The following is a 135,639-nucleotide window of genomic DNA, read 5'->3' as shown; positions in this document are numbered from 1 at the left end:
CTTGAGACATAATAGTTTTGCCTCTAGAGATTAAGTACATGTATTTATCTGCTGTTGTTCAGTCTGCCTTGACTGTTTTGACCACCTCTCTGAGTATGTGAATCTTTTTTCTTTTACTGAATTTTGTTTTAAGAGAAGACTGATTGGACAAATGAAGTTAATTTGTTGATACTGGTTGACTATCTAAACTTTGCACTGTCAAGTTTATAATTCGAGGACTTTGGTCAAAGTTTGAAGAAGCTTAGGATGTCATAAATGTTGAGATGAATTCTTATTAGTTGCAGTGCAGGAATACAAACTAAATCTTCACAGAATTGGAGAAGCACTCTTGAATGATGTTTTTGGTCCTTCAGAAACACTGCTTCTGCCATCAACATGGCTGGCTGTCCGAAGAGGCTTCTGAAGCACTGCAACTTCCTCAAATTTGCTACCTAATGCAATGGAAATCCAAATCCCCACGAGCACTTTCATTACTCTGAATTTTGACTCTTTTTGGACCTCGCATTGTTGCTTTTATTAAAAGATAAAGCAGACTTTTTTTGGGAACATAATCCAGCTTGATCCTTCTTTTTCCTCCATGAATGGTCAAGAGATGAACAGAATCACAAAAGAAAATAACACCTCTCAGAGTGAAATCTGTTGTGTTCTGCTCACTGTCACATCCTTTCCTAGCCTCTTCCAAACATATTAATCAGTGCTCAAATTTGACTTCCATGTTAAGACAGCTTCCATCTCAGATCAAATGTCTTCATGTATGCTTGTTGTCTTGCAAGCAGAATCCATCAATATCAGAGCTTTTAACTGTAAGAAAAACTACATATATATATATTTAAAGCATTGCTATGAGGGTAATGCAGGGAAATCAAATTGTTCATGCTTAGTTGATATTTATCTCTTCCTGTATAGGCTGAAGAGTACATCTTGACAATTACAATTAGGAGTCCATTATAAGCAACTTGGATGCATTTAAAGAAATCAAAGTCAAACATGCAAAGTAGCTGACCATGTCTTGCAATGCTCTCTCTTGTCTTATTGCTAACCAATGTATGAAGCTCCTACCGACACAAGTAAAGATGTTACTCCTAAGATCAGATCGCAAAAGAGCAACTTTATCGTAGAAACCTTGCTCTGGTTTCTCTCTATCTTTCTAATTATAAATGACAGCTACAGTTTCAAAATCTTCAGCCAAATTAACTGAGAAATTGTGTTATTTGGTGAGCTGACAGTACTTGAATCTGATTTCACTGCACCACAAGCTCCAGTTCTGCAGGCTGCCATTAAACCATCTTGCCCAAAGTTGCTCAAAGTCATTAACTGCGTAGTAATCAACACCTATCAAGTTCTTAAAGCATTTCATGTTGTGTGATGGGTTTTGCTGACTGCATCCACCACCTGAGGTACTGAAGTTGAGAACACAAGGCCAGTAAATACATACATCTATCTATGAATACGAAGAAGAGATCAAAAGAAACGACAAAAATGATCGATTTCCTTTTTCTTTTTTGGCTCCGTAGAATATATCTAAATATGTATGTATGTATGCCAGTGTATCACGTAAGAGTGTACTCGAGAAGAGATGCCTGAGCACGAAGAGATGGGAGCAGTGAGATCAGCCATGTCGTGGGCTGCGACATTAAACTGTCAATGGATATAACTTCACACCATTAAATATGTGTTGAAGCCCCAACGACCACAGATTGGCACCTCAATTCATTGAGCACTGCCCATCGTACAGTCATGATATGTGGAAGCTCCTGCACGCCATATTTGTTCCTTCTTCATTAGCCTTTGCCCATTTACTACGTCTTGGTGGCTGCGGTGGTGAGCCTGCATTTCTCGATAAGTATTTATTAACCTCTCTCTCTCTCTCTCTCTCTCTCTCTCTCTCTCTCTCTCTCTCTCTCAGTCTCTCAGATGTCTTCTTTGCCTCATCGTGAGAATTAGGGTTGAGCAAGGCCATGAATGCCCACCAAGAAGAAGCAGTTCATAAATTTCGCGGGAGTTTAATGCTTGAGGTGGTATTTATAGGGATTCTGGTGCCATGTAAGGTGTATGAGAGATCGATCTACACGATGCTTTCATATCATCCGAAGTTTTCTTGGACCAATGGCACTAAATAAGATCGACAAACTGCTTTCATGTAGCGATGAGAATCAACCAGGAACTTGGCATCGTGCATGGCTTATGTTGATGTGACCAAACACCAACCATGCGCTTTGTTATTGCTGTGGATTAGCGTCTAAGTACACTGTTATAATAACTATTGAATGATTGCAAACTGCCAACTTAATGGGGTCACGAAACGACTGTTACTCTCATCAACATGAACAGTCGTGGTGGATGGAAGGATGCCAACATTTTAATGGGATCATTAGCGGAGAAAAATGATGTTAGGATCACATGGAATGATGTGTTTAACGTTAACATGGTTGACCAACCACATTCAGCAGCATCGCTCGTTCAAGCAAGGGAGGATTTAAACGGTGGTATTTGAGGCATTTAAGGTCACTCTACTCATCAACTTTAAATGCAAGGCCTGTGCTCCTTTTAATGGGGTTGGATGAAGTCTATTTAAGAACCCTCTTTAAGTATCAACCCTCTCCTTCCTCCTGCATGACCACATCAATCTAAAAGGGAGAGAAGCCTCAGCTTTTCTCTTCACTAAAGCTTTGCTCTCTCTCTCTCTCTCTCTCTCTCTCTGTACACACCTCGTCTCCTTTATCATAGCCTTCTTCTTTCCTTTGTGTGTATACATGTTCCATTTGGGTGCAGGAAAGAAGGCCTGGTGCTCGATTCAAGTGAGCTATGGATCAGATGGAGCTTTCCCTAGGAGGGTCGTCCCTGTCACTCTTAAGTGAGAGCACCAATAGGTCACCTACAAGGTCGGAGGCCAACCCTAGGAGGAAGAGGAAGCAAACTTGGGATGACCCTACGATTCACACGAGTATTGACCTCCAGCTCAATGATCCCTTGCCCCTGGATTGGGAGCAGTGCTTGGACCTACAAGTGATCACCTCTCTCTCTCTCTCTCTCGCTCTCTAGTGCAACTACTACTGTCTTAGTACCATCCTTAAAGCTTGTGAAAAGAATACATGAAGATCTTGGAGTGTGATTCATAGTCTTGCAATTTTGCTGCTTCAACCACTCATTCTCTGCATCATGCATTGTGGTTATAATCAAACACTTTGATTATGGTTTCGTCGTATGGATTGTTTAATTCCCTTCTGTTGACCTGACAACAATCTTGTAGCAGTCCGGAAGGATTTACTTCTTGAACAGAAAAACCTTGAGAAAGAGCTGGAGCAGACCCAAGGAGCAAAAGCTAGACCTGGAGCTCAACATCGCCACCTTCGCAAGCTCAGAAAATAAGACTACCTCCGCTAGTCCAGAGAAGCCAACCAAGTCTTCTTCATCCGGCAACATGGTCGCAGCCGTGTGCGTGAACTGCCACCTCCTCGTCATGCTGTGCAAGTCATCTCCTTCTTGCCCAAACTGCAAGCATAACTCACTGCCTCCACCAGCACAACCGATATCCGGCAAGCTCGAGACGGTCAAGTCATTGGAGACTCTCAGCCTTCTTCATTAGTCAGCGCACTCGCAGACGAACCAAAGAACCCTTCTAAGAAGCTTTCTCTCTCTATATAGTTAGCGTTATAGATTGAATGACCGAGAGAAAGAGAAGCAGCAATGTACGTAGTAGCAGTATGTTCATTTATAAGCTTTTACTGTATGCAGTGTGTGTTGCACAGTGTAATGGCAGTGTTAAGTGTAGTAGATGAAGGGCATGAATGCCACCTGCTCTCATCACACATTCTATTCCCTTCTCTTTCTCCTGTTTCAACTCCACATGGGATTAAAACTTACTGATGGAGTAATAATTTTGGGCACCGGGAAAACTGGCACTCACTGCCAAGGAAAGGAGGAGCAATCCCAAGTATGGAACACCACCCCATGCTGATGCCTACCTGAGACCTGAGGGTGTGTGCAACTCCCTAGTACTTACTGCCTTTTATCATATCAAACCAAGCTAAAGCTGGTAACAAGTTGATTTGTTCTTGGCAAAATGGATCGACTAAATGAAGCCATCAGCAAAACAGAGTGAACTCTGGCAAAAGTGGACGTGGAAACGACTCCACTACTCCACCCAGAGTCCTCGGTTCCTGTAGTGCCTAACCAAATCAGAGCACCTCCACATGCCAAGGCATTTGATTCCACTGGAATATTGTGTGACATCAATCAAATATTCCTCCGAAGGAATCAGCTCAGGTGTTTGATTCGTGTGAGATTAATTAATCTTGTGTAGTTCCACGATTGCTGGACCTGTCTTCCTTTTCATCATCCTCATGACAATTGAACCTGGCACTCACCCCCCACTTCCTCTTCCTTCAACATGCATGGCTGCTGATGCTGCACTACTGCTGCAAGTGATTCATGCATGGCCTGTAGAAAGATGCTCTCTCTGTGTGAAGGAATCTCATTCGTGGGTGGCGGCCGACCACAACTCCATTTCCTTCGACAGCAAGAAGTAGAGCCCGGTTTAGTCTCTCACTGCATTAGAAAAAGAGAAGCTTTACTCAGCATGTGTTGCAGACATGACCTTTAAAGTAGATCTCATGGCATCAGAAAATGAGCACAGAAGAAAGCAGCCTTAGGAAGTTCTGCTTTGTGTGTTACGTCATTCCATCTTCTCCTCCAAACCGGAAAGGTGAGAGCAAGGATAACGAAGTATCAAGAGAAGATGCTTGTGAAATGAGGGATGTCCTTGTCTTCTGCAAGCAAAGCATCCAAGCAATGTGGACGGAAATGGGATTCCTTCCTCCTAACAAGCAATTAGATCACAGTGACTTGGTAGAGATTCCATCTGAGGTAAGCAGCATCAGCTGCAGTTCCATGCAAGTGATCATGCTTCCCTCCTCACCAGTTAATCCTCTGGTTGTTGTGCTCTCTCACATGTTCGTTTCCAAGCACCACAGCCTACAACTGTTTGATGCCTACCAAATGCTTTCCGCCCTTCCAATATGCCAACTTACTATATGCTAAGTCTCCTCGAGCATCTTCCAAGTGCAGCTAGTGGGATTCTGATCACCTCTAAACCCCACAACCAAACCCTATAAATTCACCACCTTATTCCCTTACAAGTATCAGATCATTAAGAACATCAAAAAGGATCTTATTAAGTAGATGTCGGATTTCAGCGCGACAAAGTTCGGCCGATGCTGGTCGTCTCTTGAGTTCGGCAAGCAGCCTCAGCGGAATCAGGTCGTCAGTGAGACGGTGCACGGCGCCCAGCTCGCCGCCGCTGCGCAGTCTGCGAACTGTGTAACCTGCGTCGAGGGGAACAAGGTCTGCAAGTGTGGGAAAGATACTCAAGTCTTGAACTTGCAGAGTGAACACCATGCAAAGGCTACCAGCTCCTTCACTCACTCGGTGATCAATATGATCGGGATGCTAATAGGTACTCTGCTCTTTTGGCATGGCTCTGCTCTTTTGCATGGCTCCTCATCCATGAGTCTCTTGATGCAGGACTTGGTCAGCTGTCTACTCCATATGCTTTGGAGAATGGAGGGTGGAGCTCGGTGTTCCTGCTGGTGGGGCTTGGAGTTATGTGTGCCTACACCTCACATATCATAGGGAAGTGCCTCGAAGAGGATTCCAGCTCCAAGACCTACCAAGACATCGGGCAGCAAGCTTTTGGGGCGAAAGGAAGGATCATAGCTTCCACCCTCATCTACTTGGAGATCTTCTTCGCCCTCGTATCCTACACCATCTCGCTGAGCGATAACCTGCCCTTGGTGCTCTCCGGCGTGCATGCCCATATTTCATGGCTGCCTCTGTCGGCGTCGCAGCTGCTGACAGTCGTCGCGGTGCTGGTTGCGCTCCCCACCCTCTGGCTGAGGGACCTGTCTTCCATCTCCTTCCTCTCCTTTGGTGGAATCATCATGTCGCTCCTCATCTTCGTCACCATCGCCTGCACCGCAGCGTTCGGCGGTGTGAGGGGGAACCACAGCATCCCTCTGCTTCAGCTTCGCAAGATCCCAGGGATCTCTGGGCTCTACATCTTCAGCTACGCCGGTCATATCGTCTTCCCTAACATATACACCGCCATGAAGGACCCTTCCAAGTTCACCAAGGTAGCATATTCTACACCAGAGCTCAAACTAAGATGTGAGTTCAGGGCTCATGATCATGTGTTCCGCTGCGTTCCCAAAATTGCAGGTTTCCATCGCGAGCTTCACCACCGTCACCATGCTCTACACCGCTCTCGCCTTCATGGGCGCCAAGCTTTTCGGGCCGGCCGTCAGCTCGCAGATCACCCTCAGCATGCCTCCCCACCTCATCGCCACCAAGATCGCGCTGTGGGCGACGGTGCTGACGCCGATGACCAAGTACGCCCTCGAGTTCGCTCCCTTCGCCAGCCAACTCGAGCACAAGCTTCCTTCCACCATGAGCTCCAGGGCGCGGATGGTGATAAGGGGCAGCGTGGGCTCCATCCTGCTGCTGGTGATCCTGGCGCTGGCCCTCTCCCTCCCTTACTTTGAGCACGTCCTCAGCCTCACCGGCTCCCTCGTGAGCATAGCCATCTCGCTGATCTTCCCCTGCGCCTTCTACCTTAAGATCTGCTGGCGTCAGGTCTCCAAGCCCACGGTTGTCCTCAACGGAGTGCTAATAGTTCTTGGAGCTCTGCTGGGCGTGGTGGGAACGATCTCTTCTTCCAAGGCACTCATCCAAAGCATTCAGAGAGGCCATTCACTTTGAGCTTGCGAACTGTTGTTCTATCTACCAATCAACATGAAGAGTGCTATGCATGAAGCTTCATCGTCTGTTCGGGCCAATTATATGATTATGATGATGATGATGGTATAAATACAAATTCTCCAATTTCCTGGAAAGAAGAGACAAATTGTTCCTGCTATGGGAATAAGAATTCGACATTGGAATTAACAGATGCACAAGTATCATCATGTGCTTGTCTTGTCATGATAAGATGGCCTTCCTATCATTTCATCCTTTGGTTTCAATGAGGTATTCAACAAAAAGGTAATGTGACTGTGAAGTACTTTTGCGACATGTTTCCTTTCTTTTGGGAAAGAGCGTATCATTCGACTTTCCCCCCGCTTCCTTTTGGTGGGTCCCACCTCCATCGCATATTATTTATGATCCACCTTCATATATATGCTTGGATATATATATATATATATATTACAAATGGTACGTGTGAGAAATCAAAGTAGGAGACACATCCGCGCATGACACACACCGTCGAGCTCTACCTGTCTCGGTGGACTCAGGTACGACGGTGTGGCCTGCACCGGCCAGCTGAATCCTGGGAGTGGGGGAGGGGAGTCGTCCGTGTTCTCTGACGCCTCTGCGATAGCGGTTGCGCCGTCAAAAAGACCGACCGCGTAACGCTGTTTCCTTCCTCTGACCGTTTGCGGACGGCGTTGCCCTCAAGGCACGTGTTGCTTGTGACGGCGGCGTGGGCACTCGGGTCGTCGAGATTCGTGCATCACGCGACGCATGATTAACTCGTGACGGACTTTCCAAGATTCGCAAGATCTCGGGTCAAAATCATGACCAACATTTTGTGCGCGCAATACGAACAAACACGTACGCATTCATATATATACATACACACAAATGAAAGGGAATTGTGGGACCTTCCTCGAGCAGCGGGGAACACCAGCGATCCGCGCAGGGTGTCGTGGGGCACACCGACCACGAACCAGTCGCGTTGCTTCCCGAACCCCCGCGCGTGTTTTGGACATGAGATGCGATTTAACATGGAATTAGGCCTCTCTCTTGTAGTGACATGAACGCATATATCTTCTTTTATATCCTCCGCATGCATGTGTCACTTGCTGCTGCTGCGCGTCTGCCCTCCGACTCACGGTGATGAGACGCATGATTACCTCGTGAGAGTTGATGAGATCCTAGAGATCGACGCAGCCCTGTATCGGGTCATGACCAAGGTTTGATTTCGTGATAGAAACCGGAACGAAAACCATGTGACCATGACATACATGTATGCCTACACCATAGGGGCAAGGAGGGATGCTCTTAAGTCATATCAGAGAAATCGTATAGTTCCTAATCGAATTCAGCACATCATTAATATTAAATATTTTAGATGAATATATTTTAGTTCCTCCGTGTTTTCAACTCTCGATCGCTTGATAAAGTGAGTTTGGTATACTAACACTCGCAGTCAGAGTATAACAAGGTTTTGAACCCTCATAAATGGGTTTAATATACCATAATTAGATTAATATATATGTCTAGAATTATTAACCTCTCTCTCTCTCTCTCTCTCTCTCTCTCTCTCTCTCTAATATAAGGACAGTTGCAACCTAAGCACAACTCAGAGTGGGTGTCGTTGCCATCAAAAGGTGGTGGTGGGAGTGAAGGAAGCAACAGTGGCTACGATCTAATGTTCAAACTTTCTTCACCAACATCACCATCTCCTTTTTTGACTTCATCTCCTGTCTCGCTTCACCCAATAAGTGCTGTGCCATTAATTCGGGCCGTGGGTTTGACCTTCGCCCACCCCCCGTCACTCGATTTAGCGACGTCATGATCCGAGTACGTAAAACACGTCGTCGAGTGTTGGAATGGTCAACCCCTGCCATCCCATTTCGCGTGTTGTCATGCGGTCGGTATCCCCCAACATCGTTGTATTCGTCTCTATATCTGTCTACGTTAATGCTTCGTCTACGCCAGAGTCTCAAGTCACTGGCCCATTGGAGATCGCCTATTGGCTCACGAAGTGGTGGCCCAACCCTTGCATGCCTCCCCGCTTCCACAACTCTCACTTTCCTACCGCTCTCTGGGAAACAAATCATTCTGCTTCCTCGAAACCAAGTTCATCCATACGTATTAATAGAGAGAGAGAGAGAGAGAGAGAGAGAGAGAGAGAGAGAGAGAGATGCACAAGGTGGTATACTGAAGCTGGGAACGTGAGTTGCATGCACGAGCACATCGGTCAAGGTAGAAAGTTGACGAAGTTAAACGTGATTACTCTGTGGGAAGAAAGTGTCGATGAGCACACTTAGTGCCCACTTCTCAGGAACTATGTAGACCAAAGCATGAGAAATGGGGCATCAATCAAACTAAGTAGTCATAAATCTCGGAATTCACAGGTAAAGTCTTAACATTTATAGAATCAGACCATGAGGAACATACAACAGTGCCGCAATGCTGTTTCATGTGCATGGCGGCTTCTCTGTCATGGAGCACAGGTCGACAGCACATGGCTTTGTTCTTTTTGTTAAAGAACTGTGAATAGAAATTCCATCGCAATGACGGATAAATGAGGGTGTTGAATTCTGGGGTACCGATTTGGAGGAGAAAGATCCAAGAAAACCTAACAAATCAAATTGTTATATTTGCACACAAGTCATGCTTATTGTACGTCAAAGTTCAAAAGTTTTAGATCGTCTATGCTATGATATTTCAAAAGCTTGAGATTGAATATAGGCAATGGAAGACTCGTGGTATGAAAACACGGACCTCAAGTCCGATGACCCGTACATCGATCCATCTTTTCTTCTTTGCTGAGTAAGAAATCACCACTTAGAATGAGTGGAAAGCACGACAAAATGACCAAAATAATAAAAGGATTGAACAGATACTGAGAGAGACAAATTGTGACGCTCAACATTAATGTGAATATACTGCACAGACTTGAAGTGTTCATCTATATCTCTATCAAAAATGAAGGGATTTTTTTTTTCTGTTCATGTATACAACGTATCAAAGAATGTGTGTGTGTAATTGATCGTACACGCCTCCTAGTCCTATCAAATATTCTAGGGTTAGTGTTTGGGGGGGGGGTCATCTTCTCTACATGGTTGATCCATGGCTTCGCCAGTCCTCAGATTCCTAAAGACTGCACCAGGTTGCCAACCTGCATCGCCGCGTCTTGCCACCGCCATGCGTCGAAGCTTTGGTGGCTTAGAAACTTCATTGCCTTGCTTACAAGGTCGGCGCCGTTCTTCTTCACCTCCGCCACCTTCGGGCACTTCAGCAGCCCTATGTAGGCATCCAAGTCGTGGACGCACACCGGGTTCTGCATCTTGAAGAAGTCGAGGGCGAGCTCCACTCCTACGTGGGCGTAGCAGGAGCTGCTCCATGGCAGCTCGTATCTCTCCGCCAGGACCTTGAAGTTCTCGTTGAGGAAGACGCCGGGGAGCTTGGTGACCGGATCGTTCACGTTCACCACCCTCAGGACCTTCACCCCGAGCTCCTCGCAGCGCTCCTTGAACTCCGAGTTCCCCACCCGGGGGCCGCCGAAGGAGTACACCGTGATGGGCACCTCCCGCCGCGACCCGTCGCGGTTCAAGCCGAGTTCGGCGAGGTCGTACCCGAGGAGCAGAGCCAGCGAGCTTCCCATGCTGTGCCCCGCCAATGTGATGCTTAGCTCCTCGTCCTTGTACTTGTTGATGAGCCGGGAGACCTCGGAGAGCAGCTGCTCCCTGCAGCTGCCGCTGCTGAACTTGCTGCTGCTGTCGTCGGAAGTGTAGAGGCTGAGGAAGCCGGACTCGACCTTGACATCGGGGCGGGGGTCGTGGGGGTCCAGCCGCGCCGCCGTCAGTGAGCTCATCAAATTGGCGATCCACTCGGTGTTGGTGACGGTCCCTCGGAAGGAGACCAGAATGTCCCGCCGCCCCAGCCGGCGCACCGCCTCGTCGGACGACACCGCGACGTACCCGATCCACCGGCTGCAGCACGTGCCGGTCTGTGTGGGGATGCTGATGTCCGGCGTCGCGTACACGTACTTGGTGACGTCGTACCCCGCATCCGCCATGCCCACCTCCCGCAGCATGCTCTTCTTCCCGTACTTGCAGTTTAGATACCGCTTCGAGGCAGGGTCGAGGTCGAACGCCTTGTAGCACGCCACCACGAGCTCCCCATACCGCACGATCTCGTCGCGCAGCAGCGGGTCGAGGGGCTCCACGAGGTCCTCCCAGTCGTCGGCGCCTTGGATCTCCCGCCACACGCTGGCGAGCGAGGGCCTGCACACGGCGCTCACCGCCGAGTGCTTGACCGCCACAGCAGGCGTAGTATGCCGGGTCACCACCGCGGGTGCCGCCGCCACCGACGAGGCCGAGACCCGAGTCCGCCTCTGCGGCCGAGCTTCACGCGACAACAAAGAAGCGCTCTGTGCCGGTAAGCGCAACGCCATGCGGGGATCGCAGTCCGGAGCCGAAGGAGAGGAAGCGAGAGAGGGAAAGGAACTAGGCAGCGAGCTTCTCGCTTGGTGGAGCTGAGGAGGCGAGGTGAGTGGGGTGGGTGGGTTATATATATAGGTGGAACGCGGTTTTTGGAGGTGAGACAACGAGTTAATCGGATCCCACATCTTGTTGCTGCATCAGAAAGCGTTGAATTCCGGTGACTCTCTCTTCTCCGTAGTGGTCGGTTCGTCCGCTTTGCGGCTCAACACACCCCCAATAATTCCTTCACAGACATAGGCTCAAACTTCCAACACAGCGACGGATGTATGGGCATTGGGAATGGGTTGATAGGAGACGGACGCGTGTGTGTGTGTGTGTGTGGGGCTTGAAAACGCTGATTAGATCGATGTAAGGCTTTTTCGATGGTCAACGCGGATAAACAAGTAAAAGTGGAAGGGGGTTTGATGTTAAACGTGGGACGTGGAACTTTGACGGGAGGTCAGGTGGGTTCGCTGCTCCGTCCATGCACGTCCTTTTCGTACATGCCACGGAGCATAAGACTTTTGGCTTAAGAGTACCAATCATGCGGTATTCATTTGCCCCCTCACAGTTCCTATCTCAGCTTCCGGACATGACGAAGAGATCTGCCACATCATCATCATCACACCCAGAATCCATATTATCTTATGAATCCATCGATGACTGCCAATTTGGCATCGACTCATCATATGAATATCCCTCATAATAAATACTAAAAATATCTCTCTTCTACGAGCACTTCATAACTCAAAAAGTGTATCAAATTAGAGAGTCGATGACCAAACTTAACCCAACTTAATTTACCACAACCTTTCTCTTTTTCTTTTTTTTTTTGTATTTGATATGAAAATTTGTGGTAGTGAAATTAATTTGTTGCAGGAATGCTTTGGCGATGGCGTCACAATCACAATTGTAATAAATGAAATAATTGCTAGCTTTCACTGTACAACTGACAGAACCCATAACCAAACATTAATTATGGAGCAATATATGTGCCTTGCGAGACGAGTAAGGCAATAAATGTAAAACATGAATTGTTGTTGTCTTTGATTTCCCAACAAATGGGTCATAGTATTATACAATATATGAAATCAGTCAACCATTGGGCAGTAGTCAACACGCTATATAGTCTCTTTTTAGGTTTCCCCCCACAAGTGTCTCCTATTTTTAGAATTTTCAAATAACATCCCCCCCTTTTTTTACTAATATTTGAACGGCCTATTTTTCTCTCATTTTCTCCTTTTTTATATATATATATATGGACCGGTCCGTAAGGTAAACCGATCCAATTAAATATTTTTTTAGTAATAAAAAATATTATAATGTTGTATAAAAATATTATATTACTGTGTTTGTATACCGATCACAATATTTTTTTAGTATTGTCGAAAGCAAAAACACTGTATTACAGTATTTTTGTACTATAAAGTATTTCTCTAATATTGTTGAAAACATTGTAACAATGCAAAAACACTATAAACATAATATTTTTATAATATGTTTATATTAAAATATTATAATATAATATATTTGTATTATGTAATAATATTTTTCTTGTATTATTGAAAATGCTATAGCATGATGTAAAAACATTGTAATTGGATTGATTCGAAGAGAAAAATATATTTCACGTATTAGAAAAAAAAAAAGATCACTGTTTGAAAATGAGAAGATGTTTTCGTCCCGTAAGATAAAACCTCATCTCATATTAGTTAAGCATAGATATATCTCGTGACAATGACACGAACTCAAGTATATAGGACCAGTTTCGTTGTTATTTTAATGTCATTAAACTCTATTGAGGCTACACGTCGCTCACTCGTGGATGACCACATACTTAAATATTAGTGGTTGACTTCATCAGGTCTTCTTCATCATATTACTAGTCAAACTAGGGATTATATTTTTCTTCATATCTATTATTTTCTTTTGTAAATCACTTTCTACCATTTCTAAGTAATATCATACTAAGCTTCTCCTGCGTGGAATCCATGTGGTTGAGTTTCTAAGTAACGTAAATGATGTCTAACATAGAAAATTGCATTCGATGTTTGAGATTACACTCATATATATGGAAGATATCACAGCTGATAGCAGCCGATAACTACGTTTTGACGTAATCTTTGACTACTCGAATTCTGCCTTAACTTCGGCCGTACGAAGAACAGGAGTGCAGAAAGCTGTCACATGTACGAAGGGAGACAAGACGAGAGATCCACATCGATCCAAGTGAAGGCAAGGGAGAGATGATGAGGTGGTAGATTTGGCTTCACAAAGGCCGGAGTGTACCGACTCCATCTATAAGAATCTGCATGGATGGGGCCATCAAACAACATGTTCGATGAGATCACAGTCAAAGGACCGGATAGAACGATTAGGATAATCTATGTCTGCTTTCATATCGAAAGTCAATGCGATGGCTGGTTGCAAGATGTATGGAAGACTTCTGAGGGCGAAGAGGGAAAGTCAACGCAGGGAGAGTAAAATACTTTCTTCATCCGCGTTTCACACGATGCCGGTAGTCAACTGAGCTATACATGTTGCATGCCTCGTCTACATATGTTAATCTACACGCAGTCAACCCTTGATTACCTTCCTGAGAAAAGTCATTGAAAGTTCTCACTTTGTTCGATCGATGAATGGCGGAAGCTATGGTTATGTTCACATATCGAGGCCAATGATGCAGCACATCGTTGAGGCTGTATGTGTTGACGGATAGATAGATAGATAGATAGATAGATAGATAGAGACAGAGAAAGAGAGAGAGCAGTCTTCATTTGTTCTCTTAGCAATGGATGACAGCCAAGTTCACATCTATGGCGTGTATAGATTTGAGTGCGCCACCGTTTTGTTCGTTTGCCGCTTCCCTCGTTTGGCTGCAGCAGTCAAAGGTTTTCCACGGAGGAAGCAAAAATTGGTACGATTGTGAATATATTAATATTTTTAATATATAGATGAAATACTTCGAGTGATTGACAAATAATAAATAAAAATTATATTTTTTTTAAATATATCTTGATATAAATATTGTTTGATAAAATTATATTTCAAAAATCCATTAAATATTTTATGATAAATTTATTCTTCTAATATTTTAAATATTATTCATAAGTAAATTTATAAATTTTTATTTACATTTATTAATAATTAATTAAATGTAAATATAATCATATAAATAACTATAAAATAATTTTTAAAATAAATAAATAAAATTTCGTCTTATGAAAAATATAAATCATGTTAGTTTATCACTAAATTATTTTTGATTATCTTATAATTATAAATAAAATTATAAGATATTTTTAAATTAAAAAAATATATTAGCATCTCATAAATGTTAAAATGCTGATATCAGCATCTAAGTATTTTTCAATGCAGCATTCAGGTCAAATACGATTTGAAAAAAAAAAAAATTATATTTGAAATATGTATTGAATTATAAATACACATTTCACGTGTATTCCTAAAATTATTTGAGTCCATCGTCTGGTGAAGACAACCGATAGAGAAGAAGACATGACTCGGCTGCGTACGTGTTTCCTACATTTGTTTCCGGGCTTTTGACTTGACGTCCTGTGTGGTTCACATTTGTAGAATTGGGGCATATAATCCAACTATAGACTGATAGTTTTTGAACTCTTTTTGTTATATGTTGGAATGAGAAGAGAGAGAGAGAGAGAGAGAGAGAGAAGAAAGGAAGTAAAGGAACAACTATAAACAAAACAACAGTTGGAAGTTGGAAACACGTGCGGAATCCTACAACCACAGATCGCCTGTCTCATCCCAGACAGGGTACACGAAACATGGCCGATGGACCCCACCGTGGACTTTTTTTTTTTGTGCATTGTAAAAAATAAAGACAAATTTTCTGAATAAAAGATAATGATGGTGATGCATATGGACAACTAATTTTTATGTATTCCATCACATACTAGAACAGAAACATGGATGAAACAAAGAATCTGCTTTCCAATCAATGAAACTGGAGGAAGAGAATTAATTATAGATTAGGGAATATAATGTACATTGTAACCATGACAATGGGATTATGAATAATATGAAATGGAATACATGAACAGGGAATGCCCTTTACAACATCTCTCTTTGGCAATGGCAACTTGGGATTTCAGTTCTGCAAGCTTTGGGGCCTGTGGTCACTTGATGTCTCTGCTCATGGGGTGTCAAAGGATCGCGTTGGCTTGGAACTGTTATGCTCCCTGTTCTTTGTATTCCACATCAGGATCATGCTTGTGATAGAATATCTGACTTCTGATCGCCGTCAGCCATGGATTGAACCTGTGCAGCGTACTGCAGGTTCCACAGCACATCTTCTATCGAAGGGTGAGAAGGTTCCTGCAACAAGCATTTGCTTGTGATTGAGATCGCAGTCGATAGAGACTCTTGTGAGGAAGAAGCCAGCACAGCTGGATCAATAACACGCCGTTGTTCTGCTTGGCCAGTCGATAACATTGCCTGCAAATAGGAAACAGCACTTGAAAGAAATTCTTCCATCGAAACAAATTCATCTTCCATTTGCGAGAAGGTAAATGTGAAATTTCTTCTGATAGCTACATGTTGTAGTATGATAATATATGGACTGATGTTAACAAATAAAAGCATCTTAATAAACTTTGCTTATGAGGAATGATTGTTTTCAATTCCCAAGCAAAAGCTGGTCTCTCAAAGCTTTTGTGGCCTTTTTCGTTGCAAATAGCATCCAAATGAAACTTACTCGTTAACATCGGAGGCACAAGTAAAAGCTGGTTTTCTAAAAGTTTTTTTGGGTAGCATTTCCAATTGCGAATAGCATATCCAATTTAAGCTATGGGTAGACTTAAATAACAGACCGTTGACCATCATAAACATCTTGCAATGCCATTTCTTTTTGAAATGGACATGATCTGGACATGATTTCTCATTGCCATCACTCTTATGAAGGGCAAAATAAAAAGGCACCACTAGTTCAAGAAACGCCAACATCAAGATATTTGACAGAAAGTGCATAGTTTTCACTTTCACTGTGCTTATCTAGATTAATATGTTTGTTACTGTAGCAAGCATGAACAGGAAATTGATCTCACCAGTTCTTTTGTACAATGATCAGCACCTTGTTCGGATAGTGCTGGTCCCATTAGTGCTTCAAGTAAGACGAGGCCAAATGAATAAACATCATCCTCCAAGTTTACCATCTCCCTACAAAGGCAATGTTATACATGGAAATATTAGTAAATGTGATCTTTTATAGTTGATCGGTCTGATCTATCTTAACATGGTTTTTTACTTGGCTGATTCTTGGTTCATGTAAAAAAAAAACAAAACAGAAATTAGCTGTTCAATAAGGATGGGAAAAAGCATTACTCACAATGATGGAGATCTGCTCTGTTTGTGACCTTCTGCCCTTGCCTGCAGCAGGAGATTCTCATTAGCATCAACACATCAAATATTTGAAATATTATCAAAATCATAGCTCGAAAAGAAGTGCATATATTTTCACTCTGTTAACCTTAATACAAACCTCATGTTTGTAAATTTCTTCCGTTATAATGGACAAACCATAGTCACTCACTTTTGCAGTCAAATGCTCGTCAAGCAAAATATTGCTTGTTTTCAATTGATTATTGTAGAAACCAGGAATAGTACCGGTATGTAAAAAGTGGACTGCTTTTGCAATGCCTATTAAAATTGCCAATCTATCTGGCCACTTAAGAGTTCTCTCCAGTCTGCATTCTGCAGAAAAAAGTGCATGTAAACCAAACCGTTAAAAAGTCCAAGGCATGAAAAACATTAACACTGTAAGGAGCATTTTTACCAGATAGATGAGTACGAAGATTTCCATTAGCTACATATTCGTAGATAAGGAAGACTCTGTTGACATTAGAATCATCTTGTGCAGTATCAATGCAGTGCCCCAAGAGGCAGACCAAATGGGGATGGCGAAGTTTTGAGAGTAGATCTAGACGAAGCTTCAGATTTCTAATAGAATATCGCTTGAACAATGCCAAGCATCTTATAGCTACAAAGGTTCCATTTTCTATTCTGCCCTTGTACAGCTGAAAGAAAAAAAAAGAAAACTCAGAAGTACTGTGAGCAATATACAAAGTGGTATTTTTAAAAGAAATAGTATACATAATTTCACACTATTATTAGCTTCCTTTCCGAATGAGACTCGAGAACTAAAAACTAAGCATACTTCAAAATAACTTGAACCATAAAATGGTATTTATTTTTTGTAATTGTACCGAATCACATTTCAATGAAAATTGCTTCTGGTAGTAGCATAGAAAACCACTTTTAATTTTTGATTAATAATTGCAAACAGGAACTGCATGTTTCATGCTGCACACTAGAAGATCCAAAAACCTTATAAGAGAATATATAAATCAGGGTATTCATATCAATTTTCTAAATCCATAGGCAAATTGAGGAACAAGGCTAATGCTTGGGAGCAGGGAAAAGTGAGAAATCCAAGCAACCAAAATATAAGTTTTTTCTTAAACATCTTTGAGGTTTAAATTTGTACAATTCTTCCTAGGGCAAGAAGATTAGTAAAAGGCTAAAACTATACATATAACAGTAACAACTAGTGACAAGTTTACCAATGAATACAACAGAATCACATATATTTCATGTCAGGAGCCAGATGTTTATTGCCTCAATAATAACTTACTGTAAATAACCTCGTTTACCAGAGTGATCTATCCCAAGCTGGGAATCAAGCAGAACAAGATAAGAAAATAAATTTGAGTGCCTCCAGTAAAATTTATGGATTGACTAAGACAACATTTTAATTGGTCCATGGATCAAATATTTTGCTCCCCTTAAATTTTAGCTTCCCTTCATAGGGAATTCCTTATCTTTCTTATCTTCTTCCTTCAAACGAATGGGTGCATGGAAGAAAGTTAAATGATGTGATGATCGGTCATAGAGAGCAAATCATCTCTAAAGGTGATTGATAGAGGAGAGGCAATAAAAGATTTCATTGATTTAGAAAACCAGTATTAGACAAAAGTGAACTTAACATGACACATGAAATAAACTCCAATTAAACTTTAAGAGTTTAATTTTGGTTTTTGACAACTGAAAGAGCCTGAATTTTGGCATTTGTTATAAATGGTTCATGGTTTTCTGTAGTGATTGAATCCTACTTGGAACTACCCTAAGAAAAAAGAGTCCCAGTTGGTACATAATAAAAACTTGAGGCTGGAATATTACATGTAGCTATTCAAGGGTACTATTGAATTGTAGCTTACTCTGTATTTGAGGAGTTTCAATATGAAAAGAAAGGAAACTGGAGGATCAGTTGGATTTCTTATGTTTAACTGACTGATTCAAGGGCTTCCTATTTTTAAAAATTAAAAGGATAAAAGTAGAAACGTCTTTCTATCTTTGATCTTACTCTCCTCATATTTCTTCTCTTTAAACAACAACTTTAACAAATTAAAAGGATATGTTTTTGAAATATACCAAACAGCAAGCAGGTAGCACAAAATGAGAAAGAAATCCGATTACACCTGTTTTTCTTTGTTTCTGCCTCTTTTTTTTATATTGACATTCTAAGTCTTATGTAAAAAGTTCAATGACTAAACATGCTTTGTTCCACATAAGAATAAGGAAATTTCAATTTTCTACCTAAAAGGTGTCAGCACAAAATGACCAAACAGAAAACAAGTAGCATCTAAGCCTCAGCATTTAATTGAGAAGCAATGTTATCAAGTGACGAATAGCCTTTTTAAATATTTTATCTAAACCTGCAAAAAGGAAAAAAATTACTGATCTACATACCAAATGTTCTTTCACATTTAGACTCACTTATTGTCTTTTCTTGGGTTTTGATTGAACTTGTATGAAATCTATTGATGCATAAATGGCTTTTTTTCTTTCAGTGCAAGAGTTAAAATTTTGAATTTCAGTAAGCACCTTGCCAGTTGAACCTTCGCCTATATATGCTGACTGCTCAAAATTATTTGTTGCTTCTTTTAACTCTTCTAAGGAAAACGCCCGATACATAGGCAACACTTGTGTTCCTAGCTTCCTTGTTTGAGAAATATACCCTGAAAAGAAGAAGAAATAAATGATTGAATCTCCCAAAATTTTTCATGCTGTGTTAGTTTTACTTCAGAAATGACATAATTTACAAGCCAGGCATTATTAGATGTAATAAAATTTTTAAACGAAAAAATGCTAAATCATGAAAGCACAGGCTATGAACAGGCTCCTAGATAGACAAAAAACTTTTCTCCTAAGGGCATTAGGAGAAAGAGGGAAAAAAATCATAAGCTTATAGCGAGTAGTGTTTCCAGTGCTTTTAGCATGTAGTTTTTCTAATAGTTTATGCCTATACTATACAAACTTATATTTGAAAACTTGACACAAACTCAGGCAGGTGAATCAAAAGGTCTGTTTAGGGCATCATTCTTCTTCATCACTACTAGTGATTTGAGTGCTGCCCTGGTCTGCCACAGTATTTTTATGGTTCCAGGTCGTCCTGAGGGCAATTCGAAACTGTTTTCAATTGACACAAAGATTGTACGTATTAGCATGAACCCCCTAACAATCCTATCCGTCGGGAAGAGTAAACCAACAATTTATCGGAATGCATATGTGCTGGAAAATTAAGACCTAGCTACTACTAGTACCTCTCAGCTGGAGAGAAAGATGGACAAAAAAACATTTACCATCATGTTCTGAATCATCCAGACAATATTTCTTTTCTGTCTTTACTAACATATATGAGCAATATATAAAGACAGTGAATTGTATGTACAGTGGAATGCCTTAAGAAAAGCAGAGAAGAAACCGCAACATCTTTTGTCAAGCATGAAGGCTCTCCAAAGTCTGGATGCAACACGATGGATATCCTGATTAGAAAAGCTGAAAAACTGGAAGAAGATTACTTACTTGCATTAGCAAGAAGCTCAGACGAGATTCCTGTGGGTGAATTATCTGGTGCTGACTTTGGCAATAGTCGTTGTTCTGCTATTGCTCGGCGACAGTTCCTTCTACAAGAAACAAAAAGAACTAACAGAAGCAATAGCATAATTAAGAGAATTCCTCCTATGACAGCAACCAACAAGGGTATGTTCTTCCTCTTGGAATCTTTCTCATCTATGTGATTCACTTGGCAGAATTTAGACACGTGCTGATGCTGGGGGTCAGAAGACAAGCAATTCCAATTGAACTTTACAACCCTCTTATTCAAATTTGAGCTCAGACAAGAAGGTAATTCACCAGAGAGTCTGTTAGTAGAAATGTCAACGAACCCAAGTTGACTGCTGCAAGCTAAACTACTTGGAAGTGATCCACTAAGCATATTGGATGCCAGGTTCAAATAGCTGATGTTTGGCAAAGCAAATAATGCTGCAGGTGGAGTCCCCTCGAGTAGGTTAAATGATAGGTCAAGGTGTTGGAGTCGATCCAATTCCCCAAACTGCTGTGGAATCTCACCAGCCAGTGAGTTCTTGCTAAGCAAGATGGTGACCAGCCCTTTCGGCATTACTGGCAGCTCAGAGTCCAACATGTTGTCTCTCAGGTCCAACATCTCGAGGCTGTTTAGTCTACTTAGATCAGGGATTTTACCTGAAATGTGATTGCCCGACAAAGCAAGTTCAGTTAGTGTTCTAACTCTACCAATCGATGCTGGCATCAGACCCTTCAGGCTGTTATTCTGCAAGCTCAAAACCGAGAGGTTCGTCAACGATTCAAACCAATCAGGAACAGTATCATTGAAGTAGTTTCCATCGAGGGAAAATGTTTGAAGCTTCGTCATGACAGATATCTTTGGAGGGACAGTACCATACAGAAAGTTAGAGCTCAGATCGAGCACTTCAAGCGAATACATTCTATGGATCTTGTCCGGGAGAGGACCCCATATCCCCAAAGAAACCAAGATGACTACTCTCAAGGTAGTCAACCTAGCCAGAGTTGTCACAAAAGAATCAACAACGAAGCCCGATGAAAGAGTCATGCCAGGGATCGAGTAACCATCATATTTACCAGGCTTTGCAAGCTTATCGCCCACTATCTTGAGCTCTGTGACGGAGGTTCCATCGCAGCTGATGCTTAGATTCGGCGAAGACGGTGAGTAGCACAGGTTATCAGTGTTATTCCAAGCATCCAGCAGTTTTGGGAACTCCAGCTGCTTCCTCAGCTGCAGCAACAACTGGGTGTGCGTCGTTTGCATTTGCTCGGTTAGAGGGAACACGAACAAGCAACACAAGATGACTGCTGGGAACACAAAAGAGGGTGCCATTTTGGACGGAACCTATGGTTAAGGGGGAAGCAGAGTCTTTCCTTGCCAGAGAGCTTCTAAATTCCTTGTTTAAATCCAAGAAAAAAGATTTCTTTCCACTGAAAGAACTGCAACTTTGCAGCAACGTTGACACCCTTTGCTTCCTCTAACCTGCATCAGACCACAGAATAATGACCAACAAGACGACGGCAGCTTGAGATATTACCAGAAACGCACCCAAATCCTGCCTTCAATTGCAATAAACAGCTTTAAATTCACCCAAAGATCCGAACTTTTCGACCAAATCCAGGGTATTCGTCTGTTTCCAACTCACGAACCAAAAACCAAGACGAAGAGTAACGTCAAGAATTCCGCACCGACATCCACCAAGAAGTGATTTTTAGGCCAAAATTTCAGCTCCGGAAGCAACCTGAGCAAAACCCACCGAGGAGGCGGCGTCGAAACCAAAGAAAGTACGCGAATCTTTCACCTCCTCTCAATCCTCCCCCTCAAGGAGCAACCTTGCTCCAAGAATACTGACTGCAGACCGACCCCGACTTGGAATCTTTGGAAAGGGCAAGGCGCGAATTAAAGAGAGCACATGGGCGTCGCCTGAGACGAGAGGCAACCGTCTCTCAACATTAATGGAGGGCGGTATCCGCAGCAGCAGCAGTGATGGCAGAGCTCAGCAGAGACCACAGCCAGAGAGAACAGAGAACAGAGGGAGAAGCTCGAAGAGTAGAGGGAAGTGTGGTCTCTAGGGATAGATCACGCAGCTTTGGATGGATAGGCATTGGAGTAGCTGTTCTCACACTCCATTTCCACTCTTACCAGTGAGAAGTCACCAATGAATACTGCAAGTTGGAAGATAACGAAGCTTGAGCTTAGTGGCTATTTAACTAGGCTTTTTGTCGGCATTGGGAGCATAAAACAGTGAATTGAATCTGATGAGGTTATGATTCCAAGGTAAGACCCAAAGGACCATGGATTTCAATTTTGAAGCTAATGTTCTTTGTTTTCCCATCAGTATGGGGAAAAAGGAATAATTTTAGATATAAATGTGATCTGATTGTATGATTCTATTATCAATGATAAAGATCTTTATCCATTAGATGTATTTTATTAAACAAATTTAAGACAGACAGAGAATTTATTTTTTAAAAAGATAGATATGGAATATGAATTTTCATCAGTTAGACTAGTCTAAAATATAAAATAATTTTACTATTTATATGCTTGTAATTTACCTCAGTAATCATCTTATTTGAAAGTTATCATTTTGAAGGTTAAGCTAATTAATATTTATAAAGCTTTATATTAAAATAAATATTAAATATTAAGATGAGATTTGATCATATGATTTTGTTATTAACCATCCATTTTTTTGTTTTACTTTTTTTTATTGTAATTTAGCTTATTAATCATCTTTTACCCACTAGCTTGATCTCATCTATAAGTTACTGTTCTCAAATCAAGACAGTGTTGCAATTGATGGATTGCAAAGTTTGTATGAATTTGTTGTTATATGTCAGAATCAAAGTAGGGCTTAGTTTCTTTTAATGCCTTTGTTATGACCCATAAAAAGAAAGTCCCATCAATTGTAGATATGATTTGCTAAAAGGCAATTCTGCACCATCATCTACCAATTTAAATTGCATTCCAATAAATGAATGGTTACATGACATCTGTATAATAATAGTACTTGAGAAACAGCACTGTTGACTGATGTTGAGATAGCACTGCCCTGCTGAGTTGTAGAATAGCAGTCAAAAACTTCTTCTCTCAAAGTGACAGAACCAAATACCAGAGGATAAGAGTGTCATCCCAAAGACAAACCATCATCCAGTGCTGCACAATAGACCTAAAAAGGAGGAGCCAAGTCAAAAAGTACAGGGCTGCCCATCTTCCTTTATCCTGTATCTATGTGATTGCAATGCAATAAAAGAGTAGTTTAGTCAGCTTGAAGAATGGGGGATGATGACAATGAGCCACTCTTTCAAACAGCTGCCATGAGATGGCAGATTTGTAGGAATCATGCATGCCACTCCTCCCAAACAGCTGCCTTGAGATGGCAGATTGGAAGGCATCATGCACTCAGTTCTCCTCCTCTCCTTTCTGCTGCAAAGGCCCATGCAAACAGTAGGAGCAGATGGTAGGATGTGTTTGGAGTCATGTGAGGTGAGGCTTTGGAGGGAAGTCCTCCACCAGGAAGAATGATTGAAAGAGGACAGCAGCGAAGAGTTCTTTTTTCTTTATCTTTTACCTTTTCCTTTGGTTCTTCCAGACATGATTAAGATGGTAGGCTTTGGTTTGGAGGCTTGTGAGGTGAGTCTGAGAAGAATGATTGAAGAGAAGACATGGGTTTTATTTGATTTGTTAGTCCTCTTGTTCTTTGACTAGTGGTTGAGCATCCAAATGTCTCAATCCAATGAGATAATTCATCTATCAAAATTTAAATTATTAATTAAAATATTTCATAAAAATTAATAGTAATATATCCATCATATTAATTTTACTTATTTTCGATGTAAGACTAATCAAAATATTATAACAAATGAAATATTTGATGTTTGCTTTAGCACTTTAGTTGATTACTTCTTACCTTCTTATACCTATCTCAGTCTCATGATGTGTGTTTTGATCAAATAAAGCATGAAAAATTGCAATGGAATAAATAATATTAAAAGCACTCTTCATAACTTTTCTATTGACAGACTTTCTGCTGCATGAACAGTGTCCGCAGTAAAATATAACTGTCTTTTTCCACCAGCAAATGAAAAATAAAGATACTTAGGAACACTACTCAAAAGCTACTAAGAAAACTGCAAATGGCCAAACTCACATGGCCTGTAGAAAGGAAGAAATGTTCTTTAGCTTGACAGCCATCTCAGCAGCTGATGCAAACAACTCCATCACATGCAGTAGCTTCACCACATCTGCTGCCCATTTTGTGAGGGTATTGAGCTGGCAGGAGACAAGGAAGAAGACTTCCTCTAGCACAACATGCAGACACTCTGACATGCACCATTCAGACAAGAATTCACTTTGTTTTCATGTGATCCATTGGATAGAACTTGAATAAGGAGAGCCTACACCTAGCTCCAATCGAAGGACCATGCTCAAAAGAAATAGGGTTTCTGCACCATGAAGAATCATGGTGGGACTGTCTGCTTACATTTTAATGTCTGAAACAAGATGGGAAGGACTGTGGTCCTACATGAATGATCAATTGGTGGATTGATAAGAGTGCCAAAAACATCCAGGCATGAATGGATCGGGTCCTCTTGCAGATCCTGACAAGATTATCATAAACCAGGATGAGCTAGTTCATGTACCAAGATTGAAGCTACAAGGAAGATGGTGGCAAATCTTGAGATCAGGAAACTTACATGGTTGACTGGTAACTGTAAAACTCAGACAGGGGATGTTCTTGTCAGCAAAGATTGCTGGTTGACATGAGATGAGACACTGATAGGTGGCCTTTGCGAAAGGTCAAGGGAATGAATTGACTATTTGTTGGTGGACTGTGGTGACATCAAATGTGGGGGGTCACATATGAAGTGCTACATTCATCACAAAACAGTATGAAGAGTCTGCAACCTGTTTGGGTGTCATCAGCCACTGATTTGAGTTGTTCCATAAGATCAGCTCATTTGAATTCTTCTGCTTAGACATGATCTAAGGAAAACCTGATACTTGTTCCATCTCAGTGAAACAACAGAATGCATCAATAATTTACATCAAGGGATGATAATAGGAGGATAGTTAGTCGGTTTTAGTCTTGTAAGCCTTCTTTTCTACAATACAAGATCATCGTAGTAAGACTCGGACTTGATACTTCGGATACATAAGCTATTTAATTTCCCAGTATGAAGAATAAAGAGAGTGAGAATTTTTTTTTTAAAGATAATTATTGAGTAATCATATATTTATAGTCGAGGGTCCCTAACCGTTTACGATTAGAGGATATTTTTTAAATTATTCTTTATTTAAAAATAGTTTCACGTGACAATTCAATAGATTCATGCCCCGTTTCTACGGGATGGATAGTTTTACCCTTATCGTTTATAATGGTATTGATGTTTAGCAAAAACTATAAAATTTTCTAGTTAGGCAAAATTGATGTAACTGAAAATTATATTTATGTATCTGATCTGATTGATCAAAATTAGCTTGTTGACAGTGAATGAAGGTCCTAAATACTTCAGCATTGCTCTGCTTTGTCACCATGGCAGAATTCTGAGCTTTTCCTTCCCTGTAAAAGGAACAGCAAGCAAGATAAAGATGTGAAGGATTCCTCTAAGACAGATATTGCATGAAGTGAATTGTTAAGTTCCATCTGCAGCCACCATATAGAAACTATTATGTTCTGCTAAGGCAGTAATTATATTGCATATGTAAAGGTCTTAACACCTCCAATCCATGGCCACTATGAACTCCACTGACTTCTCCACAGGTGGGCATAGCTTTCTCCATCAACCTCACAGAGGAATGAAGCATCTTCACATGTAGGAGGACAGCAAAAGTGGATGATTGATTCAAAGAAAGAGAGACCCAAAACAAAATTGGGTCAAGATCATGTTGTTGCTGCACTACACAGTGAAACCCCTTTGAAACCCAAACAAATACAACTGGAATCAATCAATGAAAGGCTTAAAGGTATGCATAGAACACCAAAGAGCAAATACTGGAATCATCCAAAACTTTTACTTGCCTAATATTTTTTTTATTTTTCCTAAGAGAAATGGAAGTATTTTTACACACTTTCATTGAATTAATTAGTCCTATTACTGCATCATTAATTTTTTGAATCAAATATATGAACTATTGAATGCTTTTAGAATCACATATTGGCAAATAAACAAAACAAAATCAAATCAAATCATTATATCCAAACAGCACTCGTGAGACAACCCACATGGGCTCTAATTGGCATGCAAAGATGAACAGAGGTGACAACCATAAGATCCCAATAATGATTAAAGAAGAACAATAAAATACTTCTTCCACATATTTCTGACGAACCCGCACCGTCTACCTCTCTTTTCGTTCGCTCAGAGGTGGCACTCGATTCGGATCAAGTGGGGCCCGATTTTTTAAATCCAATCATAGAGAAGGTATGTCTAGGTGTATGAATGAGACTGTGGTTCGTACCTCTCCATGTCCAGACTTGAACGAAACCATTTCGATGGCGGCATAGTCCTGGAGGCGTGCTTCTTCCCCCCCCCCCCCCTCCCCCCCCCCTCTCTCTCTCGCCCTGCCATGCCTCAGCCATGAGAGAGATGGGCGAATTGGGGAGCTCTTCTTCGCCGTCGCCCTCGTCCTCGATCGCGCACTCCTCCGTCTTCCACAGTTACCCGCTGATCTCGGCCGTCCTGGCCTTCGCCATCGCCCAATCAATCAAGTTCTTCACCACCTGGTAAGCCTACATCTCCAGCTGCCTTGTTCACTCTGGGGTTGAGATCTCTGTTCATCCATCGAGAATTGATACTTCCTTCGAGTTATTTGGAGTTTTTTTTCGCTTTTGTGAGCGTTCTTGTTTCCTTGATCTGGAAATCCTGCATGTTCCGTTCAAGAAATCTTGGATCTTGACCGTTCTTGGTTTGGGATTTGGGGGTCTCATACTCTGGTGTTGTAGTAGGGGAAAAAGAAGTGCTTTTCCGGATTTTGTTTCCTTGATCTGGAAATCCTGCACCCTTGTTCAAGAAATCCTGGATCTTGAAAAGAAAAGGATCTCCAGGAGCACTCTGACGATGATTATTATTGTATCTAATAGTCTTTCCTTGATCCTGAATGATTCGATGCATGAGGGTCCCGCTAATGTGAAGTGTAGCGAGTGTTAATATGCGCAGCCATATCAAACTTGCTATTTTTAATCATTATTAGAGATGGATAATTCACCAAAGAATTTTCCTTATAAGGTTGCAATTGTGATTCCCTAGAGTAAGGTATCACATTTTCAAACTATTTATCGCGAACACACTATATAATTTTAGATTTTAAATTTAGCTGCCCAAAAAATTCAATACTTTCTTTTGTGTACAAAATGTACTCTTTCCATGCTAATGCTTAAATATAATTTTTTTTTCCTTTTCATGCACCTAAGATTTTGTTGCATATGTATTCTAAAACAATAGGGTCATTCAGGTATATTTATATGACCACTTTGAGTTGCTAATGTGCCATCATTGATATTGGTTTATATTTTATCCGCATATGAGATTTTTGTTGTCAATTTGTATGAACTTGTAAAATTAGATCATGAGATAGTGAAGCCTTTTTGTCCAAAGAGTTAATAGTTTTTGGTAGATTTACAGGTACAAGGAAAGACACTGGGATGCCAAGCAGCTTATTGGATCTGGTGGGATGCCATCATCCCATTCAGCCACAGTCACTGCACTAGCACTAGCTATTGGAATTCAAGATGGGTTGGACAGTTCTGCTTTTGCTACAGCGGCGATATTAGCATTTGTGGTAAGGCCGACTTATGTTTCTTACAGTTTTCATTATGAAAAGTGTTATGTTGCTTCTCTGTTAGATTCATTGTAAAAATGAATTAAAATTTCTACAAAGCTCATATATATTTAGAATATGTTAAGCTTCTTTGTTGTTGTATCCATATGCGAGTTGACAATGTGTATAGGGCCATGTATTTCTTCTATATCTTAAATCCATACAATTTTGTTGATCTTTTATCACTATGCAATTTTATGTGACACCATCTTTAGTTGATTCTGGAACCATGTTGGGTGTCTTCGGGAAACATCATTCTGTTGCTTGCAGGCATTAAAATATGGCATTTTAGGGGCTTAGATATTGGTTGTGCAAGCCTAAACAAGAGGTAGTGAATAACAAGATATCGATATTGGAATTTAAACCAACTAAAGATAATGGAAAATAAAAATTATACTTTGATGTATTGTTCACCATAACTCTTATTATGCTTTGATAACAGAAGTAGTCAGCTACCTTCCTCTTCACCATCTCATAAATTGTACCCCTAGGATTTGTTTGATTTAGTTGATAAAATTATCATGAACTTTGGTGAAGTTTTTTTATTCAGAGACTTATTTGTCAAGTCCAGGGATTCAATTAAACGGCTAGGTGACATACGTTATAATTGATTAAAAGCAGTGTTTTTTGCTTGTCCTGCAGCTTGATTTTACTTGGTTATGAGATTTTGGGTGTTCCACTATTTTGCAGGTGATGTGTGATGCTTTTGGTGTTCGACTGCATGCTGGAAAGCAGGCAGAGGTATATTGTAATATCATAACTTTAAAAAAATTTCATGTATTCAGTAATTTCTTGCTGCTACACAAGTGTTAGAGACAATATAGTCTCAACGGTGTAATTCTTTGCATGCTGGGTTATGTGACATCAACTTATGTGTGAATTTGTGAACACATAGTACACTCCTATACAGAACAAGAAAGAGATCTTTGTATCAGGCGCCAAGCTGGGCCAGTTGCCATTTAAGTTTAAAGTATATCACATTAGCCAAGATACTGTTTCATATAAACATAATAGTGAATATATAGGTGATTGTTTGTTGATTTTCTGTAAATATAAATGTACAAGTCGTTGTGATGTTTTATGTGGCAATTTCAGATACTGTGCATATCCTAATCAAGCTTGAGAACATGAATGATGGTTCTGGCTTCCTAATAGAGAAGCAGCAGGCTGGATACTTTTAAGTTGAATTCTTAAGTAGATGATTGAATAAATGGATGAAGAAAATATTTTTTTAAAGATGTTAAATCTTTGAACATACATCTAAGTAGCATGTGTTTGAAGGTGCTGGATAACCTAGCTGGTAATTACTTTGACAGTCATCGCAAGTTGCTACTTAGTAGCATGTGTATCAATGGGTACTACTTAAATCCACGACAAAAATTAGTAATTGAAAGTTCATGGTCTCATAGTCATTATCTGATACATAAATGTTCATATCTAGTCAAATATTCATCTTACCATCAAGCCAGTATGAACTTCCAGAAGAGTGTCCGTAGTCATAGTCTTCCAAGCTACATTCATTAATTGTGTTGATAAAAAAGTGCCATACATGTCAAATCCCATGAAAAGAATTTTCTGCATGGACTGAGGCAGGTGTGCACATTAGTTTTCTATGCTTGGGTCAAGCTACTTATGTCAATTGACTGCTGACTTTTTTTGGATTCAGCCCACTAACTAGGTAATTTTGGTTTTACTGATCTTTATTCAATCATGTCACAAGAGGAATGACTGATTAGTTATCAGACTTGATGTATTGTTCCTGAAACTTGAGAACTCAACGATGGTCCTTGTATCTTATTGAGCTATGTTTTGTGAAACTTTTATTACAACCAGCTTCCTTTTAGACCATCACCCATTCCTAACTTGCTATCTTATAAGTGATGCATTTATGAGACGATACCTGAAATAGGCTGATGGGTTCTATGGTATGATAGGTTGTTTTATAATTCAAACACTTCATTTCATTAATAGCATTTATTTCTTCTGATATGCCAGGTGTTAAATCAAATTATGTATGAACTTCCAGAAGAGCATCCTCTGTCTGTTACTAGACCACTACATGAACTTCTTGGCCATACTCCTATTCAGGTTTGATACGATGCTGTAATCTTGTAAAGGGTAGTGGTAACTACCATGATGCAACCTGGTACATCTTGTTCTCTTGCATATGCATATGTACACATCTCTATAAATCCAAAAAAAAAAAAACATGTAAGCCGCCATTTCGTATCTGAGAATTTTCTGGCCACCATAATTCCCACCTACGATCATGAAAACTAGTTCATATGGTGTTCTACTTTAAACATATGTGGGGATGAATTGTTTCCTATTCTTAACAAAGGATCATTAATGCCCTACTGTTTGTATAAGTACCTATAGATTCTTCATATCGATAGTGTCAGGACAACGAACTTCATCATTAGCACCTCAATTTAAACCAAAAATTGGATGGTTAGACTGATTTCTTTCCTCGGAGTTGGGATAATTGGGCCAGCTTAACGGCAAAGTCCTGGTAGTAGTTTAACCATTAGATATAGTAATCCTAGCTAAACTCTCAACCATGCTTGTGCATGAAAGATACCTTGGGTTATTATGTTCAGCATCCTGTCTCCTAATCTCTCTTGCATTTTCTTAGGTCATCGCTGGTGCTGCCCTGGGGTCTGTGGTAGCTATCGCGGCTCAATTAATCAACAGATTTGCTGGTGGTGCATGGCAATCAGAAATCATAAACAAATTGATCGACGACAACTGACATCATCAAGCTGTGCTTTCTGATCATTATAGGAATGGAGAGAAGCATCATTGGCTAATCATATATGGGTATTTAACCCACAGTTAGTATAATGATTGATGTGTGCGTGGTATTTCCACAAGACATGGATAAAATTCCATTCTTGCTGTGATGTATACAAGTTCGATCATTGTGTATGACCGTTCTACTGTGCATTGTATCCGTATAGACCTGTTTGATAAAAAATGTAATATTGGTGGACATTCTTTTCTTTTTCTACCCTCTGGTGATCGATGAATGCATTCTTAAACGCACCTAAACTACGTTTTAATTCATCATTGCAGATGCTTTGACTTCTAAGTAAATTTTTGTTGTTGTTGTTCTTCTTCTTTTCCAGATCGTTAGAAAACCAACAAATATTCTTAAAAATCTCTGCTTTGATAGGTGACATTAACAAATTCCACAAAGACTTGGCAATGTTCTAAAAGATGCCATTCGATTCGATTTCCGTGTTTGAGTAGGAAAGGAAAGAAAGATCAAGAAAAGGACTTCTTCTCTTTCAAGAATTCTGGTATGATTGGGATTCTTTTTCTTCTGTTTCTTGAAATGTTGATCTAATCATCTGAAAGCCTATGACTTTATTATTATTATTTTTCCGAAATTTGAGATAAAAAATTATCTTGGATGAATCACTAGATCGGCACAGCCACCTAACATGCATTATCAAGTCCAAAGCCGCGTTTTTTCCCGCCGCTCCTAGAAACTTGGAATCCACAAGATTCGGGAGATCGCAAGATTGATCACGTCTGCTAGAGTTGACCAAAATCTAATCGCGAGATTACACGCCGCTTTTCTTGACCACGTGTCAATGTCGGTTGACCGCTACTATATATAGAGAAAGAGAGGACTTTACGGGCAATCGTTTCTTGCCCGTCTCTTCCTCTGTCCCACCCTCCGAAATATTGGAGAGAAAGCTTCTTTGCCTTTCCTCTGCCCTTCGCCGACCTCTCTCCTTTCCGGCAGCTCTCCGATGGTTTCCTCCAGATGGGTGAGGCCTGAGGTAATGCTGCTCTATCCTCCTCTTTCCATACTTCTCGTATGAGATGGTCCTGATAAAGTTAGATTTCTTTGTCGAATCTTCATTTCTGTATCCTCTTTCAATACTTCACTAATGTTAGATTTCATCGTAATCTCTAACTTCTATTCTTCTTTTCTACTTTTCATGTTTTTAAATCTGTGTTCGTTGTTAATCTTTGAATCTTTTATGCCATAGTTGCGATTGTGCAATAGGTTTCCTGTTAAAGTAACATTACCATCCACAGATCTCTTTTTCATTGTGGTTGAAGGAATTCACACTGACGATTTATTTATAGTTTGGATGTGATTTGAATAGTTGGGACAAAAATATTTCAACGACGATAAAAGATCCCCAAATAATTAGGACTTACGGCTTTGTTATTGTTATATGACTTTGTTCTTCTTGTTAATATATTATGTTTCTTTTGGTATTTGAAGACTATTAACTGTTGATAATAATAATTCCGAAAATTGGTATCATTAAAAGGGTTTATATACGACCTTTGAGTTAAAGTCTATATGGGTTTAAATGCTACAAATTGCTTTGTATTCATACATTATCATTCATATTCATAGATCGATTCTTTAACAATGTGTGCAGGTTTTTCCTCTCTTTGCGGCTGTCGGCACAGCTGTTGGCATCTGTGGCATGCAGCTGATCCGGAACATCTGCATCAACCCTGAAGTGAGGTATGCAAGTCTTCCTTTGTCAATATGTTGCTCCAAAATATTTAATTTGCTTCTTTGCATGGTATTCAACAATAGAAGCAAATTATGTGAATTGAGAGTTTGACATGAAGAATTTAATTATGGTACTTTTATGTTAATTGTACCGATAATTTGGTTCTTACTAGAACCTGACGCATCTGTAAAATGTGGAGAAAGAAACTTACTTGTGCTAGATATATTTAAGCACAAAAAGAAATTTGGGACCCTACTCAATATTGATGCAAACTCATTATTTTTGTTTGGTGCTGCCGTAAGTCTTCAATGAATAATAAAAAAAGATTTTATGGCCAGCTTGAATTTTTTTTTTTTGCTGACAAGAGGAATCACCATATTACCTGTTACTTTCAGCTAATTAATTTGTAGTCGAGAAAGATCATGCAGGGTTTTTATGAGATGCAAAAGAGTTCTAATTAATATTCAAAATTGGCAAATGATTTGAACTTCTCAATCGCCATCTGGATTAGAATCTTGTCTTTAGTCAAACACCAATTCTTGATCTGTTTGCATGTAATGTTGGAGTAGAATATAGCTGATAAAGTGTATATGAAAGTCAACAGTTGAACATATAACATTACTTGCACTAATCGCTTGAAGTAAAAATAAGTTATTTAACAGACCCTGTTATGTGTTTATTTGTTCTCCATATTACTCCTTGTAATGTCCTATCGAAGCAAATGGTGACATCAAATTTCTATTTAGTACATACATCTGTTTTCCTACTTCACTTTTAATTGATGAGATTTCTCTTCGAAGATACTTTCTTCAATATCAGTGAAGAAAGTTAGGCTAGCTTTGTGCTATTCCTTTGATCTTACGGTTGTGTAATCTTTTATTGCTTCCCATATTTTTTTTGTGTCAGTAACTTGACCTGCAAGTCACCACCACATCTACTTATCCAGGTGAAACAAATCCTTCAGAGATTGCACTAACTCTAATTTGAATCTTTTGACAGGGTCACAAAGGAAAACAGAGCTGCAGGTGTGCTTGATAACTTTCAAGAGGGAGAGAAATATGCAGAGCATGGCCTCCGAAAGTTTGTGCGCAACAAATCCCCCCAGATCATGCCATCTCTGAACAATTTCTTTTCAGATCCTATTTCGGATGAGTAGTGGCTACTATCCCAATTTCTGATACATAATTTCCTTCTTATCCCATGAGATTTTTGATATTGGAGGAACTTATTTACGTTGATACCGTAAGTGAGCATTTCATGTTTTAGTCATGAACAATCTAATCTCATTTCATGAATAAATTCCTTAATGACTGGTTTAATTTTTGAATCACTTGGTGCTGTGCATCCATTTTCTCATGCATTATACTACTGTATGACTTCAAACTTTAGAATTCCATCCTCACATGATCTTCCAAGATCTGTGATGCTACATAAATTTGGAAAGCCTGGCGAACTGGCTTTGAGCTAGAAAGAGATCATAGTATAATTTATTTATACTTTGAAACTCCAAGTGATCAAGTGTAATCTCCATTGATGAACTTGGATTTTGGTACCTGAAGTGTAATCTCCATCCATATGCAGTGAGTAGGTAAAAAAGTGAGATGGAAGAGGTGTAGAGAGAGAATCTAATTCTGTGTTGAAAGTGAGATGGAAGTGGTACCTGTTTGTGCTTGGATTTTACAGACAGCTCAAACATATTTGAAGACTTCATGCATAAAGAGACAACACAGACATTTCACATTGAGATTTCCTTAGACACTGTCATATGACCATCTTTTGGTGTAGGTTGTCACTGTGTTCATGGTCCCAGGAGGAACAATGTTCCTAAGAGCTGCAGGTATCAGAGCACCACTGTGTACATGTTCCCAAGAGGACAATGAACACCGGTGATCTGAAGCTTCTACATGAAGTGACAGATCTATTAGTAAGTTGAAGTTGCACAAGGAGGGAGAAAAGCTACACAGAGAGCAGAATTACATGGTAGAAGCCAAGTCCGAAGGTAAAGGAAGGCAGAGCTATAGAGGAAGAGGAGCACATGCAATACAAGCTAAGAGGAGAATGGCAGAGGAAGTAGCATCTTCTTCCTCACTGAAGCTGCTCCTCTTGAACTTGCACACCTTTTGCAGCCTCACCACCTCTTGCTTTGGGTCCTTCCCCTTCACCTCATTGTCCTGCTTGTTCCTCTTCAAGGATTCCTGCGTTCTGAATCTGGTTTCTTCTACCTTGGACACCATTTTTATCCCCACCTCCCCCCCTTCAGGAAACAGGTCTCTCTCCAAGCATTGAAAACAAGTCTTCATGGTGCCATTTATATAGGACTGAGTTGAGCTGCCCCCATATTGTCCTCAGTCAGAAAACTGCCCTTTGGCTCTGTTGATCTTACAATTCTTTAACACCAATGAATGAACCTTATCTGCAAGCTATTGGGACAAGTCACTCTCACCATCTTGATTGAAATGTTTGGTCCTACATGCAGGTTCTGGCACAAGCCAGGTAGAATGGCTTGTTGGGCATTGTGTTCAATCCCTAATTTAGAAGATGTTGGATGTTGGAAATTATTTATCTTTTACTGGATGCTTCATATATTTTTATCTGAGTTGTTTTGCTCAAGAAAAAGAAGAAATAAATCACACTATCATCAAGCAAACAAAAAAGAAATGGCAAGAACACATGATCAGCATGTTATGTGACTGACAGAGAAGGAAGGCCAAGAGACTCTTGTGATTTGCACCAAAAAAATAGTAGGGAATAATGGCAAATGAAGGCAAAGAATGAATTGATTTCCAGCTGCCTCAATATCTATCTCATTTGCGGTTCTCTGTATGTGGCTGCTTTAGCCTCATCAAAGAGAACAACCTTCATGTGCATTGCCATGTGAGCATGCTGTATGGTGACCCTACCTTCTCTGTCCTGCATTCCGAGGCCCAACTGTTCTTTGTTCTATAACAATCATCAACAAGCATATGCTGTGGTCCTTTCAGATTGCAACTTACCAACAAAACAGGTGAAGAAAAGACATCCAAGCTTCATGATGTGATTCATGTGGAAGGTGGGAAGTAAGAGTTTGATCCTTGGAGTCATCAAATCACTGCATCTCAAGCTACTTTTCCCTTCATCCTACACTAATGACCTCCACCAAATCCAGTAGCGCTGTCCCAATCATGTGATGGACTCACTCAAATGTGGTACAAGAAACTTGAGACAAAAAACAATCTCAGAAACCATTATCTGCACATGCTTTCCTGCGTGCTAATGTGCGCTTCTGTAGCACTCGAATGGAACTCACAGTCGAGTGACAGTGATGGCATATTTCATTCACAATGGGGTGTCGGGCACCGAGAGAACAAAGACAGTGGTGGGTTCAGCAGGCTATGATTTCATGTCCCACTCACATGAGGATAGATTGTGAGCTCCCATGTATGCTATAGAGGTCCACAGCCAAGAACACGATGGACACTTGAGCTCTGTGCTTGACAGTCACACCTACAGTCTCGAAGTTACATAAGGCATATTACCGAGTCCACCATTAGAGATGGAAGCAAGAACTAAGAAGGTGAAAGAAGCTTGTGTGCGGCGATTGCTGTATACCTTGCGCTGCTCCATGAACTGGCATGGCGGCGGCGGATGCTTCAGAATGATTGAGGAGTGAAACCAAACAAGCGATGACGGCATCGGCATGCAATCATTGTCAGGCATTCGCGCAGGAATCATAAGGGGGCGGTTCACTGAAGCAGCTGCTGCTCGTAAAGAAAGGGGCAAGAAGAAGAGGAAGAAGATGGTTAATATATTATGCATGATTGCATGCACAAGAGAAAAAGATTGCATCTCTCTCTCTCTCTCTCTCTCTTTTATATTATGCATGATTGATTGCATGGTTAATTCTGTATCAATCAAAGAGATGAACGATAAAGGTGAAAGGCAAATCCTATCATCCAATAGGTGGAGTGCAACAACCTGATGAGAAGTGTGGATCTTGGGAGAATCTCCATGATCAGTGAAACGAGTCGTTCGCTTAGAATCTTCAACTTATTATGCTTCTGTTGTATTATTAGCATCACATTCATTTACATTTAGGATTGAGAACCCATTAGGATTAACTGTGGATTGATAGACCAACTCTTCCTATGTTTCTTTATTTCTTTGTCATGTTGGGATTGCTTCGATGAAATACTTGCTATCACAGTTAAATCTCATGAGATAATTCACTCCTATATTTGATAGGTTTAAATCATATTTTTAGGTTTATAGAATTGGTTTGATTGAGATTAGAAATCTATTTAGATCATTTATAGAGATTTTACAGTATTATGGTGGCCAAAATACTATAATAAATTTTAGATATTTTTTAAATTAAGAATACTTTTTGAAATATATATGTATATATGTATATGTATACATATATACATACACACACACACACACACACACACACACACACACACACACACATATATATATATATATATATATATATATATATATATATATATATATATATATATATATATATGTATGTATATATATTTATATGTATAAGTCAGGAGAACCACGGAACAAATTTATAAAAGGAGAACACATAAAAATAATAAAACCGGAGATACAATCCTCATGACCAGTACAAATAGACGAATCACAATGAGCTAATCGAAGCACCTGACAATACTAAGTACCCACCAGAGATGAATCAACAGAAGACAACAGTGAAGCTGTCGTCTCCTCCCTACCAGAGAATAATACCAAGGCAAACAGACACGGAGGAAGAACGAACCGACACGAAGGAAGAATGGACAGAAGCCAACAGCGAAGCCCGCTGTCGTCTTCTTCCTAGTAGGCGAGGGAGAACACAGTGGCCAATGACACGAAGAAGGCCAAAGCAATCGAACGAATCTCACGGACCGAGAAGTTCTCACCCCCGCCGCTGGTAGTCGGTGGCGGCGCAGGGCCGTCCGCGGCCATGGTTGCCGTGCTCATGAGGGCCATGAGGAGGACGAAGGAAGCGGCGGCGAGAAATGTTCTTGTTGCTGCCATCTCGAGCTACAACGAGTTTACGAGACGAACACTACCCTATCATCCATCATTTATAGCGCTGCGGCGGGAACGAAGCCAGTCAAACCACGGCGTAAGCCCACCGGGAGAACGACATGTGTATTGTTTGGCATCACTTGCAGCACTTCTGGATGTGTAGAGCTTAAAGACCACGTAAGTTTCTGGGAAAGAGAAAGTTACCGGAGACAAGTCAAAGTCTAGGAAGCTTCCGCAGAGTCGTTGAAGCCAAAGTCAACAACTAATCCCCATGGGTGGTGACAATGTAAGCAAGAACTGCATTTGGTGTGACATTTCTACCGATGCACAGCAGTCAATGAGAAGGTCGAGCAAGGCATGCAGATATTTTTGGCCATTTAGAATGTACGAAGATATTTGCAGCTGCTGGTCTGCATGACTCCAAACCTCGAGAGGTGGACACCCTCTTTCCAAGCATGGCTGCTATGATCTTGATGACTAATGGAACAAGTCAAGTCATTATCTACAAATACTGACAAAAAAAGGGAGAAAATAAAGAGAAAAGAGACATTTGACATGGTCACAAAATGAGATCCTCGGCATTAGTTCCACAAGACAGCTAATTGAAATCGCAAAGAGACAAAAAAAAAAAAAAAAGCATTAACTTTGATGTCAGACAACAAAAACAAAAGATTTTGCATGTAAATCGATATATGATGATTTTATTTCTTATTTGTTCTAAGACATCAAATTTATCGTGACAAGCATCATACATGTATGAAATAAGCTGCTGTAGTCAGAAAGGAGACTAAGTTGCTGATGAGTGAAAACGAACAGAAAAGATCTTTCATCAGGACATAGGCCACGCTTTTGCAATTAGGCAGATGAGTTAACACATGACAATAGAAAGTGGAAAAGGGTCATTGACATCATTAAGGTTTTAAGGGTTGACCCGACCGTTGCGGAGGTCTGACATACCAGAACAAACCGGATGTGTCCACCTTGAACAAAGGTAAGATTTGCTAGCAGCTTACGCTTAAGGAGCACCAACTCTCGACTAAGACACAAACATCCCTTTCAGTTTTGACCAAAACTGTGATAAAACGTTCTAAGAGCCACCAAAAAGCTTAATGATGAAGAAGCTTTAGGATCATAGACCAAAGAAGCCAAGCTCGCTGGCCCTCTCCTTCTCAAATGTCTCGAAGTATTGATATATGATGGTCACAGCAAGCAGTATCCCGGTTCCGGAACCAATTGCACCCATGAAATCCGCTAGAACCGTCAATGCACCAATGCACATGCCACCAAAGGCTGCCGCAGTTGGAATGTACCTGTTCAATTCCTTCTGTAAATTTGACTCCCGATGACCCGGCATAACCATTTGTTGTTCCTGTGCAACACCAAATTCAGAAACCAATGTTAGTACCCAGAAGTATAGTATAGCAATTAATAATATTTAAGTCTAGGCAGCTTCAATTTTCGAATTCTCATTTACATGGTTTCTTTGCCACAACATGATGCTAGCATCCAAATCAAAAGCTTTTGTGGGCAATTAAAGTTCTCATCTCACAAATAAGGATAAGCATCATTGATGTTCTATAGGCCTAATAATTATAACTTACCTTTCACAGAACAAAAAATTGTGCCTTAATTATGCAAGTATCGTAAACTATCTTTCGGCTATCAGAAAGAGTGAAATTAAAAAGCAATCACCATACGCAGCTGGTACATATGTGGCATGCAGGTGTAATGTGGTTCAAGTAAAAGATTAAAAAATATATAATCAATTACAAATAAAATATATTTTCAAAAGAATAACTTTTAACAAGAAGATATTTTTAAACCTATATGGTCAAATAAGGCAATCAAGGTGCTATCTTGAAAGTTCCACCATTATTTCCACTGGATGCCAAGCTGAAAACTGAATACATCGAGATATCATCTAACGTATACCTTAAGTTGCTTGGCCACATCTCTTGCGGATGATCCAGAGACTTCTATCCAAGTTTTGGAAAAAAGTGCACAGGCTGAAAGCATAAAGATTATATAGAAAAGTGCATGGAATGGATTTGCTGCCATATCTGCCAAGCTGCATAATATGATCCAAAACAAAGATCATAAGAAATACAAGTAAATGAAAATTAGAAAAGGAAGAGGATTTGTGTCTGATAAGGAAGGGAGGGAAGGAGGATGGGAGAGAGAGTGGGGTGGGAAGGAGTGAGAGAGACAATCACCTTGATGGTGCTGTAATATAGTAAGCTATACCACCTACAGGGATGGATTGACCAGAATACTCAGACTCTTTCCATTTACCCAGCAGATTCACAAAGAAATTTCCACTGTATCTCCTGTACAACAACTATAGCGGATATGGAGAAAGTTTAGCCTCAGTAATAAAATGAAGTTCATATGGTTCTATAACAATATCTTCGTAAAGGTATACCTGGGAAATAAAGTACAGGTTAGAGACAAGAGCTGACTGTAAAATTATGGGCATATTAGAGGTGTAGAACAACTTGATAGGGTAGGAACCTTGCTGCCCACGAGCATTCTTTGATCTCACAGGCAATACAACACGAAAACCTTGGAAGTAGATAACTATAAGAAAGACCAGAACTGTAGCAAGCAAGTTGGTCACATTTGGAAGATTCTGACGGTAGAAAGCCTCACGAAGAGCACGGACTTTATCTGTTCGAGTTATCAGGAGATGGAATAAGGCAATAACAGCACCTTCAAATTCAGCACCACGCCCAGTGTTAATGGTTGTTGGGCTAAATGCCTTCCAAATGATATTTTCGCTGCAGAAGGTGCACAATTAGAATTTATTCCAAGTAAAATGGACACAAAAATGCAAAATGTTTTCAAACGTACCAGATATTGGTAGCAATGAACAAAGAAATACCAGAACCCAGACCATAACCTTTCTGAAGAAGTTCATCCAAACAGATGACAATGATACCAGCAAAGAAAAGCTGAAGTATAATGAGAATAGCATTCCCAGTACCAAGTTGGCTGACACTGCCATACATCCCAGATAGAACATATGCAACAGCCTCTCCAATAGCAATTAGAATACCGAGTAACTTTTGTGCACCATTTCTGGAAAAGAAAATGACAATTTTTAGAAGACTGAACCCCCATTTGACTTTGTTGTTATAATGAGAACATAAGCTTGCCCTTAAAACCAAGATTTGGCACAGACAATTTGCTTCCAAGTCATCAATTGCTCTTCACACTTAATGGTTGCAACAAACACCTCCAGAAGGACAAAAGACACAACATAAAGAAGGACAATAAACAAAATAATTTGATTCTTTTACGCCAATAATTGGTTTGAAGCTCAAAACACCTTATATATTACCAGTGCCTATGATTTTTTTCCTAATACATATCATGTTTTTAACCACCATAGAACAAGTAGCAACTAAGAAACCTACTACAAGAGATGGTGTTATCATCAACCAAAGCTATGTATGAAGTGGCAATATTTAACTTCAAATGGTCTTTCCAAAACATGCTTAAAGGACAAATCCAATGTACAAGACTTCCACCAATGCGAGGTCCAGGGAGGACAAAGAGGTCCAGGAAGGACCAATGTAGATAGCCTTAGACTCAAAATTTGGTCTCTCAAGTTGCAAAGAATCAACCTGGTTTCCAAGACAAGCTTGCTAACTAGAAAACCTATCTGAAATACACTGATATCATAAGCAATTCATCCTAATATTTAATTGCAATCCAATTCCATTAGTCATGTAACAGGTGGTGTGAACTCATATTCAACTTGGCCATTTGATTTTAGTGGAGTTCAAAGCAGGTCGAGGGAACCCAACCAACCGTTGAATTGGCCAATCAGCCCAACCTCCCATTCTAATATTCAATCGATGGTTCAATGCAATACAGTTCCTACAACCACTAGTTCACTCTAGGCAGATAAAGAGAATTTTTATTAAGTGATTAGGCAGATAAAGATATCTGAAAAATGACAATAACTTGACGAAAACAGCTAGTGGTTATGGTCAGCTGCCTCACATGTTCACTAAATCCAATAGTAAATTTAGGACTTGTCATTTTAATACAGTTACCATGTTCAATAGCATCCTCTTATAATGATACTAACAATATAATGAACTACATGTTCAATCATCTAACCAAACTTGTCCTGCAATGATATGGCAACACCAGAACCAAGACTCTCTAGTGTGTATCTAAAGGTAGAAGAATTTCTGAAAATGTTACCACTCGACCATTCAAACCTCAGAGACAAAAGTTTCCAATGATGACGTCAAATATTTTCAGAAGCAGCACTTACAAAAGAGCTCGATCCTCCCGTACGCTGTTGTCGACTTCGATAATCTTGGAACCAACCAAGAGTTGCATCACCAATCCAGAAGTCACAATTGGAGTTATTCCAAGTTCCATGACAGTTCCACGATTAGATGCAAGAATTACTCGCATCCAGTAAAAAGGATCGGCTCCAGTGGTTGAATGTATGCCATAAAGTGGAAGCTGACTGCAAACCAGAAAAATAAAGAGAGCAATAACTGTATAGATGACCTTTTCCCTGAATGGAATTTTTCGATCAGCACTTTGAACCTCAGGCAAGAAAGCCAAAAATGGTCTAACAAGATGAAGCACTCTAAATCCTCCAGCCATTCTCTTGCAGCCTGACAAAAACAAATAATGACAGAATTACAAAATGAACAAATACAAGCTAGTGGAGCCAACCCTATTGCTTTATCAACTACATAATCAAGAATCAAGGATAGAGATAAGAAATATGCTGAATGAAATATGGAAACATTGGCAAATGCCACATATATCCCTTATAAGAGAAACTGACATATGACCATATAAACCAGGACATAGTTCACCTCTGCAGACCAATAATTTAAGCGAGAAGAAATACAAGTTAACTAAATCATCTCACAATAAAGACTAAAGCAAATTACAAGATCAACACATTGATTCTTAATTTAATTACTGAATGATGCTCATTGTGTCCATTTGCAGCTGCAACTTTGATGCCCATTCTCTTTCAGCATACATACAATATATGAACAAAATATTTAAGAAAATGCTTCAAATGCACCAAACGTATAGCAGAACCATTTGGCTGAGATGTAAGATGAAATCTACAGTAATACTTTCAATTTCAGCACCATGTCACTAACAATTTTATTTCATGTTGCAACCAACTTTTAATGTCAACAATAATGTTTTTATCTAGTATTCATCTGGCAAATTTGGCCATCCAAAGTTTATCAAAAATAAAAATGTCTTTTAGCACACATCTTACTGCACCTCTAATCATTAAGACTTGCATAATAAATAAACATGAGTAGTGAGTACCTAGGCATGCAATAGGAGATGAGTAGAGAGTAAACATATTAAGCATATAAGATGCAGCAGATAAAAGGAAACATAGTTCCCAAATCTGCTTATCATTATTTGGACTCTAACAATAATCAACCAAGCTAAAATAGGCCAATTCAACTGACCAAAAGTTATATCAGCTTAAAACAACTAGGATGGCGGAGATCCAGCTAGAAGACCCATAAGCATGTATCACTCGGCATGGGGTTTTTCAGCTAAATGAGGAGTGCATCTCCCATATCCACCTATAACTACCTACACCTTCACACAAGCCATCCAATCAGACACCAAGGAGAAATGGTCACCAGCAGCTTGATCAAGAAATGAGAACATGAGAAGACGGGCACACTGTCATTGTCCCTAAAAATGAGCAAAAACAAAAAGTGGAGATACTTATTTTGCATACTTCCTTTCTCCTGTTGTCCAAATTTGAAGTATTTCCTACTTATTCTGGGATTTTAAAACTCTTAAAGTATTTTTTATTTTTAATTTGTTTTCGTCCAACCCAATGAGCACAATTAAATCCCATTCCAAATTACAAACCTCCGTGTAGAAATAAGCCAATATCCTCAAATTGACTGTGATTGAATGAGCCTTGATGGAGACATGAAAGGGAGCAAAGCTAATGATGCATGGGGAAAACAAAATAATTAAAAAAAACTCCAGACAAAGCAAATTATCAGCAAATAAACCAGTCCAATTAATGCAGGAAACTAAATAGCAGCAGTGAGATATTTTACCTAACAAAAGGCCTCATTTAGACAAAGAATAATCCTGATAGGCCAAATCCCAGTATAAACAGGCAACAAAGATGTAAGAGGAGTCCACCCACGATACACCAGCCAACAACAACTACCATTTAGATATTCAAAATGGATAAACATGGTAGATATTCAAAATGGATATTCAAAACATGGTAGATATTCAAAATGGATAAACTCTTAGAGAGATTTATTGATGATGTAGCATGCCAATCATTAAATGAAGAATAGCACATCTACTACCATTTAGTTAAGTTGTAAATTAAATGAATCAAATTAGACACATTGATTGACTGAAAAACAGAGGGCACAGCTTGAAATCAGAATGTTCTCCAGAAAATTGATGGTGCGAAATCAACATCCAAAGGTCACCAGCGACCACGATGTCCATGATTCGGGAGATGATGGGATCACCTACAAAGATACAAAATATCTTCCCAAAGGCAGGATGATGTATTCACTAATTACGATTTATCACGGAATTCTGCATGGGTCTACGAGATCAAGCAAGGAATTACTGGATGGACCACCAACGTTCCTACGACCGATCCGGAATGGCTGGATCTTGAAAAACTAGGGTATGAATGATTTTATGCAAACAAATAACAAGAGCATCACAGTATATAAATCGTCAGTAATCTAACAAAAAATAAAATTTTGGGGCAAACAAATATCAAATATTCAGAGCATCCATGATCCAAGAAATCAAGAACATCTAACACGAAGCAAACATCAAACAAACACAAACAAAGGAAAGCACCCACAAGAAAAAAAGGGAACAAGATTCTGCCGATTGATCTCACGCGTAACTAGACAGATCTACAAAAATCTGCCTTGATCCAGATCTGCGCAAATCGAGAGACAAGAGTTAATTCAATACCTCCCAACTGCCACCGGATCCCGCGTCGCGTTGCCCTCAGCCAGATGCTCTCTCTCTCTCTCTCTCTCTCAGATTTATCAGGTAAACAGATCAGGTGACATAACCAGGGCAAAATATCCCGTGAGATCGAGGAAGACGAGTACGCGCACCGAGTCGACGTCCTTCGTAAGAAGAACCGGGTTCGGGTTCGGGTTTCGAACCTCAATCCATAACTGAACCTAACTCCAAGATTAAATTTACAGAAAGGTCCTTCAATTTTTATTAATAAATGGAAGACTGAGAATATATGTTTGGGATTTATTATGTTTCTTAGTTTGTTCTATAAAATAAATAATCAATAACGAATAGTCATCAACAATAATAATAAAATTGTAAGTTTTAATTATTTGGAATTGAATACATTGATCTTTTGTCATCAAAAGGTCATATATTTAATTAAGTCTCAAACATTTAAATTTTTATTAATTTTTTGTGATATTTCTCTTACTATTAATATTTTTCAAGATGTCAACTACATGTTATAAGATCAAATCTTATCTTTATTACTTACTTATTATAAAAAATTTACAAATTATGATATAACCAATTTAACATAATATATTTCTAATTGGATATATATATATATAGTTATATATGTATATATGTATATATATATATATATACATATAAATATACATATATATATATATACATATATATATATACATACATATATACATATATATATATATATATATATATATATATATATATATATATATATATATATATATTGTGTGTGTGTGTGTGTTATAAAATGAAGGTCAAATGCAAAGTCTGTTGGCCGCCGCCTCGTTCAAAAAATTCGACCGTTGGCGTCTCTCCCTTCTTCGCGTTTTATCTGTGTTCGACGAGAGGCCCCGACAATCCCTAACGCCCACCAAGAGAACCGACAGCGGCTGCGGCATGCTTCTGAGCCCAGGGTTTCGGTCCGCTGCCGCCATGGCCGGGTGGGACGAGGAAGCCCTCCTCTTCGCGACCGTCGTCGTGGAGGACACGCCCGTGAGGGAATCCCGTCAGCACAAGCGGAGGCGCCTCAGGACCCCCTTATCGACCACCTCCACCAGGTCTTCAATCCCATCCTCTTCCTCCTCCGCCCGTATTCTCTTGTCTACCAGTTCTTGATCTTTTCCCCTTTGCAGAAAGCGGGCGCCGCGGAGGAAGCCTGCGGTCTCGATTCCGCCCGTGGTGCTTCGTCTCGACGACGACGACGACGAAGAACAAGCCGCTGGTATGTGTTTTTTTAATCTTCTCCTCGGCCGTCTTTCTGTGGATTGGCGTGTTCTTTTTCCCACAGAATATGGTTCTTTGAACAGATCGTGGCGGTGAGACAACGAACAAGGAGACCGAGGCGGTGGTGGCCGTCGACGGAGCAAAGCAGAGAGACAAAGAAAGATCTTTGTCTGAGAAGGCACCGATCAAGGGGTTGCCGTGCATGGATCGGTTGAGGGAAGAGCTCTCCTGCGCTGTAAGAGGCTTTTCTTGATCTGACTCCTTGACTAATACCAGGAGTAAATACATCCTCTTTTGTAATCATCAAGGTGTCTTCTTTTGATGCAGATTTGTCTGGAAATTTGCTTTGAGCCAAGCACTACTCCTTGTGGGCACAGGTAATATCCCAACTGGTGATAGTGATGCAGAGTTAAATGGATTTGTTCTTTGATGTGATGGCTAAGATCTTGAAGAGAAAACCAAAGCCCTCAGTTTTGCAATTGGGTTAAACATGTCAACTTCTTTGCTTTGAATATGTTGCATGAGATTAGGAAAACAAATCAAACCCTAGAATTGCTTTACACTCTGCTTATTCATCCTGCTTTGTTCTTGTGATTGGTAAATAGTTGTTGTTAGTCCATGAATAAGAATGAGCAAGGAGGGAATTTAGGATTTCTCCAAAGAAGACACTATAATCTACTTAAGCTTGAGAATTAATTGTGAATTTAAAGACAGAACTACTAATTATCCTGCTTCTAATTTGCCTTCACTTTACTATTTCTTTTTTTCACCATCCTTCTGCAAAGTCCTAAGGTATATGGAATTATGAATTCTTATGCATCAAAGAGGGCTGATGAATGCTGTGAGGGAAGGAGTAAAGAGAGTCCATGTGGAATCAGATGCAATTGCATTGATGTCTACTTTGTGCAAGCAAAAAAATTCTCCTTGGTACATTTTTAATGTAACCATAGGTGTATATTGGTTTTTTACAGTGTTTTCAAGGATTATAGAATTACACAAAAATTGAAGATTAGCTAATTAGTTTCCAAATTGTGCCTGAGCACATGGAATTGACAAGTTATGGAAAGGAAATTTGAACCTTGAACTCAATATTTTGTTTGGCTAGTCCTTTGTTATAGTCAGAAATTTTTTGTTACTGTCGAATTAAGTGTTAGGGTTGATAAGTATTGTTTTAGAATCCTAATATGAATCAAATTACTTGGATACTTAAGCATGCAAAGAAAACTTTTAGAATTAAGGTTTGATTTTTTCTTCAAGTATCTCTAAAAAAGATCAAGCGAAAGTTTTTAAGGATTTATGTGAGATCTTAGATTTGAATTTGGATTAACAAAGAAGAAACACTTATTCCTTATAATTGACAATCTCATGTGGTGAAGGATTTGAATTGTTCACCGTGGGTAAAAATTGTTGAACCATGTACATCTTTACTTTAAATTATTTATTTGATAGTTGATTTCTAAATTTTTTTTTGGCATCCATATCTTCTCCCTCGACAAAGAACTGACAAGTTATGGAAAGGGCATTTGGCTAATGAACTTGATATTATTTGTTCTTTCATATTTGTCCAATTAAGTAATACTACATTTGCTTCCTTTTCTCAAAATGAAAACCAATGCTGCATCATCTTACTGATAAAGATCACATTCTTATTCGCAGCTTTTGCATCAAATGCTTGAAATCTGCCGCTAATAAATGCGGAAAGAAATGCCCAAAATGTAGGCAACTGATAAGGTAATCTTTGCTACTGCTCTTTCTTCTTCGGCTTCAGCAAAATATGCTCCATCTTCATCTGAGAGGAAGTCGCCGTTGTTGCAGCAATGCGAGATCTTGCACCATAAACACGGTATTGTGGAACACAATTCAGCTTCTATTCCCTGAAGAAGTGGAAGCACGGAAGAGCAGCAGCGCAGTCGCCGCTACTCCACCTGGTGCCAAAACCCAGAGCAGCAGTTCTGAACAGAACAACAGCAACGCAAACATCAGTAGCAGAAGCATCAGGAGAAGTGCAGCTCAAGCTTCTTCCCAGGTGACGGAGAGAGACGCCAGGAGCTTCAGAAGAAGGATTGGCCCGAGCCAGTCGGAGGACGCAGCCATGGCTTTGAGGTTGCAAAGGGAAGAATTCAGGGTGGCATTTCAAGGCAGCCGCGAGCAACAGCTACGCGCACTCCGTTCTGCTCGAGCCAATCTTAGAGCTGCCGCCTCCATGACCGTCTACGGTCGCCTAAGGGGCCGAACAACGTAACATAGCGATTGATTGACCGGTTGATGACAATGCTCTGCTGCATTCTCTTTGCCATTTCAAATTCTTTCTGATAGCTACTATTCTCATAGTGTTCAGAAAGAAAGATTCAAAGAATCAGGTAGGAACCGTGGAAATCTTTGTGCTAGTTGGTCAACTCTTTAATCCAATGTTATTCTGAATTCAAATGAATTATTTATGACTCAAACACAATAGTCAACTGTTATGTTACTGTGTCTTGTTTGCAGGTCAACCTCATTTTGTTACTACAAAATACTGTTAATTCCCATCATTTTCCTATTGATGAAGGAGAGATTCAAAGAATTTGAAGCTGAATTTTAAATATTAATCCAATGTTATCTGAAGTTAAATGAAGTATATTGACTCAAACAGAGTATGTCAACTGTTACTATTTTGACTTTCTTGTATGATTATTTCTTACTACATGATACAGTAAATACTATGAGCCATGCAATCTTGCAGGCAATGTGAGAAATAGTGGAAATGGTAAGTCCAAATATTATGAGCCATAAAAAACACTAAAGAAATGTACGTGGCAAGTGAACGAGTGGTGTTTAAAGACACTTGGCTTCTCTGTTGGGTGAACCCCACGTTTGTTGTGGCGGGCCCCACTCGAACCAGAGTAGGAGAGCGAACGTTTGGATAAGAAACCGAGGGGGGAGAGGGAGACGGGGGTCGAGAGGAGGAGAAGAGGATCGAGGTGACCATGTCGATGGGCTCGCTCGTTCGGCTTCCTACCTGCAACCCGAAAGGAGCGCTGCTTCAAGAAGACGCCCGCTTCTTCTTGCGCGGCTCGCCCCTTGCCAGCGTCAAGACCGGCAACAAGCGTCAGCAGCGGCGGCGGAATCTGCTGGTTGTGGAAGCCAAGGGGAAGAGGGGGATGATGGCGGGTCGGCAGTCCCAGCGCCCTCCCCCTCCCCGTCTCCCCAAGATCGAGGACGACGGCAACCCTCGCTTCGTTGTCTTCATCCGCACCTCCAACGTATCGTGTCATCAGCATTACCCCGCAACCCCCCCCCCCCCTCTTTCTCTCTCTCTTTCTTTTCTGTCCTCAAGATTGAGGAAATTTAATGATAATTTTCAATCAAAGCCTTCAATTTTGCTGATTTTGTTATTGCTTTTTTCGGATTGATAAACATTGGGTTTTACAAGTCTAGAGGGAAGCTCATTTTTTGTCACTAAATTTAGCGAATTTTAGTTCTTTAGAAAGGTATTCAAGAAAAGTTGAATCCAGATAAGCATGTTGATAGGCCTACGCCCATGAAGGAGAGGGCAATTGGCAAGCCCAATTTTTGATTCATTAGCTTCACTAGAGTGAGTGAAACTGCCGAAAGGACCAACTATTTTTGGTACACAGCAGAACCCTACTTGATGATATTGTTCAACCCACACTTGGACACCTAAGGATGAGCAACGTATCATAAGAAAGATAATAGTTTGCATCATCATTGTCATAAATAAATATGCGTTGGAAGCGCTTTAGAGTCACCTGACACAAAAAGTGTTCAAAGGAGATGGGTAAACCTCACAAAGCTTGTTGTTTTGTTGGATCTTATGTATCTAATGACATTCAATTTGTCAATCACAAACTGAAGGCATATGATGTGGTAATTTTGCAGGTGTATCTTTGGTACCCGCTTAGTATAATAAGTGGCGGCACAACTGCGAAGATTATGGTGGCAGCAAAAGATAACTTTCTTGGAAAATATATCTACAAAGACACCATTGCTCGAAATATTGCAGCTGTTATATATAGAGTAATGCTTTCTCTTGGTATCTCTCGTGTCCTTCATTTTCTCAACCACCTACTCTATGAATAAAAGAATGAAGATAAACTATTCACTATGTTGTCCACAATGATGCTTGGATTGTTTAGCTGTCCTTTTCTTTCCAGCTTATATGGGTCAGTTAAGACGCTCAGCTCTTATGCCATACCTTTTGTGTCTGCTCTAAGTTGAACACAAAAGTTGAACACAACTTTTCCTCTTATGACATAGTCTTAGTGAAACTTATATTGAATCCTCCCCTGAAACTCTATCAATTCTGTATCAATCCTTGACTCCCTGTTCCTTTGTCACCATTGAACTTCAACACAAGTATTCACCAAAAGTTAACAAATCAGGTTTTAATGAACCCTCCTTTACACCTTCCAAAGCTGCAAGAAATAGTTTTTAGGATTTGTGGGAAACATAGGCATAGCAGAGAATGAGTGAAAATCATCGTTCTAACTTATGCATGCATGAAATAGCACTTGTTATATCATAATTCTCTCCTCTGTTTTTGTTTAGATGTGACTGAATTGTTCTCGAAATCGTTGTATTTTATTTGCTTCAATTTTCCTAGCCTATCCAGCACATTCATATTCTTGCTTGCTAGCATTAACCCATATGATGCAAGCTAGTTGGTTAGGAAATCATTTCACTTCATATCTCTATAGTACCATTATTTGGTTTAAATTATAGGAATAGTTGTGTATCAACAACCTTATTCTTGGATCTAACACCTTATCTCAAAGATGATAATCATGCAACTTCATATGATTTTAAGTTGTAACTTCACTCCTCTTATGATTACAGTTACATCTAGTGCTTTAAGTATTTATCTTGATAAAAAGGGTATCTCCTGTGAGCTTGATGGAATATAATCGGAACTGTTTCCTTGTTCGCTGGTGTCTTTCATGGGTTTTAGTTAAATTCACATAATTGGTTGCTGGTAGTGTTTGTTAGGCAGATCTTTCTCTTTTAGATTATACCAGTGCTATTCTTGTCCTAGATTTATCTTGATAAAAGAATGTCGTTTATTTCTTAGTAATTGCTTGGTTTTATACAGAATTTTCTGGATTCATAAATTCATTGGAAACAGCTAGCAGTGGTCAGAACCTGCTGAGAATAATACAGCCATGAATTGGCTAGAAATTAGTCCGAATTGACCAGATTTCATCAATGTTGACTTAGACCAGCTGAGTTCCAATCAGATTTAGTCGAGTTTGAACTAGAATAGCATGAATCTTGAATAAGCCCGGATGCACCAGTTCTAGAATCTCCACTGTCTGGAAGCTTAATGCGAATCATGATTCCTTATATTCAGAATCATTATTTTGTGTATCCTGTAGTGTATCCTGTATATTAAGGAATATGGCACCACAATCCGATGTAGATTTCAAAACCTTTTCTTTTTCTTGTATGTTAGTTATTGGACACAAATAAAATGGGAAAAGCATAGTTAAAACTAAGCTCACTTGTCTGAACGTTTTATCCTACACACATGTATTCATTATATGTATGCTTCCTAGATGTTTTGACATTGCTTCATTCTTGAACCCACACCAGCCTTCAAGTCTGTATCTGCACCGAGTTTGGGGTATTTAGGTCCAAACAATTCCCTGAAAAATTTTGGGAATTTCTTGTTTGATCTACATGATCCATTAAGGGATGAGTTGATCCTACAAGTGGTGTTGAATCTACACAACCTCAGAAGAACTAGTGGGCTATGATTGCTTAGCCATTTCATCATTTGAGTTATCTTATACCATTGCGTGCAGCTTGAACTGTGTAAGATACCACGTTCTCACAGAATAACATGATGCAACTAACTTAAAGAATTTTATAAAGAAGACTATCCTTTATCAGATTTTTGCATTTTGTTTTTAAGAAGTTCATTGTGATAATTTCTAGTCTATTTTAGAAGCTTTTAAATTTTCAATGTAAGTAAATTTCTTGTCATGTGTAAACAGGATGAGAAGGAAATACAAAAGACAGCAGTTAAACAATACCGTGTTTTGCGATCTGCTACATCATTTAGATATGGTTACAAACTTGTTGTAAGGCTCTACAATCCTAAAATTAAATATATATTGTTGGTGTTGCTAGAGAGAGGAGCGTCTTTCTCCCTCAGCGTGTAAAATTCCTGCTAATTTGCTTTGATCTTTGCAGGAAAATAACAATTTGAGGGCTGCAATTTCTACTTCCAATGTCATTGAAGTATGTTTTTTTCCCCTTTTTTTTCTTAGTGTCTTATCTCCTATTCAGCACTCATAGGATGAAGTTATTTTTTGCATCACATGCATAGTTTTGCAATAAATGCTTTAGATCAGAAAAAAAAGATGGTACTTACGTGATCCCTCTATGATGTACATAATTTTTTTTATCGATATTTCTAGAGTGCTACAGATATTTTGCCATGATGGTGCCTAAAGCTGCTTATTGGATAGAATTGACCAATATTCACACAGTTGCATGATTTCATTTATCTGCTCTAAATTCAGCATCAAGTGAGTTTACATAGTCGTGTAAATTTTGCTGGTTTATTGATTTTTAGAATATCTTGTGTTGAGTTATCTATATTGGAGTATGAGAATTTCATATCTGCACAATGATGAGAAAATATTTTATATGTTAACTTCTGCCCTTTTTTTTCACGAAGACTGTATTTGTGATCTTATTCATGACACTGCAAGATACCTCTTCTTTTTATATGTTTAATATCTCAGCAAGAACATTGAAAGGATCTATTGTGATTACCAGTAACACTACATTAAGGGGCTTTGAAATGCGCATGTGGTACACCATCATGTTGCACTATCAAGCACTGGTGCTATGCGTGTATGGGTAAACTAGACTATAAGTTGATACTGATCTTCCATAAAGCTACAATCTTTCCATTCTCCTAGCAACACCAAGTGGACTCTAACCTTAAACCCCACCGGTACTACTTGTAGGATCGAAGTGCTTACCACCATACCACAGCTATAACTTATATTGAGGGCACAACCTTGATCTTTTCAAGATGGCAACATAGTCCTTCTCATATGTTGTAGATGGCCATGAAAGGGGCTTAGCAGTTCACATGTAGTGCACCAGTAGATTGGGCTATAAGAACCAATATCATGAACTGGTGTAAGATCCATATGTTCCTAACGTACCTCTCTGTATCTTATATTCGGTAGGCTTGTCATGCATTTGAATTACCATGGAAGTGCTCGAGATAAATTTTCTCAAGAAACAAAAAAAAATTACATTTGTTTTTGTCAGACTAAATTCTGACTTTTCATTATGATAATTGTCACTAAATTCATGACTTGTCGGAGCTTGATAAATAATTGTGTTTTCTTTACAGCTTCCAACACAGGAAGAGCTTAAAACCGTTCTTGACAAGGTGAAAGACTTCTTCGGCAATGCTACCAGTGATGCTAAAGAGTCATTCGGAAAGCTTACATCCTTGGGTTCATTAACTGATGAGGAACCAGAATCACAATCCGAGTGAGTATTACAAATAAAAAATGATCTTTTTCTCTGAGCTGTCTAGTAAAAGTTTAAATTTGGTCATTTAGTTAGGCCACATGCTTGTTTCAGTTGTTGTTAGTATGTTTAGATGTTCACTTTTATGATATTGTGAATGGAGAAATCATAAACAACTCTTTTTGGTTTCTTATAAACAACAGTTACACAAATGTTTGACACAAGCCATTTATCCTCCTTGTTGCAGAGTGAAGAGTTGAAGGAATATGGACTTCTGACATCAAGATGGCCAAAGATCTCTGTGGGCTGATATCTTTTCTGATGTTATCAAATCTTTACCTTCGTTGTTCGTACTCGACAGCTCAAACTTTTGTGTACATCTCTTCTAGATCATCGAGTGAAATTGTTCACCTTTTCTTTCAATCTCCACTAAGTTATTTGGAGTTGCAAGTTCTGCTATTTGCAAATGGTATTTCAAAGCCTTACAAGAACAGATATGTTGTAAAAGAACTCCATTGTCGTATTATCTGAAAAGGACTTGGATTCTCCATAATTCATACCATGAGATGGTTGTCAGAGATCAATTTGAGGGCAGCCTTGAACAGAGTGGAACGCAAAAGATTCTATTGCAGGAAGAATGAACAGAGAAGCAGAGAACAATGGAATCTTGAAATGGATAGCAGAGTCTGGGCAGCAGCATTTCCACATGCGTCGTCTCCTCTCCCTCTCCCTCTTCTTGTGTGATGCGCACCCGAAGACAAAAGCTCGAGGCAGAATCTTCGGGTATCATGGAAGGAATCTCTTCACTTCCTCCTCCTCCTCCTCGAGACAACAGAAGATACAGCAGACATGAGTGCTTTCTCTCCTGCTCCTCAACCACCGCCATGTCGTAATCCATCTCAAAGCATCTTCTCGCGAGACTTCCGGAGGTGGCTGACTCTCTCTCTCTTTCTCTCTCTCTCTCTCTCTCTCTCTCTCTCTCTCTCCCTCTCTCTCGCTTCGATCATTTGTTTAAGCAACCCATGAACTGGCAGCATCTAGAGACCCGATCTATAAGACCTTGTAGGGGATTCATGCATGAACTTTGCACCCACAACTTCTACTTTGTTCCTCTCTCTCTCTCTCTCTCTCTCTCTCTCTCTCTCTCTCTCTCTCTCTCTGGAGATGGGGAGGCAACCCTGCTGTGACAAGGCCGGGATGAGAAGGGGGGCATGGACAGCAGAGGAAGACCAGAAGCTCATAAACTTCATCATCAACAATGGCATTCATTGTTGGCGCCTCGTGCCCAAGCTTGCCGGTACCGACCGGACCTTGTCCGATGATTTCTTACAGTTTGGACGACGAGTTGTGTCGAATCAAACTCCTTTCTGCCTTCGTTCAGCTCACCGAATCATTAGGGTCTGTTTGCTGACCATGTTCGTGGTACGTTTGTTTCTTTTGCTGCTTTGCTATAGGTCTGATGAGATGCGGGAAGAGCTGCAGGCTAAGATGGACTAACTACCTTCGTCCTGACCTCAAGCGAGAGGCCATTTCCCAGGAAGAAGAGAGCCAAATCATCCAACTCCATTCGCGTCTCGGGAACAGGTAACCTCGCACGAGAAAGATTCTACGTCGATCTCACGCTCTTATTCTCGCCTTGCATGCCGCCGAGTAATTTAGCCTTTCGCCTCAGATGGTCCAAGATCGCATCATATTTCCCTGGCCGAACCGATAACGAGATCAAGAACCACTGGAACACCCGAATCAAGAAGAGACTCAACCTCCTCGGCCTGAATCCTGTGACTCACGAGCTCATCAATCCGCCAAATGCCAGTCCGGAGATGATGATCGATATGAAACAGAAGGAAATCGGAGTCAGCTCGGAAGACAAATCTGGCTTCGAGCATAGGATTTGGATGACATTCCAGAGCATGAATGCAGAGGAGAATAGGCTGCAGGTCAACTCTTCAGGCAGCTGCAGCTCCTCCTTCTCAGTTCAAGACTCGCTCTGCCCTTCTTCTAGCAAGGATAACTCTTTTCCTTCATCGGAAGCAACCATTTCTCTTGACGATCTCTTCTTCTATGGGAACTTGCTATGATTCATCGTCTTAAGCAAAAGAAGCTCTTTTCTTGGAGATAATTCCATATTCTTTTCATCAGATTAGGAATTCAGATTTCAGAATGTAGTTCAGCATTAATTCTTTGTAATCTTAATATTCTTCAAACAAGAATAAGCCTAAACTACTAAACTGTTTGCTTGCATACAGCAGATATGCCTGCAAAGTCAGCATTGACTTTGTGTTCTTGGAAGTTTGCCAAACATGCCTACAAGGTTTGGATCTACATAAGCTGCCATTATAAATCACAGAGTGAGAAGGTCTCACCCCTGAGATCAAGGAGGATGCATGATGGCTGATGGAATCCAAGGGACAGAGGAATATAATTGGGATCAACCATCATCTCATGTTCTTGGAAGTGTGCTTGATTTTTGTACTAGAGTGCAGTTGTTTAGTCATAAATCAATTGCTCATCATTGGATGAGGGGACAATAAACATTTCTTGCACATGGCTCAGATCAATATCTGGATGTCATCTTCCTGAGGGTTATGATCTTTATAATAATGTAATTGGCACCCTTGACTTCATATCAGAAGAATCAAAAGAAAGAGTAGATTTGTTACATCTTAAAGATGTAGCATTAATTAAAACTCTAATCATAACTTAATATGGGATTAGATTAAAAAAAAGGGATTATTTGAAAGAAAAAAATGCTTCGATTCGATTCGATTGTTATGATTTTTTGGTATGTTGGTCTGAACATCATTATCACTGAATTGATCGGTATAAATAAATCTTTGGTGTTTTTTTTTTTCTATTCAGTTTCTTTTTCTGATTTCTTGAGATTTTATTTTTACATGATATTTGAAATCTTTTGATCAGTCTGCAATCTCATTATTGTATTGTTGAAGAATTGATCTGTTTTGCTCCAAAATGTACCTTAGCCCCCAAAGTAAGTAATATATGAAATGACATATATATATATACCATTTCCATATAAATAGAAACAAAAGATTCTATATCAGGAACATTGTCTAAATATGCCTAAATTTCTACTAGATACGGTCGGATCTCATGTGGTTGAGCCAAAAGGACTGCGCAACGTACAAGGAAAGCACAGATACAGGCAACAATTTAGTGGGCGGATCGATTCAAAACGCTTTGACCAACACATTTCTCCTCTTTCTTTGTTAGGATCCGTTGTGCCAAAAGCTTCCTCCTTTTCCAGTCAGTCAGAGCCCAAAAGTTTTACCGCTTCTTCCATTTCAAAAGCCTCACCTTTTCTTGGGATTTCTCAGCATTTTGAGCCCAATTTTTTGGAACCCTTTCGTTTCTTCGGTGCTTGAAATGGGATCTCATGAAGCTCAGGTAAATAGCTCTTTCCATCCGACTTGCTTTCTTGGTTTATTCTTGATTTGAATGAGCATTTCTTGAGGGTGTAAGGATATGTCGGTGTCGGCAGGAGAACCATGTTGCAGCATTAGGGGGATCGATATCTTTCGGGAGATTCTTGTCGGAATCGCTAGACTGGGGCAAATGGTCTTCCTTCCACCATAACAGATACTTGGAAGAGGTCGAGAAGTACTCGGTGCCGGGTAGTGTTGCTCGGAAGAAAGCTTACTTCGAAGCTCACTACAGGAGGGTCGCAGCTACGAAGGAAGCAGCAAATGCTTCCAATAAAAGCTTACCTGGGAGGCAAACAGATGTCGCTGGATTCGTAGAATCTGAGAAGAAGAGTAATCGTATGGTTGACCAAGGTGCTTGTTTTTCGAGAGCAGGTATCAGTTTTGATCTGTGTGAAGTAGCACAAGTGGAGAAGGAGAATGCCACAGAAGAAGATAAGAGTCACATCGGTTCTTCTCTGCAACTTGAAGCAACAGATGTAGCAGTTGAAGAGGGTGAACAAGTAGAATCTGAGGAGAAGAGTAATCATACGGTTGACAATTCGAGAAAAGGTATCAGTTTTAATCTGTGTGACAAGAGCAATGAACCACAAGTAGCAGAAGCGGAGAAGGGGAATGCAATAGAAGGAGATGAGATTCGCATTGGTTCTTCTCTGCAACTTGAACCAACAGATGTAGCAGTTGAAAATATTGAAAACAAGAACAAGTCTTCTGGGTTTGAGCTTAGTGAGATCTGTACATCGGAGAAGAAGCCACTGAAGGTAATGTGCTTGGCTAGTTCTTCGGTTCCGGTTTCATATCCATGTCAATGCCACTGATGACATGATAATTTGGTTCTTCCAGGAAAGTCTTGTCATTAATATGGATAATATAGATTCAGCTGAGAAGAATTATAGTGTGACTGTTTCAAGATCATCAGTTAGCCATAGATCATCAGGATTGCCTCCTTCCCCTTCATCCAGGATTCCATTTTCCCTGTCAAGGCCTGTTTCATCCTTGAGATGTCCCAAGGAGAACATTTCCACTCCAGGCAGTAACAGGAAATACGGTTCTATCTCAAAGGAGAACAAGAAATCAGTTCCAACATTTCCAAAATCGTTGCACATGTCGGTCAATCTTACTCAATTTCAGAGTGGAGGGGCCAATCCAAAAGCTAAAATGTCACCTGTTCATGAGAAGGCCAAGGAAACAAAAGCTACTGTGAATTCAGCAAAGCCATCTCCAGATCTCTCATGTCATCATAGGACACCATATAAGGTGCTTCTTTCACTTCCATTGTAAATGAATCTTATGTCCCATAGGATGTTCTCTATGGTAAACCACATTTGATTGAGCAATTCAGGTATCTTTGGATGGAGTGCCAAGTGTAAACTCGGTTATCATACAATCAGAAAAGAAGAGGTACGACAAGGTTGATGATTCTGCTATTAAATATTCTGATCTTGCAGGTCTTAAGATGTCAGGAACTGCATTTAAGTGTTGTAAGGTATATTATTGCCCGTGATAATCTCTAATGGGGCATGATCCTGAAATATCGGATAAGAAACAATTTGTTGTTTAGGAACACTAAACATGAACACAGGCACACACTTTAATCAACTTTAGATTAGATATACACATAGATTATTGTGCTCAATTTACTCATAGACTATAGATGGTGCTACTAACTCTTTGAAACATCTATTTGTGCTGCAGGAATTCAAACAATACAGGCAGTAGAACTTGCAGAGAGACTGCATCATTTTCTCATACAACTAGAACTGGTGGAAGCATAGAACTAAAAAAGGAGGTACAAGTGTGTGCTTAGTAGGTCTGAATTGCTTAACCACATACATAAATGATTACATAGCATTTTTTTTCTTATCGTAATGAAGTTTTCCTCGTGCATCCTAAGTTCTCCTCCGTTAAATATTTGTTCTCATTTTTCGTTTGGATGGTGAGTCTTCTTTGAAAGAGGCAATGAGACTATATCTCCAAGAGGTGTCAAAGTTCCTTTTATATTATAAATCCTTCGACTCTTCTCAATTTTATTTCACACTCCCGTGTGAACAAAACAACTTTAATATCTTTCTAGAAGTTTTACGTCTGCTCTTCACATGATAATTACATTTCACAGTCAACTTGGCTTGTTTAACTTCATGCAATTTAAATGTGACAATTACCTGCAATATGCAGAAATCATTTGAATCGAAGAAATTGCATCAAAGCTATCATTTTAAAGCTAGGTCATTGCCAGAATTCTATCGAAATGCTGAACCAAATAAGACGGAAAGGACAGAGGTATCCTTCTCGTACTAATTTATCTTAAAGTCTTTGTTTTGTGATAATTAATCTAATTATTTTTATAATTAGCAATTAGAATACCAGATAACTATTATCAGATGATATTTAATAGTCTCATGAGCAAGTAAGATATTTGGTTCTCTAATGATAAGATACACTATGTACTTGCATTTTGCACTGTTATATACTGTCCATTTTCATTTTTAAAAAATCATTACTTCTACACAGTATAATTATAGCTCATAATTAGTAAAACTTGCTGATTTCATTTTCTCAATTTTTTATTTATGTAAGAGTTAAGCCAAATTGTTTGAAACTATCATTCATCTATATCCTACACATCTAATATCTGTGTTGTATATGCAGAAAATAGCTGAAAGTGAACAAAATAAATTGCAGCACACCCATTGTTTCAAAGCCAGACCATTGCCAGAATTCTATCATAATATTAATCCCACAAAGTCTGGGGTGAAGGTACGGTTCTCTTATGATTTTTCAATTTTATTACTGTAACATAAAATGCCTTCTTACAATTCAGGAACGTGAAGGTTATTTGGTTTTCGTATCTGGTATACATGCACCTGGATGTAAGAAAAACTTATTACCGATATCCGTCGTCGATATTATCACACAACATTATACAGAATTGTTTTGTAGGAAAAATGTTCATGATAATTTTTTTTTTGCTAGACTAGGGTCAAATTAGAAGAGAATGATCAGTATCTTTTACAACTTCATGTCACATTCAATTCGAATAATGAATAATGGCAAATACTCTTATGAATTCATTAACACTTTAAGCTCCAGATGTTACATGTCAAAACAGGCAAAGATATTAAGAACCTGTTAGACCTATGTTATGTGGGTCGTAAGCAACGAAGGGTGGTTAATCTAAGAAGTTGGGAAATATAATTCACTCAAGCATAAGGTAATGGATACACACAAAGTTATATGGATAGTCTTGATTACTAGACCAATTAATTCACTAGGCATTATTTTGAACCATCTAGGCAAGAGTAAAGCCACAATATGCAAGATCAATGGATCCTTATTCTGTCTGGTAAATATTAGGCTGATGTATGACTAATAAATTGGTTGTCGACAAGTTTTGGCATTTAAGATATATGAATTTTCCATTTCTTAAGGGAAAACCAATTAGATTTATACATGTTTCCTTGCATCTGTGGACAATGAACTTTTTATTTCTCGACTAGCGTTTCTTGTTAACACATTTATTGTTTGCAGATTTCATTGGAAAAACCTCATTCCTGAGCTTGCAAGGATCACTAAGTCAGAAGCCAGCTCATATCAGAACTCTCTTTTGAACTATAAAACTTTTTAATATCAATGGTCCTACAAATGATAAACCTTACCGTAAAATGTGCTACTAAACAATTCCAATCAAAAGAGAGCATATCTGTGCTATCTGACATCTGAGTATATTAAAAGTTTGACTTCTAACTTTGTTCATCGTTATGAAACATGCAGCCTATTTAGTAGAATGATTATGGAAGCTTATCATGAAGTCTCGCAATGTGGCTCCATTTATCATATACTCGCAAAACCTGCAATGGGATTTTGTGTTCAGCAGATATGACACAGAATTCTCTTTTATGACCAATTTGAGGCCAGTCATACAGATTACCCATTGCATTTAGTGAGACAGCATCTTTATGTCTTAGTTTGGGTTTGTTCATGGAAGATAAAAGAATCACACTATGTAATATGCTATGACATGCCTGATACTAAAACTCAATGGCTTCTGTAATGATCAAGTGATGCAATGAAGGATAGTCCAGCAATTCTATCATTGTGGACATAGTTTGAAGCTAAAACTAGAATCAAAAACTCAAAATCTTTTAATTTGGAGTCACTTCTGCATGACACACAGAGAAGTTTTTGGGAGATTTCTATTGTCTGAACATTACTGTGTAAGTTCTTGATTGCACTTTATAGTTTCACTTTACCACATAGCTACTCATTGTTTATTTTCCATTCAAAGCACAGAGACCTATCTGTTTTCATTGGCAGTATATGACTTGAAACGTATAGCTCAAATGAGGTTTATTCAAAAGGGACACAAAGCTGTTTTCACAGATACTAATCATATTAAAAAAGGGGGAAAGGACACTCTTTTAAGCCTTTTGCTTGTGATCAGAATCATTTCCAACAAATCTAGGAGAATATTCAGATATCATATGAAGAGCAATCTTTATGTGAGTAATCAAGATTGGAGTCATGTAAACAATATTTCATTAGGAACATATTCTTTGTTCATGATTGGAGTGATCCCCACTGTTAACATTTCATTGTTGTTACCAAACTTATTATATCTCAGATTGAATTGTGGGAGCAGTCGTGTGATTCCCATACAAGATGACATCAATTCCATCTCAAGTTCAAGAATAAGAATGAACAGAACTTGTCTCTCTCAAGCATAGAATTGCTCCATGAATCCAACAGACTTCAATTACAGTCACGGTCAAGACAGAAGAGAATACTGGGAACAGGATCCTGGTGTTCTCAGCTCTATATGCAGCTCATAACTCAAAACAAATAAGATGAACTGATTCTGCTGAGTAAGTTCTGGTGAAGGAGTGACAATGTCAAGTCTCACAACCCCAAAAAATCTTCTGCATTGGTAGAAGTGCACAAAAATGTTTAGATTAACACAACAACATGGCACCCACATGCAGGTTGAACAGCATTGGCCTCAACATCTCATCATGCAGATGAACAGATGGGTGGAATCATAGCCTCTGCCAAAAAGAAAGAGCGATGCCTCTCAAAAGGAGAGAAAGTTTTCATTCTCCTTGTAGAGCAGGCCACTAGTTACCATCCACTTTTATTTGAACAGAGGTGGATGAACTGGGTCCTATATAGAATGACAAGGGCCATATGATGACAGAATCCTTGCTACTACAGCAGTACTTGTGCCATAATTGTATCACTATTTCAAAGTGAGGCCTTGGATGCATCTCTATGCACTCTTCCTTTTAGGCTCCTACTTCAGCTTCTCTTTTTGTCAAAAGAACACATCTTTCAGTCTCAGAAAGCATATGTTTATTCTCTTCCCTCCTTACGCATGCAGGAATCCAGCATCTGTTTACTACTCGGATGAATTGATTACTCTGCGACAACAGGGAAAATTGTTGTATTGGATAAAGATCGAATCTGTGAGTTGTGTGAGCACAGAGGAGCATCAACTCCAACGAGTTCAAACCACTTTTAGCCTTTGATTCAGTGGATATCTGTCTCCATAGCTTGCACTCTCCTGTTAGCTAGAGATGGACTCTCTCTCTCTCTCTCTCTCTCTCTCTCTCTCTCTCCATGCCAACTCAATTAGCCAACAGTGTCATTCATTGAGGGCTATATAAGGAGCAACCCCATCAACACCATTGCCAACGTCTTTAGCTCCAACTCCCACTGTGTGTGAGACCAGTAGTTCAGCAGAGTGGTAAGTAGTAAACAGAGATGGAAGGAGGGCCATGCAAAGGTTTAGGGGAGATGGGAAAAGGGTCGTATAGGAGCCTTTCGGGGACATGGCGGCGAGCCGAGAGTGCCGTGAATCGCGCCGTCGCCCACAGCCGCGTTGGGAAGTACTTCAAGGTGGAAGCCCGCAAGAGTTCCTTCACCAAGGAGCTCCGTGCCGGCGTCGCTACCTTCCTCACCATGGCCTACATCATCTCCGTCAACGCCGCGATCCTGGCCGACTCCGGCGGGCCGTGCACGCACCGCGACTGCAGGCAGATGCATGTCGCCGCGAACTCTTCCGCCATGCACGCGCACCATACCGTCCCCGGACTTGGGTGTGACTTGGACGCTGACGCGGAGTACCAAAAGTGCTTGGCGACGACCAAGAGCGACTTCGTCATGGCTACCGTCATCGCCGCTGTGGTCGGCAGCTTTGCGATGGGTTCCTTCGCCAATCTGCCGCTGGCATTGGCCCCCGGCATGGGGGCCAACGCCTACTTCGCCTACAACATGGTGGGGTTCCACGGCACCGGGCCGGTGCCGTACGAGACCGCAATGGCCGCCGTCATGCTCGAAGGGTGCCTGTTCCTCGCCCTGTCGGTGCTTGGCCTGCGCGCGAAGCTGGCCCGGATGATTCCTCGCTCCATCCGCCTCGCCTCGGCCGCCGGCATCGGCCTCTTCCTGGCCTTCACCGGCCTCCAAGCCCGTGAGGGGATAGGGCTCGTCGGGCCGAGCAAGTCGACGTTGGTGACGCTTGCGGCCTGCGCGAGGACTGATGCGGCCACAGGCGAATGCCTCGGCGGCGTCATGCGGAGCCCCACGTTCTGGCTCGCCGCCGTGGGCTTCCTCGTCACCGCCGTCTGCCTCTCGAGGAAGGTGAAGGGCAGCATGATATATGGCATCGTGATCGTGACCTTGGTGTCCTGGTTCAGAGGTACCAGCGTCACTGTCTTCCCAGACACCGCGACGGGGAATTCCAACTACGAGTACTTCAAGAAGGTGGTAGACTTCCACATGATCAAGAACACAGCCGGAAAGATAAGCTTCAGCGGCTTCAACACGAGCCAAGTGTGGCTGGCAGTGGTCACGCTCCTCTACGTCGACGTCCTCGACACGACCGGATCGATGTACTCGATGGCAGAGTACGGGGGGTTCACCGACGAGGAGGGCGGTTTCGAGGGGGAGTACCGCGCGTTCATCGTCGACGCGAGCGCCACCATCGTGGGCTCTGCGCTGGGCACCACGACGGTGACGACCTACATCGAGTCGACCGCGGGGCTCAGGGAGGGTGGCCGCACCGGGCTCACGGCGATCACGGTAGCGGCTCTGTTCCTGGTGTCGGCCTTCTTCACGCCGCTGCTGACGAACGTGCCGCCGTGGGCAGTCGGGCCGTCGCTGGTGCTGGTGGGGGCGATGATGATGAAGATGGTGAAGGAGATCGAGTGGGCGGAGATGAAGGAGGCGGTGCCGGCGTTCCTGACCATGATCCTGATGCCGCTCACGTACTCGATTGCGAACGGGATCATTGCGGGGGTGGGGTTGCACGCGGCGCTGCATCTGTACGACAACGTGGTGGGGGTGTGGAGGTGGGTGGCGAAGGCTAGGAAGATGATGGGGGAGGCTCAGAATCAGGTGTCTGCCTCGGCTGCAGACATGACTCCCACACCTGTTTGATAAATTGTTCTTCCCTTTGGTTAACATCAATGAGTTGGGTTCTTCAGTTGCATGACAAAGAACTCTCAGCAGTTCTCTCCATTTGGGAAGGAGAAGGATGCATGAAACAGGCTTCATCTTTCCTTTCTCTCCTTCCTCATACGAAGAAGGTTGTGTTAAGGCTTATAATGCTGTTTATTCTCTCTCTCTCTCTCTCTCTCTCTCTTTCTCTCTCTCTCTCAGTAGTGGTGAAGATAGTAGAATCCCAACACGAACACAACAACAACAACAGTAATAGTGTTGAAATCGTATTATCTCGTTGTTCTATCGTCTTTAACATAAATTTTGAGCATTAAACATTGAGATGGAGGAGAATTCCATCCTAAAACAATTCCTTGATCTGATCACACAATCAATGGGAAATCATCACTGAATATACGATGTATTATAATAGTATTCTTGTTGATGCCTCCAAATTAAAATAAAAAGATCCCTCCACAATGAATTATAATAATTAATAGATCAGCAAACATAAGTTACATCAACACACTCTCTACATAAATAAAATATTTACTTTTTTTTTTTTCAAAGTAAGTGAATTTGATCCTATGATCTTACTATAATTTTTATCAGTTAAATTAATCAACATATTTTAAATTTATCGGATAAGAGTTTGAATCCTAATCATTGATAACTAAGTTAGATATATCATCATCATCAAATCAATATTTGAGATATAAACAAATATTATTCTTACATGTCAAAATTAACCTAAAGATGTCATCACTTTTATGTCATTGGTCGCTTTGGAGCTCAATTTGATTCAAACTTGGCCCACATTAAGTGATTTGGTGTTGCTTGAGATGCGATTTGCTCCTAACATGATATTAGACTTGAGTTAAACTCCGAATATCCAAAAGGAGGAGAAAGAGAGAGTGTGTGTCTATTCTATGCTCACTCTCTTTTATAATATGTCGTTCTTTAATCATTAGATATTAAGAAAATATTATCTGTAATGAAAAATATTAGATAATATTTTTATTGTAATTTTATTGATGTGATAGATATATCTATTGGTTGACTCTTTATTATTTGACATGTTTGTGGTATGTAATGGTAAGATGAATGAATATTCCCATATCAAAAGTATGATCATATTAATATGTTTTTAAGAACATATCATAACTTGGGTAATAGTAAGATTAAGTTTAGTATCACAACCCCAATACTTTTCTCTTTTTGACAGGTATCTCTTGATTCATCCTGTGATGTGCAATCGTATTATGTTTCTCTATTATTATCTTTCCATGGAATTCTGTAACTGTTGTATTTGCATTCCATAGTGTCTTCTCCCACTGTTTCTTTCAACTGTATGTATTGTATTATCTGCTGAATCTATCTAACCAAATCGGTTGGTCATGTATGTTTGTACAATCAAATCATGTAATTTTTGGATCAAAGAATGACCTTTGAAACTTAATTTTTTGATTTATGATGATGCAAGTGAAGTTTAGGTTTTTTTTTTGGGGGGGGGATGAAAAAAAACTTCTAACTATGTTCCATTTTTCTGCTGTGGATCATTATGTATCACCAACTCAGGGCTTGACCAAGTTACTATGTGTACTATTATCATTGTTCATCTTGATGCTAGTAAATCTAATGTGCAAAAGTCTCTCTTTTCAATGGTCATTCAACATTTTTATGCACAATTATTAGAAGATTTGTTTTTTATGCAAAGTTCTCTCTGCATATGTTTGATGATCTCTTTATGTGGAGCCTTTGATGAAAGGAGCCTCACCCACATTTCTTGGACCTTATATTCCACAAAATGTATACTTCTTCCACTCACAAATGTTGATGCCATCAATGGGATGTCAATGGAAAGAAGAAAGATGTTTTTGTTTGATTGTGCAGAACAACTTGTTCTTAGTGCTACCTCATTAAGCCATTCTCAAAACTTGAAAGGAATCATCACCACATATGTATATCAATTGAATCTTGGGCCCTGTCTTCTCCTTTCTCCATTAGAGCAAACCTTTATGGACTTGATCTCATTTTAGTTGACCAAGACATGAGTAGACTAGTCCACTGATAAAGCTTTCCTGCAATCACTGTCAGTTTCCCAACACAGGAATGAGGAAGCTCAAACAAGAAGAAGCCAAGAAGTTGTCCCAAGTTTCCATTCCATTACATAAAAATACTTAGGAATGCAACTCTTCTTCCACATCAACTTCACATAAACTCAGCATCACACTAACACTTAGCAAAGGATGAGTCTCTCCTCAGCTCCTTGCATCTCATACTGTTAGTACTAGAAGAGGGATAGAGTGAGAGGAACCAAAGGCCTACACCTCAATAATGGTGTGGCATGGGCTGCTCATGACTTGCCTCTCTGCCATGGCCATCATCAGCTTCCTTTCCTTGATTGCAGGATCCTCCAAAACCAGCACCTTGTCCTTGTCCCTCACACCCACCATGTGGAGATGATCACCATCCTCTCTCTCCTTGCCCTTGAACAGTAGCCTCTGCTCCCTTGGCTCCAGCCCTGTCACCATGCCCACAACTATCTTCAACTCCCCTGCAGCACCACAGAAGAATTCAGATCCAAACACAAGTAAACATGAACAGATGAAACCTAATCGGCTCACCAAATGTGGCAGTGGCTCCAATAGATATCTCATGCCAACTTGACCCGGTAGAGATTCTCACTGTGATCACCTCATCAGCTCCCTCGCCACATTCTCTCTTCTGAACCAGCATGCCTCCTGGCCGCAGCTCCCACTGGATGTCACCGTTCCTGCTGCACCCACCATTGCCGCCACTGGCCTTGGAAGAACTCCTCTTGAAGAGCTTCTTTGATCTCAACCTGATCATTCTTCCTTGCCTCTGCCCTCTCTCTCTCTCTCTCGTTCTCTGTGTGAATGCACAACTTAGGAGACTCGGAGGAGTAGATATAGAGAGAGAGAGAGAGAGAGAGAGATCTTGGACAAGCTTTGCAAGCGTGCGTCAGGATAAAGAGGTCATTGATGGAGAAGAGGTTCTTTATGTCTTAAGAAACGAGAAAGTGTTGGGTGTGATGAGCTTCTTTACAAAGGTTCTTTGGTAGACCTGAAAAGAGAACTTTAGCTGCTTTTGGTGGGCTTGTTTGCTAAAGGGGGAGATGAGCTCTGTAGATGTTTGATTAGAGTGGTGGTGTATGGCGAGACTTAGGGAAGGTGAGTGCAGCACATAGAGTCTGCAAACCTGCTTTTGCTTGATTGAAGGGCTAATAATATAATGGTGATGGTTGGTGAGGATGGACAACATCTGAAGAAGAAATCTTTGGGTTTGATGCTGGAGTTGCCTTTTAGGAGAAAGGATTTTTCTTCTTCTTCTTTCTTTCAAGGCTAAGCCTTTGGTAACTGTAGCTTGCAAGACAATATAATGTAACATTATACAAATCAAGAAAATACAGGAGAATTATTCTTTTAGATTTATAAGAAAAAACTTCACATTTTAGAATGTAGTATTCCAGACTTGTACACTTTCATCTATAATCAAAATGTCAATAGAAATATAAATAATATACATATGTTATCTCCACTTATATGATTTGTGATGTCTATATTGAAAAGAAATATATTTTAGAGTTTTAATCCTTCTAAAAATTTTCAAAAAACATCATACAAAATGTGATATGTATTTTTTTAATTATTTTTTAAGAAACTAATGATAAAGATGATATTTGATCTCAAACTCTTATTATCCATGTATTATCATAAAAAAAAATTATTTCTCATCGTAAAGATAAGTGGATCTGATACACCGTCGCAAATTCGATTAAATATTTTAGATCAAATCGATATAAAAAATAATATTATTTTGAAAATTAAAGAAAGAGGGACATGTGAAATGTATTGGTGTAACATACAAATTGAATGACTTCAATTGAATTGGAAGCATCAATCATTGGATGACCTTTCATTAACATAACTAGGGTTATAGGTTCTCATCATGGTCTTTTGTGCCTGGTTATAATGAATGCGTGAACTTGAAGAAGGTTAGAGAGGAGAACATGGATTTCAGATCAACATAGTATAGTAGCAATTTAGATAGTGTGTGAGGTGGGTTGAGATTCCATTGGCATGTGGAAGAAGGGCCAAAGGGCCAAAGCTTGAAGGAGATGAGGAAGAGGACAGAGATTGATGTGAATGTTTTTTGTGACATGACACTACTATATCATCATTAAACAAAAAAGCACTCAAGAGAAACTTTAATGACAAGCTATCATTTATAATTCCATTCTACATTGCTATTTTTTCTTTTTTAATATCATTTTCATTTATACCACACAAGACATCATTTCAAGTTTACCTTTTTTGATTTTTATTTTTTATTTAAAAATAAAACAATGCAATATTTATGATTGAATCATGAGTTTAATAAAATATTTAAATATAAAATAGTCATGCAATATTAAATTAATTGTATATATATATATAATCGATAAACATTTTAATATGATTTAAGCAGTTCAATAAGCATATATATGTGTATTAGAAAAAGAAAATCCAACTAATTTCCAAGCTTAAAATCTGATTAATTATATTTCCCAAAGTGTGTGTGTGTGCGTGTGTCCATTCCACTGCTTGCATTGGCCGAGTCACGGTCGGATCGAACTCGGATCCATGGCTCATTGGATGCCAGCCCCAAACTCCGAACCCGCAGCTTTCTCCTCCAGTCACAGTAAAGGGGTGTGGGCCTGCTTTGGGCCCCGACACTGTTTCGACTCTCACCCCACCAGATTGCAGAAAACTCCCCAGATTATACTTATTTACCGTAGAGAGTCCATCATCTTAACGTTTGGCTTGCGCATTCTTACATGGGAGTACGATTAGCATTTTATTAAAAGTAACGTACCAGTTTGTAATTTTGCATGTCCGTTGTTGCACAATAGCCATAGTCGAGGGACTTTTATATAAATCATTTAAAATTTATGTGGGTCCCACTGTTTGGAACTACTCTGAGAGAGCCACGTCATCAATAGACTTGTCGTGGAGGAACGCTTGGGTACGCGAAGTCTTTATCTTCGCCAACCCTAACGGCATCCGCGATCGAGCGCTTCACTCTGCGGGAGAGAGAACGCCGTCCACCTCCGCCGCATTCTCTGAAGGGGAGGAGGTAGAAGGAGAGAGGAGGAGGAGGCGAGGGGAGATGGCGCTGGCGTTCGACGAGTACGGGCGGCCCTTCATCATCATAAAGGAGCAGGGGCAGAAGGCACGGCTGCGGGGGCTCGACGCGCAGAAGGCCAACATCTCCGCGGGGAAGGCGGTGGCTCGGATTCTCCGCACCTCCCTCGGCCCTAAGGGCATGGACAAGATGCTCCAGAGTCCAGACGGGGACGTCGTCATCAGTCAGTCTTCTTTTTCTCCTTCTTGACTATGCTTCGATATTGTTTCTTCCTTGCTGTTGTTGGAGATTACTAGTAAAGCGTATTCTTTGTTCTGATTCTTTTTTGATGGGCTTCCGTGGCAATGAGAGGGAGGTGGAGTCATCTGTTTTGCTTGTTGGGATTTTTGCCTCGAGCTAGGGTTTTTGAACTTTGGGGTGTAGGAAAGGCGTGTTTTTGTTCATCAGTAACTGGTAATTTTTTGGTAAGGTGGTGCGTTTTTGAATCATAGTTGTCTAGGGTTCAAGGCTCGCTAATAAAGTGGGAAAGACGAACGGTTTGGATCGTAATAAAGGAGTATTGAAGTTTGTTTGAGTTGGGAGAAACGCTTATGGTAGTAGTCTTCAGTACTTGTGTCTGGTTTGTTCAGGAAATCGTTAGGAAATACAAAAAGAGAGAGATGGAACTCTGGTACTTCACTTGAGAGCCAATGAAGGTTGTTCTTTACATTTTTTTAATGTAAATGTAAACTTTTAGTAGGTAGTGAAATTGAAAGTAAAATTATAGCACCCTGACATTGTGCAATGATCTACTTTTCATTCACCCACAATAATATGTTGTAACAAATTTGAACGCATCTTCCATGTTGAACTTCAGAATTCACATGGGTAAGAATTTTGGTGATTGTAACATGTAGGGGACGCATGATGTCTGTTAGATAGCATGTGCATTTTATTTATGGTTCGAGGTGCTGCTCCTGTGTTGTACATACCAAGCAGTAGGACACGGGAATGCTGCTAATTGGTAATGTGGTACTGGCATGAATCCATGTGAATTCATCTTATGTCATGGTAAGGCACATGCAATTTTGTGTTATATAACATGTACCATGTGTCATGGCTATATGACCATATAGCACAGGGTAAGGTGCTGACACCTTGAACAATGAACTTTGGTTATAATTCAGGTGAAAAATGTTTTAGATATTAGACTAAAGCTCTTCACAGATGGTTGGTTATCGATTGGTTACTTTTAACCTGAAACTAGAAGTTGTTACATGGACACTCTGTCTACTTTAGGGCACTGAAAAGTTGACTATGATTGTGTTTCCATGGTTTAGGAATTTTTCATTTATAGGGTCATTTTTAGTAGGCAGTTGAGCTCTCCCTCCCTTTAACTTTTGCATTTGCTGATTTTTGTTCCTGTATGGTGGCAGCAAACGATGGGGCAACAATCCTGGAGCAGATGGATGTTGACAATCAGATTGCAAAGCTAATGGTGGAACTATCCCGTAGTCAGGACTATGAAATTGGCGATGGTACAACCGGAGTTGTTGTTTTGGCCGGTGCGCTTCTTGAGCAGGCTGAGAAGCTATTGGAACGTGGTATTCATCCTATTAGAATCTCTGAGGGATATGAAATGGCCTCTAAGTTATCTGTGGAGCATCTTGAGAGCATATCACAGAAGTTTGAATTTAGTGTTACCAATATAGAGCCTTTGGTGCAAACTTGCATGACAACTTTATCTTCAAAAATGTAAATTTAATTTACCTTTATTCAGTCTATTGATCTATCTTCTTCCATACTTTTCTTCTATTTTTCTGAATTTGTTTATCTCCAGTAAACTACTCATCACGGTCATGTTGCAGTGTCAATCGTTGCAAGCGTGCACTAGCTGAGATTGCTGTTAAGGCAGTTCTTGCAGTTGCTGATTTAGAGAGGAAAGACGTTAATTTGGAACTAATCAAGGTTGAAGGAAAGGTCGGAGGAAAATTGGAAGATACAGAGCTCATATATGGAATTCTTGTTGACAAGGATATGAGCCATCCACAAATGCCAAAAAGAATCGAGGATGCAAATATTGCTATCCTGACATGCCCATTTGAGCCACCCAAGCCAAAGACAAAGCATAAGATTGACATTGACACTGTTGAGAAATTTCAAACTTTACGCCAGCAGGAGCAGAATTACTTTGATGATATGGTCCAAAAATGCAAGGTACATACGTCAAATGTTGCGTGTTTTTTCGTCTTATCAACAAGTTACTTCTTGCAACAAAAAAAAAAAACAGTTCTTGCATGTGGGCCTGTTTGCTGTAACATTTTGGATATTAGGCTTTTCACGAACTGTAGAGATTTTGTTGTATGTAAATATTTGCAATTCAGTCAATTAAAACTTAATTACTTATCATCTAGAGTCAATTTTTTGTGAATTTTAATTTTAATTTGATTTATCTATTTAATTTGAATTGATCTAATTTTGTTAAGTTCTAAGTTTTCAGTTTTATATTTTCTCTGCTATCATCTAATATGTAAGATGCAATTTGGTGATATATTGTCATATGACAAACAAGTGAATTTTTATTTCAAATGAATTCTGGGTTCTGTTTTTGACTGTTATAGGATGTTGGTGCAACCCTTGTTATCTGTCAATGGGGTTTTGATGATGAAGCAAACCATTTATTAATGCATCGGAATTTGCCTGCTGTTAGATGGGTTGGTGGTGTTGAATTGGAATTGATTGCTATAGCTACAGGTTTGTATTTTGTATTATTTCACTAGAAATAATGAGGCAACTAAGAAAACTTATCATAGGTTGACTGTCTTTTCCATTCACACAGGTGGGAGGATAGTTCCAAGGTTCCAGGAGTTGACAACTGAAAAGCTGGGAAAGGTAGGATTTACTTGGGATTCTCTCATATAAGTTTTATAATTGGGATATCTGAACATTTGGTTTGTCAGATGTTAACTTCTAAGTTGAGTTAACTTTCTCTGTGCAAGCGATATCTGAACATTTTGTTTTATGCCACTGTATACTTCTATGTCCCATTGTTTAACATTGCTAACATTTAAGAAGTTGCTCTTTTCGTGTACTGAGATCATCGAGTATTTATGTGGTGAGGTAAGCTCCTCAAGTGAAGCTCACTGAGCAAGAATCAATCTTGATTGATTGGAGATCGAGTGTTAATTTTTATTTTTATTTGAAAAAAGTTCCAGATTTCATATAAAATGTTGTTCTAACTTCTAAATGGGTTTCTCATTTCATTTGGAGTCCTTGAAAAAAAAAGAGATAGAAAAGCAAAAAAGTTCTAACATCTGCAGAAAAAGTCTACGAATAATATGCATGATATAAAAATTACATAAATGTGCATGATACAAAAACTATATAATGCAGCTAATTTACATAACGAAAAATACTGTCTTAACATATAACACAAAACTTATGATAATATTTTAATGATATTCTAACTAAAATAATCCTACTAATTTCCTAATTGTTCTTCTCAAATTACTTATGGAAGTACATATGAAAATCCCTATAAAAAAAGAAAAAACTCCAACTTAAACTATGGAGTCAGTCGACTGAACACAAACCTAACTGAACACAACTTGACTCATCTTGTATATGGTATGCATCACTTTATAAGCTAAAATATAAATTGGCTAATTCGCTCCTGTTTTTAGTTTTTTGAAGTGCATAGGCTATATAGATATTTGATAGATCTACATGCATCAACTATCTTGGCTGAAATGACATGAGATTTTGTAGATCTGCCACATATTGTCATTTACATTACTAGCAATAATATTTGGAAATTATTTGTAAATAGTAATAACCAACCTAAACTTTTTACTGAACTGAAATAGAACAACTTTGGAGAAGACTAGAGGTGGTAAATTGGCCCTAGAGGGTTGATTTGCTTACAGTTAGCAAGAAAGTGTAGGTTACATTTGGAAATTTAGGCTATAAAAGTGTCCATGAATAAATTTAATGTGAATGTCAATACATATAGATATATGCAGTATCATCTTTCCCCTTCAGCCTATTTTCAATTGCTTTGTTATATTTTTGTGCTAGAGCTAGGTAATCTTCATTGTTTAACAAAACATAAAACCTAAGTTACACTTGTTTATATTTGCATGCTTCTATAATGTATGCTGAACTTGGTTAAGAGTAAATTTTAGTGATTGGTGTGCCAACTTTTTGTAGTGGTACGTATCAAGAAACTGTAAGGTATCATCTATATGGGGTCATCTACATGGATGTTCTCCATCATTGAGCTCTTACGAGGAAATATCACTAGGCAGAGTAAGAAGACTAAGAACCATTAAATCTTGTGATAGTTCTATCCCTAAGTTATTAATTTAGCTACAACTAAAGTGTAATATTCTTAAATTATCTAGAAATTTGTAGATAACATGCTTTGGTAGAAAATATAATTATGTATCTGGATTTATATACATTTGGAGGAAATTCTGATAAATATTTGGGTGCTTCATACCCTAGTAAATAGTTGAGGGAGCAATATCGTCAGTGAATGCATTGACCGACTCACCGATAAGAGCATGGTAAAAAATTTGTTTTATTCTCCTTTGCAGAGTCTGTTGTGGTGATTCTTGACTTTTCATGTATTACACAGAGAGACATTATTGACTTCATGGTACCAAAGGATTTCAAGTTATTGGATTAACTTATGAATGAGCCTTTGTTGAATATGTTTAGTTGATTTTCCGAATACCAGTACATCAGTTTTATGAGTGCTAATATTATTAGGAAACTTTTTTTTGTTCTTTCTTACCAGGCTGGATTAGTTAGAGAGAAATCATTTGGAACTACCAAGGATCGGATGCTGTATATTGAACACTGTGCTAACTCCAGAGCTGTAACAATTTTCATTCGTGGTGGTATGCATGTCTAATCCTGCTGCAGTACTCGTGGTAGATTGGTAACCCAATTGTATTTGCATTGTGAAAACTCATTCTTTCTGAATCTAGCTAAGTATGTTTCAGATCGATAATGAGGTTATAACTTCGAAATCTGCATATATATATGTATATGTATATATATATATATATATGTATATGTATATATATATATATGTATATTATGTATTTTAAACGAATGGAATTTGATACATTTGATGGTACTTCTAGTTCTCTTTTTAGGCTGAAACGAATATTTTGCTTACACTGGGTTTTTGGAGGCATGTGCTAGAATAACATTAATATGTGGAGTCATATAGTTAAATCCTTGTTTGATAATGCTGAACTTTTTTTTTCATTGAGAAATTAGAACTGCCTTTTCGCCCTTGGTGAACAGTTAGAATGCTTTTGATTGAATACACGATGAGGTCGTTGTGCTCTAAATTGGGTGAAAAGGAGTTCTGACATTGCATGTGGACAGAGCATGGCATTACCGTGTGCTATATCCCATTAGATGGATTGATTTGATGCCCTGATTTTCTTCATTAATAATCAAATCTGGTTTATAATTCAAATCGAAGATCAACATTATTGATTATGATTCTTAACATACAAAGGGCAAGGAAACAAATAAATATATAATATGTAGTTCTCTAAGTTGTTCATATTCTAGGCACCAAAAGGCTTTGTAACAACATTCATACCTTATTTTTATTTGATTAATAGAACCCGAATGTCACACTGTTTTGTGTTTTGATATACATCTAAAGACATTTAATCTTGAGCATTGAATCCTCATTTGAAATATACATTTTATCTATATTGTTTCATGTACGGTAATTATTTCATGTAGGCTTAATCAACTGTATTGGTTTCAATCCGAGTCTTTTTTGATGAATGTTCATGTGCATTTATTCTAGTCTACTTTATTGACATAAAGATTGTTGGTGTTATTTTATTGTCTCATTAAGCATTTTGTTCGTCCTATGTGGCAACACTTAAAGAAATCCTAATTCGAATTAGTGATTCTGTATTAAGAATTAAAAAAAAGGAGATGGAATGAATTGTTATTATACTAAAAAAAAGATGTAGTTGAAATTTTGTGATAGATGATCAAGAAGTATCCAACTAAAAAGGTTCATGTTCTTGGTACTGAGTATTTGTCTAAAGAGGATATTGCACATAGGATAAGGCAGGTTACAAGTGGGAATGCAGGCTTGTGAGTTCTATAATCATTATACTATGGCTTAAATGAATATTAATTTGATAATAAGGTGAGAAAAATTGTTCAAGCTGGTTTAGGTATGTCTAAATAAGACTATTGTGCATACTAGTGAGGGGAGTGAACCAGTTTAAATTGAGCTGCAGAAGGGCAGAGGGAGGGAGGACAGGAGGGATACGACGACGTTAAGAAAGGCATCATCATCAATGATGCTAAATGGGAGAAGATTATCCATGTCTGATCTTAAATGAGCACTTATCTCCCACAACATTTACATGCTTTGTTTGGTAACCAATTCAACATGTTTTCTCATTTCTTTATTTAGGAATGGGTTTTCTGTGTGTAACTTTCTATGTTTATGCTTCTGATTAGCAGTAATTCTTCTCACAAATTAGGCAATTTGTTTTACTAGAGAAACTACAACAATTAATTAATTTGAATTTTTTATTGAATTTTTAATTGTGATGCTATAGGTAACAAAATGATGATAGAAGAAACTAAACGTAGTCTTCATGATGCACTTTGTGTGGCTCGGAATCTGATCCGGAACAATTCTATTGTATATGGTGGTGGCTCTGCTGAAATTTCTTGCTCAATTGCTGTAGAAGCTGCTGCAGATAGATATCCTGGGGTGGAGCAGGTGAATGATTCTAGACCTTTGGGAAATTGTCTAACAAATTTTTTGAAGCCTGAATTTCAAGTTTTTCTCTGTTTCCTTTCTCAGTATGCTATCAGGTCATTTGCTGAAGCTTTAGATTCTATTCCTATGGCTCTTGCTGAGAACAGTGGCCTTCCACCTATTGATACTCTTACCGCAGTCAAATCTCAGCAAATTAAGGTATACAGTTAATAAATTAATCAGCTCCATCAATCTTATAATGTTGAGTGGCTGAAAGACTGTTTACCTCAAACCCTTTTTTACGTGGTTTGTATCCAGTGATGATTTAAAGTACTTTGTTATTGGGATAGGTATTCATGTGCTTCCGTCTTTGAAATTGGTAGCAATGGCATAAAGTTCAGGTCTTTTATTGGAATAAGTTGCTCTTTAACACTAGGTATCATGATTTATCCACAGAATCAGGTGGCAGGTAATAAATTAGATAATTAGAAGTGCAGTGGGAAGCCTTGCATGCCTGCATCTTCCACAGAGAAGGGCATGGAAACAGAGAAGTTTTGCCATATAGGGGGATGGGAACTAAAGGAGCATGTCCCCTTTGACTCCATATAGAAGGGACATGAGACCTCGTAAAATAAAGAAATCGAAAAGGTTTTTCTCAGTTTTGGTCATAAACTTTGTAGGATATATCTCCAAAGTAATCTAGAAACTTTTCAGTATCCAGTGAAGAGCTACAACTATGCAGCGAGGAAGACTGCATGACCATGCTGTGTATGAGTCATTTTATAATATATTGTAGTTAGTTGTTAATTGATTAATATCTTATTGATTTCAGAGTAAACTACTACTATATAAAAGCTGGAATATAACTCCCACATACTTATAGGTCCATGACAATTAAAAAGATCTCCTTTTGAACTTTTGGTTGATTATCTTTGGGAAATAAAAAACCAGCTCATGTTTTCAAGAATCACTAGTGAGTTATTTATGAGTTTTTATTTTTTTATTATTTATCACGAACATCTTAGATGAATGTCAAATGTTGTGATATACAGTTATATATTCTAGAAAATTTTTATTGCCATATCCGTGTTGTACTTATATATATTTTTTGAAATTTTGTCAAAATATCCGAAATGGATTGTATTCATCTGTCATGTCCATATCCATGCTTTGGAGGTATAATTACCTGGGGTACTGGTAAAGATGGACTGATGAACCATTCTTATTATTTCATATCCTGTTTTATTTATTAATCATATGATGACAAGATTCAAGGCTGTAGCATTCTTTTTGTGTTGTCTGTTGGCACCAATTTCCTATTATCCATGGTCAGATAGGCACATGCATTTACGTTTAGTTTCCGGCACAGCACTGATGTTTCTTGTGCCAGAGAACCAAGATTAAGTGAACTTTGCCTCGTACCTTCTGCTGATAAGTTTGATCTGTTGTCATGTCACAATCATTACACAATTGTATCCTTAAGCGTTGCTTGGAACATTTCATATATCTTCAACATTGAAATATTCTCATGGCATGGTTGTTGCAGGAAAGTAATCCATATTGTGGCATAGATTGCAATGATGTTGGGACAAACAATATGAGAGAGCAGAATGTCTTTGAAACGCTGATTGGCAAACAACAACAGATCTTGCTTGCAACACAAGTCGTAAAAATGATTTTGAAGATTGATGATGTAATCACTCCGGCTGAGTACTGATTTTGGTGATGAAGATTTTGAGCAAAGAAATATCTCTATCATAATTTGCTATTGCTAAATGGTTTAAATTTCCGTGTTGCATCTAAGAATTCTAATGGCTTGATTTTTGTGCTTTCTTCGTTAATTTGAGTGACTTTTTTTTGTAATGATTTTGTTATAAGTTTATTAATGGGTCTGATCTGTATCTGTATCATGCTACACTTCGATCAAGGGGAAGATGGGTGACTGTTTCCTACGATTGGATAGACATCTGTAGATCTGGATCAGATGCATTGCGAGATTCTTGGATGTTGTTTTCTCGGAATTTGATACCTGGCATTTCTTTTTTCTCTCATGATTGTGAAGCTGTTCATTGTTGAATGAATTCAAAAGGTGAAAATTTTAGTCGTTGAAACAGAAGCATCCATAAATTTTAGCCTAATGGCTTATGATCTTTTGCTCCTCAAGGGTAGTATCCTTCTACGGGCCTTTACATGAGCCTAGGGACTGTCGATTGACTTATTTTCTCATGATTTTAAAATATATATATGTTTTTATTTCTTGATTATATGGTTAAAGAATTAAAGAAGTACAGATTTTATGGTTTTGGTAAAATTATATGTTTTTTATTTCTTGATTGCTTGGATTCCCTTACTTAAAAATAAAGGGTAAAAAATTAATTTTAACATCCATGGTAGATGATATCATCGATAAGGTATGTTCTCATCGTGATGCCATCTTCCTCCACGAGGAGCGTCGGCAAACTCATCAATGTTGATATAGTTGTCACTTAGAAATTACATCAATGTCAATACAAATGATGGTGGTCGCTCCCCATCCCTCCACTCATCAACTATTCCATTCTCTTGGAGCAATGCTTTAGAATCACCAAATCCTGCTCCTCCTCTACCATAGTTGAGGATGCCTTTGCCCACCCCCCTCTCTCCCCCGGTGCACTCTCACTCAGAACTCTTCACCATGCGCTAGAAGCGCTCTGCTGCCTCCCTTGACCGATTCTTGGCCACACTCACGCTCTACTCCAATGGCCTCTCACATGATGACAACAATATGGACGAGCTCTGGTTAGTGCCTAATATCACTCCATAGAGGGTGGCATCTATAGGGGTTGCTGGAGCTCCTGTCGCTCTCCCAACTACCACGTCAGTTCCGATACCATCTCTTGTCACATCAGTTTCGATAGCGGGGGGAGCAGTAGGAACTCTAATGACTCTCTATGGCATGACATTGAGCACTAACCAAAGCTCGTCTACATCATCATCATTGTGCGAGAGGTCATTGGAGCATAGGGCGAGCACAATGATGATGATCATTGGAGCAGAGGGCGAGCACAGCTACGAATGGGTCGAGAGAGGCGGCAGAGTGCTTCTTGCGCATGGTAGAGAGTTTCGAGTGGAGTTGATTGGGGGAGGGGTTGGCAGAGGCGTCCTTAACTACAATGGAGTGGGAGAGGGATTTGGGGATTTCTTGACACTGCTCTTAGGAGAATGGGATGGCGAAGAAACGAGGGGATGGGGAGTGATGACCATTATCTGCATAGACACCGACACAGTTTTTAAGCGACAATTACGCTAACGTCGATGCAGATGCAGAGCGATTTGGGGTGGGCGACGATGAAGTCGATGGAGTGATTCTCGTGGAGACGGGTAGAGTTGCGGTGAGAGCGAACCTTATCGTCATCGGAGGCGACTAAATAACTATATCAGTGTCGACACCAATGACATCATCGTCTACCTTCCGCTATCGAATATTAAAATCATATATATATATTTTTTATTTTTATATTTTTATTAATAAATTAATATCATTAGGATAAATAAATTTAAATATTTTATTTTTATAATTATATAGATACTAATATAATTTTTTAAAATGTAAGAGTTAGAACATTAAAAATAAAATTATATGGGTAATATGTATTTAGTCCTACGATGCAAACGGGCGTCATACATACTGTGCCGTTATAAACTAAGAACAAAAGGCTTCTTTTTGGTGTTTCTCTCGCGACGCACGCGGCGTTACACATACTGTGCCACTCGAAGCGCCGCGCCGACCCTCCTCGGGGATCTTCGATGGAGGGCGAGACGGGACGGTGCGTGAGGGTTCTGTGCCCCAAGAAATCGTTGCTCTCCTCCAAGAACCCCGGCCTCCGATGGCTGATCGGATCCCCTCTCTTCCTTCCTCCCTTCACCGTCGTCTCCTCCTTCCGCTGCCTCCACGCCCTCCCCGACGACGATCCCTACTCCCCCGACTTCGCCAAAGAAGCAGGTCTGCTCCCACGCCCTTCTCCCTTAGTATTGCCCCATTGCCATGAATGAAACCCTCGTGTTTTTCTTGACTGTTCGGTTATAATCGGTAGAATTCGATCCAAATGAACATATTTCAAAGAAATGGTCACAAGAGAATGTTGTCTTTCTAGTGGAAGAGAAACAATGGTATGGATTTGGAGTTCTCTCCCTCTCTCTCTAATAGAATGACGAACCGATGATCCCGTTGTGTTTTTAAAATTTATTGTTTATATATTTGATATAACTGGGGAGGTTATTGACATTTCTAAGAAGTACACTACATTTATCTATACCTGAAGAATATTTGATACGCGTGTGTCAAGAATTTCAAAGTATCTGATCATAGGATTTCCTTGATGTTTTAAGAATTTTGTGTGATATAGCGGTGTGGATGACTTGTATCTGCCTTGGAATGTGGTCAAATGGAAGTGTTGACTTATTGTTGGATTTGGAGCTTTCAATCGATGCTCTTTACTTTAATTTTGGAAAATTGCAAATGCACCCCGACCCTGTGGTGGAATAAAACTGTGTTCCTCTGCAAAGATTTTAAATATCTAGTTTAATCTAGCAAATGCTGTCGATCCACCTCTATGCCCCTGAGGTTAATTTCCATTCCAATCATTACACCAATAAAGCTTTTTATCCCCTGTTTGAAATGCTCTTCTCAGACTCGAAGGATTTCATTAACATTAATGCAATTGTACTGGAGTGGCACCATTGGTGGCACATGGCAGTTACGTGGTGATGTTATGCGAAGTTGTTTGATAGTCATAGTGGGTGTCAAATTAGCATGGTGTGGCGTTTCTTGTGTATAAGGCCTACTTTATTTCATAGTTGGTGGATATGTTTTTGTTTTTTGGCTCTTGTTGGACATGTATAACCATACATCTAGCTAGTCATAACCTGATTTAAGACCAGCATGTGATAAGGGGAGCTGATTACAAGTGTTACCTGTAGGCCTTTCAAACATTAACGAAATACACAAGGTATTTGTACTTTTGGAGGGGTATACAGGATTTTTGCAATTTGTCAGGGTCGCATTGGAAACTTTACCTTTCAATAAAAAAATATTTTCTGGTTTATTGGGTTTAGATGATTTGTGATCGAGATTATAACATCTGCAGCCAATTAAGTGCTTTATAAGTTGTCCTACTTAATTATAAATTCATATGGAAAAATGTGGTCGTAAGTTGAGTTATTTAGGACCTGCATGGGATCACAGACTAAACAGAGGGAAAAAGGGTTGGCCGTCAGTGCCTTTCCTTGGTCAGTCACCCTTCTCTCCCAATTCTTCTCACTCCATCGAGACGATTCAAACCATTCATTTTTTTTCAGTTCCTACTTGATTTAATTTTAATTATTAATAAATTATTGTTTGGAAAGAAAGATATGAGGTTCGTGTGCTATTCTTTGGTTCTTCAAGTCCTCTCTTATCTTTTACTCTCATATATGTTTGTCTTGCTCTTTTAGTGCAAAATTTTCTAGTTTTTGTGTTTTTGCATAAGATTGCAGAATTCATCACCTGCTATCATCATCTAGCACCATATCATCATTAAACCATTAGAAGTTATATTTACATTGTTGATTCTTTTTAAGACAAATCTGTCTGCTCAAATTACTAGAGAATGAACAAATTTCTCATCCTCCTGTATTTTAAGGCATGTATGGGCATTCAAACTCATTGTTGATTGCTTTTTACTCAAGGAGTAACTGAGATCTATTCTGTGATTGATCAAGTGCAAAAATTGACATTTTAGAAAACATTTACTGTCTTTTTCCCAACTCACATGCAAGCTGCTCCCTCCATTGGTCTGTGCTGTATTAATCATAACCACTGGTATTATCTGATGGTTATTTCGGGAGACCTAGTATCAAAATTTGCAGCCTTTGAACAACACAAGTTCATAAACATACCTGTTCTTTTAATTTTTATCACATATATTGTCTGGTTTAGATGAGGATTTGAGGAGGTCTTGGTAAGAATCACCTGATGATTGAGGCATACCATAATGACAGAGACATTTATTTGAGGTTTTGTTCTTTAGCAATATGTTTTATTATTTATTTTGTCCTTGTAAGGCACATGTATGTTCTCTTTCTCGTGAGTTTCTGTTTTGTCACATTTTGGTTCAGATAAATTTATTGGCTTATGGTTATCTGAAGTTTCGTGTGTGTATGTTTAAAGATAATCAGTTTGCATCCACTTTATTTTCATAATTGTGATCATGAGAGTTCCATTTCTTTAATTACATTTTTTTTAAAATTATTATTTTCAAATTGCAATTTTAGTATTAGGTCTTGTTTGACTTGTTTTCTGCACATTGTTCTTGCAGATGAAATTAGGATGCTACTTTTAAGAGGATTCAATATTATAGGTGCATTATTTGTCGGCGATGGAAACTGGGAGACATGTGCTTGGAAGGCAGTTGAGGCTTCCAGTAAAATGAGAAAATTTCTTTTTGGTGATGGAGATTGTGATCTAATAGGTGCTGTGACTGATTTAATAACTGATGACATTCATTTCTTTGTCTCACATTCTACAAATGTGGAAAGTATGGAAGCAGTTAGTACAGTTGTTTTTGAAGATAATCCTGAAACATATGTCTGGGAGAAAGGTTGTCTACTCAGATGTGAGCTGGAATTGAAGTTGCCTGTTTTTGTTCCTCTTGATAAAACATCAGGTGCATTTTTTTTTGGTTTCAAGCAGTAATTTGAAACTCTTTTGCATGCCTAATATGTCCTGAAGTATTGTCTTCTCATCTTAGAAAGCAAATCCATCTTATTGATTTCTCTCATCATCTTTATGTCCTAGATGAGCAAGAACTATAATTTTTTTTAATCTAAAATCATTATGTCTGTACTTTTACATGATTGTACCCAAGGTTTTTAATTCCAGTCTGTTGCAGATATTGGCTGGTCATCAAACTGGTATGGTATTGTGACACTGATTGGTATACTGCCCTATACTGGTTGGTTTCGGTGGGAAGAAAATGAATAGGACCAAAAACTATCAGTTTCAGTCAGTATGCACCACTAGTGGATGGATTAACTTGGCCTGGTCACCTCCTAGCTGTCCAACTGGTAAAAACTAGTCGGACCTAGTCCACTTATTGCTATACCTATCCAACTAGTATTTTAATTTGGTTCAGGACATGTAAATCTAGAAGGTTGAACTCATTATCATCCAAGCCTTTTCCCCAGTGTGGGTTCGTATTTTAATACATCTGAAAATTGAGGGGGCCACGAAAGATATGATCCAACTTTAGGACAAAGTTAAACTAAATTTAGATTACCAATGTTATTGACATGGTTAGTTGAAAACCTAAAATAAATGACCTCTAAGACGTTAAATTGGGTAAGTCAAATGGAAATTGGTGACCCTGTATTCCTAGATTTTTCCCGTCCACTTGGAGATTGATTTGGGTTAGATTTGAATCCTTTTCTGGTTCATCTGGAACACCATCTTTGCATTATATCTTAAGGCGAGGCTCATTGAAAATGTCTTCGATGCTTCTGACTTATCTGTTTATTTTGATTAAAAAAATCAAGAAGATAAGTCATACCAACATGGGCCTTGAGTTTTTCATGGAGGTAAATATATGGTAATGAATTCTGTCCCCTAAAAACTGGTTGTTACTTTTCATCAAATGCATAACCTTATTAAGATACTTGTTCTATCCGGTCAGGATTGCATGTGTAGAGGCTTTTTATATTGATTGTTCTTTTGAGAAGGCCAAGGCCAATTAAGAGCATTGGTCTATGGCTCTAATGCACAAGAATTATGGGACATGGTCTTTTTAGAGAGTGAATTTTCTGGCTGATATTGTTCCCTCTAAATATGGTTGATTTCTTTAATCATGTAATTAAATTATATCTATCACCAAAATTTTTATCTTTGTTATTGTACAACCCAAGTATTATATATGGTGCCTACATGTGCTTTGCTAGCATGGTGCCTATATGAGGCCTTGTGTATTGGGTGTGTGCCAGTGCACCATGAAATTACTATTTGGCGGTATGCATGCGGCAACACCAACAATAGCAATAGCAAAGTCGTAAGTCCCAACTGTTTGAAGTCGGTTATATGGATTTTTTGTCACCGTTGAGATATGTAAAAAATCATATGTTTAATTAAGTTTAGAGTACTTAAATCTTTATTTATAGTTTCTATTAAGGTCTTTTTAGATCTTCCTTCACCTCATCTCGTATTACTAATATTAATCGTTTCATCTCTTCTAACTATCACATCCGGAGGTCTCCTAAGCACATGCTCATATTATCTTAAACTATTTTCTTTCATCTTATCTTCTATCGAAATAATATCTAGTTGTTCACGGATAAAATTTTTTTCTCCTATCTTTTTCGGTAACTCTACACATCTATCTCAACATTCTTAGCAGGCAGTATGCATGTGAAATTAGACTTCTGGAATTGAATGTTTGTTATTTTTTTTAGTTAAAAGTAAATGTTAAAGATTTTACCCTTTTTTTGGCATCAGCTTACATGTTATATTTTAAATATTATCAGATGTTGCAGAGATTGTTTCATCATTGGTTGACGAAGCTGCTGCCAAACTAAGAGATCCATATGTTGCATACCTAGTTGAAGGGTCAAACGTTGATACTGATGAGTTATCTCGATCCATTGTTTTGCATGGTATGGAGTTGGATTCAAAACCAGATCATTCTGATTCCATGCTTTTGAAGGCTAGTATGAAGGAATCTGGTGCAAAGGATCTAGCTTGTTCACATTTTTACTTGAAAGATAAGAACATTTCATCATCAACAATAAGAGAGGTACTTTTAGATATCTACGAATGCATTTGTGATCGTTGTTGTTTTGTGAAATAGTATTGGTTCTGAACGTATACTTTAAGATTCTAGGTAAACATCCTTCCCCTTCTTTTTGGTTTTTTTTTTAACATCCCTTTAATGTAAAAGTCTTAGATGCCAGACCATTTAAGGTTTGCTATAAAATCATGCATCTAGTTCATTTGTAAATGCTGCCAGTTGCATTGGATTGCTGTTGCAAAAAGAAATAAAAGAAAATTCATGTACAACATTACTTACCTACTTAGATATCTTTGCATGTTCTATATTGTTATCATTTTTGTGTTTTCTGTACTTCTATGTTATTTAAATCATGCATTAGAGGCATTCAATTCCATCTGTTTGACTGTTCTATTTGTTAGAATGCAGATGCTATCCAAATAGCTGTTCTATCCAACCAATCCAGAAATAATTGTAAATCAGCTGTTCCAGTTGCCGAGTATTTTCCAGGTTGTTCTTTTATCTATTTTCCTGAATCTGTTGTGTTTCTGTAGTTTCATTGACAATGCTCACTCATTTCAGCAACTGAATATGCAAGAAATCTAAATGTTAATTTCAAGCTAGATGTCCTCTGCTATGCGTCTGAAGATTTTACCATAGCTGCTGCTCTATCTAAATTAGTTATACCTGGATTAATTGATCAGCTAAATAGTATCAAGAAGGCTGTCATACCAGAGCTGTTATCACAACAACCCCAGGTAATGTTTCTCTTCAATTTAATCAGCTGTTCAGCTCCGTTGTCTCTGCCAATTGCTTGTCACATGCATCGGTTTTTGTTCCATAAATTTTGACACTGTGCACATCAACTTCCAGGGAGATATCTAATCTAATTTTTGTGATGATAAAAATATCAATTTTAAGCCATCAAAGGCATACAATTCTCATATATTTGGGATTTTGGAGAAATTTAGTTTCATCCCATCAATAACCACCGAAAGAGTCACCTAGAATTTTCAAAATATGAATCATAATAGTAAAATAGCTTTTCTGATTGTACCCATATGGAGAACATAGGACTTTGTTTTGACTTTTTTGACTCAGTAAATCAGCTAGTAGAATTAGTTATGAAAATCAGTACAAAAATAACAGGATAAGTATAGATGTTTCTTTGAGTTGCAATAGAGCTAATGTAGCTTGATTTCTCCCATTGTACTAAATAATGTCCATTGTGGTCGAGTGGCTACTGGCTCTGCATTAGGTGCTGCTCAATGAATTTTCTGATGCTGTATGACAAAACTAGAGTAGTGTAGGTTTAATGAAGCCACGGCAGCTGCTATCACAATCCGTTGTGGCACAGCAGCCTAAAAGTTCATTGTAACTTAAATCGAACCCCACTACATGAATCAAGTTACTTCTTTTACCATGCCCTAGATCATATGACATGAAGAAGCAAAGTATGCCAAGTGAATGGAAGAAAATATATCTCCGTAAAATTATCACAATCGTCACTTGAAACTTATATGATAAGTTCTACTTAATATATGAATGTTTGGTGACAGATAAATCACTTGATTTATTTGATAATATGATCATAATGTTTTTACATCTATGGTCCATTTTGGGCTTGTGGTGCCTGCAATGTCACCCCTTACCCTTAATCCTTTTGAATTCCTTCCACCTCTATGTGCCTGCCATGCTCTATTTATAATACTACTATTTTTTTAACACTCATTTTTCCCTTTTCCCAATGGATTCTGAACAACTGCAAGTAATTCTCGCTTGGGATTTGACATTTCCAAAATGGTTAAAATATGATTCTTCTGTAGCTCAAATTGAAGTCTGGTTTCGAGAATTCAATTTGCATCCTGTCCAAGCTCAAACATAGGCTGCCTGGGTGATGTATGTAGAACTGTGTGTGCATATATCTGTATACACTAAGTTGTTTGACATGCACTGTTCTTTTATTTTACATTCATTGATGATTAATCTCTCATAATATATCGATATGCAGCTTTGTCCATATCACTTTCTTCCACCTGAGCTATTACATCCAGTAACAGCTATCTATGATCTTAGATATGGTGAGACTGAAATGAAACAAGGTAATAGAATTGAGGGTGGCTCATTCATATGTAAAACATTTGCATTTTTTTTCTGCAGTATGGTTACTTTCTCTATAGATGCTTACTTGCAAATCTCAATGCTTATTAACATTTACATAAGTGGCAATTTTTAAATAATTTAGGTGAAATGAGGAGATCTTTGCACTCAAGACTGGGTTTACCCTTAGACCGTCCTCTACTCCGGATTGCGAATGCTTTAAGTTTTGGCATGAAGAATACCAAGGACACCCATTCAGTGAAATATGGTGCTTATTAAATGTTGAGAAAGAGGATTTTAGCATCCTCGGTGCTTTCAAATTTCTAATGTCTTTGTTTTCATCATATATTAGTTTTTGTTCATTTGAAAGAGTGAACCTTAAACTTGGGCAACTCATTTTGTGCACAACTAACAGGTTCTTCGTTGCTTAAAAATGTTCACGCTGAGGTTCCAACTAGTGGGGGTTAGTATTCTGTTCCTTTTAAATGCCAGTAATCTTTATTTTTATTTTATATTTTTCTTGAGTTCATTGTGACTTTCTTACTTGAGTGCATTCTGCAGTTTCTGGAGGCATTATCTCGTTGATTGATGGATCTTATGAATACTATCATTACCTCCTCTACGGTTTTGATGACAATGTAATGACTCTTTCATTACGAGTTTCAAAATTCATAATTTGTACATGGATGGCCTGTATGAATTTGTATTTATATCCCCATAGGTTATGGCATTAGGCTGGAGTCCATGTTGTTACCCTTCCCCATGTTTTTTCACATGATAAACATGGAATGGCATGGCACTAGCACATGGGTCCATGTTGCAGCTCATGTTAAGCCAGTGCCTTAATAATAATGCTGGACCCACAAGGGCCATAATAGGCCATTTTCTATATATTGTGGCCATATGCATCTTGCAAAACATATTTTATGAAAAATTTACACGAGTTTTCTCTGTTTATCAATTTGGATCCATATTTATTTGGTGCCTTGGTTCTTAGCTTTTGCTTAATTTAATGTTCTAACTGCCATTTACTATTTCTCTCCAGTAGTTTGAAGTTTGAACTCTTGACTTCTTATTTTATTGTATGTTAGTTTCACAATATTTTCTGAAAAAATATTATTTCTGTTCATTAATAGTAATAGTTAATAAGCACCACATAGTCAGATGTACAAAGTTTCACTTGAAGTACATGATTTTTTCTTTTATAATTTCCAGTTTCAATTTTTTGGTACTAATGAAATGATAATAATAGGGCTGGGGATGTGCTTATCGCTCTTTGCAAACTATCATATCCTGGTATCGACTTCAACAATATGCATCCATAGGAGTTCCTTCACACAGGTTCGGAAAAATCATCAACACTTTTCCGCTGAATAGTATTTCTTATGTGAATTGGGAACTTACTTTCTTCTTTTCAACATTCTGTATTCATATGATGACATCGAGTCCATTTTTCTTTTATGGGAATGCACTAAATTAGTTTGATAATAATTGGATCTCTTTTAACTGTTCTTATACAGTATTTGCCAACAATTCTTTCAGGGAAATTCAACAGGCTCTTGTTGACATGGGTGATAAGGAGCCATCTTTTGTTGGATCACGCGAATGGATTGGAGCTATTGAGTTAAGCTATGTTTTGGACAAACTTCTTGGAGTAAGATTTTTACTCTTTACATAAAACTGCAAAATTCTAAATATTCTTTGGTTGGTTATTGACTATTAAGAAAAATGAATTCTGCAACTGAAGAAAACTTTGTTGTCACTATATATTTGGCGTACAAGTTAGTAATTCAGTTGGGCTAGAAGAAAATTATGTTGTTCACAATGGTGGAGAGAATGACATTTGAGCAGTAAAAGGAATCAGGACCTGAGAGAAAATTGAAGCCATATGAAGCTATCTTGTGGCTTTGTTGGTTTTTGATTTAGTAATATCTATTTGATAAAAAAATTGGAGCCATATGAAGCTATCTTGTGGCTTAGTTGGTTTTTGATTTGGTAATTTCTATTTGATCAGGATTATCTACTTTTGTTTCTTCACTATTTTAGGTCATAACCACGAACATTTGAGTTTGAAATTTTCACAATTTGTTTGGTAAGATAGGTAAACTCAAGTTGTCTAGAGACCTGGTTATCATGACCTGTAGTTATTGTTTGCAGCTTTAGGATTCAGTTGCCATTAGTCGGTCTCTTATGTAGTTAGTTTAATGTCTATGATTAGATTAATTAGATTAGTGGTTTAATGACACTTGTGATGACATTGGTGGTATCACTTTGTGATTAGGTTAGATATATACATAAAGAATATTCACAGATTTCATTTTATTTTTGGTATTTTAATAGGTGGCAAGAACTTTATTCTGGTAGGTATCAAGTTGCAGGTTCTTGTACTTGTGCTTGTTGATATCCTGTGATGACAATCCCATCATTTGCAGCCAAAGAGAATTGGGCACTTTTTTCTTGTAACTTGTGATGAAGACTTTTATTTGCAGGTCAGCTGTAAAATTATTAATGTGAGATCTGGGGAAGAGCTTCCAGAGAAGTGTAGGGAGCTCTCCATGCATTTTCAGACACAGGGAACTCCAGTAATGATTGGTAAGTCCTTATACAGGCAAAGATGATCTAAAGGACATTCTGAGTGCATGGTTATCTGCATCAATGACCTCTATCCAAGTCAGATTATGCCACATCTTTCAAACAAACATGATAGTCATTAAAATACCATGGGACCATGTGACATCTCTTTTTTTGTTAGTACCTACCAAAAATTACAAGTTACCTGAAAGTTTCTACCATGATGAGCTTTTATGTTGATTTCTTGTTACTTTTCCTTCTTTTCCAAGATAAGGTTGGATGTTCAGCTTAGTACAAAGACACAAAAAGATTTAACTAGTCTAAAGATGGTAAAACCGATAAAATAGGATAACTTGGTCGCACGTTTACTCGATTTAGTCCATTTGAAACCTTTTCTTACACCCTAATAAAATATGCAGGTGGTGGGGTTCTAGCGTATACTCTTTTGGGAGTCGACTACAACCAAGCAAGTGGTGATTGTGCATTTCTTATACTCGATCCACACTATACAGGTAACGATGATCTTAAGAAGATTGTGAATGGTGGATGGTGTGGGTGGAAGAAGGCTATTGATAGCAAAGGCCGGAACTTCTTTTTAAAGGATAAGTTTTATAACCTCCTCCTCCCACAAAGGCCCAACATGGTCTGAAATCCCATATGATGTATCAGCAGGAGAGAGAAGAAACTATAGAAAGCTGGCAAATACAGAGGATATATGTGTTTGCCAAGAGTAGTCAGTCAGTTAATTTATCAAAATTTTCTTCAAACAATGTCAGGATTTGGACTTCAACTACATTATTGTATTGGACATTTCTTGTAAGTTCTAAATAAACAATTTTAGGAGTCAAGAGAAAGATATAGTTGAGATGAGTGCTTCTTTTGGTGTTCATCAGTGATAAATTGGCCTCATACATGTGTTTGCCTTATAGTGTGGTAGCCAATCATTAGAACTTATTTGAAGTATTGCTTTCTGATAATTTGCAACATTCTACTTTATTTCTGAAGAAACAAGTGATGAAGCTTCATTTATGATTATAAATTGTAGTATATGAGACTCCTACAATAGTTAGAAGCGGTCTCTCAGGTGCAGTTCAGGTGCTGAAGGATCTTCTAAGGTTCAATGCTCAAGTTTACATCTGTCTACTGATACCGTGGCCGATGCCGTCTGCTTGTGAAAAGAAGAAAAGTGACACATGAGCGTATAAACTTCGTCGGTCATGATGGCATCAACGGCGATCATAAATCTGCTTCAGATATTGGACAAGAAGAGAGGTAACGTCACTCATCATACTACACCTGCGAAATTTATGACGCCCTTTTAGATTTTGCCATATCCAACATCTTCTTTTATTGCTTCCAGATAAAGACAAACTCATGTCCGTTGTTCCTGGCCACCGCCCGAATCCAAACATGGACCCACCGCCCCCCGTCACGTGCCGCGCCCCCGATTTCCTGCCTCCACGTGGCGCTCCGCAGATCTCCCCGACCCAATTCTCCAAGCACGCACGATTCTTCACCCTCTTGTCCACCCGACCTGTGACTGCTGTAAACAACTGCGGCCAGGTTGCCGTTAAAGGGTTGGATGAGGAACGTTGGGACCTTTGCGAGTCCCATTAGAAGAAACGGCGATTTCGAACTCGGGCCCCGCCCTCCTTGGCTGTTGAGCCTTGTACGGGCCAGAGCGACGCGTGTCCGCGTCCGCGGAAGTCGGCACACTGGGCGAGTGGGCGACTCTTTTGGCAGGCGAACCGTGGTGGCGAACCAACAGCCGAGCCGCTGGGGGGTTCGTCTGCTTCCTGCCACTGCCGAGTGCTGCCGCTTCTGCTGCGCCCTTCAGCGAATTTAATGGATCTGCCGCGCCTCCGCTTAATTGCCTTCCTTCTCTTCTCCCTCCTCCGCCAGTTAATACCTATTATTCCTAATACAACACAACCCTCTCTCTCTCTCTCCCCTTCTTCTTCTTCTTTGTCATCGTTCATCTTCTTCCACTTCTTCAGATCTGGATGTGCCATCATCATGTCGCTCCGCGGATCCCTCACACGGCGGCCTTTCTTTTATCTGATCTGGATTCAGAAAGATGTGATATTTTCTTGATCTCCTGTTCTTGATCATCGTTCCCTGTGTGGAATTTCCGGGAATATTGGATCTTGGGCGGTGGGGAGAGCGGGAGATGAATCCTCTGTGCTGCATTGCGCCCGTGTCTCTGGAGCGGGGGGATCGCGGAAACCCGTCGCCGTTGGTGGCGCTCAAATCGGCGAAGCCCGCCCTTGGGGCCGAAAGTCCCACCAGGAACTCGTCCAGCAAGAGGCTGATCCAGGCCCCAGCGATCCTGCCCGACTCGGATGCGGCCGCCGCGTGCCGCGAGGCGGCGGAGGAGTCGGCGGCGGTGGTGGAGGGTGGGGATGGGAGGGGTGTGAACGGGGCCGTGGCGGGGGTTCTTTGGAAGTGGGTCAACTTCGGGAAGGGGTGGCGATCCCGGTGGTTCGTGCTGCAGGACGGGGTGCTGTCTTATTACAAGGTTCGCGGGCCGGATAGGATATTGATGGGGCCGGTGGCTTCTGAGGCCGGAGTGAGGGTCATCGGGGAAGAGTCGCTCAGACGGGTGCGGAAGGAGCAGCAGTGGGGGAATGTCGGGTTTGCGCGGAAGGGAGCCACGAAGCAGTGGAAGCCATTTGGGGAGGTACATTTGAAGGTGAGGTTTCAATCTTCTCTTTGGTTCTTATTGTTATTATTATTTCCTATCGAATAGTTCGTCTTTTTTCTTGAGATGATTCTTTGGTCAAAATGCTGTCTACTGCATGTGAATCATCTTGTTTACTTTTTTTTTTTCTTGTACATGACACTGTGGCTATAAATTGTGGCGAGCAAATGTAATATGTATAACATCCTACTTTATGTTGTGGCATGACAAAGTAAAATCATTGCTGTTTTGAGAAAAGTTGGGATGATTTCCTCATGAGAAGAGGTTGTTGCTTCTGTTGCTTATATCTTAGGAACATTTCTCCTTTTCTGATATATGCCAATTAAAAAAGAAATCATGATTTTGGCTTGAAAAAAATTCAGCTTTTGAGAGAAAATATGTAGTCTTTTGGCAATTGGATCAAAAAAAGTCTGGGTAACACAGACATAACCAATATGTGGATATTGTTTGTGCAAGCTGATTATCTGAAATGTTTGATGTGGCTTAATTTCCAACAAACAAGTTTCATTACTATGAAATTAGAGTTTTCTTTTAGTCCAACTTGTAGACAGTTTCTAAGAAAGATGGCAACGTTAATTTTCTGAAGGAAGTATGTTCCCTTTCAAATTTACTCGATCATCACATCATTGCGAACAAGGTCAATCCTAACGCCTGAAAAATATTTTGTCTAAAATATTTCGCCAGGAAAATGTGAATAAAAGAAATTTGGTAGTAATCATAAATTTAAGATAATTTTAGTAGTACAGATATGGCAATAACTTCTACTGCAAGAATTTCTTACATGATGTCTTTTTTATCTATGTTGTTCTTATTCTGTGCCCTATTCGAAGCCTATTTTCAATGTTGACTGGAACAGTGCTGGCATGCTGCAAGTAACTACAGTGTTGCTACAGAGTCTTGCATTTATGGGATTAGCTCTTTTGGAATAAGTTTGTCTTCATTCTCTAGCAGGACAATATAGAATCACATACATGGTAAAAGTTGCATACTATCTATTTGTTCAATGGCATATAATGCACGTGACTTGGTAATCACATCATAAATTTGTTTTTCTTGGATGTTGATGAATTAAACAAGGGACCATGTGTACTATACAAGTATTATGTATACTGTTACATTTTGTCTTATATCAAAACTTTAGATTGATGAACAAATAAATACATGAGCTATATACAGCAAGAGACTACATGGTGATGCTCTGAAGTCCTAAAAGCAATTATTTTGAGAGGTAAATTAATTAGGAAATCAGTAAAACTGTTATTAGATATGCTAAATACAAGACAGGTGAATTGAAGGATCTAGAGAAAGATATGTGTAAACTTGCTAAATTTAGGTGTGGTATCAGATGTCTGAAAGTGAAAACTTAATTATTTTTTAAAGGATGTTGACTTTAACAAATAAAAAGTATCATTTTTTAATCATATATTACATGTTGAACTTAAGATCCTTTAGTCAATCTATATATGGATTTAGGGTTTTGGGTCAATCAAAGGAACAAAAGATACAGCTCTGCGCAAGCAAAGATTAAATAAGATATAATTTTGAAGGATTTTTCTAGCATTTATGATCTGGTGATTTAGAATACATCTCTTCTCAGTGGTGAAATTGAATTTTTAGGAAGTAAAATTATGCCAACAAGATGTAGTCCCACCAATTTTGTGGTGAAATCGAATCTTGAATTTTTCATTCTTTTTAAGTGGAGATACCTCTGCAAATTGATAATCAAAACCATCTTATCCATGGAGGAAGGCTTTCACCCATTTATGAAATCTATGGCTTATTCATGTCAAAAAATATCATCATTCTTATAGTTTCTATTTGTAGCTACATGCATGAATAAGATGTTAGATCTAAAATGCATCCTTCAAAGTGCAATTCATGTTCCTTATGTTCTCTCAGTAGAGCAATTTGCACGGCAATACCTGTTGTATCAACTGTTCATCAGTGGTCATAGAATGAGGTGACTGTAATATTTGCTCATTATCTACCCTTGATTCAATGCCCCTTCAATGTAGTATTTGACTGGATCTCTTAAACCATCCTTTACTAGTTAAGTTGTCTACTCTTGCTGTCTTGCATGTATATTACTTTAACAAGTGAGCAGTGAATATCATTTTTCAGGTTTCTTCAATTCGTACTAGCAAGTCAGATGATAAAAGGCTGTACATATTTACTGGAACTAAAACTCTACATTTACGGTGTAATTCTAGAGAAGATCGAACCACATGGATTGAAGCTCTATTTTCTGCTAAGGAGCATTTTGCTCGTCTGCTGACAAGTAATGAATTTGAACCTATGGTAGAAGTTACTGTCTCGACTGAGAAATTACGAGAAAGATTGCTGCTGGAACGATTGAGTGAAGCAACAGTGAGAGAATGTGAGTCTATTATGCTATCTGAAATATCTGAACTGCAGAATAAATTAAAGTCTCTGCAACAAAAGCATCTTATTCTGCTTGACACATTAAGTAAATTGGAGGTAACTTTTCTTCTAAGAATGCTAGGCATTTGTTTCAATTATTTGCAGGTAGTTGTTAAACAAATCTGAGGATAAAACCACCAATGCAACATAATTTATTGTGTCAATGCAACATAATTTATAGTGGTGTTCTCCAGTCCATGTTTTCTGTTAATTTCCCCGCTTACTAATAATAGGAGCTTCTTCTTGCATTCAGGCACAGACTGGGCTGGAACCTTCTTCTGTTCCTGTCTTTAGCTTTTGATTTGCATTTGTTTTCTGTTTGATATTTGAGGCACTGCACTATCTTTCTAGTGGCACTTGTCTTTAGTTAGATTCTTTATGCTACACTCTTATTGTTGCTCCTGTTGTATTTCACTCTACATTTTGTACTTATTTAGTTATGTACTTAATTTCCATCGCAATGAAATAGCTAGTTCAAGCTTTAAATACTATTGAATTTGAACTAATGCTCGACTTCCAGTGGATCGATATTATGATTTTATATGCTTGTATATACACATATATGTTCATACGTGCAAGCAAAACTAGGCAATTTTTGTGTTTGATGAATTTATAATATGTTAGTTTGGACAATTTCTTTAATTGTGTTTATATGTTCTACCAAAATAAAATTAGAACTCTTGATCATATTCATGACCCTTGCACTTTTAAATTCAAAATCAAAAGATCCAACACCTAAATTGGAAGCACTCTGTACTTGAGGTTTCTTGAAACAAAGGTTTGGTTTATATGACTCCAACTCATGCATTAGTGGGCCTGAAATGAACCATTAACAATATCATATGATGTTTCTACATGATGAACCATCAGAAAAATCAAGAATGAGACTAGCCAAATTGTGGATTTGGATTGGAGAATCAGGATTTTGGCCAAAAGTTTTAAAATTTCAAATGAAAAGATAGATAACAATTCAAACTGTAAAAGTTGGAAAAACATATATGATCTAATAGTCAAAGTTAGCAACATGTTTCTACTTTACTGTCCATTCCATGGATCCATTAGTTAATTGCTTTCTAAAACACGAACATTACAATATCACCAATCATCTATATATACTCCTAATTTTCATTTTTACTTTCTAACTAAAGATTGACTAATGACTACTTTAGAAATTTAGGAAATTCTTGAAGTTTCTATGTCCAACACCTATAGTTTTACCATCATCGTAAGTTTTACTATTCATTTCAGTTTTTTCTAATTATTGCAGGATTAGATTAATTAAGTCGACATTTAATTAATATTTTGAGAACACAATCCTATAAATTCTATTTTCAGAATTTTCTAAGTATTGCAGGATTCAATTAATAAAGTGGACATTTAATTAATGTTTTGATAATAAAATCCTATAAATTCTATTAGTTATCTAGTTATACCCTTAAAATTTAAATCATTATAATTTGTGTTTCCATGATACTATTTACATCTAAGCATTTTATGGTTGCCAATACTGATTCAATAGTATGATTTTTGTCTTAAGAACCTGATATTGTATATTAGTCTCTTGTATATGTATTACTTGTTATACATTATTTTATATGCTTGTGATATGTTATCTGCTTCATATTTAATGTTAATTGTTTATCTTCATAATTTCTATCTTTCTTTTGAAGTTATTCATTTCAAATTTGTCTCTCTTTTCTTCTCTTTTTGTTTACCTTCCATCCTTTTTATTTTTATATCCTTTTTCCTTCTCATTTCATCTATTTTCTCTACTTTTCTTGTCTATTCTTTTTTCCTTTGTTTTTTTTTTTCTTTTATCTTTCTTCCTGTGAAGAGACTGGGTACTTGCCTAAGCATGAGTTATCTGGATAATCAGTAAGTGAAGGGGGGAATGAGCAGTTTACACCAAGGGGAGTGATCGAAGTTGATGACAGTAATGAGCATTGAGTGGTGGGAAGGAATTCTCTTGAGTCTTGACCATGATAACTTTTGGCCCTTTTGGCAAGGGTAGAGTCCGTAAGTCCCCTCCACCTCCTTTCTCTCTCCTCTTCTCTTCTCATCTTTCTTCTCTTCAGGAACTCCAGACATGGAAATGGAATCTGGATACAACACAGATACAATAACATGGCGAGAAAAGGACATGACATGACATGACATGATCATTATATGTTTTATCAATATTTCATTGACTATAAGTACATATTTTGTCACTAATGCTATCCTCGTATGGATTTATAATGAAGTGGAATGAAGAGCTAGTATCAATCTTGTGTATGTTCTCCCTTATTACTTGTGTTTTCTTCATGTAGACAGAGAAGGTTGAGCTGGAAACTACAGTAGTTGATGAAACAAAGGAGCGTGAAGTGCATCTTGGATTGGTGAATGGAAGATTCAGTGGTTAGTAGTATTTACTCTTACCTTGAGTACTGATGTCAATATGAAACTTTAAGAATAGGTGTATATTATCTAATGTCAAACATTGTTTGGTTTTACTCCAAAATATTTGGATTTTTTTTGGAGGTTTGGTGTCAAATTACTCAATTAGATTTTGCTTTTTTTACTTTTTCCAAGCTTTCTAGTTTGGGATCAGTCTTGGTTTTTGTATGATATTTTCCTGGAGGCCTATGATATTGAATACAAAAAATGGTATTAACTACCACAATTGATATTTGATACACAAAAAATGTACAATATAACCTCCGCATATCAAGTTGCCAACCAATGAATTCTTCGAATTCTTCCTTTTATATAATTAATTTTAGTATCTGATTCACCAAATTAATAAAAAATATTTAAAATATAAGGAATAGCAAACTTACACAAAATTGCAATAATTGATTTCATCAAAATTCATATGGTAATGAGTTCTTCAATCCTTCTATATTCCATTGAAGAAATATGGGAATTTGACGATCGAGAGGCATGCATTTAGTGATGATTTCTTTTTGGCTAGAGAAAAATAATGTTTAGATCCTTCATCAGCAACATTCCTTTAGTTGCTGTCTTTGTGTGAATCTCGCATGCTATCTTCTGTAGACTCCAACTAACCTTTTTTCTTATGGTTTATGTAAAATTTGAAGATTTTGACTGTTTATTTTCTTCTATCTGAGGAGATTTGTTAACTTCTTTTCAGACTTCTATTCAGTCATATCAGAGGGGACTGCAACTGACTCAGAAGCAGACAATGAAAGTCAGGGGGCAGATGTGGAAACAGATGAAGATGATGGAATGTATTTTGATACTAGAGACTTCTTATCTTCTGAGTTACTGAGAAGTGGTTCATACCGTAGTCGGGAACTTATGGGTAATGGTGTTGCTGGGTCTACATTTGGCATTGAATCCAGCTTTCCTGATGGTACGCAAGATATTGGTCTAGGAGTCAGAACTTTGGAATATCCCTATGTCAAACGGAGGAACAAATTGCCTGAGCCCAAGGAAAAAGAAAAACCTGTTGGTTTGTGGTCAATAATCAAAGAGAATATTGGGAAGGATCTTTCTGGAGTTTGTCTCCCTGTTTACTTCAATGAGCCGCTCTCTTCTTTGCAGAAATGTTTTGAGGATCTGGAATATTCGGACTTGGTTGATCGAGCATTAGAATGGGGCAGGCAGGTGTGTTTATATTATTTCAACTATGATATTTATACTCTTTCTGATTGCTTAGATGCTGTTTTTTCTCTTGATTTTCTTGTGAAAGCTTCAATTTTTCTAAAGGAAATGTAGGCAGATTATCTACCCAATTTTTCTTGTGAAAACTTAAATTTTTTTACCTCCTTATTTGGATTTCCTGGATTAAACCATGAAGCCCTTTGTCATGGTGGAGCATTGTTACTGCTGCTCCAAGGGCTTCCCTAACGTATGTGCATTATATCCATTGCAGAAATCACTGGCCAAAGAATGCCAACTGAAACTAATTCATATATCTTGCATTGCATGCATTGATGTACTCTGTGAAATTCTTCTTCACAAAACACCTTACTGCAGTACAAGATCATCTGCTTGGTTATTTTTGACACCCTTTGGTTCAATGATATAGTCGATATTGAATTATGGTCTTCATTAACTAAGCTTCATCAAAGTGTCTGGTCCCTCTAGAACTAGATCTTAAACCTAAATTTTAGTTTAAATTCATTCAGTACTATTTTACTATTTGTCGATATTGAAATATGCTTCTGCTTGCAGTTACATGGAAGTCTTCCCTATGCTTGTTGATGTAAAATTTGGTCTGATATGTTCCAACATTTTCTGGTCATCTCATGAAAGGAATTATATGTGGTAATTGGCAGTCAGTATAGAAATTCTATCAAATCTTCTGTTGATTCTTCTCGAATTTTATTTCTTAGTAGCCCACCACATGTATGACCGGATGTAGCTTGGAATTCAATGAATCTTATGAAAAACATGGTGTAGTTCTTAGCTGTTGCCATAATCATCTGGATCAATCATTTGTTTATTTTGTTACCTAGTCCTGCAAAATGGATTGTGAATACCTATTGATGATAATAATACAAGCAGCCTGTGATTAGAACTATGATTGTGATCACAAGTTATATAGTGAAGTCTTGTTTTCAAATGTCATTTGAACCAATTCAAAACAATAATTGACAGTATCCTATTAAGTAGCACTTTCACTACATTGTCTATATAAGTCACCATCCTACTAAAACTAATGTTATTTAGAATGAGTTGTATGGTTATGACTATCTCTGAATAGTGAACGGAGATTTGATGGGGAATATCTTATGTTATATGTAATTGGCTATAGAGTTTGGTGCTCCAAATTGTGATAACAAATGGATGTGCTGAACATAATGCAGGGAAACAGCCTAATGAGGATTCTTCACATTGCTGCTTTTGCTGTATCTGGATATGCTTCGACAGAAGTCCGACAGTGCAAACCCTTTAACCCTCTGCTTGGGGAAACTTATGAAGCTGATTTTCCAGATAAGGGTCTTCGCTTCTTCTCTGAGAAGGTTAAAGTTTCTCCTTTTCAGCAATTGCTTAACACACTAATTATCATGGATTATGGCTTCTCCTAGAATTCATATATACTTGGACAGCAACAAGAGACCTCACTTTGACTTCTGTTTCTTCCATATGATTCTTATCTTTTATCCCACAAATATGATTCTCTTTTGTGCTTGGAGCACTGGAACATCATAGTAGGTATCATATCACTGGTTATAGTGACTAACATGTCCACTGCTTTCAGGTGAGTCACCACCCAATGGTTGTTGCTTGTCACTGTGAAGGTAGAGGATGGAATTTCTGGGGTGATTCCAATTTAAAAGGAAAGTTTTGGGGTAGATCCATTCAGCTTGATCCTATTGGGATTCTAACTCTTCAGTTTGAAGATGGGGAGATATTTCAGTGGAGTAAAGTCACTACTTCAATATATAACATAATTATTGGAAAAATCTATTGCGATCATTATGGTACTATGCGAATAAAGGGCAGCGGCGACTATTCCTGCAAGCTAAAGTTCAAAGAACAGTCCATTATTGACCGTAATCCCCATCAGGTATTTCAGTAGTAAACGTGGAACATGCAGATGTTTCTACCCTACAATGCCTTTGACACTAGACTATTTCATTATATAACTGTCTCTAAATCTTTACCTATTATTTACTTTTCTTCTATATGTTTTTGCATTTTGTTCTAAACGAGAAAATTGGATCATCCAACTCAGCAGAGCATTTCATGTTGATTCATCTTTTTTGTGTTAAGGAAAGTAACTACATGCAAAACACAATATGTATGACTTTACTTGAATCAAATGTTTATTATTCTTACCAGGGGCAGAATTCTTGTTTTGGAAGTTTCAGCCATGACAAAATCACAAATTTGTACTCATGATAATTGGTAATAAGATACCTGTGTAACAAATAATTGAAAAAAGATTGCAAAGCAATAATGCCAAACAAGTTGTATACTTTTCCTCCAAGATAAAAAACTGAACAAGTCATTTCCAAGGGTGACATCTTTACACAACTATCAAAAAATTGCAGCACATAGTTATTAAGCCATCATACTTGTATGCTCTCTTTTTCTCTCTGTCTGCTGAATAGGTCTGCTTTATTTTTCAGGTGCATGGTTTTGTTCAAGATAATAGAACTGGTAACAAGGTAGCAATGTTGATGGGGAAGTGGGATGAGGCCATCTATTATGTGCTAGGAGACCCAAGCACAAAGCCGAAGGGTTATGATCCGATGTCAGAAGCAGTTCTTCTTTGGGAGCGAGATAAGTCTGTAACTCAAACACGATACAACCTCACACCATTTGCCATTTCATTAAACGAGTTGACACCATCCTTGATGGAAAAGTTGCCCCCAACCGACTCCCGCTTACGGCCTGATCAGCGACATTTAGAGAATGGGGAATACGAGCTGGCAAATCTAGAGAAACTCAGGCTGGAACAATTACAACGACAGGTTTTTTTTTTTCTCTGGTCCCATCATCTCAAATTTAATCTTCTGCATTTCTTTCAAGTTCGATAATGCTTTCGAGAGTCAGGTGGTTTTTCTTTCACTTATTTATTGTCAATGTACATTCCTGAACTTATGATGGAGATCATTCACTTGCAAAAACTAGAAAGCGAATTTATAAATGAGCATTAAGATCTCTTCACTTTCTATTGTTAAAGAAAGTTTCTCTGTAACAAAAACTATATTGTTTACAGGCAAGAAGGCTGCAGGAGAAGGGATGGCAACCAAGGTGGTTCAAAAAAGACGGCGACGATGACTGTTACCGGTACATGGGTGGATACTGGGAAGCAAGAGAGAGAGGAAACTGGGAAGGAATTCCTGATATATTTGGTCAGGGTGATACTCCGTTGGGTACGGATTGATTTTGTTTTTTTATCTCCCATGTGCATGCATTACAAAAATTTAGTAATGCAGTGATCTATAATTAGGATGATGCATTTGTCTTTATCAAGCATGGCGATGTTTGAGATCAAGATTTCTCTCTGACTGGTTCATTGTAAGAAAAACTCATCTTGTTCCTTGGTGATATTAGTCGGTCCAAGATCAAGACACTACAAGAGAAGCTTCTTCGATCTCGCAACTTTAGGTAATGTCATTCCATCCAAGATCCAACTATGTTTGTTACATCCTCAAATGCATGAGATCAATGAATGTGTGACATGCTATGACTACAAGAAAGCTAGCTAGCTAATGTCATTCAAAATTTACTTCACATTAGAGGAGCTCTTGCTTTTATATTTTTGGTAGTTCAATTTGTCTCATCGGACAAGAATAATCCTTTTAATCATCATATTTGACTATAATCAGATGTAAGGTTTTCAATTTTTTATATCGGACCTATGTCAGGCAAGAAGAAGAAGAAAGAAGAGGAAGAAAGTGGACAAACAATAAGATAGAGTAAAGGTGTTAACATGTACTTGCCGCAATACAATGAGAAGTTAATTGTAATGGAGTTCTTCACATTGGACAATGTCTTTTGGCTTGATCTTAATCTATAACTCACTCTTGGGGCATTGAGTTCTAACCAAAGTAGGTGTCGATATAAATCTATGATTGGATGTCCAATGCATTGTTGTTTTGAAGAGAAATGTTCATAATTCTTGGGTATCCAAGGAGACTCATATAATAGGTGTTGAGTTATGCTAATTGAAATCATTCCAAGGCATCATGAAGTGTTCCAAAGCTAATTGAAATCATCAGTCTTGTTTCAGTTATGCAGCTTACACAACATATCTCAGTGGTGCAGCCATGAAACATTTGACTACTGATCCTTGTGACTCCCCCATCTCCTCTTTTAAGCCTTTCCATACTGTGACAGCCAATTATTAGGCCTACCATCCTCTAGCCAAAATTTCCTCCATTTTGACTGTCTTCTCATTAGACCAATAGCTTTCTGCTGCCATGTGCTTCCTCTCTTGCAGTGGAGCTCACATGAGATGATTATATTTTTTTGGAAGAACTCAAGAGAGAGAGAGAGAGAGAGAGAGACAAACTTAATGTTATGATCACTGAAAGGCCTGAGGCTGGAGCCAGCCACCCATAAAGCCATAGGGACAAAATGGAGCCTATAAGCCTGGGTTTCTGCCTGCCTAAATCTCCTTTCTTTGACCTGATGAGTGTGTCTTTGTGTTTGGTCTATGTGGTTCTTCTGATTTAAATCCAGTAACAGAGACACAGAGAGAGAGAGGATATGGGGTATGCCAGAGTGGTGTTTTGGATGCTTGTCCTCATGCTTGCAGGCCTCTCCTTTCCCCGTCAACAAACTGTAGCTGGTAAAGCATCTTCTTCCTAATCTGCTGCAGCATTTCATATGTAGTGTAGAGAGAGAGAGAGAGAGAGAGAGCTTTTATCATCCAGAGTCTTGACATGTTTCATTCTTATGCTGTGATGGATCGAAAGGCGCCATTAGACTGCATGATCAGCGGCGAGGAGCGACGCAGACGACGAAAGAGAAGCTGCCTTGGTGGTGGAATCAGGATTACGCTCGAGTAAGTAGACGAAGACCGATACACAATGAGTTCAATCCATGAGTTCAAGCAGGTCTCGAGCTTCTCCTTGGATCCCTCGGTCGCTTCAACACGAGCCAAAACTGTACTACTTTTACGTAGTGTTTGTTCATAGAGATCTAAAGTTCATTTTTCCTTCTCATTTCTACTCCCATGAAAGAGAGTAGATGGCAATGCCATTGCGATCTCTCTCTACTTCTTTGTTTGTACGTAGGATCTCCAAGTACAGGTCCCTGTTTTGCCATTCTCCATCCGTCAACAGCAATCTAATATCTGAGGTTTCTACCGCAAACTCATTGATGACAAGAACACTTTCTTATTGGTCGCTGTTGATATATTTAGATATATCATATTTCATGTTCTTGTCGCAGAAACAAATAAGAGAAAGAAAGCGTAGAATGTGTTTGTTTCATGATGTTTGAATCCATCTGTTTGGTCGCATCAGATGTTTGACCATTTTACGCGCGCTAACCCGAATGTTCGTTCAAGAAGCATTCAACTCAGATCTCTCTCTCTCTCTCTCTCTCTTGGCTGACATGAATGAATTCATGAACGAGTCAAAGATTCGCCTACTTTGAGTATTAGCGTGGTAATTAATGTCAACTGTAGGAAGGAAAACTAGTATAGTTGGAGACACATCAAGCTGCGTTACGGACCTTTCTAAGTCTCTGTTCCTCTGAGAGAGAGAGAGAGAGATCTCACATGGATGCATGGGAAAGAGAGAAAGAAGAATCGTCAGAAAAGAAGAAAGAGGACAAGACAAGGGAGACGGAAGTCTCCGTTGGTCTGCCGAAGCCGCGTCGGGTCGTGTCCGGGGTGGGGAAAACCAAGCAAAAGAAGGTCACATCAGACGTCACACGCCGAGGGGGAGCGCACTGCCGCCACATGCACCTACGGCCGCTGTCTCCTCCCTCCCTCCCTCCGTCCCTCCCTCCGTATCGCCCACGCCGCACTTAATCCTCACTCCGATCTCACAATCGATAGTTTTTGGTTACATGAAACTTAAAATTGGAATCGAAACAATTCCGACAGTTCTGATTTTAAAAATCGACAGTTTCAGTGTCAAAACGGGACTGTCTATTTTTACTTTATTTTGTTGTCGGAAGACACAGATTTTATCATTTTTAATGAGTATTTAATTAATTATTCTTTTTCTGATCGATTTGGAATCGAATCTGAGTCGTTCGATTCTAATTCCGATTCTCACTTCCAATAATTAGAATGGCCAATTCTATTCAATTTTGATCCTTTTGATCAATTTAATGTTCTGAGTCTTTCCTAAAAGGAATTTCATATAAAAAAATTTATGACAGATGATTTGAATTAAATAATAAGATTTAGGTATATAATATCACTAATTTGAAATTAAGTATTTTATTTTATAATTTAAACTTAATAAATTAATAAATTAATTATGACATTATATTGAATATGAATAAATCATTAATATGATGAGATATTCGAATAGAAAAAGATTATTCACAGACACTCTAATGTCAATGCCAACTGGATTAGTATCTCAAGAAACATATTTGTCAATTTGCTACTTACACCAACAAAAGAATAATTTAATATTTTATTTTAGAACAAAAGAGACATTCACACCGATCACTATTTATAGAGATAATTACATATTATCCACTATATTAGCTACCTTTGGTATTTCGAATCATACACTTTAAAAAGTTATATTGATATTTCTATAATTATGAAAGTAAAACATCTAGGTCTATTTACCTTAATGATATCAGTTTTACCAATGGAAATATAAAAATAAAGGATAAAAAGATAATTTTAACGTTTGATGATAGACGATATCGGTGATAACGAACGACACGTTGCTGGCATCGATGCCAATGTAGTTGCTTGGCCACCTTCGATGATGATAAAGTATGCTCACATCGCGATGCCATTTACCTCCACGAGAAATGTGTCGCCAATCTTATCATCGCCCGTCCCTTTGTGTTTTTATGTTTTCATCTGTAAGACTATCATCGTTTGGATAAATAGATTTAAATATTTCACTTTCATAATTATAAAGATATCAATATAATTTTTTAAAGCATAAGGATTACAACACTAAAGATAAACTAACTAGAGGATTAACCCCTATCAACAACACATGCTCGAAGAGGAGAGTGAAAACCAATAGTAGGCGCCCTGTTGGAGATCTTCAAGCTAAAATTGTCAGGTGATGATCATTTACAGAGTGTAGTTAATGTGTGGAGTGATTGGATTTCTCATCTCTCTCTCTCTCTCTCTCTCTCTCTCTCTCTCTCTCTTAGTGGTTTAGGCTGAAGCAGCTACCTCATGACCTGTACAGTTCCTAGAGGAATAGTTAGTCCCAATCTAAACTAATCATAGCAAGCCAACAAAAAATACAAAACACTAGCAGAAAACATTATCAATCCTCAGCAGAATCACATAATCCTGTTGGTAATGACTAAGGCACATCACTGGAGTATAACTATTAGGTTAGATCTCACATGCACCATAAAACGATTTAACTTTGAGCTATATTTGAATCTTGAGTTAAATTGACTCAAAGTAGGAGGGTCATAACACCTCGATTGGGTCTCACTGAGATGAGATTTCAATCAGTTTATAAGAATTCGGTGGAGATACATACTATCATTAACAATTTAAGTATGTTAATCAGATGTTCAAACTCATCGAGTCAAGGAGTTCAATTATTCTATTGGACTAAATTTACTCATATATCTGATGAATGATTCAGCTTCAATGTGAGCTCTGTGATACTGTAGAAGAGAACCGTACCCATCTTATATATGGAGAATTAAAGGAAACATTTAATTTTAATTAGCTCTCCATTATGGTTTTTCTTGTCTTATTTTCATTTTCTTTTGAACTGAATCTTAATTGTTACAATTTTCTTGTATATGGAATTTTTTCTTGTATGTATAGTGAAGAAACAACTGTACCAATGGCACAGAGGATTCTGAATCATTTACTTGCAATGGGCTGAGAATTCTGTGTGGCTCGCAACTTTAATGCTTCACAACAACAATCATGATCAGCAATTCATTCAATGTTATCAAGATGATGGATTCAGAAAGGAAGCTGTGCCTTCAATCACTGACAACAGACAGAAGAAAGGATCAAACATCAATCATTCATTCTACTCAAAAGTTAGATGCTCATCTACTATGTTGCATCAAGTGATTTGTCCAAGCATTTCTTATCACAGAGGTAGACCCCATGGATGCATTATATTCCCTGCTCTATTTCCAGTATCAAGTTTTTGTTGCATGTCCTCTCAATGCCCACTCTGCATGAATCATTCTCTGCCAATCCACAGTAACTTCAAATCATATGGCAAGAAGAAAGCAGGAAAAAGTGCTTCAGTATAATGTAACATGAATTGATGTGAAGAAGAAGCACAGCACTTTTCTTAGGCCCCTTCATCTGCCAGTGACTCTCCCCAGCAAGCTGATACAGAGCTTGTTGAGGTTGTTCTTGGGAGAGACTTCATGAGCAAAGAACTTAATCTTCTACTATTGCAATTGACATGTGAAGCGGAAGCACAGGACTATTCTTAGGCCTCTTCATCTTCTTACCAAGCTGATGCAGAGCTTGTTCATCTCCATGGATGCTCGAGGTTGCTCTGCGCATTAGCTTAGGGAATCAGGAGGCTTCGCTTTAGGACTGTAAAGGGCAGCTCAGGTGCCCCACATGCGCCCAAATCTATCGAATAGTCTCGTGCCTTAAGGATCTTTGCGAAGCCCCGGCCGTGAAGCAAGGTAGTCGGTTCATTGGAGCTTTAGGGTCCAAAGCAGCTGTTCCGCTGCCATCTTTATTCTGTGTGTTTCCTTGTGCTCTCTCTCTCTCCCCTCCCTAGCTACTATATATACGTGTGTGTTCCGGCAATTGCACTCCACAGCCACCTCGAATTTGGTCCTCGTTGTCCTCAGCAATGGCGTTGACGACAGCAGCGAAGACGCACATGATCAAGGCGGATCGCCACCTCTTCTCCTCTTCGGACGATAGCGTGGTGATGAAGCAGATCCTCGCCACCCACTCCCCCGACGGCCGGGACATCAATACGCGCCCCCTCTTGCGAATCGTGGAGGACGTGCTGCAGAGGGCTACGCCTACCGTCATCGTGGTACTCTCTCCTTTTGTCATTTAGACCCATCTTCCATGTTGCTTGATCCAATCTTGTGTGTTCTTGATCCGGCATTGAGCAGACGCCACAAGCGCAGCTGGAACCGGTGGACGACAAGGCGCACCATGTTGAGGTCGGCGGCATGCTCGAAGCGCTTGCGTACACCATTCACAGGATTTCATGCGAGGTAATAGTTGCTTCCTGCTGCTGCTTTTCTTTCTCGACGTGATCTAATTAAGCTGCTGAACGATGTGTGATAGATTACCTGCAAGTGCTCCGGCGGCGGCGATGCGCACGGGACGACGCTGGTTCTGCTCAACTCGCTGGCGAACTACACTTGGGATGCGAAGGTTGTGATAGCCCTCGCAGCGTTTGCCGTGAGCTATGGAGAGTTTTGGCTCACCGCCCAGCTCCACACCATCAATCCTCTGGCCAAGTCCGTCGCCCTCCTCAAGCAGCTGCCTGACATCCTGGAGCACACCGACGCCCTCAAGCCCCGCTTCGACACCATCAACAACCTCATCAAGGCAATGCTGGATGTCACCAAGTGCATCATCCAGTTCAAGGAGCTTCCGTCCGAGTACATTTCGCCTGACACCCCTGCCATGGCCATGGCCCTAGCGCACGTCCCCACCGCTGTCTACTGGACCATCAGAAGCGTCGTTGCTTGCGCTTCTCAAATCGTTTCCCTCATTGGCCTCGGTCACGAGTAAGCTCTATCCCTTCCTTCCATGAAATGCCAAGTACATCAGCTCATCCTTCTTCCCTTGATTCGCAGGTACATCAGCTCCACCAGTGAAGTATGGGAGCTCTCGAGCTTGGCCCACAAAGTTGGCAGCATTCATGGGCACCTCACCAAGCAACTTGATCTGTGCAATCGACACATCGGTAAACGATTCTCGGATCAGCTTCTGCTTAGAATCAAGTATGGGTAGAACCCAAAGCGATTGCTTTCGATTCAGGTGAGAAGAAACACATCGAAGCTTACCAGACCCTGGTGCGGCTCTTTGAGACTGTACACATCGATAACTTGAAGATCCTCCGGGCGCTGATCTCTTCCAAGGATGATCTGCCCCTCATCGACGGCTCCACGAAGAGAAGAGTCAGCGTCGACGTGCTGAGGCGGAAGATCGTGATGTTGTTTATCTCCGACCTCGACATCATCCACGAGGAGCTCTTCGTTCTCATACAGATCTACAACGAGGCGCATCATGGGAAGGTCGACCGCAGCTACGAGGTCGTCTGGCTGCCGGTGACCGATCGCCACGTCCCGTGGACTGCTGCCAAAGAGGAGACCTTCAACCGCCTGGCATCCAACATGCCGTGGTACTCGCTGCACCACCCCTCGCTACTAGATCCGGCGGTCATCAAGTACATACGGGACTTGTGGCACTTCGACAAGAAGCCATTGCTGGTGGTGCTGGACCCCCAGGGGAAGGTCGTCTGCCCTAATGCCCTCCACATGGTGTGGATCTGGGGAAGCCAGGCGTTCCCCTTCACCAGCAACAGAGAAGAAGCTCTTTGGAAGGAAGAATTATGGCGACTCGAGTTCTTGGTCGACGAAATCGATCCTATCATGCTTGGATGGGTACGAATTAGCTGCTCACCCAGCGCGACATCATCTGTGCAGTATTAATTCATCGGCACTTTGCTCTGTTTGATTCCACAGGTAAAAGAAGGGCGCCATGTTTGCCTGTACGGAGGAGAGAAGATCGAGTGGATAAGGGAGTTCACGAATGTGATGAAGCGGGTGTCGCAGGAAGCCAATATCCCCATCGAGATGGTGTACGTGGGAAAGAGCAACCCCAAGGAGCGCGTGAAGAAGGCCATCAACGTGATCGCCAACGAGAAGCTAAGCGGGTACTGGCAGGACCCGGTGATGGTGTGGTTCTTTTGGGTTCGGCTGGAGAGCATGTGGCACTCCAAGATGCAGAGCGGGCGGACCATCGACAACGACCCCATCATGCGGGAGGTGATGACGATGTTGAGCTTCGACGGTAGCGACGACGGGTGGGCCATCATCAGCCATGGCTCGATGGACATGGTGAAGTCCCACGGTAGGAAGATCATCGACTGCCTCCTGCAGTTCGACTCCTGGAAGGGGAGTGTGCAGGAGCAGGGCTTCGTCCCCGCGCTCACCGGCGCGCTGGAGCCCTACCACACCCATGAGCACTGCACCCGCCTCATCCTCCCGGGCGACACCGGCAGGATCACGGAACAGGTGGTCTGCGCCGAGTGCAACCGCCCCATGGAGAAGTTCGTGCTCTACCGCTGCTGCAACGACTGAGTACGCCGCCTGCCGAACCCTGGTTTCCTGCCATGGCAGATCATCAGAAGCTCGGTCGAGTAGGAAGGATCCAAATAAAAGTGTGTGAGAGAGAGCGCTTGCTGCTTCTTCATCGTTCTGCAAGTGCAGTATCGTACGTCCATTTGAGTTGCTTATGATTGTGCTGTTCCTTTCTTGGCTGTCAACCTTTCCTTTATCTTAAATAAAAATAACTACTTATCATTGTTCATCTTATCTGTTAGTTAACTTCTTCTTCTTCCTCTTATCTAATTCCTTGGCCTCGATTACATTGGAATACCAAAAAGAGAGATCGAAAACTGTCTACATTGCACTGTTACATGCATCATGAATGTATATGTTATCTATAAATTAATGGGTAAATTTAAAAAAAAAACTAATAGTTTTAAGAAATTCTCTTAGAGCATCTTTATATTAAAAAAAAATTATCGATCATTTTATCCTTTACTTTTATCTCATCTATCGTCACCTCCTCCTCTACCCTTAGTCATCTCTACATTCGACTATATGTCATTCTCATCCTATCATTCTTATCGTCGTATTGACGAAGAACAAAAACGAGGGACAAAGACGATGATCGATAAAACGAAGGATAATGGGAATGCATAGAAGAAAGTGGATGATATAATAAGAAGTAAAAAATTATTTTTTAGGAAGAAAGATGCACTATGATGAAATTTTTCAAAACTAACTATTTTTTAATTTTTAGTTAATAGGAGGCAAATAGGTTATTTTATAATTCCCACAAGGCAGATAAATATATAGTTAACATTGGAGGGTATCGAAGGGAATTAAACGGCAAACGTACGTATCGGCCGCTTGCTTTGGTGGTCATTTATCGGCACCAACCCGAGATTGTGGCCGCACCAAAAGAGCGCCGTGAAATCTGTGATGGAAGCAGGCAACTGGGGATCTCGCTCCAAGATTGCCCTCAGCTGCGTCGATTCTTGATTTGTGCTTCCTTTCCCCCGCACACAATGTTTTCGGCCGCCCTTTCCCCTTGCTGGTTAATCCGACGCTGCTCGTCGATTGAGATTGCGGCAACGATGTCGGTAGGATTCGTACTCGGAGATCATCTTTAACTACATGATTCGAAGGTACGCCGCCACCCTTATGTTGAGTTTAGAAGGAGGCACAATTTGGATGGCGCTTCTTCGTCTCACCTCTGTTCTATCGCAAATAAACCTAACAAAAACTAGTTTTTCTTTCCTCCTTTTCCCCTTGTTAACTGCTATGTTTCGCCATCACCTACATTTTGCATTGCCCCTATGATTGTTTAGTTTTTAAATTTGGAGTTTTAAATTTGTGTTTAAATCTGACATTTAAGTGAATAATGCAGTCATGCTGATCAATTGTGAACTTTAAGACAATGTAACACAACAGTTAATTTCAGTCAAGGAAAGCCCTAACAGATTTTTAAGGGTATGGCTTGGGAATCAGAGTTGACTCTTTTTTGCTTTGTGTTTGACTATACCTTGGATCAACACTCTGCACATGACTTTGAGCATGAAAATAGGGCTTACAGACTTCACCTCGTTAGGATATTGTATTACCTGATCTGTCTAGAACTGGTCTGGAAGCTGTGGACAAGGATATATGTTTTATGGCATCTAGCATCATTATTGACATCATTAGGTATTCAACAGGGTTTCATTTGGGTGTCTATATACTATTGTTTTCATTTTTGGTCAGGGTCTTTGTTAGTGGGGGGCACCATCTTTTAAGAGTTTATCGAAGAGCTGCTCGATACATCTGATTTCCTGGTCCTTGTAGAGCGAAAAAAGGAAAAAGAATTTCACGTTCTTCTTTTAAGGAAGGGAAATCCACTCTAAGTTAGTCCTTGTGAAATTTGTGCCCACCTATATATGACCTAGATAACTTTCATGTGGAGAATTACTCCATTATAGTCGAAAAGCAAGATCTTATTCATCAAAGATATAATGGCAGATAGATGTGATTTTTCATCTTCATCCAACTTATAGGCGCCAAAGGCATAAGGCTCAGGTTTCATGCTTAAAATTGTTGAAGTTCATGACATAACTTCAGATAAAAATTGGGCTACTATGCGGATCACCTGCTGCTTTGTAGTTATCTTTTGTACCTTTATGAGAATGAGTAGCCAAAATTTAAGTGTACATAAAGTGCGGCTTTAGTAAAATAAAGAGGAAAAACAAATTAAGGTGTAGTTGAAATAAGTGACCAAGACTATCTTTGTAGGTATCTTAGAGTTCATTAACAGAAACAAGTGGATGGACAAGATGTAGGTCAAGGAATTAAAAGCTGGTTACATGAAGTGGTTCATTTCTAAAATTGACCTCAAGTACCCTAACCGAAAAAAAAATAGTATGTAAGATAATTGTAAGACTGTAATACCATGCACTCTTTATTGGTCAAAATTTTGAGCAGTTATGAAACAACTTCAACATGCCCCACATTGATACATGACGTGCCGCTCCATGAGAGACTTACATTTCTTGCAAACTGCAACTCCATCTGAACTCTCTGAAAATGGAGTTATGATAGAGTAATCACAGGGTTCTGTGGTCGAAGAAGGATCAAGAGATTTTCTCAAGGCATTCAAGAATCCCTGCTTTCTAACTCTTTCACCCCATAATTGAAAATGTGATAAATATTCTAACACTTCATTCCCTACAAGCTTAAAAATTTCAGTTGATGTCCCTTCACTTACAAGTAGCCAACCTGTACTTACTGAATCATAGGTCAACAAGGAATTGATCTCTCTTGTAATAAAATCAGATTCAATTGCATAACCAAGTCGCAGCCTTGAACTCTGCATGCTGTCCAAACGTAACCAAAAGATGTTAATATTTATATGTGACAAGTATTTACTTAGTTCTTCGTCCATGACTCTTGTTAATATATTTCTTGTTTGCTCAAAATTTTTGCTTCCAACATAGATAAGCTCTACTCGAATTCCAGCTTCACTGATGTCCTTCATTCTTTTGGTTAATTCTCGAACCCATCCTAAATCATTACTTCCATAAAGGCAAATGATTTTTCCATCTTCCATCTGAAAATAGTTTGACATTGTTAGTGGACAATAAAAAGATGTAAATAATTGTCAACTTGATGTATATTGATAGTTAGGGAACAAATACTCTGTAAAGTTAAATGTCAAACTTTATATGCTAAAGTACAACACAAAATAAGGTATACTAACATAGCAGAGCCAACTACATTTCATTTTTACTTTTGCCATAGCATTTAGTAGGTTGTATGTTGTTTTTCAATTTAATATTATCATATTTTTATGACTGTTCAATCAAATGAAATTTGTAGGCATTGATATTGACTTGTAGAATTAATTAAGTGTATTTGACTCATTCAAATAAAATATTTGGGATGAATGAAAATTGAGAGTTTCATTTTATCTGAATCGTGTTTCTTCTTCTAAGTAAGATAAATGATAAGAATATGTTGTTTGCTCAGATATAACTGAAGGATTTAAACAAATTGTATAGTAGTTACATCACTTTCTTTTACTATTGCTGAATTATGTAGTCTTCATCCTATGTAAAATAGGGACATCTATCTAAAATGCGAAACTGCAATGTAGTCTATGACATTATATCCAATTGTCTAAAGAAAGGCACGAGATCACTTTAATAATATACCAAAGTCTAATTGTCTAAAGAAAGAAAGGCTTGAGATCACTTTAATAATACCATTTTGTTAATAAAATAATCTTTGCATTATGAAAATGGGCATTATTTTATGTTTGTATGTTAGTGACATATCATGAAACAGAAACATGCTAAACAAGTAATTATATACTTTGGCTTTTCTTCTTCTTAGTAAGTTAGTTGTAAATTTCAAGGGTATCCTGCTTTCTAGTGTATGTCATATCTTTTTACCTTAGTGAAAACAACACATACTAAATTTAACATGGAAAAAGTCCTGATAATTTTAAAATTGAACATGGTTCATGGTTCCTATTGATTTCAGCATGATACGCGTGATTCATATTTGTACTGTCTAAGACCAATTTAATTTTTGTCAATTTCTAAGCCTTAATAACCAGAAATTGATCAAGGTTCTCTAGAATCTATCAAACTCAAATGAACTTTACCTGATTTTGACCAATTTTAGCCAATTTGATAATCTCAAAAGAAGGGGAAAAAAAAGGAAGAATAGGAGGAGGGAAATGAGAAAAAGATAAGCTAACATAGAGGAGAAGAGGTAGAGGGAGATTTAACAAGACTTACTAGACAGCATAAATAAATATTTAAATATTCATGATTTGTTCAGGCATTCTATTTTATACAGAGCTTAATGGCAGAGAAAAAGGTCTACGTAGTCAAACCCAAATAGCTTGAACATTATAGCTTGTTATTGTTATTTTTATTGAATTATATCTTGTTGATTGGATCGATCAATCCTATCAATCCGAATCATGTGCCCTTCCTAGCTGACCTTGAGCCTGATGAAACTTTGTTCATCATGAATTTGACAATGCTAGTGAGGAATATGGTACATTAGATTTCTTGGTAAGGAGATACTACAAAGTGTGAGATATTATTACATTAGATTTTATATGTTTCTTAACTCAAACAAATGAAAAGTTAACTTATTAAACTTATATTCAGAAAGGAATAGTTTGTAATGCATCTTAGAGGAAAGGGGATCAATATCATCTTAGTTTGTAATGTAATTGAGAAGCTTACCCAGTAGGATAAAAGGGGATCAATATCATCTAGTAGAAGGTTCATTGTCCAACTTTGTTCTTCCCAAAGCTCCCTTTCTCGTGAAATTGTAAAGGGATAAGCTTTCGGTCCCCAAATTGCTATCATATCAAATGCATCTAGTGACAGTACCTTTCCATAAGAATCTAAGACCACCATCATTGGGTCTCCTTTGAAGTGCCATACTTGTTGTATAAATTTCATAACTGATGGGCTTACTTTCGAAGGTTCACTTATCGAATACCATGGTATCATGTCTGCTATTTGATTGTGTGTTCTCTCTCCAACTTCTGCTGAGAAGTTAATTGGAAGCCAAACAATCTCATAGGGTTCCTCTGACGTGGTAAGTGATTTGTTTCGTGACTGTTGTATAATAAGAAGAAGCTTTTCTGGGTACTCGTCCATCCTTGAGATGAAGATTATAACAACCTTATTTTTCAACACATCCACACCAACCTGGTAATCACCCAAAGAAAAACTACAAAAAGTTACTAACAGAGAAATTCAGTTCAAAAATACTTGCAACCAACAATTAGATTTAAGTGCCCCTGAAATAGTGCACAGGTTCAGCATGTGTTTGGCTAGTTGTGCTAGTTCAAAGATGATTAATTTAAAATGTCAATTGAGTTCCAATTTTACATCCAGAATACTTCTCTCTCCTTTGTTAGGAATGTAAATCACACAATCAAATCTAATAGCACAATTTTATAGGAAGAAGTAAACTTAGCTGTAGGTCTGACTTGAACTAACCTTTTTCTGTGAGAAAGAATCTCTGAGTGGAAAATCATCCTTTAGCGCAAACAATGTGTAGAGAACATCATGGTTGTCAACATGGACCTCCTCAAACAAGTTCAAGAGCCTCAAATACACTTTTGACTCTTCGTAACAAAAAGAAGGATAAGTATCACAACATAAATTATCAGAAGGTTTAAAAGAAACTAAAACTACGTATTCAGTTATTTACTAATTACTCTTTTGTGTAAAATGAAAATCCAAGTAAAATGCTATTCTAAAATATAGCCTCTAGTTAGACTTAGTTTTCCTACATATTCTATCGGAGTTGAATGGTACAACCTATCTGATGATATTTGAACTGACCACTTTAGAATAACAATAACAACAACGAAACCATAAGTTCCAAATATTTGGGGTCGACTGCATGGATCTTTTGTCGACATTGCAATATATAAAAAGTCATATGTTTAGTTAAGTTTAGAGTATTTAAATTTTTATTTATAGTTTTTTTAAAGTTCTTTTAGGTCTTTCTCTACCTTTTCTCATATCACTAACATTAATGATTTCACCACTTCTGAATACTGCGTCCAAAGGTCTATAAGCATATGTCCTTATCATTTTAAACGATTTTCTTTTATTTTATCCTCTATCGTAGCGATATCTAATTGTTCACGAATAAAAGTATTTCTTTTCCTATTTTTCCTAATATCTCCATACATTTATCTCAATATTTTCATCTTAGCAACACAAACTTTTTGTATATGTTGTTTTTAATATAAAGGGATTACCATAAATAATATTTTTTGTTCAACTTAGATGACTTGATCAACATGGATTACAGCTACCATAATTTTAATACTCCATGAATTAGCCATGTTTAAGTCATATATCCTTTGTATCTATTGAATTCTATAATTTTCGTTCAATATACTTCTATTCATGCAGTAATGCATTCCTATAACTGCCAAGGAAATTCTTTTTACAAAGGAAACTCTTCTTATTTTATTATTTTATTGTTATTAACTACATTAGCTTCTTGCTGCATGACAATCATCTATCAAAAAGGAGGATCATGAAAATGCATCTTAGATCATCTAGTTAAGTATTTTCATACCCGTATAAAGTAAACATTTCTAAAACTACTATTTGCAGTTCCAGCCACCATATTGTAGCAATATCGAGTCTAAGAAGACCTAATAATGCACTAATATGGCAATTAATAAATGTCTTTCTACATGCTAATGTTCTCAGTTACTTCAGTTTTGCATCATGATCAGCAAAACTTACAATCTTACAAAATTGATAAGTTGTGTGATTAGAGCATGTGAGGTATATTTATATTTCATGCTTCATATTTAGCAAATAGACTTCTATAAACATATTTACTTGCATTAGTAAAATTTGGTCAATTAAAAAGTGGTTACTTTTAGCTACAGGATCTGCTACTATGAGATGGTAGGTTGGTTATATTTATCATGTTGGGGCCATTTTCCTAAATTTTATGAATCACTTTAGTTTGAGAAAATATATTTCTCATGGACATCCAATATATTTGCGTAGGTCATATGTTGTAGCATTATGCTAATCGTGAAATGGGAGAGTACAATAGATAGGGATTTTGCAAAAATAGCTCAATGGAAAGGAAGAAAGGAAAGGAGCACCTGAAAATGGGACGTAACAAAGGTGGAAGGCAGCAGCAAAGACCAGAATAACAGCAAGACCATTAGAAAGCTTGACAAAAAGAGATGAAAATTGACTAACTACAAATACTGCGAGAAGCCGTAGAACAAATAATATTGTCGAAAGCCATATAGTGCTTTTCACTTTTTTTCAATAAATAAAAAGTTTCTCCTCTATCATTCAATCTCTTTTCAATAAATAAGAACTCTTTCACTTATGCAGACACTTGAATCCGTTTCTTCAGATGGGTGTAATAATTAATGTAAAACAAAAAAATGTGCAACTTATAGAGGCATGTCTAGTTGGTTACCAAGTCTCGTGATGAAAGAAAGTCTAGGGGTTGACAGAAAGTGCAAATTTTGAACCTTCATACATCTTATGCCTAGGTGTGGCATTGACTTATGCTTGTATGGTGTTACTACATTCTGATTCATGTATCTTGTTATGGTTAAGGTTTTAAATATTTGTGAAATATACTGTAAAAGAAATATAGAGATGAAACACAAGGCTGGGTTTGGATAACTATTATGGGGATGCAAATTATAAAATATCCTGAAGCCAACAAAAAAAAAAGAAGTAATCCATTACATGAGGCTTCCATCAATATAAGATACAAGAAAAATGCAATCTTACTTTTCTAACCTTTATAAGGAAACAGGTTCTTTATGTTAAGTGCTCTCAATTTATTCCTTCAAAAGTCCTACGGCTACTATGTGGGCATCTAGAAGTCCTTAATGTCAATGGATTAAAATTTTCATAAATCAATCATGAAAAATTGTATAGTTGATCATATCAGGGAACAATTTTATGATACATGTTCTTCCTGCCATAGATTGGTCATGTAGATTATATAAGTTAATTTTCTAGTTCATTTCTTTTCATATGAGACATTATAGAGTATGTATTGACCAATTGACATAGTAAAACTCTTCTATTACTCTTTTCTGGTATTACTGCTCAAATCGGAATAATGTATTACCAATTTGTTGATTGAAGGCATCAAACTTCGTACTTAAACCAGCATATATGTAGGTGATCTTTTGAACTAAACTCCAAAGTTCCCATGCTGCAGGCATAGCCTTTGCCTGAAATTTTGATTTGAAGCCATTAGCATTCATCTTATTTCATACTGCTGCATCATTGAAAACCAAGGTGAAGGTAGGCAAATATTTAATAATAAAAACTAGATAGTTTTACTTAAATAAATCAGTGCGATCCTGATCAGTCTTCTATAAAACCATTTATCACTTTTAAAACTCAGATGTATCAAGTTTAGGGGAAGAATACTCACTCTCTCAAATCTCGAAGCTATCATGCTAGTGATCTGGGAAGCACATGCCACTGAACTTCTGATTACCCAATAGGAAGCTATATGGATTTGGGTCTTCATCATAGCCATAGCATCATAATCTAAGGTTACGTACTGCAGCGGAAGTATTTCAAACTCCATCACACATTTTGTCACACTGACCATTTTCTCAAGAAGATATCTTAAAGCCTTGGAGCGGTGGTTCAACATGATAGTAAATTTTGTACTGTCACTCATTCCCTTGATTGCTGCCAGTGAAAAGGCAAGAGGATTGGTGAGACATAACTGTGCAATGAGCCAATACTTTCCATAGCTTGATGCTAATGCTGCAAGAACTATGGCAAGCTTTGTACTCCAGCGATGTTTTTCCAGCAACTCCAACACAGCATTTGTGGTTGCATCGGAAGGTTGATCTGCAGCACTATGCTGCAGCATCTGCAAATAAGATCATTTAGAAATGTATCAAATTGCATATATATATTTCATATATGGAAATAAGAGCATGATTTACTTCACATGACATGTGATGGACTGTCATTCCTAGTTCTTTTACAGTGCTGAGAATTTTGGCATTCTGCTTGCTTCTGCTGTCCTCTTGGACTGCTTCTTTGCATGACTTGATTCCTGGAAAAAAAAGTCTATCAGTAACATAGCCTTATAATTCAGTAAATAGCTTTGACATTTTATGGATGTTTCTTATCTAATAATTGTGCACTCAACAAATATATTCTTATCCAAAATTGTCATTCACTATTCTAGAGGCATTGGTTTTAGAAAAACTACTCAGAAATTGCAATAGAAAAGAAGATAGACTGAACCAGTAGTTAGTACACTTGACATTTTGATGTTGAGAAATATGTCCTCTGTCAGATCAAGCAATGGAGCCGAATCAACTTGATGATCTTCTGGCGCATGTTTTTGAATAATCTTCTTCATCAAGATGTCTTCGTACTCGGATAGGATGTCATCTGAACTAATTTGAGACTGCATCATGCAAATCATTTGGGACGATATACGATATTTGTGGAGTCTGGAATTTTCAGCACCATGGTCGTATATTAATAGGGTCATGACTTGATGGTTCTTTGGTACAGGAAAGAATTGGATTCACACAAGATTTGGGAGTTCTTGGAATCTGCTTTTGTCAGACAAGTAGCATTATTCACTTCCTCTTTATCTTTTACTGATGTCGTTTTAGGCCATGTGTTGTAGTGTAAAACACTTGTTCAGAAAGACCTAAAGTGTAATATCTGGAAAGTAGCTAAGCATGTGAGGTGACTGATACTTCTGAAACATAGAGGCTGAAATGAGCCTGCTATGAGTGAGATTGATATATATTGTGGCTTCTTGGTTGGTTTGCTTCTTTGGAATGCCCAATAATGAAGCCATATGAGAATAAAGAAAGTTAAGGCAAAAGTGAGAGGTTGCTTAAAAGATGGATGATGCCAGTACTTAGCTAGTCTTCTTTACATGCTTTATAAAATTCCATGATCACCTCTTTAACCGACATATTGAGTATGACCTTCACCCTTATTCAAGGTAGCATCTTTTATATGTAGGTTTCAAGTAAGTTTAAAGTTGGTTCTTTCTTTCCTGCCTTTTGCCTTTTCCAGGACAGCAACACACAGCTTTTCATATGAATGAGTGGTTGTTCTCAATACAAGATTGGAAAGTTTGCAATATAAACTTGTGTGTGACTAGTTATTTACCTTGTCAATAACATGCCTTGTATGTGGAGACCATTCTACCAGTATTAACGGAAACTGATGAATTATCTGTCTTGCTTTGTGATTAGTTTTCTTTAGATTTGGATAGTGTCATGCAATAGTGTTTGGTAATGGTTGATTTCTATTGAATGAATAATCTTTTGTGTTTCTTTATGGTGAATGTTATGTTGAGTTTTCATCCACAATGGAAAAGATATGCGAGAGTTGTGTTTCCATCTAAGCATGCATCTTGGGGACAAGTGATGCCAAAGGTGAGTATTGTACAAGTAAATCTTGAGCCAGTGGAATTGTGGTGTTAAAAGAATGAAAAGGGAAAGAAAAAGTGAAAAGGAAAAGAAGAAGAAGAAGAAGAAGAAGAAGAAGAAGAGAAGGTAGGGCATTATTTATTGCAGACTAAATGCAAAAGACTTGTATTTTGGCCAAAAGAAGAGAAGGTAGAGAAGTTAGAGAAGGTAGAGAAGTTAGGCCTCTACATTTTCTACCAGTTCTCCTGCATTGATCACCCAAGTGCAAGAGACATTATCTGTTTAATTCATAAGTTTTTCTTTCTTTTTTTATTTGTTTCTTTTCTTTTCTTTTCGGAAAGTGTGGGACTGAATAATATGATCATAAGGTTTTAGAAGATCACATAGTAGGGGATACAAACTTGTTAAAGTCAGATGTTGAAAGAATTGATACATAGCCTGTGCAAGATAAGAATCCGAACCTTAAACCTTCTACTAGGAAAGAAAGATGCTCTACCATAACTTATTTGGCTTCGGATGTCCTTGTTGAAGTCAAGTGGAAGCAAACCCTACTTGGAAAGAAAGAAAGATGCTCCATCATTTGAGTTTTGGTTTTGGGACGTCCTTTGACATACATTAAGAACAATTTGGCATATGTTAGCGTCATGTATATGCTATTCGTTGATCGAATATTGACTGATCGAGCATATATCTGAATCAATTTCAAACCAATATCTAGTATAATTTGAAGTTTGCATTTTTCTTTTTCTTTAGCATTCCCCTGTAAATTAACTTCTAAAATATCATGTGAACAGTCAAATATGATGTCACATCGATTGCATGGGCATTATAGATTATCCTTTGTAGTTAAACCTCCTTAATATTTTGATCGTTTAGTTTAAAAATTTTATATTAAAATTTTTATAATTATGAAAGTAAAATATTTAGTTTTATTTATTCTAATATCGTCGGTTTAATCAACAGAAGATACAACGTGTGTCTATGAATGATATGAAAATAATAGATAAAAAGATAATTTCGATGGTGGTGACATAATGGGTGGTTGTTGTGGTGGTCGGTGGGAACGATGCGGTGGTCAACATTGTCGATGTCGATCCAAACATTGATGACGAAGAGGAAGAGGAGGCAGAGTGGTGAGGTATATGCATTGGCGTCGCATCACTTTGTCTCCTCTTCCTTTCGACAATGTGATGGTCAATGAGAATGAAGAGGAGGCAAAGCAGTACGGCATCGACGTAGAGGCGACAATCCGGCATTGCACTGAACGATATGGTGGTTGGCGAGAACAAAGAGGAGGCAGAGCAGTACTGGGTTGGGGGAGGAAGATGAGGGAAGTGAGGTATCTGTGTCGGCATTGCATCGCTTTGTCACCTCTTCCTCTTTCGACGATGTGATGATCAACACATGAAGAGGAGGCAGAGCGTTGCGATGTCAGAGGAGGAAGAGGAGGGAAGTGAGGCATCTACATTGGCGTTGCACTGCTTTACCTCCTCTTCGGATAATGTGATGATCATTGAGAATGAAGAGGAGGCAGAGCGATGTGATGCCGAATGAGGAAGAGGTGGCAGGTGAGGCATTTGCATCAATGTCACATCACTCTACCTCCTTTACCTCTTTCGGTGATGTGGTGGTCGATGAGAACGAAGAGGAGGCAGAGTGGTGCAGTGTCGACACAGCAGAGGCAGTGTGTATCACACCGAACAATACGATGGTCAACAAGAATGAAGATGCAAAGCAGTGCGGTGCCAGAGGAGGTAGGTGAGACATTTGTGTCGATGTCGCACTGCTTTGCCTCCTCTTCCTCTTCTAGTGATATAGTGGTCAACGAGAACGAAGAGGGGGTAGGCATCGATGTAGAAGCGATAATGCAGCACTGCATTGGACGATGTAGTGGTTGACAAGAATTAAGAGGAGGTAAAGCGGTGTAGCGTCGATGTAGAGGAGATAGTGCGACATTACTTCAAAAAGATGTGGTGGTCAGTAAGAATAAAGAGGAGGCAAAGTAGTGCAACGCTAATGTAGATGCCTCACCTACCTCCTACCTCCTCCTTATCGATGATGCTCCTACCTCCTCCTTATCGATGATGCAGATGCCTCACATGTCTCCTCTTTTTCACTAACGTAGATATAGAGTGACACTAAACGAGGAAGAGGAGGCAAAACGATACGGTGCCAATGTAGATGTAGATGTCTTATCGCTTTGTTTCCTTATTGTCGATGTTCAGATTGACATCAGCAAGGTTGACCATCATATCGTTCTCATCGATCACCATCACAACAGCCACCCACGATGTTATCGTTTATTAACACTAATGAAATTATATTTTTGTCTATCGATTTCATGTCATTCATGCACATGGTATCACGTTGTATTTTACATCGGTAAAGTAAATGATGTTAGAGTAAATGAAGTTAAATAATTTACTTTCATAACTATATATATTTTAATATAAAATTTTTAAGTCTAAGGATTGAGATGCTAAAGACGTCTAACTATATGAGCTAATTTATAATTAGCCTCTGGAGCGGTTTTATATTAGGCTTTCAACTACGTCACGTTTAGCCAACACACCTAATCAAAAGTTAATTTAAGATTCGGACGAGCTTTGTTGGGCAACTCATAACATAGTTTTGTAAGGTTCAGTACATCCCAAATCAAGCATACTTAGAACTTCCCGACACCACGATGAAATTGATGTCAAGTAGAAATTTGATTAGCTCTGTATCAATATTTTTATGCATCCGACCGATAAGATTCTCTTTCACGGCTTCTTAAAGTCAACTAGGATGCTTTCTTTGTAAGCCACTTCACTATAATATAATATAATATAATATAATAGGTTTTCGGATGACACAGCCATTAGTTTCGTACAAGCAATACCAGCAATGTGGACTACGTGAAACCTCACGCAAGCATCGACGTAAATATTTGGCATAGCCAACACAACACTCTTTGACGGCAAAGATGATATTATACATCACATTTTGATCTAAACTTGCTAGTAAATATCTTTCACTCACTCGCTCATCCCCTCCCATTCTTCTCTGCCTTCCCCAGCAGACATGGCGTCCTCGTTTCATCTTCTTCCGCTCCTACTTTGCTGCTCCAGTCTTCTGCTACAACGTACGTCCGCAGCGGCTCCTTCTTTTCTGCTCCAATTAAGAGGTTTGTCTGTCGATGATTCATCCCCTTCTCGAGTTGTATGCGAGAGAGAGAGAGAGCGAGAGCCGCTATATGGTTGTTGACTGATGATTCCTGGCGCAGATGAGAGCCATCCTTTGCTCCGCCGCCCACGCACCAAAATCTTCCACCCGTCCACCGGCCTCTGCGTGACGCGGAGGAGGACCATGGCAGACCCGCTGAAGCTTGGCCCTTGCTCCGCATCCGATTCATGGCGCTACACGCCGCAGGAGTTCTTGATGGTGACCGGCACCTACTTCTGCCTGCGAGCGGTCGGCCTGGGCGCGCCGGTGAGGCTGGGGATCATCTGCGACCCGTCGGACTCGCGGTGGCAGCTCGTGTCGGGTTCGGAGAAGACGCATCTGGCCACGAATCTGACGGATGGAACGGAGGTGTGCTTGGACGTCGACTCTGACGGCTGCATCGTCTCCAATTCCTGCGACGGGTTCCATGGCGGAGATGACGAGCGCCTGCAAGTGGATAGCCAGTGGTTTAAGCTGGTCACTGCGGGCTTCACGAAGCAGAGTCAGCCATCATATGTGGATAGCCAGTAGTATTAGATCGGTACATATGTTGTATATTTGCAGGGAAATATTGACGTCATATATGTGAATTAACTTAATTTCCTGATAAGTAATCAAATCTCAATAAATCCATTTGCTCTTCTTTTCTTTATCTTTTTCTTATTTTGAATGAGTGAATATTACAAGAAGAAATGAGTAAAGTTGGTTTTGATTTTTAGGAAGCGAAACTAATAATAGTGATTTGTGATTAATATATAAATATATTTTTTTTCTAATTTAAATTATGATTTTACTTTTTATTTTAAATTATTATTATTAATAAAAAAAATACCATTGATTCTGATACCAAAACGGACTCCTATCAACTTGTTTGCACACAGACATGTAATCTGTCTTCAGCTACATGCGCTTGGACAAATTTATACACCCAGAAGACGAAACATTTTACAGTCACATACTGTACTGTACAGTACGAATCTATGCTTCAGTAGAGCTTTATTCTGGTCTGGATTGAGCTCCGGCAAATGGGGCAGAAGCTAAGCCGAGGTCCACAATCAACACACGTCTGCAGTGAAGGTCAAGAACAAATCCATCATCATTATCATCATCGTCATACAAACCATTTCAGATTCACCATGGTTATGCTGCTTCGTACCTGATGCCCACAGCCAAATGCCATGTTTCTGGGATTGGAGAGACAAACTGGGCAAGCCTGCAAGCGACGAACCTCATCTCTCGTATCGTTGGAAGAAGAGAAGAATTGGAATCAGATAGATACGATTTCTTGTATGATTTACCTGAGTTTCCACAGGTGCTGTTGCAGTTGGTGTAGTTGTTGTTCTATGATGAGGATAAGACGATGAACTGTGCTTAGGACCAGCTGATCCAGAAGCTTTTGGGCCAGGAAAAGCTGCAGGAGAACTACCGGTAGGAGGTGGAAGAGGCACTCTTCTTGGAGACGTTCCACTATGCCTCCTGCTTGTCACACATTGCAGTCTCAGATCATGGAGTAGCAGTCGGAGAAAACTAATTAACAAGTATGAGTTCTGCATCCGCATACCCTAAGATGCCAAGATCGATTGTTGCTCTGTACTGTGAAGGTATTTCCATGAGTGCAGCAAGAGCAAACTCTGTTTCTTTTCGGCTTTTTTGCGTTCCCTTCTCCATGATCGACGTAAAATTCACAAACTATTTGATACAATTTACATCATCAAACACAAGAAATAGAAAAACCGAGTAAAGAATGAATCCAAATTGCTGTGTGCCGTAATCTCTGTACCTGGAAATTGTCGAAAGATCTAGCAGGAATGTTGTCATCGAATTCCTTCATCATGTCCCAGGGTCCATCTCCAACCCCCACCAGGATGATGGACAAGGGGCACTCACTGCACCAAGACATGAATCAGTAGTGAGAACAATGTCAAACCAAGCATGTCAAAAGTCAGATCGATTTACCTAGCTTTGACGATGGCATCAACTGTCCTCTGTTCTTGGGGGCTCAATCGGCCAAGGTCAGTATCCACGCTTCTTGTCACCTGTTCCAATATCACATTCTAAACATTTCGACTACCGAGAAAAGGATGCCTTTGCACGGATGAGATTAAGGAAGGAGCAGTGCCGTGGATGGAGCATGCATACCTGTCCGTCTGCAATTATTAGTAGAACATGGTATTGACCCCCGCTCTGCTCCACGATGGTCACAGCCATCTCAATCATTGGAGCAAAAGATGTTGGCCCTGTAGTTGAACATGTTCAGAACTCCCTCCGATGGATCTTAGCACTCCGATTCACCAAAACTAAGGTTGTGAGAGGTACCAGATAATCTCAGATGCGGGGTGATCTCTCGATACCGTTCTAAAGCTTCCTCAAATCCATTGCAAGGTCTCTCCCCCGGATAGAAGCTGAAGACATCTCTGTCATGGGTGGTTGCTGCGGAGTAGCACAGCCATCATCAATCACCTCACGAGTCGACCTTAAGGCTGAAGAACAAAGCAGGGGGTTTGAATGTGATTACCATCTCCAAATCCAAAACAGGGGATCATGTTGTCCTCGTCGAAGGCCGACAAGGTCCGTCCGATGATGGAGATGGCTTGTTCGTAGGGGTTTGTGGCGGCACCGATGGAGTGCAAGCTGCGGCCGTGGAACGAGAGTTTACCTGTTCGAGAAGGTGAGTAACGTGTTCGCGGTGGTGAGCAGTGGACTCGGGGGATGGTTACCTGTCCACTCGTTGCTCTTGGTGAAGTCAATGCCTACGATAAGATTCGAGGATTCGAGGCCAGCTCGTGACAGGGCCTCAGTTACCTGTTGGAGAAACAAGATTCAAACGCAGGACACGACAATGGTGAATGGATTGGACAGGATCTACCAGTCTATCCACTTGAGATTCTAGGAGAGATGAGATCCATTTTCTAGATTAGTAGGTGAATTGACTTTCTATCACCCATCTCCTTCGAGATACCTATCATTGCCTAATATGATGCTGACTTCATTGGTAAGAAATAAGCTTGGATTGTATCAAGAACAGAAGGTAACAGAGGATAACCTGCTCCAAGGAACTGTATTCGTCGGCTATTCTCGAGTACTTGGCTTCCACCTTCGGCTGTCGTCCTGTGGCTTGCGAAGAACTCGTCCCTGTTTGACCGGGCCTGAAGTCATAGCTCGGCGGCGGCGGCGGCGGGTAGTAGGAGCGAGACGCAGGGTAGGCCACGGGTGGGGAATCGTAGCTTTGTGATGGAGGAGGAGGAGGAGGAGGACGAGGATAGGAAGACCATCCACGGGAGAAGCTGGTGGTGCTGTAGGGCTGCTCCGGGTAGTCCCTCGCATCCCTGCTGCTGGATTCCGTCGAGCTTGCGGCTCCCATTCTACTCCAACGATTGCATACACTGTGGATCAAAGGATTCGTATGTCTTTTATAGCTGCTGTGTCCATCTCACTCTTACCGAGTCCTGCAAACAAGTAGAAGCCGATGAGCATGAGGAATGAACATGGAAAAGTTTGGAGATGAGCCAAACCGAGTCGCAGAGAAGGAGAAGACGATCGAGAAGGGAACAGAAGGATCAAATCGAACTAGAAGAATAGTAGGCGGGTAGAGGTAAATGATGTGTCCTTCACCTCTGACCAGTAGATGGAGAGTCGATCCACCACATCGCCATGAATTTCCTCTCATCCTCCTCCTCTCTCTCTCTCTCTCTCTCTCTCTCTCTCTCTTTCTCTCTCACTCTCACTGCAGCTAATAACAAGAGGAGAGGATGATTCCAATTGCACTAAGAAAAGACTCGGGTGGACCTGCAAAAAAACATGCAAATTTCTTTGATATATCATTTCATTTTCCAATTAATTTTAATTACAGAAAAAGAAGAAGAAGAAGAAGAAGATAGGCCATTTGAGTCCTTTGTTGGTTTACTTGGTGTAATAATTTTTTTGGTCTATTACTTCTATAATAAATTATTATATATCTTAACTAATAGATACTTTTTTTCTTCTTCTGTTTTTTCCTTAAAAATATAATTTTAAAAAATAACTTGTTGTCTTCAGTCAATTAAAAATAAAGAAAATCCAGGCATTCAAAAAAAAAAGTCTTATTATTTTCTCTGTGATGTTCATGTTTCCATGAATAATCCATGTTTGTTCTCTTCATGTGCATGACTCAAGTGTTCTTCTTTTGGGTGATTCAAACCAAATAATTCATGTAAATGCCAAGTAATTGAGAGGTCGCCTTCTGTATGTTTTTTTCCTCTTTCTTCTTCTTCTTCTTCTCTTTTGAAGAACATTTCAAATTTAATTCAAAATGTTGGTGGACCGATTAATCTGATCTTTAATAAATAATAATGTTATAGTGGACCGATTAGCTTTTGAATATTTTAAATTATTATAGAACAAGAATTCCATATAAACATGACTCTTCTTCTTCTTCTTCTTCTTTTTTTACATTTCGAGACGATGAGATGCCTAATTTTGTTTGGAGTGGAAACGAAAATTAATAAGCAAAAACCATGAAGTTTCAAGATTGATGAGCCAATAATTCTTTGTACTTTTCAAACCTACCTAATGGAAAATGAGAGTTGAACGACTTCGTTGGCTTGGCCACAGACTATGGCATGACCTCTTTTCTCGTACTCAAACAGCATAACGTTTTTCTTATTGTTTTCCAAGATTAATTTCAGAAGATGAGTTCGTTCTAAATGTCACCCACCCACTTCCAAGTAAGTGATCCATTGGTGCAATCTGGAAATTGAAATTTATTATAAATAAAATAAAAATAAAATTTTGATTTAATATAAAAATATATAATTTAGTATAATCATTCAAGTCTGATTCTGATTCGATTTGAATCATCACAATGATTTGATTCAATTACGATTCTGTTTCGATTTTAATCCGATCTGTATTTGAGATATTATAGTGGCTATATTTTTAGTGTAAGCTTGGTTTTGGTTGTCGATTCATACTTTTTCCTTGGGCACAAAATGTTACTTTGATGGCTATCCATGTCACTATCCTGGCATTATCATGACATCAATTACTTTTGCGTTTTCCACACGAGACACCGTCATCCACATCGATTTATACATTCAATCTCTCAGGACATCCTAATAATTAGTGTTATTATGTTGTATATAATTTAAATAATAAAAAATATTTGTTTTTGTTCTTCAAGCAATTAGTGGTTGAAATAATTGCTCGCTCAAGTCTTTGAATCCTATCCCTGTAACTTTAATATAGTGGACTGACTCATAGACAAAGACTTTGCATGAGTCTGCCGAAGTCAATTGATGATGGAACATTAATTTTTCATCATTATTTGTGCCTATAGTTACACAACAATATTATAATTCTCTTGAAGAGACATGTTCATGTAGTGGGCAATGGACTTACATGACTTCATACCATAGTTGCTCTGTGATAGTAAGCACAGATTTAATAGGTACTGCAATACAACACCAAATGACTTCTTCGTACCATAAGATACAAGCAAGCGGTTGAGAACCAAACTTAGTGTCTGAATCTGTAAGAAGGCAGGAGATCGCAAAAACTGCTAACTTATCATAACTTGTTTTGCTCGAACAAACATTTTAAGCTGCTTTTGTGTAGATTCTGACGGCAACAGCTGACCCCAAGATTGCCACAGGAACCAAAAACTGAAGGAGCCTGACGATGAACTCCGATGTCTTGTCCTGGTTGTAGTGAGGCTGCTTGGGAGGAGTGTATTTAACTTTCTGAGGGATTGTTGCAGCATCAATCTTGCCAACAAAGTACTCATCCATCATCGCCCTTGCGGTATTACTATGCCCGATATCTTCAAAATCATCAGTTGCATCTTTCCCTGACAACGAAAACACATGTCAAAGATAAAACATCTTACTGATGAATTAGTGATGCTGTAAGGAGATCTGGGTAACTCAAAATAGATCTACCAGTTGATGACAACAGCACATCATCCCCTCCAGGGTGATCTTCTAAGAACTTGGTAACATCATAAACCTGCACAGAAGTACATGAAAACCAAAAATAGAAGACCAAACTACCACAAGCAACTTCTAAAACATGATAGCTGAGTAAAAAAGCAACACCACTAATGCATCACAATGACAGCAAAACTAATTACGCAGAAACCTCCAAGAACCAAGATATTAATATTAAAAAGTAACATCATTATCGATCCCCATATTAACTTAATACAATTGGTCCCAGATATATTAAGTCTGCCTACATGACAAACAGATTTGTCAATCAGAAGACATATTATTTAAGCTGATACGGCGAGCAACCCAAATGTTGCTACGTCAGTCCCCTTTTCTTTCTCGTGTTTCTCCTGTTCTTGCTCTTGATCACTCCTCCACTATGACCACCATCACCTCCTCCTCCCAGCCTACAGCTACTCCTCATAGTCTTACAGATGTTTCTGAAACTCAAACTCCGATCTCCCAAATAGAAAAGGAGCAATCTTACTGTTATACCAAGATCCATCCTCAAAACTATTTAGATACTTTGATCATTAAATATTACCCATGTGTTGTTGGCTGATATAAAGAAATTCATCCATCATTAGATATAAGGATTAACAAGCTAGTAAAAGAAATACCACCACTGTTAGCTGGTAAACTTAATTAAAGTTTTAATAAAATCCTTATATTCGTAAAGGTAAAGTTATTGACTTAGAAGCCAGTGCTTGTGTTCAATTTATCTTCCCCTGTAGCAGAGGTTCATCCCCAAACGAAAACTCGATCCATCAAGGTATCTTTAATGCCTTATTTATTTGCAAGTTAGTTAGACATCCTATGATGAAGGGCCCATGTGGAGACAGATGTAACTAACAGAAGCATAACATGAGGTATCTTTTAGTTATCTTAGCGTGTGTCCCCAAGTGCAACCAATCCTGAGTGTGCTCCACCAATGAATGAAGTTCCATGCAATATCCATTGTCTTACAATTACTTAAGCTCAAAGAATGGGTTGCACATGATGATCAAACTACGGATTTGAATTGTCACTTAAAAATCAACCTGATTACAAATAATAATCCCTATTAGGAAAGATGCCAATATAAAATCTTATTCCTACCTACACAAACCACAATTCCAAAGTGTATGGGCTAAGAGACGCAGAATGAAACACAGCCTCAGTATTGTTGGGCCTGTATCATGATTTCTCTTTTGAAAAAGTGATCTACATTAATAGTCTTTCTTCTTCATTCAATCATTACATGTATGGGTCCTTATAATCTATGGTCCTTTCAAATGCTAGAGTCAAGAGTGCATCTCCAGCCTACTTTTAATTCTTTTGTAGTCAAGATATTTTATAGAAAGTTAGAATGATGAACATCATGCATTCATTGAACATTTTCTTTCCAAATTGTAATTTACTACTTGAATTTAGACCACATGCACAATTTTGCAGGTTGATACTCCCTAGAGAGCAGATTATTGTAGCAGAGTGATACCATGTAGCAAGCATCTGTCATCTTACAAGTTTATTGTTTCACCGTAAGTTATTCTATTTCTACCAATATTCTGACAAGTTCTTTTCTGAAAAACATGATATTTGTTGATCTTCTGATGTTGAAAAGTTTTAAGAAAAAAATAGAGGCCTAATAACACACATCACTTGGTACTGACAAACTGATAATATGGAAGTAAAATCTAATATATTCTCCAATCAGAAATGTGATCACCGCCAATATTGCATCAAAAACACAAAGGAAATAAAACCTCAAATATAATGCACTCCATGCATGAAAGAAATCTTCTTGAGGGGGTGAATATCATATGATCAGAAAAATCCATGTCTAACATGTTCATCAGATAGACAACAACCAAAGCCCTTTCTTGTACTTGGAATGTTTTCAAGAATAATTAACGGGCAGACTATAATTGTAATGAAGTAACAAAAAGTTGGACAAACTGATAGAAACCTCAAAACACATGTTTTGGGGCTATGTCATTTTGTTCATGGCATCCTTAACACTTTCTTTTAACAAAGATATTCATTCGTATGGCATCAAGGTTCAAACACATGATGGGATTCACATGATAGTTCGAGCAGGTTCAGATCCCCACTCTGTAACATCCTGCATCGATTCAAGCAAAATGAGCAAGATGATGACCTTTAGCATTTTTTACCTTTGGACAAAACTCCAGCTTATGACCTTAGATCTTTGAGCTACGTGAGAGCAATCAGCTAAAATACCCATAATTATATACACAACTTTTAACTTAAACAAGAATAATAGGTAGAAATATAACCGGTATTTCAAAGAAAAGTTGGAAATTTTGCTAGAAACCTCAAAAGACATGTCTTTGGACCATGTCTTGATTTGTGCATATCATCCTCAGACAGAGGGCCAATTTAATTTTACCTGCATCAGTCCAACTTTATTGGACGTCTCCAAAGAAGCATATTAATCGAAGTGTTCTAATACCATGATGACGCTGTAACCTATTCCGAGCATTTATGGACAACTAATCGCATATTTGCCAAAGTAATCTTATACCATGCCGGTTCCATATTCTATCTCGAATTTCGGTGGGCATGAATTCAAGCCTTCATGCTTTCGGAAGGTAGCCGAACTCCCTCTAGTAGCTTGCGGTAAAGAAAATCCGCAACCGAAATCAACTCGCGAAGGTTGACAAGATCTCAATAGTCGAGACGAAAAGGTCGTTCCTTTCGTAGATAAACAAACAGATGGGGGCTCAGACATGATTGAATCGAACAACAACAGAGAGAGAAGGGGAAAGAAAGAAATCATACCACATCCGACAAACAGATACACATACAAATGAATCAAAGGAATCGAATTGAGGCGAGATGGATACAGACCTTGCCGTTGATGACGAGCCAACAGTCCTTGTGGGTGTCGTGGGTCGAGACTTCGGCCAAGGTGTAGACCTTCCCATGACTCCCCATCTCCTCGCTCTCTCTCTCTCTCTCCTCTCTCTCTCTCCCAGAAAAGAGAACGGCGAAACCAAAGAAGAGGGAAGGGTTAGTTGGGGAGTCGTTGGTGTCGGGCGCCCATTTTTATATACCGCTCGTACTATTTTAGATGGTAAATAACACAAAAAAATAAAGAATGGTGTATTTACATATTTGCCCCTAAATATTTTAATACGTACATATATGTCATAATACTCCACAAATGCTCTTAAATTAAGAACTATCGGTAATGATTGATAATAATAAATTTAAACATAATAAAAAAGTACCTAAAATATTCTCAACATTATTCTAATTCAATTGGAGGATTTTGTTTCAGAAAGATGGATCTTTAATTATGACTTTAAGGAATATAATATATATATATATATATATATATATCTGAGTTTTTTTTATCATGTGTGTATATATGTACTAAACTTAAACTATGAAAACAATAAATAGAATTATGGGCCCCACTCACTTCCTCGTACATTCATATTTCAGAAAAGAAAAAATCAGTATTGATTTAATGTAAAAGATATCTAAAAGTACCAAATGTCAGCAGTTATTTCCAACAGTGACAATAAGTAATTATCTTGCAGTAAGATCCATGCAGTTCTTAAATATGCTGCACAACCACCATCTTTGCATTATAAAGATTTAATGAACCATTTGCAATACTATACATACTGTAGCTACAAAGCCATAGCAGTCATCATGAAAACATTCCACATGGTTGGAGCCATGAACACAGCATTCATAGTTATTATTGAAGAACAGTTCAAGATTAAAAGTTTAATTAGCCCACACTTGCTGTTGGAAGGAAACAAAAGAAGGATAATGTCAAACTTCATCTTGTAGAAGACAATGGTGGTGGAGTAGGTGGACAATTAGTGGGGCACTTTTTTTTCTTCTTCCTTCTCCTTTGGAAGGGTAGACCAACTAATTCTGCTAGTGTTCTTGCTCCAATTCCAATTGCAAATTATGGCTCACCTGGCAACCTCTCAGTCAATGATGTGGGTGGTGGAAATAAAACAATCACAGGGGAGTTGGTGGGTGGGGGTTAGTTGGCTCACCAACTTATTTGGCTCATGAATTAATTATTATTATTATTATTATCAACCATTTTCTTTCTCTATCTCCTGTTTAATAAACTTCATATTTATTGTGCATGGTTGCCTGCCCACAGGGTGATGGCTAGGAATTGGGTTCAACCTTCTTAGCCTTTTATCCTCTTCTTCAATCCACTCTTCTTCCTTTATTCTGTCAAATTACTCCTTAATGAGGGCTTATAATAACTTTCCTAATGGCTCATGTTTTCTGAACTCAACTAACTATTTAGGTATAAATTAATCTTATATTTGATTAGAAGGATATCAGAATCAAATGAAAGTAGATCAAGTAGATGCAGGTATTTGGAAAAAAAAATCCAACCAACTACCATTTTTAATTAGTAAATAGTAATAAAATGATAACATGTAAGATAATTGAGAATTTTATTCTATTTAAAATGCAGATTTGATTAACTATTTAAGTGGTGGAATTCAAAATAGAACCTTATAGTTTTTAGCCTCCTGTGTATTCTTTCCACCTAACTTGGTCAATACTCTCTCCTTACCTACTACTTGCTTCCCATCTTCCCTTGACCTAATTATGATGTTGATCCAGTGAACTGCCTTTTGCCTTCTTCTACCATGCTCACCACATTAAAGGCTACAGGACACATTAGATGTGTCTTAAAGCTCAGTGTACATCTAAAACATCCAATTGGAGTAGCCTAGCAATTGCTTTTATGATAGTAACATAAGTGATGTTTTGTCCTCAATGATCAAAGAAAACTTCAACAACTGGAGGATCTGTGCATCCTGACCTTCCTGTTCAACATGAGTATTTGGGCATTTCATGATATCAAAATCTATAATTGGGAATGAGTTCAAGAATTTGGCAAAAAAATAAGGTGTAATATGCCTTTGGACATTGTTGTTGTTGGCATTGGAGTGCAGGAACTTAGAGGGGAATGTTGCTAAATGTCTTGATGTATTTATTCTTTGTGTGAGTTTGGATGCTATCCCTAGTTGGACTCAGTTTGAAAAGCCTAATTCATCTAGCTCAGAAGATGACCCAAGCAGCTAGTCCAGTGCAATGCCAATGATCTCTATTGTTGTTACATATAATTGTAAATTGCTATACAGAAATATTTTTATCCAGCGAAAACACAAATCAAATTACCATGTAAATGCAATACTCTGTAGATTGAAAAATAATAATGATTACTCTAAATATCCACATCACCCAATTTGAAGTTAAAAGACAGTTGATTAGAGTCAACTTTGGCAAATTACTTAAATGATGTAAGAATAAGAACAATCCATTGTCTAAATGTCTAAAGAAACATTGAAGTTGAGGATAAGGATATGGATAACAACATATCACATCAACATACAAGAGAATGCACAGGTAGTCTAAGCCTCACAAACAGTATTCCTTGTTATCATCAAAACAGAAACACCAGTGTAGGAAAGATTCCAAGTTGAATCATCAATAGGTCATGGAGTTTTAAGAACCCAAAGCATGACTGGGTAAAGTGCTAGTTTTATTTTGTACAACTTTTTCTTTTGAGTAGCACTAAGCATCAATTGGAAGATAACTGTTCGATAATTTGATTAAGTTTTGCTAACTCAAACATGACATATGATATGTTGCAGTAGAAAGTAGACAGGATGGGAATTTATAGTCCTTAAACCAACCACAATTTATACAAAGGCATACTTCTAGAAAAGTAGTTTATGTTACAAGAAAAAAAATATCATGAAACTAATAGACCATTAAAATTTGCTCTTTACTTATATTCTTATGATTGATGAAATGAGTTTCTTGACATGCCTGAAACGAGATCTTAGAAAATGGTAATATGGCAATATGGATACCAGTCAATATGCACAGATAATGAAAAATACAATGAAAAAAATGTCATGATATAACATAGATTTCAATGCAAATACATGTGATGGATTAACAATTTACTGGTCTAAGATGCAGAAGTTTTTAGTGTCAGGCTGCAGAAAGTCAAAGAGTCAGGCGATTTGAAAAGTTACAAGATGCATAATGAAAAGGGGAGCTAAACTCGATTTATTCTGCAGCAGTTAATCATGATAAACTATATTTCCCATTAGTGTTACTGAAGTTGGTCATTAAATGGAACAACTGAATTAAAACTTTGCAGCTGCATAACAAAGATAGTAGAAGACCAACCTAATCACATCATTAAATCACAAAGCTTTTCTGTACACTGCTAATGTTGGAAGCACAATAAATAAGCCTAAAGAAAATATTTTGCTATAATCATAAAACAGAATCAAACTAGCTTATAAGCTACAGAGAATACAGAAGAAAACAACTAAGTTTTGCTTCTATTGTAAACAAGAAGGATTACAACAATAGGTTCATCCAGTCCATGTATCAAAAGGAAAATAATATACTATAACATAGAATTAGTGAAGTCATCAGTGCATCAAGTGAGAAGTAATTGGATAATGTTAGTCTTCGTTTCTAATATAGTCATTCTGAGAACAAAGGAGTGATATTGCTAATAAAATACAATCATAAAAATTTGCATGAATTTAAAAATAAATTAAGAATTGAGCACGATAAATTA

The 135,639-nt window shown here is 38.7% G+C and overlaps 22 protein-coding genes and 1 long non-coding RNA gene across 28 annotated transcripts; 15 read left to right on the top strand and 8 right to left on the bottom strand.

Moving 5' to 3' along the window:
• Positions 1 to 2,625: 2,625 nt before the first annotated feature.
• On the top strand, positions 2,626 to 3,804 carry LOC135613438 (protein CURLY FLAG LEAF 1-like). The gene is made up of 2 exons (XM_065110469.1): positions 2,626 to 3,006; positions 3,254 to 3,804. The coding sequence occupies exons 1-2, from the start codon at positions 2,806 to 2,808 to the stop codon at positions 3,584 to 3,586; spliced, it is 534 nt and encodes a 177-aa protein (XP_064966541.1). The 5' UTR covers positions 2,626 to 2,805; the 3' UTR covers positions 3,587 to 3,804.
• Positions 3,805 to 5,149: 1,345 nt separating this feature from the next.
• Positions 5,150 to 6,944, top strand: LOC103987162 (amino acid transporter AVT1H). The gene is made up of 3 exons (XM_009405377.3): positions 5,150 to 5,455; positions 5,524 to 6,131; positions 6,217 to 6,944. The coding sequence occupies exons 1-3, from the start codon at positions 5,182 to 5,184 to the stop codon at positions 6,754 to 6,756; spliced, it is 1,422 nt and encodes a 473-aa protein (XP_009403652.2). The 5' UTR covers positions 5,150 to 5,181; the 3' UTR covers positions 6,757 to 6,944.
• A 2,772-nt stretch (positions 6,945 to 9,716) lies between these two features.
• Positions 9,717 to 11,284, bottom strand: LOC135613437 (galactolipase DONGLE, chloroplastic-like). Its single transcript, XM_065110468.1, has one exon. It carries the CDS (start codon positions 11,180 to 11,182, stop codon positions 9,872 to 9,874), a length of 1,311 nt encoding a protein of 436 aa, XP_064966540.1. The 5' UTR covers positions 11,183 to 11,284; the 3' UTR covers positions 9,717 to 9,871.
• A 3,875-nt stretch (positions 11,285 to 15,159) lies between these two features.
• LOC135614467 (probable inactive leucine-rich repeat receptor-like protein kinase At3g03770) lies at positions 15,160 to 22,302 on the bottom strand. Its single transcript, XM_065111868.1, has 7 exons — positions 20,109 to 22,302; positions 19,128 to 19,261; positions 17,020 to 17,260; positions 16,726 to 16,937; positions 16,573 to 16,613; positions 16,292 to 16,403; positions 15,160 to 15,683 (listed from the first exon to the last, which is right to left on the bottom strand). The coding sequence occupies exons 1-7, from the start codon at positions 21,457 to 21,459 to the stop codon at positions 15,453 to 15,455; spliced, it is 2,322 nt and encodes a 773-aa protein (XP_064967940.1). The 5' UTR covers positions 21,460 to 22,302; the 3' UTR covers positions 15,160 to 15,452.
• Positions 22,303 to 26,671: 4,369 nt separating this feature from the next.
• Positions 26,672 to 30,945, top strand: LOC135614468 (uncharacterized). Of its 2 annotated transcripts, none has more exons than XR_010487550.1 (5): positions 26,672 to 26,857; positions 27,756 to 27,912; positions 28,642 to 28,692; positions 29,947 to 30,097; positions 30,587 to 30,945. XR_010487550.1 is itself a non-coding variant. In XM_065111869.1 (5 exons), the coding sequence occupies exons 1-5, from the start codon at positions 26,712 to 26,714 to the stop codon at positions 30,701 to 30,703; spliced, it is 564 nt and encodes a 187-aa protein (XP_064967941.1). In that variant the 5' UTR covers positions 26,672 to 26,711; the 3' UTR covers positions 30,704 to 30,945. The 2 variants fall into 2 exon arrangements, 1 of the variants encoding a protein (XP_064967941.1); XM_065111869.1 differs by having other exon boundaries at positions 29,947 to 30,039.
• A 656-nt stretch (positions 30,946 to 31,601) lies between these two features.
• On the top strand, positions 31,602 to 33,768 carry LOC103987158 (uncharacterized). Its single transcript, XM_009405372.3, has 3 exons — positions 31,602 to 31,742; positions 32,361 to 32,449; positions 33,441 to 33,768. The coding sequence occupies exons 1-3, from the start codon at positions 31,713 to 31,715 to the stop codon at positions 33,595 to 33,597; spliced, it is 276 nt and encodes a 91-aa protein (XP_009403647.2). The 5' UTR covers positions 31,602 to 31,712; the 3' UTR covers positions 33,598 to 33,768.
• A 368-nt stretch (positions 33,769 to 34,136) lies between these two features.
• LOC135614466 (uncharacterized) lies at positions 34,137 to 34,745 on the bottom strand. The gene is made up of 2 exons (XR_010487549.1): positions 34,419 to 34,745; positions 34,137 to 34,341 (listed from the first exon to the last, which is right to left on the bottom strand). It is a non-coding gene; the product is annotated as an uncharacterized LOC135614466 (long non-coding RNA).
• A 3,521-nt stretch (positions 34,746 to 38,266) lies between these two features.
• LOC135585907 (uncharacterized) lies at positions 38,267 to 44,590 on the bottom strand. The gene is made up of 7 exons (XM_065111867.1): positions 44,457 to 44,590; positions 41,752 to 42,106; positions 40,314 to 40,541; positions 39,886 to 40,240; positions 39,677 to 39,801; positions 39,396 to 39,531; positions 38,267 to 38,832 (listed from the first exon to the last, which is right to left on the bottom strand). Exons 2-7 carry the CDS (start codon positions 42,093 to 42,095, stop codon positions 38,593 to 38,595), a joined length of 1,428 nt encoding a protein of 475 aa, XP_064967939.1. The 5' UTR covers positions 42,096 to 42,106; positions 44,457 to 44,590; the 3' UTR covers positions 38,267 to 38,592.
• Positions 44,591 to 45,321: 731 nt separating this feature from the next.
• Positions 45,322 to 48,192, top strand: LOC103987155 (uncharacterized). The gene is made up of 6 exons (XM_009405367.3): positions 45,322 to 45,562; positions 45,638 to 45,726; positions 45,812 to 45,963; positions 46,056 to 46,105; positions 47,385 to 47,459; positions 47,544 to 48,192. Exons 1-6 carry the CDS (start codon positions 45,402 to 45,404, stop codon positions 47,968 to 47,970), a joined length of 954 nt encoding a protein of 317 aa, XP_009403642.2. The 5' UTR covers positions 45,322 to 45,401; the 3' UTR covers positions 47,971 to 48,192.
• Positions 48,193 to 48,629: 437 nt separating this feature from the next.
• On the top strand, positions 48,630 to 53,648 carry LOC135614465 (protein HHL1, chloroplastic-like). 2 transcript variants are annotated; one of them, XM_065111865.1, is made up of 6 exons: positions 48,634 to 48,970; positions 49,608 to 49,745; positions 51,722 to 51,808; positions 51,921 to 51,968; positions 53,104 to 53,246; positions 53,473 to 53,648. In XM_065111865.1, the coding sequence occupies exons 1-6, from the start codon at positions 48,695 to 48,697 to the stop codon at positions 53,483 to 53,485; spliced, it is 705 nt and encodes a 234-aa protein (XP_064967937.1). In that variant the 5' UTR covers positions 48,634 to 48,694; the 3' UTR covers positions 53,486 to 53,648. The 2 variants fall into 2 exon arrangements, with proteins under 2 accessions (XP_064967938.1, XP_064967937.1); XM_065111866.1 differs by lacking the exon at positions 49,608 to 49,745 and having other exon boundaries at positions 48,630 to 48,970.
• A 679-nt stretch (positions 53,649 to 54,327) lies between these two features.
• LOC103988267 (MYB-like transcription factor ODO1) lies at positions 54,328 to 55,740 on the top strand. Its single transcript, XM_009406817.3, has 3 exons — positions 54,328 to 54,522; positions 54,680 to 54,809; positions 54,898 to 55,740. The coding sequence occupies exons 1-3, from the start codon at positions 54,390 to 54,392 to the stop codon at positions 55,301 to 55,303; spliced, it is 669 nt and encodes a 222-aa protein (XP_009405092.2). The 5' UTR covers positions 54,328 to 54,389; the 3' UTR covers positions 55,304 to 55,740.
• Positions 55,741 to 56,501: 761 nt separating this feature from the next.
• Positions 56,502 to 57,483, top strand: LOC135613725 (protein WVD2-like 7). The gene is made up of 2 exons (XM_065110763.1): positions 56,502 to 56,630; positions 56,725 to 57,483. The coding sequence occupies exons 1-2, from the start codon at positions 56,610 to 56,612 to the stop codon at positions 57,481 to 57,483; spliced, it is 780 nt and encodes a 259-aa protein (XP_064966835.1). The 5' UTR covers positions 56,502 to 56,609.
• A 30-nt stretch (positions 57,484 to 57,513) lies between these two features.
• Positions 57,514 to 60,679, top strand: LOC135613789 (uncharacterized). The gene is made up of 6 exons (XM_065110827.1): positions 57,514 to 57,922; positions 58,008 to 58,066; positions 58,361 to 58,454; positions 58,841 to 58,945; positions 59,315 to 59,422; positions 60,194 to 60,679. The coding sequence occupies exons 1-6, from the start codon at positions 57,527 to 57,529 to the stop codon at positions 60,218 to 60,220; spliced, it is 789 nt and encodes a 262-aa protein (XP_064966899.1). The 5' UTR covers positions 57,514 to 57,526; the 3' UTR covers positions 60,221 to 60,679.
• A 1,665-nt stretch (positions 60,680 to 62,344) lies between these two features.
• On the top strand, positions 62,345 to 64,280 carry LOC135614464 (adenine/guanine permease AZG2-like). Its single transcript, XM_065111864.1, has one exon. The coding sequence runs from the start codon at positions 62,423 to 62,425 to the stop codon at positions 64,094 to 64,096; it is 1,674 nt and encodes a 557-aa protein (XP_064967936.1). The 5' UTR covers positions 62,345 to 62,422; the 3' UTR covers positions 64,097 to 64,280.
• Positions 64,281 to 66,241: 1,961 nt separating this feature from the next.
• Positions 66,242 to 67,084, bottom strand: LOC135613436 (BAG family molecular chaperone regulator 1-like). The gene is made up of 2 exons (XM_065110467.1): positions 66,724 to 67,084; positions 66,242 to 66,653 (listed from the first exon to the last, which is right to left on the bottom strand). The coding sequence occupies exons 1-2, from the start codon at positions 66,947 to 66,949 to the stop codon at positions 66,421 to 66,423; spliced, it is 459 nt and encodes a 152-aa protein (XP_064966539.1). The 5' UTR covers positions 66,950 to 67,084; the 3' UTR covers positions 66,242 to 66,420.
• A 2,087-nt stretch (positions 67,085 to 69,171) lies between these two features.
• Positions 69,172 to 77,938, top strand: LOC135614463 (T-complex protein 1 subunit epsilon). The gene is made up of 9 exons (XM_065111863.1): positions 69,172 to 69,467; positions 70,660 to 70,978; positions 71,092 to 71,440; positions 71,845 to 71,977; positions 72,063 to 72,115; positions 74,025 to 74,127; positions 75,841 to 76,007; positions 76,092 to 76,205; positions 77,533 to 77,938. Exons 1-9 carry the CDS (start codon positions 69,269 to 69,271, stop codon positions 77,701 to 77,703), a joined length of 1,608 nt encoding a protein of 535 aa, XP_064967935.1. The 5' UTR covers positions 69,172 to 69,268; the 3' UTR covers positions 77,704 to 77,938.
• A 1,750-nt stretch (positions 77,939 to 79,688) lies between these two features.
• On the top strand, positions 79,689 to 90,303 carry LOC103987149 (probable Ufm1-specific protease). The gene is made up of 13 exons (XM_009405361.3): positions 79,689 to 79,968; positions 82,322 to 82,669; positions 84,516 to 84,784; positions 85,180 to 85,267; positions 85,340 to 85,515; positions 86,769 to 86,859; positions 87,003 to 87,125; positions 87,273 to 87,320; positions 87,419 to 87,495; positions 88,110 to 88,198; positions 88,400 to 88,511; positions 89,347 to 89,449; positions 89,848 to 90,303. Exons 1-13 carry the CDS (start codon positions 79,773 to 79,775, stop codon positions 90,075 to 90,077), a joined length of 1,950 nt encoding a protein of 649 aa, XP_009403636.2. The 5' UTR covers positions 79,689 to 79,772; the 3' UTR covers positions 90,078 to 90,303.
• A 676-nt stretch (positions 90,304 to 90,979) lies between these two features.
• On the top strand, positions 90,980 to 101,666 carry LOC135582219 (oxysterol-binding protein-related protein 1D-like). Of its 2 annotated transcripts, XM_065111861.1 has the most exons (9): positions 90,980 to 92,120; positions 94,251 to 94,607; positions 96,860 to 96,947; positions 97,684 to 98,159; positions 99,365 to 99,520; positions 99,760 to 100,068; positions 100,634 to 100,978; positions 101,227 to 101,383; positions 101,461 to 101,666. In XM_065111861.1, exons 1-9 carry the CDS (start codon positions 91,599 to 91,601, stop codon positions 101,463 to 101,465), a joined length of 2,415 nt encoding a protein of 804 aa, XP_064967933.1. In that variant the 5' UTR covers positions 90,980 to 91,598; the 3' UTR covers positions 101,466 to 101,666. The 2 variants fall into 2 exon arrangements, with proteins under 2 accessions (XP_064967933.1, XP_064967932.1); XM_065111860.1 differs by having other exon boundaries at positions 90,981 to 92,120; positions 101,227 to 101,666.
• Positions 101,667 to 106,587: 4,921 nt separating this feature from the next.
• Positions 106,588 to 109,680, top strand: LOC135614462 (protein SIEVE ELEMENT OCCLUSION B-like). Its single transcript, XM_065111859.1, has 6 exons — positions 106,588 to 107,164; positions 107,247 to 107,351; positions 107,425 to 107,873; positions 107,943 to 108,052; positions 108,127 to 108,752; positions 108,834 to 109,680. The coding sequence occupies exons 1-6, from the start codon at positions 106,973 to 106,975 to the stop codon at positions 109,449 to 109,451; spliced, it is 2,100 nt and encodes a 699-aa protein (XP_064967931.1). The 5' UTR covers positions 106,588 to 106,972; the 3' UTR covers positions 109,452 to 109,680.
• A 2,040-nt stretch (positions 109,681 to 111,720) lies between these two features.
• LOC103987146 (protein SIEVE ELEMENT OCCLUSION B-like) lies at positions 111,721 to 118,967 on the bottom strand. 3 transcript variants are annotated; one of them, XM_065111858.1, is made up of 7 exons: positions 118,715 to 118,967; positions 118,408 to 118,520; positions 117,845 to 118,331; positions 117,567 to 117,653; positions 114,923 to 115,050; positions 114,155 to 114,628; positions 111,721 to 112,500 (listed from the first exon to the last, which is right to left on the bottom strand). In XM_065111858.1, the coding sequence occupies exons 1-7, from the start codon at positions 118,965 to 118,967 to the stop codon at positions 111,889 to 111,891; spliced, it is 2,154 nt and encodes a 717-aa protein (XP_064967930.1). In that variant the 3' UTR covers positions 111,721 to 111,888. The 3 variants fall into 3 exon arrangements, with proteins under 3 accessions (XP_064967930.1, XP_009403631.3, XP_064967929.1); XM_009405356.3 differs by having other exon boundaries at positions 117,567 to 117,672; positions 117,879 to 118,331; XM_065111857.1 differs by having other exon boundaries at positions 117,567 to 117,672; positions 117,879 to 118,331; positions 118,728 to 118,838.
• A 3,883-nt stretch (positions 118,968 to 122,850) lies between these two features.
• LOC135614461 (glycosyl hydrolase 5 family protein-like) lies at positions 122,851 to 123,722 on the top strand. Its single transcript, XM_065111855.1, has 2 exons — positions 122,851 to 123,034; positions 123,134 to 123,722. Exons 1-2 carry the CDS (start codon positions 122,932 to 122,934, stop codon positions 123,601 to 123,603), a joined length of 573 nt encoding a protein of 190 aa, XP_064967927.1. The 5' UTR covers positions 122,851 to 122,931; the 3' UTR covers positions 123,604 to 123,722.
• A 204-nt stretch (positions 123,723 to 123,926) lies between these two features.
• On the bottom strand, positions 123,927 to 126,842 carry LOC103987143 (E3 ubiquitin-protein ligase RGLG2). The gene is made up of 12 exons (XM_009405354.3): positions 126,685 to 126,842; positions 126,116 to 126,518; positions 125,790 to 125,874; positions 125,588 to 125,728; positions 125,389 to 125,502; positions 125,212 to 125,309; positions 125,029 to 125,108; positions 124,853 to 124,958; positions 124,634 to 124,761; positions 124,371 to 124,548; positions 124,229 to 124,285; positions 123,927 to 124,138 (listed from the first exon to the last, which is right to left on the bottom strand). Exons 2-12 carry the CDS (start codon positions 126,431 to 126,433, stop codon positions 124,058 to 124,060), a joined length of 1,386 nt encoding a protein of 461 aa, XP_009403629.2. The 5' UTR covers positions 126,434 to 126,518; positions 126,685 to 126,842; the 3' UTR covers positions 123,927 to 124,057.
• A 1,557-nt stretch (positions 126,843 to 128,399) lies between these two features.
• Positions 128,400 to 132,062, bottom strand: LOC103987142 (cytochrome b5-like). The gene is made up of 3 exons (XM_009405353.3): positions 131,889 to 132,062; positions 128,988 to 129,054; positions 128,400 to 128,896 (listed from the first exon to the last, which is right to left on the bottom strand). Exons 1-3 carry the CDS (start codon positions 131,973 to 131,975, stop codon positions 128,646 to 128,648), a joined length of 405 nt encoding a protein of 134 aa, XP_009403628.2. The 5' UTR covers positions 131,976 to 132,062; the 3' UTR covers positions 128,400 to 128,645.
• Positions 132,063 to 135,639: the final 3,577 nt, after the last annotated feature.

The sequence above is a fragment of the Musa acuminata genome, chromosome BXJ2-6 (genome assembly GCF_036884655.1).
Source record: "Musa acuminata AAA Group cultivar baxijiao chromosome BXJ2-6, Cavendish_Baxijiao_AAA, whole genome shotgun sequence".
NCBI classification, from domain to species: domain Eukaryota; kingdom Viridiplantae; phylum Streptophyta; class Magnoliopsida; order Zingiberales; family Musaceae; genus Musa; species Musa acuminata.
The sequence above is the reverse complement of the archived record's forward strand: the minus strand, read 5'-3'. Positions and strand labels throughout refer to the sequence as shown.

Bases quoted from the DNA above. Each gene is read 5' to 3' on its own strand.
- LOC135613438 (XM_065110469.1), top strand. From the start codon at position 2,806: ATGGATCAGATGGAGCTTTCCCTAGGAGGGTCGTCCCTGTCACTCTTA. The intron at 3,007-3,253 runs GTGATCACCTCT...ATCTTGTAGCAG, and splicing joins AGCAGTGCTTGGACCTACAA to TCCGGAAGGATTTACTTCTT.
- LOC103987162 (XM_009405377.3), top strand. From the start codon at position 5,182: ATGTCGGATTTCAGCGCGACAAAGTTCGGCCGATGCTGGTCGTCTCTT. The intron at 5,456-5,523 runs GTACTCTGCTCT...CTCTTGATGCAG, and splicing joins TATGATCGGGATGCTAATAG to GACTTGGTCAGCTGTCTACT. The intron at 6,132-6,216 runs GTAGCATATTCT...CCAAAATTGCAG, and splicing joins ACCCTTCCAAGTTCACCAAG to GTTTCCATCGCGAGCTTCAC.
- LOC135613437 (XM_065110468.1), bottom strand. From the start codon at position 11,182: ATGGCGTTGCGCTTACCGGCACAGAGCGCTTCTTTGTTGTCGCGTGAA.
- LOC135614467 (XM_065111868.1), bottom strand. From the start codon at position 21,459: ATGGCACCCTCTTTTGTGTTCCCAGCAGTCATCTTGTGTTGCTTGTTC. The intron at 19,262-20,108 runs GTAAGTAATCTT...TCTTCTTTTCAG, and splicing joins TGAGCTTCTTGCTAATGCAA to GGTATATTTCTCAAACAAGG. The intron at 15,684-16,291 runs GTGAGATCAATT...TCCTATTTGCAG, and splicing joins ATCATTGTACAAAAGAACTG to GCAATGTTATCGACTGGCCA.
- LOC135614468 (XM_065111869.1), top strand. From the start codon at position 26,712: ATGAGAGAGATGGGCGAATTGGGGAGCTCTTCTTCGCCGTCGCCCTCG. The intron at 26,858-27,755 runs GTAAGCCTACAT...GTAGATTTACAG, and splicing joins ATCAAGTTCTTCACCACCTG to GTACAAGGAAAGACACTGGG. The intron at 28,693-29,946 runs GTATATTGTAAT...CTGATATGCCAG, and splicing joins ATGCTGGAAAGCAGGCAGAG to GTGTTAAATCAAATTATGTA.
- LOC103987158 (XM_009405372.3), top strand. From the start codon at position 31,713: ATGGTTTCCTCCAGATGGGTGAGGCCTGAG. The intron at 31,743-32,360 runs GTAATGCTGCTC...CAATGTGTGCAG, and splicing joins CCAGATGGGTGAGGCCTGAG to GTTTTTCCTCTCTTTGCGGC. The intron at 32,450-33,440 runs GTATGCAAGTCT...ATCTTTTGACAG, and splicing joins TGCATCAACCCTGAAGTGAG to GGTCACAAAGGAAAACAGAG.
- LOC135585907 (XM_065111867.1), bottom strand. From the start codon at position 42,095: ATGGCTGGAGGATTTAGAGTGCTTCATCTTGTTAGACCATTTTTGGCT. The intron at 39,802-39,885 runs GTATACCTTTAC...TATCCGCTATAG, and splicing joins ACCTGTACTTTATTTCCCAG to TTGTTGTACAGGAGATACAG. The intron at 39,532-39,676 runs GTGATTGTCTCT...CATATTATGCAG, and splicing joins TATATTACAGCACCATCAAG to CTTGGCAGATATGGCAGCAA.
- LOC103987155 (XM_009405367.3), top strand. From the start codon at position 45,402: ATGCTTCTGAGCCCAGGGTTTCGGTCCGCTGCCGCCATGGCCGGGTGG. The intron at 45,964-46,055 runs GTAAGAGGCTTT...CTTTTGATGCAG, and splicing joins GGGAAGAGCTCTCCTGCGCT to ATTTGTCTGGAAATTTGCTT. The intron at 46,106-47,384 runs GTAATATCCCAA...TCTTATTCGCAG, and splicing joins ACTACTCCTTGTGGGCACAG to CTTTTGCATCAAATGCTTGA.
- LOC135614465 (XM_065111865.1), top strand. From the start codon at position 48,695: ATGTCGATGGGCTCGCTCGTTCGGCTTCCTACCTGCAACCCGAAAGGA. The intron at 48,971-49,607 runs GTATCGTGTCAT...GTAATTTTGCAG, and splicing joins TCTTCATCCGCACCTCCAAC to GTGTATCTTTGGTACCCGCT. The intron at 51,969-53,103 runs GTATGTTTTTTT...TTTTCTTTACAG, and splicing joins CTACTTCCAATGTCATTGAA to CTTCCAACACAGGAAGAGCT.
- LOC103988267 (XM_009406817.3), top strand. From the start codon at position 54,390: ATGGGGAGGCAACCCTGCTGTGACAAGGCCGGGATGAGAAGGGGGGCA. The intron at 54,523-54,679 runs GTACCGACCGGA...GCTTTGCTATAG, and splicing joins CCTCGTGCCCAAGCTTGCCG to GTCTGATGAGATGCGGGAAG. The intron at 54,810-54,897 runs GTAACCTCGCAC...CTTTCGCCTCAG, and splicing joins CATTCGCGTCTCGGGAACAG to ATGGTCCAAGATCGCATCAT.
- LOC135613725 (XM_065110763.1), top strand. From the start codon at position 56,610: ATGGGATCTCATGAAGCTCAG. The intron at 56,631-56,724 runs GTAAATAGCTCT...CGGTGTCGGCAG, and splicing joins TGGGATCTCATGAAGCTCAG to GAGAACCATGTTGCAGCATT.
- LOC135613789 (XM_065110827.1), top strand. From the start codon at position 57,527: ATGGATAATATAGATTCAGCTGAGAAGAATTATAGTGTGACTGTTTCA. The intron at 58,067-58,360 runs GTACGACAAGGT...TTTGTGCTGCAG, and splicing joins ATACAATCAGAAAAGAAGAG to GAATTCAAACAATACAGGCA. The intron at 58,455-58,840 runs GTACAAGTGTGT...TGCAATATGCAG, and splicing joins GCATAGAACTAAAAAAGGAG to AAATCATTTGAATCGAAGAA.
- LOC135614464 (XM_065111864.1), top strand. From the start codon at position 62,423: ATGGAAGGAGGGCCATGCAAAGGTTTAGGGGAGATGGGAAAAGGGTCG.
- LOC135613436 (XM_065110467.1), bottom strand. From the start codon at position 66,949: ATGATCAGGTTGAGATCAAAGAAGCTCTTCAAGAGGAGTTCTTCCAAG. The intron at 66,654-66,723 runs GTGAGCCGATTA...GTGGTGCTGCAG, and splicing joins TGGAGCCACTGCCACATTTG to GGGAGTTGAAGATAGTTGTG.
- LOC135614463 (XM_065111863.1), top strand. From the start codon at position 69,269: ATGGCGCTGGCGTTCGACGAGTACGGGCGGCCCTTCATCATCATAAAG. The intron at 74,128-75,840 runs GTATGCATGTCT...GTGATGCTATAG, and splicing joins AACAATTTTCATTCGTGGTG to GTAACAAAATGATGATAGAA. The intron at 76,206-77,532 runs GTATACAGTTAA...TGGTTGTTGCAG, and splicing joins TCAAATCTCAGCAAATTAAG to GAAAGTAATCCATATTGTGG.
- LOC103987149 (XM_009405361.3), top strand. From the start codon at position 79,773: ATGGAGGGCGAGACGGGACGGTGCGTGAGGGTTCTGTGCCCCAAGAAA. The intron at 87,321-87,418 runs GTTAGTATTCTG...TGCATTCTGCAG, and splicing joins TGAGGTTCCAACTAGTGGGG to TTTCTGGAGGCATTATCTCG. The intron at 88,512-89,346 runs GTAAGATTTTTA...TTTTATTTGCAG, and splicing joins TTTTGGACAAACTTCTTGGA to GTCAGCTGTAAAATTATTAA.
- LOC135582219 (XM_065111860.1), top strand. From the start codon at position 91,599: ATGAATCCTCTGTGCTGCATTGCGCCCGTGTCTCTGGAGCGGGGGGAT. The intron at 96,948-97,683 runs GTTAGTAGTATT...ACTTCTTTTCAG, and splicing joins GGTGAATGGAAGATTCAGTG to ACTTCTATTCAGTCATATCA. The intron at 98,160-99,364 runs GTGTGTTTATAT...AACATAATGCAG, and splicing joins CATTAGAATGGGGCAGGCAG to GGAAACAGCCTAATGAGGAT.
- LOC135614462 (XM_065111859.1), top strand. From the start codon at position 106,973: ATGGCGTTGACGACAGCAGCGAAGACGCACATGATCAAGGCGGATCGC. The intron at 107,165-107,246 runs GTACTCTCTCCT...GGCATTGAGCAG, and splicing joins CTACGCCTACCGTCATCGTG to ACGCCACAAGCGCAGCTGGA. The intron at 107,352-107,424 runs GTAATAGTTGCT...GATGTGTGATAG, and splicing joins TTCACAGGATTTCATGCGAG to ATTACCTGCAAGTGCTCCGG.
- LOC103987146 (XM_065111858.1), bottom strand. From the start codon at position 118,967: ATGACCCTATTAATATACGACCATGGTGCTGAAAATTCCAGACTCCAC. The intron at 117,654-117,844 runs GTTTTAAAAGTG...CTATGCCTGCAG, and splicing joins CCTAAACTTGATACATCTGA to CATGGGAACTTTGGAGTTTA. The intron at 112,501-114,154 runs GTAAGCTTCTCA...AACTATTTTCAG, and splicing joins ATCCCCTTTTATCCTACTGG to ATGGAAGATGGAAAAATCAT.
- LOC135614461 (XM_065111855.1), top strand. From the start codon at position 122,932: ATGGCGTCCTCGTTTCATCTTCTTCCGCTCCTACTTTGCTGCTCCAGT. The intron at 123,035-123,133 runs GTTTGTCTGTCG...TTCCTGGCGCAG, and splicing joins TTTTCTGCTCCAATTAAGAG to ATGAGAGCCATCCTTTGCTC.
- LOC103987143 (XM_009405354.3), bottom strand. From the start codon at position 126,433: ATGGGAGCCGCAAGCTCGACGGAATCCAGCAGCAGGGATGCGAGGGAC. The intron at 125,729-125,789 runs GTAACCATCCCC...CTTCTCGAACAG, and splicing joins CAAGAGCAACGAGTGGACAG to GTAAACTCTCGTTCCACGGC. The intron at 124,959-125,028 runs GTAAATCGATCT...GTCTTGGTGCAG, and splicing joins GATGCCATCGTCAAAGCTAG to TGAGTGCCCCTTGTCCATCA.
- LOC103987142 (XM_009405353.3), bottom strand. From the start codon at position 131,975: ATGGGGAGTCATGGGAAGGTCTACACCTTGGCCGAAGTCTCGACCCAC. The intron at 129,055-131,888 runs GTCTGTATCCAT...ACTTCTGTGCAG, and splicing joins GGCTCGTCATCAACGGCAAG to GTTTATGATGTTACCAAGTT. The intron at 128,897-128,987 runs GTAGATCTATTT...TTTCGTTGTCAG, and splicing joins TGTGCTGTTGTCATCAACTG to GGAAAGATGCAACTGATGAT.